Source organism: Cricetulus griseus, chromosome 3, assembly GCF_003668045.3.
Source record: "Cricetulus griseus strain 17A/GY chromosome 3, alternate assembly CriGri-PICRH-1.0, whole genome shotgun sequence".
Classification (NCBI taxonomy): Eukaryota; Metazoa; Chordata; class Mammalia; order Rodentia; family Cricetidae; genus Cricetulus; species Cricetulus griseus.
This window is the reverse complement of record NC_048596.1, coordinates 32152944-32297122: the sequence shown is the minus strand read 5'-3', so window position 1 is coordinate 32297122 and position 144179 is coordinate 32152944. Positions and strand designations below refer to the sequence as shown.

General features: G+C 39.5%; 2 protein-coding genes and 1 long non-coding RNA gene across 3 annotated transcripts; 2 read left to right on the top strand and 1 right to left on the bottom strand.

Moving 5' to 3' along the window:
* The first annotated feature begins 20866 nt into the window (after window positions 1-20866).
* Window positions 20867-23955, top strand: LOC103162884. Its single transcript, XR_004769009.1, has 2 exons — window positions 20867-21186; window positions 22580-23955. It is a non-coding gene; the product is annotated as an uncharacterized LOC103162884 (long non-coding RNA).
* Window positions 23956-76143: 52188 nt separating this feature from the next.
* LOC113834776 (putative uncharacterized protein FLJ46214) lies at window positions 76144-77733 on the bottom strand. The gene is made up of 2 exons (XM_027406821.1): window positions 77640-77733; window positions 76144-76781 (listed from the first exon to the last, which is right to left on the bottom strand). The coding sequence occupies exons 1-2, from the start codon at window positions 77731-77733 to the stop codon at window positions 76144-76146; spliced, it is 732 nt and encodes a 243-aa protein (XP_027262622.1).
* Window positions 76594-141521, top strand: Jak2 (Janus kinase 2). The gene is made up of 25 exons (XM_027406441.2): window positions 76594-76649; window positions 76966-77048; window positions 87298-87548; window positions 100886-101009; window positions 103908-104025; window positions 108345-108490; window positions 109697-110018; window positions 110731-110850; window positions 112092-112249; window positions 114491-114602; window positions 116318-116504; window positions 117079-117206; window positions 119613-119747; window positions 123596-123683; window positions 124380-124507; window positions 125662-125800; window positions 127181-127332; window positions 127478-127628; window positions 128383-128519; window positions 132644-132833; window positions 133353-133477; window positions 133639-133811; window positions 137654-137771; window positions 138893-139006; window positions 140176-141521. The coding sequence occupies exons 3-25, from the start codon at window positions 87323-87325 to the stop codon at window positions 140281-140283; spliced, it is 3399 nt and encodes a 1132-aa protein (XP_027262242.1). The 5' UTR covers window positions 76594-76649; window positions 76966-77048; window positions 87298-87322; the 3' UTR covers window positions 140284-141521.
* Window positions 141522-144179: the final 2658 nt, after the last annotated feature.

Sequence of the window (144179 nt, the reverse complement as noted above, 5' to 3'; positions counted from 1 at the left end):
CACATTTTTTTCTTGCAGTACCTTACCAGGTCCCTTAACTTATGGTAATATTTGAGTGGATTTTCTAGATTCTTCTGGTTTTCATCAAAATCCACCTGCTGTATTGCATCAAAAACCTCATTCCTCGGTTTGACACCTTTCATTTCTCACTCACACTCAAGCTACACACATGTTAGGCTCTTCAAACCTTCATTCTTGGGTAGAGTATGCCTGTATAAGTCATGAGAATAGCTGTGTTTGGAGTCCAGAAAAGATGTCTGACCCTGGTCAATGGAGCCACACAGAGGCTGTGTTGGTGAATACTGTGGGTCAATTGATGACCCATGTATCCAGTATGTTCAGGTCTTTGATCCATTTTGAGTTGAGTTTTGTGCAGGGTGATAAGTATAGATCTATTTTTATGATTCTACATGCAGATGTCCAGTTTGACCAGCACCGTTTTGTTGAAGATGCTGTCTTTTTTCCAGGGTGTATTTCTGACTTATTTATAAAACAAAACAAAACAAAACAAAAACAGGTGTCCATAGGTATGTGGATTCCATTGATCAATGTGTCTGTTTTGTGCCAGTACCATGCAGTTTTTATTACTATAGCTCTGTAGTACAACTTGAAATCAAGGATGGTGATATCTCTAGTAGTTCTTTTCAGGATTATTTTAGCTATCCTGGGGTTTTGTGTTTTCATATGAAGCTCAGATTGTTCTTTCAAAATCTATGAAGAATTGTGTTGGAATTTTGATGGGAGGTTGCATTGAATATGTAGATTGCTTTTGGTAGAATTACTTTTGTTTTCTTTTTTCTTTTTCTTTCTTTCTTTCTTTCTTTTTTTTTTTTTTTTTTTTTTTTTTTTTTTTACTATATTAATCCTATGCTCATGATCCATGAGCATGGGAGATCTTTCCATCTTCTGTTCTCTTCTTTTATTTCTTCAATGTCTTAAACCTTTTTATCATACAAGTCTTTTACTTTCTTGGTTAGAGTTATTTGAGCTTATTGTAAAAGGGGTTGTTTCCCCGATTTCTTTCTCAGACCAGTTGTCATTGGAATATATGAGGGCCACTTATTTTTGTGAAATAATTTTGTATCCAGCTACTTTGCTGAGAGTGTTTTTCAGCTGTAGAAATTTCCCAGTGGAATTTTTAGAGTCACTTATATATGCTATTATATCGTATGCAAATAAAGACACTGGATTTCTTCCTTTCCAATTTATGTCATCTCCTTCATGCTTCTTATTCTCTAACTGAGACTTCAAGTACTATATTGAGCAGGTATGGGGAGAGTGGGCAACCTTGTCTTGTCCTGATTTTAGTAGAATTACTTTGATTTTTTCCCCACTTAACTTGATGTTGGCTATATTGTTGTAAACTGCATTTATTTTGTTGAAGCATGTCCCTTGTGTTGATAATCTCTCCAAGAATTTTATCATGTCAAAGGCCCTTTCTGCATCTAATGAGATGATAATGTGGTTTTCATCTTTTAGTTTTTTACATGGTGGATTACATTTACTGATTTTCATAAGCCTATTTGATCATGGTGGATGATCTTTTTGATGTGTTCTTGGATTTAGTTTGCAAGTATTTTATTGAGTACTTTTGTACCTGTGTTCAGAAGGGAAATTGGTCATTCTCTTTGTTGAGACTTTATGTGGTTTGGGTATCAGGGTAACTGTGACCTCATAAAATGAACTGGGCAATGTTCCTTCTATGTCTATTTTGTGGAGTAATTGAAACGTATTGGCATTAACTCTTCTTTGGAAGTCTTGTAGAATTCTGCATTGAATCTATGTGGCCCTTGGCTTTATTTTGGTTTGGAGAACTTTAATTACTGCTTCTGTTTCACTAGGGGTTATAAATCTGTTTAAAATGGTTATCTGATCTTGAGCTGGCTTTTTAAAGTGGTATGTATTGAGAAAAGTATTCATTTCTTTTAGATTTTTCAAGTTGGTGGAGTACAGGGGTTTTTTGTTTGTTTGTTTTGTTTTTTTAAATATGTCATTATGATTCTCTGAGTTTCTTCAGTGTGTCTTGCTATGTTCCCCTTTTCATTCCTAATTTCATTAATCTGAATATGCTTTTTCTACCTTTTAGTTAAGTTGAATAAGAACTTGTAAATCTTATTGATTTTCTCAAAGAGCTAACTTTTTGTATTGGTTCTTCGTATTTTTTTTTTGTTTCTGTTTTATTGGTTTCATCCCTGAGTTTGATTATTTCTTGCTTACTACTTGTTTTGTGTGTGATTTCTTCTTTTTGTTCTAGAGCTTTCAGGTGTGCTATTAAGTTACTAGTATGAGATATTTCTTTTTTTTTTTTTTTTAAATGTAGACTTGTAGGACTGTGACCTTTCCTCTTAGAACTGCCTTCATTGTGTTCCATAAGTTTGGGTATGTTGTGTATTCATTTTCATTGAATTTTAGAAAGCCTTTAATTTCTTTCTTATTTCTGTCTTGACCCATTTTTTTTTTCTTTCCTCTGCAAGTTGTTTCCATGAGTTTGTAAACTTTCTGTTATTTCTGTTGTTGGTGATATCCAGCTTTAATTCATTGTGGTCAGATAGGATGCAGGGAGTTACTTCAATTTTCTTGTATCTGTTGAGACTTGCTTTGTGTCTGAGTATATGGCCAACTTTGGAGAAAGTTGCATGAGGTGCTGAGAAGGTGTATTCTTTTGTGTTTGGGTGAAATGTTCTAGAGATATTTGTTAGATGCATTTGGTTTAGAATATCAGTTAGCTCCAACATTTCTCTGGTTTTTGTCTGGATGACCTGTCCATTGGCAAGAGTTGGGTATTGAAGACTCCCAATATCAGCATGTAAGTCAATAAGTGACTTAAGCTATAATAGTCTTTCTTTCATATACTTGGGTGCCCTTGTATTTAAGAGTTGCAATGTTGGGCTGGATAGATGGTTCAGCAGTTAAGAGCACTGGCTGCTCTTCCAGAGGAACTGGGTTCAATTCCCAGCATCCACATGGCAACTTATAACTCTGTATCTCCAATTCCAGGGAACCTGACATCTTCACATCAATGAACATAAAATAAAATTAAATAAATTATTTGAAAGAAAAGAGTTGCAATGTCCTCTTGGTGGATCTTTCCTTTGAGTAGTATGTAGTGTCCCTTCTTATCTCTTCTGATTAGTTTTGGTTTGAAGTCCATTTTGTCAGATATTAAAATGGCTACACCAGCTTGCTTCTGGAATCCATTTGCTTGGAGTATCTTTTCCCAACTTTTTACAACGAGGTGATGTCTATCCTTGATGTTTAGGGGTGTTTCTTTGATACAGCAGAAGGATGGATCCTGTAGTCCCATGCATTCTATTAGTCTTGTTCTTGGGGAATTGAGATGATTGATGTTGAGAGTTATCAATGAGCAGTGTCTGTTGATTCTCGTCATTTTTGCTATTGTTGTGTTGATGTGTGTGTGTTTTCCCTCTTTATTTGGGACTCAAATTCTGGAATTGTTTATTCCTTGTGGGTTTTTGTTTGTTTGTTTGTTTTGTTTTTTGTTTTTGGTGTGATTAACCTCTTTTGTTTGGAGCTTTCCTTCTAGTGCCTTTTATAGGGCTGGATTTATAAATAAATATTGCTTAAATTTGATTTTATCATGGAATATCTTGTCTTCTTCTATTGTATTTGAAAGTTTTGGTGGGTAAAATATACTCCTTCTTTGCTGGCTTGCTTGCTGCTCTGTCAGGTTCCCACAGAAAGCTGCTGGAGTTGGGGGCTGGGATAACAGGATGAGTTGAGGGAAAGCTTGAAGGAGATCTGAATTATCCATTGGAGATTGGGGGTGGGGGGAAAGGAGGCCACAGCAGGCGGCTTGCTACAGAGCTGAGGTTACAAACCCGGGGTTGGATTTGGAAGAGAGTAGGGACAGGTGAAGATCTGTGGTTAGCCTAAGCGTTTCCCTGGCCTGCAAGGCCTGCATGTCCCTGGGACATGCCTGCAGGTGTTGGAGGCTGCAATAATGGAATGAGTCGGGAAGGAAGGTCGGAGGCCATCTATGTGATCTGTTGGAGATAGGGGTCAGAGAGGAAGGGAAGACTTCAGTAGGTGTTTCACTACAGAGCTGGGGGTGAGCTAGGGTATTGGAATGGGGAGAATGGAGGGAGAAGTGAAGAGCTGGAGTTTGCCTACATGCTTCCCCACCTTCAGTGGCCTGTGGGTTCCCAGAGAGTGTGTTTATGATTCTTAAAAGACCAGTGGTTACTTTGGTTCTGGTCATCTTAAAGAGCCTTAGCAAGAGATCCAACTGTAGCCTTCATGCATGAAATGATAAGTCAACTACAGAGATGCACCAAAAGGTTTAAATCAGTGTTTCTCAGCTTTCCTAGTGCTGTGGCCCTATTAGACAGTTCCTCATGTTGTGGTGACCCTCAACCATGAAATTATTTCACTGCCAGTTCATAACTGTAATTTTGCTACTATTATGAATCGTAACATAGATAGCTGCTATGCAGGACATCTGATACGCAACCCCTGTGAGAAGGTTGTTCAACCCACTCAGAGGGGTCACAACCTGCAGGTTGAGAACCATTGGTTTACACGCTGGCTAATTGTTGGAATTGTGATCTTAGCTGATATTTATTGCTACATCAGCCACTATGGCCCAGGCCTTGAACCAGGAGGTGAAAACCAGATTTTTTCATCTAAGAATTTTAAAAGAACTATACTGATACCTTGAAAACTTAAATTCACGCGAATTAAGATATCCTTGGCCAGGTGGTGCACGCCTTTAATTCCAGCACTATGGAGGCAGAGGCAGGCTGATCTCTGTGAGTTCGAGACCAGCCTGGTCTACAAGAGCTAGTTACAGGACAGGCTCCAAAGCAACAGAGAAATGCTGTCTTGAAAACAAAACAAAACAAAACAAAAAAATATATTCTTGGTGAAATCCAGCCACCGAGGGACTCTATTATTTGTTTGGGTGAACAAATACAGGCCTTGGTTTGCTTATAACATCTAAGAGGTCATTTAAATCTAACCCACTATTGTGTTCCACAGCTTCCACGTAATGAATCAGAATATGAATAGTTGGTATTAAAAATCATCTGTGGTCTTATATGCACATTGGATGTACTGAAGTTGCACTCCCAAGTCTTGGCTATGGCAGCAGCTAAGGCCCCTACACTGGAAAATGAACAACTGTGGGAAACATTAGCTGAAGAAATGGCATTCATCAATCCCTCTAAATCTTTTAAAGCTCATGCATTTAACTCGCTTCATTTAAAGACTTCCATTGTTCATACATTTTCCTTTTGTTCAGTCTGTCAAGAGGGATGGAGACAGCTAACTACACAGAAAGGACTGGTTCCCAAATTAGTTATGTTAACTTTGTTACAGAAACAAAACAGGAAAAGCCTTGTCTGAGGAAGAAACACATGCTACCTCTAAGAACATCTGACCCTTGGCACATTAAGGGCTGAAAGAAATGATCTGTACAACAGACGTTTGTACCTCAAGGATTCAGTAATGTATTATTTCTTAAGACATGTGGGCTTGCTACGTTCCCATATATTTGTCTATTCATACTTCTTTGTTCTCCCTGGTGACCTAGTAAACAAAACATCCTATTTCTTGGTCAACACCTCCCCACAGGTTGAAAAACCACTGCCTCTCATATGCTCTTCAGGTTCCTAGCCTCTCTGGCTGAACATTGATGTTGTAGACTCCATGTCCTGTTTCTATGACCACGTAATACAGTTCCTCATGTTGTGGTGATTCCCTCACCATAAAACTGTTTCACTGCTGCTTCATAACTGTAATTTTGCTACTGTTATGAATCATAATGAAAACAACTGCTATGCAGGATATGTCTATGCAACCCCTGTGACAGGGTTGTTTATCAAATTTCCCCCCACCAGGGGTCACAACCCTCAGGTTGAGAACCATTGGCTTAGTTGGTGGCGAATTGCTAGAATTGTGACCTTAGCTGCGTCACTATCCATGACACAGCTTTCCGCAGGCACAACCCTGACTCCAGACTCCTTATCTTCCTTGCTCTGTCAATCACAGTTTCAATACTGGCTACAAATAGTTTCAGTCTAAGGAGAAAATGACCTGATTGAGTGAGCTCTGGCTGTAGATGGATAGTTAATAGTTCTTTAACCTACCTAAAGTTATCGCCACCTTTTTTTTTTTTTTTCCAAGTCAGATTAGTGTAAGACAACAGTTCTCAATATGTGGGTCTTGACTTCTTTGGGGGTCGAATGACCCTTTCACAGGGGTCATATAAGACCACAGGAAAACAGATATTTACATTGTGACTCATAACAGTAGCAAAATTAGAGTTATGAATTGGCAATGAAATTAATGTTATGGTAGGGAGTTGACCACAACACGCTGTTGTGGAACTGTATTAAGGGGTCGCAGCATTAGTAAAGTTGAGAACCGATGAGTTGAGATCATTTCTAATTAGGATTCGCTATGACAAGGTAGAAGGAGAAATGGCAAAATATCCTGAAAGGTGTTTGAGGCAGGAGTACCCCATCAAGGTTTTAGCAGCCCTCCTTTCATTGTTTGTTCTTTTCCCCAGAACTAATCATCTAGTTATTTTAGATTTTTATTACTTTTTTCCTTCTAGCTACTCCCATAGGCCTGCTTTGAGCATTTGAGTGAGCACAGCCACAGGCAAGTCTACAGAACAGACCCTTCCTCTCTGACTTTGTGGCAACTTCCTCCCTGCTGGTCATCCCACTTCCTCTCCTGGACTCCTGCCCTAAGTAAGTGTGTGCCTTTAACCCTGTGCCTCTAGAGACACTGAAACCAAACTGTGGTCAATAGATAAAGAGCACGAAACAGGAAAATTGGAGGGAATTTCTAACTGGGCAGTGTGGGAATTTCCATTTGATATTTGAAATTCCATTTATTAAGACACATTTATATTTGGCTCCCACCACAGCGAGCTCTGACCAGGGGATTTCTGCTATTGCAGCTGGAGGAAAGAAATCAAATTTATAAGATTAAAGTGGTCCTTACTCAAGGCCACAACAGACAATTAAGAGAGCTACAAACCCTGCTTCTGCTTTGTGTCATTGAAAAATAAGGTTTCCCCTCCCATAAGCATAAGAACTAACCTTCTCCATATTTATTTATTTATTTATTTATTTATTTATTTGTTTTGTTTTTTCAAGACAGGGTTTCTCTGTGTAGCCCTGGCTGTCCTGGACCTCACTCTGTAAACCAAGCTGGCTTCAAACTCACAGAGAACTGCCTGCCTCTGCCTCCAGAGTGCTGGGATTAAAGGTGTGCACCACCATCTCCAGGCACTTTTTATTCTTGAATCAGAATATATACGTGTGTGTGTGTGTGTGTGTGTGTGTGTGTGTGTGTGTGTGTGTGCATATATACACATATATATTTACATTTCCCCATTGCCTGAGATAGTTTTGAAAGTGTGTAATTTCATTGAACATTAGTTATTTTACAAAGGGTTTCAAAAGCAAAACTGCCATCTTTGGCTACTTACAATCCCACTTTCTTCCCCCTTTCCTTCCTTTTCATGAAACTCTATTTCCGAGTAATATATTTTGGAAAATACTGAGACAAGCAGAAATTAACATAAATTTCCAGCAGGCCAGTTGTTTTCTTCTGAGATCAAGAATTTCCTTAATGTTTGGCTTTGTTCTCTGCAGTGGAGAACATTACCAAACATTAACATATGTCTAGTCAGTTTGTGTCTTCTGTAAAGTATTTGACATAACTGGCTATTCTCCTATGATTCTTTCACTGTATGGAAGATATTTTGGTAAAAGGGGAGCAGGTATGTAGATCTTGGTTTCCTAGTGGGAAACTGACAAGTGGACGGACCTATTTGTGTCATTGTATAGCAAGTCTTGGAATTCAGTAATTAAATCCCCCATTTTTTTTCTCTTCATAATTTTGTTGGCTTTTCCAGAATTCTTCACTTACATAAACATTTTAAAATTGAATTGTCAGCTTTTGCAAAAGCTAGATTGCCACAGTTTCACTTGATTAAAATGAATCTATAGTTAAATTTGAAAAGTGTTACTATTTATTTAAAAATGGTGGGAAGGTGTCACACCATACAACAGGGCTCACATGGGAGGTTTATTGGAAGAGGAGAGAAGGAACAGAGAGGGGGACAGAGTACTAGATAGATACCGGTCCCTGAGGACAAGAGCGGTAGAAGAGAAAGAGAGAGAGAGACACGAGAGGTGGGCAGGGCCCTTTGAAAAGGGAACATAGAGAATGAGCACAGGTGGCACTCTTAGTGGCTGCAGCTGAGGACGTATCCTGCCAGGACCCTAAGGGCAGTCTGGTCCAGATGCCTGAATACTAACAAAAACGATTGCCTTCCATGAACATGGTGTGTTTCCCCATGCATTTGAACTTCTAAAGTTTTCTATTATTTTTGTCATTCTAATGTTGAATACTGTGTTTTTCATAATTTAAACTCAAATATTTGATACTTAGTACTTCAGTTTTCTTCTTGCCCCATTTCTTAGAATCCCGTTTGCTTTCTTTTCTTTTTCCACAGTACTTATACTTCCAAACACGCTATATAATTTTACAGCTTATTTTTTTGGCAACCAAAATATATTTTTTTGTTAGGTTTAATGCTTATGGTCTGTTTGTTTCCAGAGTAATTTAAGTTCCCCGAGAGCACAGTCATTTGTTTTGTTCACAGATGTGACCCTAGCACTAGAGACAGTATCTGTCACATAGGCTCCCAACAAACATTAAATACAGTTAATGAGTACTATTCAGTAAAGGAAGCCAAAAGGCATTTTTTTTTAAAGTGAGGATTTAATGAGATGAACTCAAACAAATGCCACAGCAATGCTTGACAGTGTAAGACACCTCCCCCCTCCCGCCCCCCCACCCCAAAGCTCAGGCTTCCAGGATCTTAGCCAAGGACCTCGGCCACCCCAATCACAGAATGGAGCAAAAGCTTGATGCAAATTGCATGAGACTTTATTGTAGTTTAACGAGCTAACCCCATGTTAGCTCGGGTCTTTGATCCACTTGCCATGTCGGATGGCTAGCAAAGACAGTTCGAAGCCGCCGCGTACAGATCTTTATAGGGCAGCGTAAGGGGAGTGTCTAGAGGTATGCACAGGTTAAGGGTTGGTGTGCCTCCAGGCTTGGAGGGTTTGCCCTGTGTTGATTGGTCAACTGGTTGTTATGGCCCATAGGCCCTCCCAGGGTGGTTGCTATGCTCTCTGTGTCATTGCTATGCGCTTGTCTGTAAAGCACACCCAGAGCCATAAAGCATAGTACCACCAGCTAACTTCTGATTGGTTCCTTGCCACGAGGCAGGCATCTGACTTCTAAGTGACCAAGGCAAGGTTATGGCAAGCATGTGTTCTGCTGTTATGGCTGCCAAAATGGGGAGCTGGCCCCTTTAACAGAGTTCCTCTTCTGTGTTCTCAGTTTCCAACCCCAGTGTTCAGCGCCTGGATTTCTTTCTCTCTTGCTGCTCAGTCTATCTCAGCAAGATTTTTATTTCCATCATGCCACCATAGCAATTCTCATCAGGATCACTATGGTTTCCCTTGCACTAGGTCCCCTGGATAGCTTCCAACCTTACCACGTTTGCTCTCAGCAGCATTGGGCACTGTTGACTATGATACCTTGGAAACCACTCCCAGAACAGTTTACTGATTTCTTCATAATTCTATGACATGTTTTCAAGTCTTTTCCAGTGGCCTTTCTTTCTCTTCCTGACCACAACTGATAGAGTTCTTTGGGTCTTGATTGATTGATTGATTGATTGTATTTATTCAGTGTGTGTGTGTGTGTGTGTGTGTGTGTGTGTGTGTGTGTGTGTGTGTGTGTGCGCGCGTGTGCGCGCGCGTGCGCGCGCGCTTTGTGCCCATGCACTGGCCCATGCATGCAGAGACCACTGCTTGCATGTAGAAGTCAGAGGACTACTTTTGGAAGTGGTTTCTTCTTTCTTTCTTTTCTTTCCAAGACAGGGTTTCTCTGTGTAGCACTGGCTGTCCTGGAACTCAACAGAGATCTGCCTGCCTCGGCCTCCCGAATGTTGGTATTAAAGGCGTGCACCACCACTGCCTGGCTGGAAGTTGTTTCTTTCCCTCCAATGTGTGTTTTGGTGACAGAACTCAGGTTGTCAGGCTTATGGCAAGTGCTTTTACTCTGTGAACCATCTCACTTGCCTGTTGTGGGCTGCACACTGCCATGCCATCTTACTCCCAGGCCTCTGCTCTAATAATACATAGGTATCCTAAACCCTAGAATCTCGAATGTGACTGTATTTGAGGGTAGGATCTTTAACATGTGAATTAGGTTGATATGGTGTTGATTAGATGATGAGATGACTGGTGTGGTGGGGGCTATCCTGGTCTAAAATGACTGTGTCCTTTTAGACACAGTCTAAAAATCCAGACACAGCTATATACAGAGGCAAGACCATGCAAGGATGCAGAAGGCCGCCTTCTCCAAGCCGAGCTGAGAGTCCTCAGAAGAGACCAACACTCCACACACCTTGGTCTTAGATTTCTAGCTTCTGGAATCTTGAGGAAGTAAGTGTCTGTCCTTTGAATCACGAAGTCTATGGCACTTTATTAGGACAGCCACAGAAAACAAGCACTTTCTCATTTCTCCTCACTTTGTCCTTAAGTGGTTTTCCCTACACTGATGGACATAGCTACCATCTTTATGTTGGTTCTTCATAATCTTGTATATCTAGTTCAAATATCTCTCCCGAGCTTCGAACCCATGTATCCAGCACACTAACTGGTTAACATCTTTATCTGAGGCAGACTGCAAGCTTCCCAGATGAGTCTAGAAGTCCTTAACCAAAACTTTATTGGTCACCACAACAATAGAAACAGTCTAGACTCTGAGCTCAGCCAAAGTATTGTAACCTTGAGGAGTGAACAGCCCGCAGCAGATAGTGCTAAGGTTTTCTTTATTGAGATACACAAATCAAGCGAGAGGGGAGGAGCTGGAACCAGCGCAGGTAGCCGGGGGAGCAGAAGAGAGAAGGACCAGGATCTCCACGTGCAGCCCTTAAGAACCTCCCTTATGTCACCCCTACTTCCCTTCACCCTGCCCTCATGGGCATGTCCTGGTATACCTGACACCTGTCCGGGTTGCCTGGGGTGGGGCTAGGGTGTCTCCCTACATTACCTAATGAAATAAATAGAGAACTGGCCCTCATTAAAGGAGCAGAACAATAACCACTACATGTTTGTGGTGCCAACATGGAATATGTGACAATTAGCCATCTTGGTTGTAGATTGGATTGAGAAGTGCCCGGGAGAACAGTAAGGCACACCTCTGGGCATCAGTGAGGGCATCTCCAGAAGGAAACATCCACCCTGTCATGCTTGTAGTCTGGGGGTTCAGATGTTATGACAGGGAGAGAGGACACCCTCTTCTTCTCTCTGCTTCCCAGCTGCCATGCCTTCCATGCCATGATGGATTGGAACCTCTGGGACTGAGCCCAAGTAACCATTTCTCTTTTTAATTGTTGGTTCTGGGTATTTTGTCTCAGCACATCTGACTAACACAGAATGCAAAATGTTCAGGCAAAATGTCCACGTTGAAAAATTTGTTTCTATATTCAAGAGAAGAGTCTGAGGGAAATGGAAACTAACATCGGAGATGACTCAGATGTTGAGTTAGTAAAGATTTAAAGTTAAAGAATTTATCTTCTCACAGTCATGAAGATAAAGGAAAAAAAAACACTCACCCTAAAAGGAAAGAGGACAATTAGCAGAAAAGAGAAATACTATATTAGAACAAAATGGAAATTTCAGAAAAAAATCAGTGTTCTAAGTACAAGCTTTAACTAGAGATCTTACTAACAAAAATGAAATGGGAAGTAATGGAGATATGGTGCCTTTCTCAATGTTCTATTGCTGTGAAGAGGCACCATTGCATGATCATAGCAACTCTTATAAAGGAACACATTTAAGTGGGGCTGGCTTAATGTGTCAGAGGTTTAATCCATTATTGTCACAGCGGGAAGCATAGCAGCACACAGGCAGACATGGTGCTGGAGAAGTAGCTATTTTCATGAAAACCACCACAGGAGGTATCCCAAATAGAAAACTGGAATAGTAATAGTCACACCTGGAATGCTACTCATCAATGTAAAAGAATGGGCTACTGGGCATGCACCAACATAAATAATTCAAGAATGAACTCCAGCACAGGAGAGCAAACACTGTCATTCCATTTCAAATGAAATTTAGAATAAGCAAAACCAATCTGTAGTGAAAAACCGCAACAGTGGATGACTGGGGAGCTATGAAGTGAAATTGATGGGGAAAGCCTGGTCTAAGGGAATGTTCCAGAGTGGTGGTGATGTTCTATTGTGATCAGAATGCAAAGCTAGCCACACTAGTTAGCCATAGAGGACAGGCAGTGGTGGTGCACACCTTTAATCCCTGCACTTGGGAGGCCAAGGCAGAAGGATCTCTGTGAGTTCAAGGCCACCCTGGGTTGTATGAGATTGATCCAGTCTAAAAGAGAAACAGAGCTCACGCCTTTGATCCCAGCTTTTGGGATTACTCGTCTTTAATACCAGCACTAGAGAGGTGAAGACAGGAGTGATGGCTGGATGGAGAGAGGAATATAAAGTGGGAAAAGGCAGGAGCTCAGGGCATTCAGTCTGAGGATTTGTAGAGAGAGGATTAGCCCCTTTGGTTTTAAGATTCAGTAGAGGTAAGAACTAGTGGCTGGCTGTTCTGCTTCTCTGGTCTTTCAGCATTAATTCCTATATTTGACTCTGAGTTTTTATTATTAAAGCCAATTAGAATTCACACTACACTATTGCAATAGGGACTTGTGTGCACAGGTGTAGGTACAACCAGACACCCTGTAGTAACATCTCAGTCAGTGATGGACCACATATATGATGGCAGTCCCATCAGAATGCAATGGAGCTGAAACTATCCTACTGCCTGGTGAACAGGGAGCTGAAGAGGCATAAGAAGGGAAGGTATTAAAGAACCTTTGAGAAGATTCACAATTGTGGGTTGAGCTTTTGCAGCCCACAAGAGGCTCCTTAGAAATATAAAGCCCAGCAGTGAAACTTATGAGAGGCATGTTCATGGTCTGTGTGGTGGTTTGAATAAGAATGACCCCCCATAGACTCATAGGTTTGAATGCTTAAGTCATCAGGGAGGGGCACTACTTAGAAGGATTAGGAGGTGTGGCCTTGTTGGAGGAAGTGTGTCACTAGGGGTGGGCCTTGTGGTTTTAGAAGCCCAAGCCAGGCCCACTGACCCCTGCCCATGGATCTGGGTGTAGAACTCTCAGTTGCTTCTCCACCACCATGTTTGCCTGCATGCAACCATGCTCCCTTCCATGACAAAAATGGATTAAACCTCTGAAACTATAAGCAAGCCCCAGCTAAATGCTTTCCTTTATAAGATTTGCCATGGTCATGGTGTCTCTGCACAGCAATAGAACAGTGAATAAGACAGGTAATTTACAAGCAGATCTTATGATGAAGGACAAAAACTAAATAAACAGCCACAGACATAGTTCAGAAGAGTAGAGGAAAGAAAGACCCATCTCAGGAGCAGCCTTGGGTAAGGCCTGATGAGAAATTCCAGAAGGCCTTGATCTCATAGATGACTTAGATGATAGCTGCATGAAGGTTATTGCTCCTGAAGACAGTCCAGTAGGATGAAATATGGAGTGGAAACCAATGGTGACAAATGAGCCTGTCCTTGTGGAAGCCGTGTGTGTGTGTGTGTGTGTGTGTGTGTGTGTGTGTGTGTGTGTGTGTGTGTGTATAGACGAAGCAGCCCTGGCTGAACGCTTCATGGACAAGGCCATGCCAAGCACTAATGCCTCAGGCTAAGGGAGTGTAAAAGATCTCCAGTCAGGCACAGAATGGCAATACTTTTCTCTGTTCCAAATAGGAGTGTGCAAAAACTAGCAACTCCAGTTTCCTCCTCCTGGCTGTTTATAGCCCAGACTGCTTCCTACAGAGATTAGCTAACTCCTCCTGCTGTGCTGTACATAATAAACACACTGAGGTTCCAGGTGGATTATATCATTTGAAAAAAAGAAAGAAAGAAAGAAAAGTTAGATTCCCTCCTTATCCACATATTCAGATTCCAGGTACACAAAAGATTGAAATGTAGAAATCAAGACCTCAAAGGAGATATGGGTGAACACATAATCTTAGGGACATAGAACTTTTCCTGATCCATTATTAGTTACTTTTGCTGTGAGCGAGTACCCAACAGAAACAACTACAGAGAGGAAAGGTTTCTTTTGGCTCCTGGTTTCAGGCAGATTTCAGATGTTCTTCCAGGGAAAACAGGCACAGTGGCTACATCTGCAGTGTCACCTGCAGGGTGATGCAGTGATTGATGCATCTCTACCCTGATGACTCAGAAAGTAGAGATTTTGGTTGTAATTTTCAAAGGACTTTGATAGTGATCTGCTACCAGCCAGACCCCTCCCTCAGGACCCACAGTCTTCAAATTAACATCACATGCCTATGTGCTGAAAGCAGCACCCAAGGAGGATTTTTCGGGCTCAAACCATGCCACATGGTGTGGTACCCTATAGAGAAAGCATATAAGCAAATGCCAAGTACAAATAACACCTAACATCTTCTTAAGGATTATTATGTTGTAGGCTGTATGTTGAGGCCTTGGGTTACCTCGTTTTTGTCTTCACAGCAATGCTGTGAAGTAAAGAATTTTATTATCATCACTGTTTTATGAATAAGAAAGATGAAGCACAGAGAAGTTGATGACTTATGGTTACACGGAGCTGGGTGTGGTGGCTCATGAAATCCCAGCAGCTAAGAAGCTGAAGCAGGAGGATTTCTGAGAGTTCCATGCTAACCAGAGTTACAGATTGAGACCCTGTCTCCAAAAGGGTCAGGGGAGGCTCATGCAGGCAGGAAACAATTGCGGTGGTCAAGATTTGAATCCTTGTATTATGACCCCAAGACCTGAAAACTTAGACATGACACTAGACACACACCTGATGTTTCTTCTCCAGGGGCGCTAAGATAGCCCAGTCAGGTACTAAATGTATGGAGTGTGTGGTAACTGTGAAGGACTACACAGTGCTTGTCAACAGGGGTCCATCCCCACGTGCTAGGGTAGGGAAGGGAGGGAAGCCAACATCCTCTGTCTTCTATTTGTCTCTTTATACTGTTACTGTTCATTTGCCCTCCTGTAACCATTTCAGCTAATCTAGGTTTCTCTCTAATATATATATATATATATATATATATATATATATGATGTGTATGATATATATATATATAATTATCACACACACATATATATGATGTATGTATGATTATATATTATATAATTACAACACACACACACACACACACACACACACACACACACACACACACATATATATATATATATATATATATATATATATATCTTTTATTCTCTGGACTTCAAAGTATATAGATTCCATATTTGAAAAGCAAGAAATTAAATCTAAAATAAAATAGACAGTATCAGATGTGAGAGAGGACTCAGCAGTTAAAAGTGATTGTTGCTAAGCTCAGTGACCCAAGTTCCATCTCCAGGAGCCATGAGGAGAGAACTGAATCCCTCGTGTTGCTCTCTGACTTCCACATACACACCATGACACGTGCAGCCCACCCCCTAAAAATTAAGAGAAAAGATTTACAATAGGCAGGAGCTATCAATCACATGACAGTTGGTTGTATTCTTCTTTCCAAATGTTTCAGATCAGGTAATACATGTGGCTGGGCATTGGTGGCGCATGCCTTTTAATCCCAGCACTCGGGAGGCAGAGGCAGGCGGATCTCTGTGAGTTCGAGGCCAGCCTGGTCTCCAGAGTGAGTGCCAGGATATGTTCCAAAGCTACACAGAGAAACCCTGTCTCAAAAAAACAAAACAAAACAACAAAAATACATGTCGTTAATCTTCAAGGCTTTCAATGAGTTGCATATACATGTAGACTGAAAGCAACTTATAGTTAAAACTTCAGGGAAATAGTTGTGTAACATCATATTTAGTTGTGTAATACTGGACACTCCACAAATCCTGGATCTACAGTAATTCTTGTTTACTTTGGAATGTAATCACTACCAAAGATGTGAAGGAAAAAGAGCCCTGTCCATTTCTGAAACGAGTTATAAATGCACTTTTTTTTTTTTTTTTTTTGCCATGGAGAAAATTAGAATGGTAGAGCTGGAATCCCCAAATCTGCGACTTCCCAGTAGATTCGTGAGTACCCAGAAATCCTGAGTGACTCCCCAATGGGAAGAAAAGGTTGGGGTCACTGACCATCAAAACTAAACTTTGATCATTTCCACTACTTGTTAAATCAAATTGTCTTCCATCTCAGAAAAATCCACTCTTACTAGCACCAAGGGCAGTTTCTAAGGAAAAATGGGAGGGGAAAAAAAAAAAAGGTCAACCTTGGAGGATAATATATCTTCATCTTTCTGATTGCAGCATGAGGACTGTGTGATCATTTCTGTATTAGGACATGTGAAGCACCCTGTGTTTCACCATATGGGCTGAAACTCTCCTGGAAGCTAGGCAGACAACAGCCCATCTCCACGAGTTTGCTCAGGTGGAGCCTGAGGAAGAGCCAGGGGCTCCTGTGGGCATTTCCAACTGCATTTCAGTTCTGTGGCAGACTGTAAGTAGTGATGTTATAAGCAATCTACTTTCTTACTCTTTAGACATTTGTACATGGTAATTTTACAAAAATGATGGACATTTTTGTTCATGACTATAATATACCTCTTTTGGAAAAAAAATAGTTCATTTATATGGAACCTGGTTGTTACTGAACTTGAGATGAAGACTGCATAATGCAAGGTTTATTTGAGGAAAAAAAATTATCTCCCATTCTAGGCTAGGGAAGTGGCTCACAGCTTAAAGGAATCCCTGGGTTCCATTCCCAGAGCCCCAGCATGGAGTAAAACTGGGTATGGTGGTTTGTGCCTGTAATTGCTCAGGAGGGAGAGGCAGGAGGATCAGAAACATTGTTATTACCAATTCTGGACATTGGAACTTGTGAATTTGGACCAACAGGAATTTATCCCTGAAGAATTTGTCTCCTCCACGGAGGCAAAGAGCAGGAAGGTTTGTCTGGAATTGGTGAGCAGCTGTGCTGAAACAGCATACTCTGAAGGTTGTGACTCTGAAGATTATCGCCTACTTTTTCTTTGGGAACTGGTTGTAATCATTAAAATAGTATTCAGATTCAACAGGCTCAATAAATGCTTGTTAACTTGACCAAGTGTGGCTGTAGTTATGCCAGCCTGTGACCTAACGGATTTTTGTCCTGGACAGACCTGAGGATGTTTAGGGAATGGTCTCTGTGAAGTGAGAAGATATGACTGTTTGGGATGGGCCAATATTTCCCTCTTTATCATCCTGTTTGGGGTACCATTCTGTATCATTGCAAGATAATGGAAAATACAGTGATAGCTCACTGCTCTTTATCTGCTAATACAGGTAGAAAATTTAATCTGGACACAATCCAACAGATATCTGTTAATCTCCAAAAATACTGTTTGATATGTGGGAGCAGTAGGAAGAAAGGCAACATGGCAACTACTTTCAAATCACCTTAGTGGTATCAGATTTAACAGAAAGAAAAAACACACCCTAGCTACATATAACCTAAGTGTTTATCACTGGCTTAGCGACAGGAATGAATAAACCATTGATGTCATGACAAAATGGATTTCATGCACACAATGTAGAACAAAGAAAGCAGAAACAGCAAAGTACAAATTGTAGAATTCTATCAATACGTAATTCAAAAGCACAAAACCCAGGTCAGGCTGTTAGCACCCACAACGTTGGCACTGGTGGATTTAAAAAGGAAAGGATTTCTGGGTGCTTGGCCATATCTTGGTCTGATCAGTTTCCTGTTTGTGCCACTTGTGGAGTATCTTGATGCTGTTTTATTATGCATTTAACATTTTTCTGTATGTTTGCTGTCCATCATTAAAATTGATGTCAAAGGCTGGGCGTTGGTGAAGCACACCTTTAATCCCAGCACTTGGGAGGCAGAGGCAGGCAGATCTCTGTGAGTTTGAGGCCAGCCTGGTCTCCAGAGCGAGTGCCAGGATAGGCTCCAAAGCGACACAGAGAAATCCTGTCTCGAAAAACCAATAAAATAAAATAAAATAAAATTGATGTCAAGGACATGCAGATTTGAAAGCCTCACCCCAGACCCACTGGACTGAAATATCTACCAAGTATTTACTTACGGGAATCTGTCTTTTTGAAAAACTTCCCAAGGATTCTTGTGAATTTAGACATGAGTTTTTGATTTCCAACTGCTGTTTTAAAAAAAAATCAAGCAGATTTTATTTTTCTACCCAAGACCTCCTCTTTTTTCTTTCTATCAGGGGAGGATCCTTGTAGAGTGCATTGGTGTTTTATCATTTTACCATAGTGCTATTAATGAAAGTCATTGGTACCCTACCCACTTACTCCGACAGTCCCTGAACTGTTGGCATTTCAGGTACTATCTCAAAAAAAAATTTCCCCTCAAACCAACATGAAGAGATGGATAAGCAAAGAGGTGAATGTGGCAGTATACTTTAGAAACTGGATTTCATTATATTCTCTAAAGAAAACTTCATATTGGGGTCAGCTAGAGTGTAACTGCCAGACAGTAGCATCTGAAGATCATGTAAATCAAGTGTTTCCAGAGGATTTTGCCAAAATACTGAGAAATCAGAATATGCAGAGATGGTCATGAGATTACAGCTTAGGCAGGTTTCTTCTCAGACTGGTTTCCTATTCATGGAATCATGATGAGACAAACTATTTTTGTGAAATATTAAAATACAGATGACAATCTCCAGGAATCAAAAAGTAAAACATGTTCTGAGAGATTGTGGTTTGATAAGATAGGAGTGACTATGTAGAAAAAGCAGTTTTAGCTGCTGAGACAAATTTAATACAAAAGAATGAAAAACAGCCAGAGTACGAACCATTCCTGTTTTCTTAACTTGTGTAATTTTAAACAAAGGTGTAAGAAAAATGGTTTGTGTAGGAATTTAACTAAATCCAATAGGCACAAACTTTGTTTTTCAGGAGTCAGTGATACCACTGCAGTGTTCCGTTCTTTTTATATCCCAACTCACATGACCACCACACCTGGTGACAATGCTGACCCTCTTCACACTGCCCACACCCCAGCTGGATTCTGCAGAATCGTAGGACTGCTTCTGGTGTTTTGCAATGTTTATTTCAGAGACTCCTTCCCATTTCCTGAGAAGTAGGTTGCACAGCCCTAATTTTACAAGATGGAACGGGTAAATGATCTTCCAGGAACAGAAGTTTGCAAACTTGGCAAAATCCAAACTCCAGACTGATGTCCACAAGGAGGCAGAAAGCCTTGGGCCTGATGCTTATATGGTAGCTACCTCTTTAAGGCTTTGGCACACTTCCTTAATCTTTGACTTCCTGTCTCCAGGGTGGAGACAGGGTACCTACATTAAAGCCTGCTGGGACCATGTGAGACAGGCATGTAAACTCCATAGCACATTGCTTGGCATGGCAAACTTCTCAGGAAACATTAAAGTCTCACAGGCCACCCTCTCAGGGACTTGTCACTTGGGGAACTGAATTTTGACCAAACTGCTACACTGAGACTCTAAGATCCCTCAAGTAGATCATTTCCATTCTACTGCTGCTTGCTTCTAGCCCCAGGTGCACAATAATCTGACATAAAACATTATAAACTTTTGGCCTATGAAAAGTGGTGGCGCAGGCCTTTAATCTTAGCACTCCAGAGGCAAGGTGAATCTCTGTGAGTTCAAGGCATGCCTGGTCTCCAGAGCAAGTTCCAGGACAGCTAGGGCTGTGTTATATGGAGAAGCCCTGTCTCAAAAAACAAATGAACAAAACAAGTTGCATGTAATATATTAATTTTTTTAGACAATATGGTTTTTTTTAACCTGTTAAGTCTCATTAAGGAGCCTTCTTGTCATATGTTTCACCCTTGATTGGGAAACTGACAAGAGAAATTACTAGTTTGTTCTAGAAATGACTCCCCTCCCATTATCTGCATTCCTACCATAATATGAACAAATATTAACATTTAGTGGTAATATTCGCAGTGTGGGCTGGTAGAACAGAGCATCTTAGCTGGGTCAGGGCTGGGCTCAGGCAAGTCTGTTGAGACAGTCAGGTACTGATTTGCAAGATGACGAGGGAGCTCCTAGAACAAGAGGCTTGGATCTGAACCATTTGTAAATCCAGACAGCACACCTCTTGTGTTTCCAAGTCATTATGGGATGGATGCACTGTTAGTGCCTAATAAAGCTGCAAATGGAAAGACTGTCTGTGCTAATACTTCACACTTTGAGGCTGGCTCAAGTGAGCCCAGGATCTCACATCCACAGCTCCTTTCATGGGTATTGATAGGCACTTTTGAAGGCTCCAGGAAATGGCTTTGAAGGAGAGGTTCTGAGAGACCAGACTGCCTGTGGTCAAGCAAATTGTGAGGCTTGCAGCTGATGAAACTCGGATATTAATGCTAATGTCACTTATCTTTGTCCCAAAGGCAAATGAGAGCTGAGCTATTTTGCATTGCTGTTTCCCCCTAAATTTCAAAACCAGAGGGCTTATAAAGAGAATGCTGATTTCCTTATAAAGAAAACAACATGTTAATCACTTCAGGGTCAGTCATTACATCCTGTACTTATTATTATTATTATTTTTAAAAAACTACCCATAAAAGCAAGGCAATGCAGGAACATAGCAGGTACTAAAAGAAGAGTTTGTAACGAAATGTATTGCTGGTTGTGCTGGGCAGGTTTTGGAGAGCTCATTAGTGGATTGTGGTTTCTTCTCGAAAGCGTTTGGATTCTCTGCCATGACTCACACTAACAGGAAGGCTGATGAAATATCTCCAGCGGTAACTGGAATGTATTCTCTTTATGACTTAAAGTGAGATTCACTAACATCAGAATTAGATATGATCACAACTGAATAGCAGCAGAAAAGTGAAGCATGTTTGTGGTAAAATAATATTTTACCCTTTTGAGCCCTGACCCATCTCAAGTCAGAGAATAATTGGACATGCAGCACCAGTGCAGATGGCTGGCCCTCTGAAAGGGGCCTGACTTGCTTTGAAGACATGTTCCAGTGAGTTACAATGCCTTATCACTAGGAGGGGGCATCCAGGCATTTCTGTTTCTGTGTTTTATGGAACAGATAGAAGATATCTGGAAATTTGGATAATTAGGTAAAATTCTTCTTGTCCCTTTCCCCCACAGAATTCCCTTGAGTTTTCGGGGTTTGTTGTGCTTACTTATTGTTTGAGAGAAACAACTTTTGCTATCATCTGGGGCCCTGGAAATACACTGACATTGAGGCTAGGAGAGAAATGACATTCCCAGGTTTCTGCTTTTCTTGGAAAGTGTGTGAGTGATCTGAGTGGGTCAACTTCAATCGAGTTATTTTCCCTGAACACTTTCTCATTGAGGTTTTTCTTTTTCCCCAAATTCAGTGTTATTGCTTAGATAACTTTTCTGTAATAAATTATAAAATTGGGCATCTGCAATAAAAGCTATCATGTCCCTGAGTCCTTGAATTTTTTTTAAGAGGGTCTAGCTATATAGTCCAGGCTAGCCTTGAACTGTCTCATCCTTTCTAGGACTGGGATTACATGGCTGAGTAAGCAAGCGTCACATGGTCCTTGATTTTTAACTTGGTAGTTGTGGTGGTTTGAAAGAAAATGGCCTCTAAAGGGTGTGGCAATATAAGGGCTGTGGCCTTGTAGAGTAAGTGTGGTCTTGTTAGAGGAAGTGTATTACGGGGGAGGTGGGCTTTGAAGTCTCATATATGCTCAACTTACCCCTTAGTGTCTCAGACCATTTCCTGTTGCCTGCATATCAAGATGTATCCAGCACCATGTCTTCCTGCATACTGCAATGCTTACCTAGTGTGTGTGTGTGCGTGTGTGTGTGTGTGTGTGTGCGTGTGTGTGTGTGTGTGTGTGTGTGTGTGAGGCCCTAGGTTAAATACCAAGGACCACAGAATAAAATACAAAATGGTTGAAATCATAGTGTTGCTTTGCTCATATGTCTCTTCTCCCCTCCACTCCCAGATTGTAAACTGGGGGTGGGGAGGGACTGGAATGGGAAGCTAGAATAGGCCTTACTAATCCCTTCCATGCTTCTCATAGTTCCCCAATGAGTGTTATTTGCCAAATGTCTACCATGAACCAGGATAGTTGCCAGAAGAATCCTATTCAGTCCACCCAATAGCCCTCTGTGGGAGCTGGTACTACTGTCCCTATCTTCCTCCTCATCACTACACAGACCTCATACTTTTAGAGACCAATTTAATCCCAGTTCTCTTTTATTCCTTCACTACAGAGGACAGGACTGAATTAGACACACAGTCTAAGACCTTCTCAGCCCCCTTGGCTTCTGGCTGGGGCCTTATAGAAGATAAAGGAGAACCATCTAGGTTTAGGGGAGGAAAACAGAAGATAAGAAAGGCCAACATAGGAATCTAACCAAAGAAAGAGCAAGAAGCATTTAGGAAACTTATGAAAGATGTTTTCATTTCATTTCTGTTGCTGTGATAAAACATCCTGACTGAGAACCACATTGGGTTTGTTCTGCTTACAGTGACAAGATACAGTCCATTGTTTTGAGGAAGTCAGGATGGGAATTCCAGAAGCCAGTCACATCACATCTGCAAGAGCAAGCAAGAGTCAAGAGCAAGCAGAGAACCAATGCATCTTTACTTGCTCTAAGTGAGCTTTCTCCTTTCTCATACTCTTCAGGACTACTGCCACACCTAAGGAAAGATGTCACAACAAGCTGGGTCTTCCCACATCAAGTAACCATCAAGATTAATATTTCTCAGACATACCCACAGGCCAGCTTGTTCTACATTGTCAACTCAAGTCATCAGTTAAAACTAACCAGTACAAAGAAAAATGCAAATCAAAATCCCATAACACCTCAGAAATAGCCACAATGGTTCAGCTGTTTTATTAGGGGGGTTGTATTTTCTGGTCTTCACTGGAAGTTGACCAGATATTAATGTGTAATGCTCTGCTCTAGTAATACTGCTTTTCTAACTACTTTGAAATACAAGATGTTCAGATGTGGAGGCTTTCCCATGGAAAGAGGGTAAGACTCTCATTCTCAGCCCTTTCTTCCTCTCTTTAATTTATGGCACCCTTACCTCTCCCATAGTCTCTTTACTGTATTAACTTGGATAATAACAGTGTACTTAATGTGTGCAAGATGATATGAGGTGCAATACAAAAAGGCATTGCTTATCCTGTAGGGCAGTGGCTCTCAACCTTCCTAATGCTGTGTGACCTTTAGTACAGTTCTTCATGTTGTGGTGATCCACAACCATAAAATCATTTCACTGTCACTTCATAACTGTAATTTTGCTACTGTTATGAATTGTAATGTAAATATCTGATATTTCTGATAGTCTTAGGTGACCCCCATGGAAGTGTTGTTTAGCCCCAGGCTGAGAGTTGTGACCCACAAGTTGAGAACCACTGCTGTAGAGGAAATGAGATGTACATACAATATGGATTTGATACGCAGGCTAAGGGTGCAAATGGTCTCACTAGAAAAGCTCTCCAAAGAGAAGAGAACAGAGAACTTAAAAAAGGAATCATATGTTCTGGTGACATTTGGCAGGTGGGGAATGACATTTGTAGTGGTGTCAAAATAAAGGGTTTTATATGTCTACCTCAAACAATTTTTTCACAAAAGTACGTATTTCCATACTATATTTTCATGTGGCAATCTTGACTCTGAAGAACTGATGCCCTTTGGTATTCAGAGCAGATGCAGAAGAAACTCTTTCTGTGCTGTCATTTCAGAATCTTTGTCAGCTTTCCATCTATTCTGCCTTCTATAAGCATTGCACCCACATAGTACCCTAACATGTGTACAAGCAAACACTCATACATAGGAAATAAAATGAATAGATAAATGTTTTTTATAACTAAAAAATAAAAAAGATGATGGAATCTGTTGACACAAATAATTTTTTTTCTCACCTAATCTGTCAATTATAGTGAAATGTATCAGTAATTTGTTAGGATAAATTTTGCTGGGTTGTGTTGTCTTAGTCTGTTTTAGGCTTTTTTTCATACCATACTGGACTTGACTTTTTAGTATTCCAATAAGAACTTTTGCATCTATAATCACAAATGAAATTTGCCTATAATTTTCTTCCTCCACATTATTCTTCTCTGGCATTGGTAAGAGATCAATATGATTTTGTTCAATAGCATACTCTCTTTATGGAGATGGAATAATATAAATAGCTTGGAAGTGACCTGTTCTTTGTTAGTTTTGTGAAATAGCCCAGAAGTGTGCCTTTTATTCCCTGTTTTTGTTTTTTGTTTTTTGTTTTTGTTTTTTTTTTTGTTTTTGTTTTTGTTTTTTTGAGGCAGGGTTTCTGTGTGTAGTCCTGTCTGTCCTGGAACTTACTTTGTAGACCAGACTAGCCTCAAACTCAGAGATCTACCTGATTCTGTCTCCCATGTGCTGGGATTAAAGGCGTGTGCCACCAGGTCTGGCTTTGAACTTTAGTTCTTCAAACTGTACTACTTCTTGTAGTAGATAACAGATAACTTAAAATTTAATTTATGGTTGGTGGCATATTCAGATTTTTTTAAGCCCATTTTGATAAATCACATTTTGGTCATAGTAGACATCAATGATTTTTAGTAGCCTGAGACGTTCATGTTCTTCGGGAGGTGGCTTCCATTTCCAGTGGTCCTAGAGCTGCCATTTGCCAAGGTGCTGTTCAGCCTGCTTGCCACAGGGATGGGCACTAGGTCCAACTAGAGACATGTAGGGTCCTTCCTTGGACTAATAGATAGCTATTAGAAGGGGACACTTTCCGTTTTTTACTTTGATTGATAAATTTGCAAGATGTAGTTGTGTAAGATAGGGACTGTGGGTGGCCATTTTCCCTGGACACATGAAGAGAATGTGTTTAAACTGAGAGGAAAGCTGGATTGAGAAAGAAAGATGTAGAGGGAAAGAGAGGGGAGACGTTGGAGGGAGAAAGGGGGAAGTAAGAAGGAAATGGAGAGGAGGTAGGGGAGGAAGAAGAGGAGAGGGTGTTTCTTTTGTTTGTTTGTGTCTTTGTTTTTTCTTAAGATTTTATTTAGTTATTATGTATACAATATTCTGCTTCCATGTGTATCTGCACACCAGAAGAGGGCACCATATCTCATAACGGATGGTTGTGAGACACTATGTGGTTGCTGGGAACTGAACTCAGGACCTCTGGAAGAGCACTCAGTCAGTGCTCTTAACCTCTGAGCCATCTCTCCAGCCTGAGGAGAGGGTGTTTCTATGATGCTCCCTCTCACTATCTCCCCATCCCACCTCCAAACCACTCCTCAGAGAGGGTGAGACCTTCCATGGGGGTTCATAGAAGTCTGTTACATCATTTGTGGCAGAACTATTATCTGTCAATAGGCCCTCCCCCGTGTATCTAGGCTGAGAAAGTATCCCTCCATGGGGAATGTGCTTCCGAAGTCCGGGTACTAGGGATAAATACTGGTTCCATTGCCAGCGACCTATAGACTGACATTCTGACACCCACATTCAGGGGGCCTGGTGTCATCTTATGCAGGTTCCCCAGCTGTCAATCTGGAGTATGTGAGCTCCTACTTGCTCAGGTAAGCTGTTTCTGTGTGTTTCCCCAGCATGGTCTTGACTACTTTGCTCATCACTGGATGAAGGCTGTATGATGGCATTTAAAGTAGTCATATCCAAAGGATGCACATTAATACCACAAGGACATCTGCCCAACTATGTTCATAGTGAAGGGACCAGCTCCCCGTTTCGGCAGCCATGACAGTAACACGTGCTCTATGACCTTGTCTTAGTCACTAGAGGTTAGGTGCCTGCCTCGTGACAAGGAACCAACAGAAGTTAGCTGGTGGTGCTATGCTTTACGACCCTGGGTGTACTTTACGGACAAGCACACAGCAATGATGCAGAGCATAGCAACCACCCTGGGAGGGCCTATGGGCCATAACAACCAGTTGGCCAATCAACACAGGGCAAGCCCTCCAAGCCTGGAGGCTCACCAACCGTGAGCCTCTGCATACCCCTAGACACTCCCCTTATGCTGCCCTACAAAATTTCTCTCTGCAGCGGTTCGAGCTGTCTTTGCTAGCCATCTGGCATGGCGGGTAGGTGAAAGACCCTAGCTAACATGGGGCTAGCTCATTAAAAAAGACAAAAACAAAAACAATAAAGCCTCATGCAGTTTGCAGCAAGCTCTTGAATCCACCTCTTGATTGGGGTGACTGAGGTCATGGCCTGGGACCCTGGATACCTGAGTTTTCTGGGGGTCTAACAATAGCAGCATTATTTGTAATAGCCAGAATCTGGAAGCAATCTAGATGCCCCTCAATGGATGAATGGATAAAGAAAATGTGGTACATTTATACAATGGAGTACTACTCAGCATTAAAAAACAATGGCATCTTAAAATTCACAGGCAAATAGATGGAACTAGAAAAAAAACATCCTGAGTGAGGTAACCCAGACACAGAAAGACAAACATGGTATTTACTCACTCATATATGGATATTAGACATAGAACAAAAGATTACCAGCCTACAAATCCACAATCCTAGAGAAGCTGGGAAACAAGGAGGACCCTAAGAGAGGCATACATGGGCCCCCACCCCTCCAGAAGGGGAAAGAGACAAGATCTCCATAGTAAGTTGGGAACATGTGAGGAGAGGGGAGGAATTCCCAGGAATCCACAACGATGACCCCAACTAAGAATCTAAGCAATAGTGGAGAGGCTACCTTAAATGTCATTCCCCTATAATGAGATTGATGACAATAAATATTGGAGAGCTTGTGGGGAAAGAGAAACACTTATTCACTGCTGCTGGGAGTGTAAATTAATATGGCTTTTGTGGAAATCCTTCTGCAGGGTCCTCAAAAAATGGAAAACAGAACTAACATGTAACCCAAATGACCAGAAAACTCTATATCCTACTTTAGAGCCATTCACATATCCATGTTTACTGCTGCTATATGATAGGAACCAACTTATATGTCTACCAATAGATGAATAGATAAGGAAAATGTGGTACATATGAAAATGGAATATCATTCAGCTATAAAGAAAAATTAGTCCATGAATGTGGCAGGAAGATAGATGGACTTGCAAAGTGTCATATTGAGCAAGGTTACAAAAACTCAGAAAGAAAAAAATCACACATGTTCTTCCTTATATGCAGATCCTTACCTTAAGGTAGACATGATTATACAAAACATTGGAAAGTGGGGCTGTGTAACATTTAGAAAGGAACTCAGAAAGGGTAATAATAGGTGGTGAGGAAGAACATATGGCAGAGTCACAAGGATGTATAAAGCTAATTGTTTTTTCTAGTTTTAATTCTGCTGTAGTTTTTCCTTTCTTTTGTATTGGCTAGTGTATAAAGATGTAGTTGATAATGATCTGGGCAGAGGTGATGCACACCTTTAATCCCAGCACTTGGGAGGCAGGAGGAGGTGGATCGCTGTGAGTTCAAGGCCAGCCTGGTCTACAAAGTGAGTTCCAGGACAGCCAAAGCTATATTACACAGAGAAATCCTGTCTCAAAAACCCAAGAAAAAAAATGTACTTGATAATGAAAGAGTAAAACCCTAAACTAAGCTCCATGGCTTCAAAATGGCTATCCTAACTGTGTGTTCACAATTAGCCCCAGTTTGGAACGGGGCAAGTGTTTGAGTGGCTGCCTTCAACTAGCTGTGTGATATTTTTATTTATGGTCTAATTATAATAAAGTGAAATCGTTGTTTAATATAAAAAGCCTTTAAGATGGAACTATCACTATAGTTTTGCCTCCCCTCCACAATCAGTGTGTACTTTCTCATTGTGTCTTCTTTGCTCACTTACCAGAAATGATACCCTCGGGTTCACATCATTGTTTCTATTTCCAACTAAAGGAACCTGGGTTCCTTAGGGAAATAGTAGAGCCCAGTTTCCAGGTTGGATGTGCTTGGGGTGAACCTGGAACATTGTATCATACCTGGAAACATGAAAGCCATCAAGCTCTAATGAGCAAAGTGTGGACAGCAGAAAAGGGATCATTAATTGTAATGTGTTGACTCATAGCACACATGGAAAACATAACCAGCTTCACTAGTCACCACTGATGACAGCTAAGGCAGCAGTACATGCATGCATGCATATGTGCATACAGAATACATATCCTGTGTGTGTGTGTGTGTGTGTGTGTGTGCGTGCGCGTGCGCGCGCGCGTGCACGCTATGGCTCACATGTGGAGATTATAGAGGATAACTTGCAGGAGTCTGTTATTTTCTACCATGTGGATGCCAGAATTGAACTCAGGTCACCAGGCTTGGTGGAAAGCATCTTCACCTGGTGCACCATCACCAGTTCCAATTCATCTCTAATGAGTAAAGAAGGTTTAGGCATGGTGGTACTCACCTGTAACACCAGTGTTGGCCGTAGAGATGAGAAGATCGGGGAATTCAAGGCCAACCTCAGCCATGTAGGGAATTGGAGGCTAATTTGGTCTATTCGAGAGACTGTCTCAAATGAAAAGAATTGAGCAAGAAAGGAGGGAGGGGAGGGAGAGGGGGAATAAAGAAAGACACAGAAAGAAAGAAAGAAAGAAAGAAAGAAAGAAAGAAAGGAAGGAAAGAAGGAAGGAAGGAAGGAAAAGAAAGAAGGAAAGAAAAATCATGTAGCGTTCCTTTTCTATTTAAATTGAATTTAGGGAAACCAAACAATTGGTGATTAAAGTTTATTTTTTTAATGAAATTGTCTCATTAATAAAAATGCAGAAGAAGTGACAGACACAGAAAGTCACACATTTATAGTTCTGTGTCACCAAGCAGCATGCTCATGAATCAACATCAAAGCTACCAAGTGATGGTTTTGTGGTGCAGAATTTATTTTGGGGGTGGTGATGGAAATGTTCTAAAATGGTGGTGGTTGCATAACCATGAATATAGTGAAAACCACTAAATTACACATTTAAACACAAAGAATAACAGCCAGGGCAAGTGGTTACTGAAAAAAGAAACAGAATAATCAAATGCAATGGAAAATACTTAGACTTAAAAAAAAATAGTTCAGGCTGGTCTCAGACTTGGATTCTTGGCCTCCATCTCTGTAACCCTGGTGCTGAGGAAGGTGTGTGTGTGTGTGTGTGTGTGTGTGTGTGTGTGTGTGTGTGTGTGTGTGTGTATGGTGTGTATGCACACACATACGAGCATGTATACAATACACACAAATACCCCTTTGTTGCTATAATGATTTTTTTCCTCGTGTTTTGCTTAGTTTTCAATTTAGATGTAAACTGAAATGTTTATCATTTAAATATTTACATATTTAAGTTCCATAAATAATTCCATATTCAACTGCAGGAAACATTTAGAAATGTTTAGCACATTAGTAGTAAGTTTGCAAATGGAAAGCAGCCTCTTTTTTCACATTTAAATACCTTTGCCTCAAATTCTCTTCATTTTTCTACTCATTCCCTATTATTTCCATCTTTGGGATTGTGCAAACTTAAAGAGAAGTGTCGAGGTTTGAATGAAAATGACAAGCATGGGCTCATGTATTTGTATGCTTAGTCCCTAGTTGATTAACTAATTGGAAAGGATAGGAGGTGTGGCCTTATTGGAAGAGGTATGTCACAGGGGTGAGCTTTAAGGTTTCAAAAGCTCACATCAGGCCCAGTCTCTCTCTCTCTCTCTCTCTCTCTCTCTCTCTCTCTCTCTCTCTCTCTCTCTCTCTGCCTGCTGTCTGTGGATCTGAATGTAAAGCTCTCAGCCATCACTTTAGCACCAAGCCTGTCTGCTTCCTGCCATGACTGTAATGGACTAACCCTCTAAAACTGTAAGCTAGCCCCAGTTAGATGCTTTCTTTTATGGTTACCTTGGTCACAGTGTCTCTTCACAATAGATGCTTGGGCTCCATGTCTTCCTCAGGTAAGCTAGATATTGGGTGAAAACTATTCAAAGAACTTGAGGTTACTTCCCCTGAGGTCAATGTCTGATGGCCTAAGGCTGAGGGCTCTACTTTGTGGGGACGCAGAGGCTAAATTAAACCCTAAGTCCTCCTTTTTCTCAAGAGGCACCCACATTAGGCTTTTCAAGTATGTTATCAACATTGACTTAGAAGTAACTAGAACATTTATGAATTATTTTTTTTCATTCTTTTTCTTTTTGCCTGCAGGTAATTATTTTAGTCAAAGTTCATATTGTAAACTTTTCAAGGCCCTAATTGTCTAAACATAGTTTAATTTTGCTCACAGGCTTGAATGATGGCTTTCTAAATATAGAATTATAGGCTCAAAATTATTTTTCTCAGCTGTCAAAATGTTTCATTGTCCTCTGTCATGCATCTAAGATGGATCTCTGGTGTTAACTTCATTCTCGTTCATTTCCCAGCCCCTTGCTGGAGACTTTCAGATTTCTCTTTTTCTTAGAACTCTGAACTCTTTCCTATATGGGTCTAACTGTATTTTTCTTCACGAGTGGTACTCTGTGTGCCCTTCTTTAATTTGAAGACTCTAGTCTCCACTCAGAAAAATGCCCCTGTAATTCCGTGACAACATCTCCCTGTTCTCTAGTCTACCTCTATTATACCAACAGCAGAGCTTGTAGATATTTCTGTCACGTCTTGAATCTTTCCCCTTAAACCTCTACATCTTGTCTTTTTTGCATTGAATCCTGGGAATATCCTTCTGCTTGACCTGCAGCTTCATTGGCTCACTATTCAGTATCTTCACTTAGCTCTTCAGGCCAATAGTGAGATTTTCATTGTGGCAATGGCATGTTCGATTTCCAAGTGCTTATTTGCATTTTATTCCATTTGGTTCTTTGATATCAACCAATGTTGGGAACTGTTAATTATAATTTACATTTTCTCTATGGTATCCACATTGGTAACTACAGTGTTTTCTCCTAATCCATCAGGAAGCCCTTTTGCCCTGACAAAGGCTGCAAGACTTTTGCTCCAATCTTTTATTGCTTGCTTGTCTGCTTGTTTTAACGTGATAAAAGTTGCCGTTTTAAGTATACAATGAACTGACAATATGTAGACTCACTATGCTGTGTGATTATCACCATACCCATCTCAGACATTGTACCCATTGAATTATAATACCCCATCCTCTGGCATCCTCTGTGTCTATACATTTGTCTGTTCATTGAGTGCCTGCTAGTCATTCAACAGTATATTATTTGTCCTTTGTGTCTGATTTAGTTCACAAATTGTAATATTCTCGTTGTTAATCCATATTGTTGCATGAATAAAACCTTCATTCCTTTTACAAGCTGAATCTGTCTGGATGGTACACACCTGTGATCCTAGCACTTGTGAAAATGAGGCAGGAGAATTGAGAGTTCAAGGCCTGCAAGCTATACAGTGAGACCCTGCAGTAATTAATCAATGACTGAATGATATCCCATTGTACATTCACACATTTTATTTATTTGTTCATCTGTTGATGGACTTTTGGGTGGATTTCACTTTTTGGCTCTTACAAAAAAATCACTATAAACATTTATGTGTGGATGTCTGTTTAAGTTCCAGCTGTCATTTCTTTTGGATAAAGACGCAATGTTACATTTTTAGCTCACAAGTAATTCTGTGTTTAACTCTTTTAGGAACTGCCTTGCAGTTTTCCAGTGATCCTACATTTTATAGTCACAACAACAACACACCTCAATGCTGGTTTCTGCACATCTTCACAATACTTATTTTCTATACATATTTATGTTTATATGCCATCATTGCTACTTCTGTGCGTGTAAAGTGGCATTTCATTGTAGTTTTAATTTGCATTTCTCTAATGACTACCCTGTTCTCAGTGGCCCCTTTTTTAGAGAAATATCAATTTAATTTCTTTGCCCAGCTTTAAACTGTGCAGTTTGTTTGATTGTTTGATTCAGCCATCACTGAACTGTAAAAGTCCTTTATAAGCTCTGGATATTGACTGGTTTCTTATCGGATATGTGATCTGCATACATTTTCCCAGCATGCCAATGGGGTGAGGTTGTGGCTTAAGAACATCTGATGGGAAGGCTACTCTCCCTGAAGAGGTGGTAGCCATGCTCTCCCTGAAGAGGTGCTAGCCACTCCGTTGCTGGGACAACGTCTCATTCTTTGATATCTACCTTCAGAAATTCTATCCCAAGTCTAACTTTAGATAAAAGCCACAATCACTGGCAGGGAAAGAATTAAATAACTACTCCCTCTTGTGCGTTAGGACTTTTATCTGTAGATAACAGGACATCTGATGAAACTGTCTTACACACAGGAAGTAAAATGGCCCATTAACAGGATGCTCTGTGGAAAGAAGATCTTCAGGACTGGGGTGATTGACAAGATTGCTCAGGGCTGGTTTCTGTGGATTACTCAGCTTTCTGTCTAAGGTATGGGGGAGCCACACATCTGATGCTTATTCTAGTTTTGAGGCATTCTAGTGTTCTTTGGGGAAAACTAGGAAATTAATTTCTCTCTCTCTCTCTCTCTCTCTCTCTCTCTCTCTCTCTCTCTCTCTCTCTGCCTCTGTCTCGCATGCGCGCGCGCGCGCGTGCGTGCGTGCGTGCATGCGTGTGTGCGTGCGTGCCTGTGTGTGTGTTCATGTCTTGTAATTTCTTTAGCCTTTCAGGCTTAGTAAGTTACTATCAATATGCCTTATATCTTCCAATTGTTTCCTTTTCTTTTTTTCTACTTTTATTAAAAATAGATTCTTTTCTCAAACAATATATCCTGATAATAGCTTTCCCTCCCTCTATTCCTCTCAGTTCTGTTAGGTCTCAAACCCAGTCATAGGGCTAAATGAGGTGTCTACTCAATGTTTAACATGCCTATTTATCAAAGTGGACCTGGCAGCCAGGTTGTCCCAGCATCCTTCAGTCCCTACCTTTTACAGGGTATGATTTTTATGACCCTCTCCCTCCTCTAATCTTCTCCATCCCAAGAACCAGGGTGTGTTGTCCTTTCCCTACTAGTTCTTCCCTATATAACCCAGCCATTTTTTGCTACACTGGCCCTTTTACCCCTTTTCTCTTTGGAGTTCTTGGTTCTTAGTCTCCTGTCTCTCTCCTTTTCCCTCCCTCCTCTCCTCACATGGCCCAGTTCAGGGTTGTGTTCACTCTAGACTCTCCTGGATGTCTCAGTCTCTGCAGGTTTTCTTCCTCATATCTACAATAAAACTTCTCCTTCATCAGACAAAAATTATGAAGAGCAATCATGTCTTCGTAATTTCTTTTTTTTTCATTGAGTTCTGTTCCCCCCATCCCCTCCAGAGCTACTCCCTGTGCATCTCTCTTTAGAAAAGAGCAGGCTTCTAAGAGATAATAAGCAAACATAACAAAATAAAATAGTAAGTTGAGGCAAAAACTTTCGTATCAAAGTTGGACACAGCAACCCAACAGGAGGAAAAGAGTTCCAAGAGCAGGCACAAGAGTCAGAGATCTATTTGTTCTCACTCTGGACTGTAAATGGAGTTTCTGTTCTACCTAGTACCACAGCTTTGTCCCAGATAAACACACAAAGACTTACATTAATTATAAACTGTTTGGCTGATGACTCAGGCTTCTTATTGGCCTGCTCTCTCTTAATTATTAACCCATGTCTATTAATCTAAGTATTTCCAGGTGGTCTTATCTTACTGGAGAGTGCTCCAGCATGTTACTCCTTCAGCTGCTATATGGTGTCTCTCTGGTGACCTCTCTCTGCCTCCTCTCCCCAGAATTCTCCTTGTCTGGTAGCCCCGCCTATACTTTCTGCCTGGCTACTGACTAATCATTGTTTTAATCATCAACCAATAAGAGAAACATATATACAGAAGGACATCCCCCATCATTGGAGTCAGTTGAGATCATGTGTACATCCAATTTGTCATGTTCACAGTCTTATATACAAGCAGCCATTTTTCATTTATTGAAAATGACCTCCTTTTTTTCTGAATATCTTCAATGTTTATGTTGAAATAAAGAAAGCTACAGCTTTCTAACTTAAACAAATATTTATTCAACAATAGTGAATATAGCATAACATCTAAATATCATGGTTTTCCTATATCCTCTTCCTGGAATACTTATGTGACTTAAAGTTCTCCATAGATGTTGTTGTTTAATCTACAGACTGATATTACTAACTCCAATTAATTAAAGCAAGCTTTTTTAAAAAAATTCATATTCATGAGCTGCTTCCCCTTAAGGCTAATTTCAAGGGATCAGCATTGGATATGAGGTTTTTATAGCTCAAGGGTAGGGGGTTTCCAAATAAGAGATTTAGTGGACAAATAGGTGGGGTTATAGAAGCAGAAAATAAGGTGGTCATAACAAAGTAGTCATAGCAACAGGTGGTCATGACAACCTTTTGAAACAAAGGCAGGGTTGCAAGATGCTCATAACAACTTTTTGAAACAAAGGCAAGGTTGCCATTTCCTGGAACAGGCAATACAGAACCATTTGTAGCTAAGGTTACATGTGGGACATAGGACATTCCTTCAGAAACAGAGGTTGAATCCTATACAGGAATAAGCCTAGTTTGTTTTTATTATAAGATGGCTTTCAAGCCCAAGATGGAGGCAGGCTGGTTCGACAGTGCTGGCCTATGAACTCCTATCATTGCCTGGCAAGAAGGTAAGTATAGAAAACTAGAGCACTTAGAGACTTATTTAAAAAGAGACATTGCTAGGGCACAAAGCACAAGAAGACAAACTCTTTAGAACAGAGAAGAGACTTCAGGACTTGTTGAATTCACATAGTTGTATGTGCCATGGGCTACAGCCCAGCTATAAAGCAGTACATAATAAACTGGAAAAAAAACCAGAAAATTTTTGTTATGTATAGAAGTATTCTCTATACCAGTGGTTCTCATTCTTCCTCTTGTTGTGATGACCCCCAACCATAAAGTTGGTTTTGTTGCTACTTTGTAACTGTAATTTTGCAGTTGCTATGAACTGTAAATACCTGATTATTTCCAATGGTCTTAGGTGATCCCTGTGAAACGGCTGTTCAACCCCCAAAGTGGTTGCAACCCACAGGTTGAGAACTGCTGCTCTACACAATCCAAAGGCCCTCTAGTTGGATAAGTCAAATCATTTACCTCTTTTTATGGAACAGGTTGATGACGTTTTCTTATCAGACTGTGAAGATTTCTTTCTCATCCCCACTTAGATGTTTTCTAGCCTAAATTATGTCAATCTCGATGACACAAAAAGCTCCAATGTGAAAAAAAGGGTTAGAGCCCCAGATCTCCTGTAGTTTGACACCTTCCTCTGTGACTAGTTTAATAACTCGATAATTAAAAACCCAGAGGCATATATTGGGGTTCAAACTTCAAGCTGAAGATCAGAGAAGCAAAGCAGCCAGCCACTAGCTCTTTACCTCAGGCTGAAAGGGCTGTTCCGTCTCCACGAATCCTCAGAGAGACAATGCTATCTCCACAAATCTCCAGGGGCAAAAGCTCTGAATTTCTGTCTCCTCTTCCTTATAGTCCTTTCTCCATACAGCTATGTCAACTCCTATCTCCACCTCCCTAGTGCTGGTATTAAAAGCATGAGCTCTGTTACTCTTCACTCTTGTGTAGGCCAGGCTGGTCTTGAACTCAGAGAGATCCATCTGCCTGTCTCCTGAGTCCTAGCATTAAAGGTTGAGCCACCACTGCCTACTTCTACAGCTAACTGGTGTGGCTGGCTTTGCTTTCTGATACTTCAGACAATCTCTTTTAAGTCATAAATGATATATCACCTCATAGTGTCACTTTGTGCTGCTTTATCTGGGTAGTTTACCATGAACAGAAATGTGTTGTTCATGGTTCTGGAGACTGACTTGTCTAAGATGGAGGGATGAACATAGTGAAGGCTTTCTGCTGTGGGGGAGGACATCATGGAGAGAGGAGAGGGTAGGGTAGGTAGAAAAATCGATGCAGGCATGGAGGGAATGAAAAAGAGAACAAACTTACTTTTGTGATAGGAATATTAATCTGATCACAAAGGCAGAACCTCCTGGCTTTATCACCGCTTAGAAGATCTGCTTCCCTACACTGTTGCTCTGGGGATTAAGTTTATAACACATGGCCTCCAGGGAGCACATTGGAACCACAGCAGTGAATGGTGAGATGTCACAGCTTCTATTTTCTTTCAAGGATACTGTGAATCTAGCCCCTCCTACTCGCTATTTGATTCAGGATTCCCAAGCAATGATCTCATGGTCACCCTTTATTTCTGCCCCATCTTGCAATTTGTTGTTCATGTCACCCCCCTGTTGCATCACTTTCCCCCATTTTCCATCACTATCCGCCTTCTAGAGTGACCTGGGACTGATTAGCCCAGATGTCACTGTCCAAGTCTCTTCCCTGGGCTACCTTAACTGGTTTATCTCTGTCTTAAGGCATACTCCTTTGTTGTATTTATCTGAATGGCAAATATAACTCCTTGTTCTCATAGCTAGTTTTTGGAGATGCTAAAATATTTCTTGCAAACTTCCCACACTCAGCCTTATGTTAGCTGATTGACTCATGGCTTGCTAAGTGGTAGCCTTTTATTTGTTTGTTTATTATCTTCCCAAGGTGGTGTGAGAGGCAGAGTTAGGATTTGAAGCTAAGCAGTTATTTCCCAAATCTAGAAAATCTAGCTGTAAACTAATGTGTGATAAATTCATCATGTCTTTACGAAAAGATAGTGACGTGCTTTCCATTGCACTTTAAATATTTTATGTGAGTGGGTGATAAGTATCTTTTAAAGTTTTTGTGTGACTCCTTCCTCTCTAAAACAACATGGCTGCAAGCTTTCTGATGGGTTTAAGGATCAAAGGGGCAGATTTGTGTATGTGTCTCTGTGTGATTACGTTATCACTTTCCTAATCAAGAATTATATACAGCTAATAGGCAAACTATTAAATAATTAACCTCGTGGCTGACCGCTCAGTTTTTTCATTTCTAGGACAGAATTACCTTATGTTTGCTTTACTTCCATTCCTATTGTCAAAGAACCGAGGTGACCTGCCTAACAATCTTAAGAGCTGGATTTTAACAATGGCTTATATACCGAGCCCTGTGTTTTTTTTTTTAAACATATTTGTTCTCTTTGGTTTTATATTTTATGGTTATGGTGCCTTTTCTTATTTGATTTGGAAAAAAATGACATTTTTTCTGTTGCTTGAAAATGTCAGTCAGATTTCTGATTCCCTTTAAACATTCATTCCTGTGAATTGTGCCAGGTGAGGCTTTTACAATTTTACACTCTTTTCTATAGGGGAAATTGAATTGGGGATATTTTCTTGGATATTATCTTCACTTACTCAACACAACACACAACCCCTCACATCTCTAGTGACAAAGGAGAAATCCAAGAGGAAAATACGAAGAAAAAGAATAGATATGGTTTTGGTTTAATTTTTTACTAAGAAATAAAATGATGTTCAGAAGAATAAGCCTAAAAAAAAAAGTCTAACCATTTGTGTCTCTTAACTCTTCCATTTCAATGAGAAGTACAAAAGAGAGATATAGCTGACTGAGAGGAAATGGGCATAGAAAGTATTGATTCAAAATATGTGTGAGAATATGAAGAGAGGGAAATGTCAGCTCTTGGGTATTGGAACCAACCTGAGTTACTGTGTGGGTGACAAATCCAATTCAGTTGTGATTAGCTCTCATAATGTGTGGTAGTTCATAATGCTGTTAAGGACACTGAATTAACAAATACATTGCCCCTAGAGGAGAAACAGTGTTAAGTCCCTGTGAGTCTCTTGGTTAAGTTTTTGTTAGATGACCAATACATATTCTTAGCTTAAGTCTAAAGACGTCTTATTTACTACATTCTGTTGATTCATGACCATCAACCCACTGGCCAACAGCACCCATAATGCATGGGTCATCTCAGCCTTCTTGTGAATAGCATATAGCCTTTCGGTTTGGTGTGGAGACTTTTTTAAATAGCAGAAGTAGATGTCTTAGTTAAGGTTTCTATTGCTGTGAAGAGACACCATGGCCACGGCAACTCTTAGAAGGAAAGATTTAACTGGGGCTGGCTTACAGGTTGAGACATTCAGTTCATTATCATCACGACTGGATCAGTAGGCAGCAGGAAGAGAGAGTGAGCCAACTGGGCCTGGCCTGAGCTTCTGAAACCTCAAAACCCACCCCCCAGGGACACACTTCCTCCAACAAGGCCATGCATGACTACTCCTAATAGTGCCACTTTCTTTTTTAAACTCTTTTGGCTCTTTGCTCTTTTGGGGGCCCCACCACACAGCTCCTAAATACATCACACAGAGATTTAATTCTCACTTATAAATGTCTGGCCTTATTTTTAGCCAGCTTTTCTTGACTTAAATTATCCCATCTACCTTTTGCCTCTGGGCTTTTGTCCTTTTATTACTTCTATGTATCTTTCACTTTGATTCCATGCCAGGTTGTGTAGTGAGTGGCTGGCCCCTAGCTTCCTCCTCTCCTTGTTCTTCCATGCTCTTCTCCCTCTCAGGTTTCTCCTCCTGTTTATTCTCTCTGCCTGCCAGCCCTGCCTATTCTTTTTCCTGCCTAGCTATTGGCTGTTGAGCTCTTTAATAGACTGTCAGGTGTTTTAGACAGGTAAAGTAACATTGTCACAGAGTTAAAGGAATGCAACATGAAAGAACTCAACACATCTTTGCATCATTAAAACATAATGTTTCACAGCATAAACAAATGTAACACACCTTGAAATAATTCTCCACAACAGCCACTCTCTATGAACCTATGGGGGGCAGTTATCTTTCAAAACACTACAGGGGGCAGTTATCATTCAAAACACTACAGTAGAGAAAGACTCGGGAGGCAGAGGCAGGAAGATCTCTGTGAGTTCGAGGCCAGCCTGGTCTACAGAGTGAGTGCCAGGATAGGCTCCAAAGCTACACAGAGAAACCCTGTCTCGAAAAACCAAACAGCAACAACAACAAAAACACTAATCAGACTGAAAAGGATGTGTTCATAGTGTAAGAACTAAAAAGGGCATAGTACTACTCTTCTATCCTAACCAGAGACTGTGTCTCTCTCTGTGAGTGCCTATGGATGACCCTAAAGTTCTGTAAGTGCTGGTGTTAGTGGTACAAATAGTGTTTACCAAGTAGATGGATGAGGATTTACTATGTATCAGATCATTTTCTTTTTAAATATGCTGTGGCTCTTAGCATTGCTGCCTGGCCTATTGGGTCAGGATGTTAGGATTGAAGCAAGTCCAGATGCAGGGAGGGATGGCCATGACCCATATGTCATAACCCGTTAGGTCTAAAGCCTTTGCATCGTTGTAGTGGCTTGAAAGAAAATGACCCCGAAAGTGAGTGGCACTATTAGGAGGTGTAGCCTTGTTGGACAAGGTGTGTCACTGTAGGGGTGGTCTTTGAGGTCTCATTTGCTCAAGCTTGCCTCAGTGTGACTTCCTGTTGCCATCTAGTCAAGGTGTAGTACTCTCAACCCCAGCACTACATCTGCCTGATGCCGCCATGCTTCCTGTCATGATGATAATGGACTGAGCCTCTGCAACTATAAGTGAGCCACCACAATTAAATGTTTTCTTTGTAAGAGTCGTGGTGTCTCTTCACAGCAATTAAAAATCCACTATGTTACAAATCCCATTTGCTGTTAGTGTTGCTGGTTCCTGATAGCAGCTTCTTTACAAGCATCTGGACCTTATTGTTAACTTCCTGCTGCGTATATCTGAGTTTTGGGTTTGGAAAGTTTGTAAGTTTATAAGAAGCAATCATACACATATCAACAGCCAAACAGATGACGTTCCTGAGAATGAGTTTCAAGGAGAAACTTGGTTCAGTTTCTGTGCAAGTACACTCGGTGTGAATTTCCCTAAATGCCATCAGAGTTAGATTAGGGTTGTTTGTGATCTTAGATCTATTCATCTTGACTGGATTCTGCACAATTCATGAGATTTGGTCAACTCCACCCATTATAAAACACTTGGGCATCTTGATGAAAACTGCCCAGGGTACTTCAGTTCTTTTTCTGAATGAATCCAGTCTGGTTGTTATTTAATTATCTCAGCTCAGTTCTCATAGAGTGGATTCACAGAGTATTTCATAATCTTTTAAATAAATTGTTACATGGTGTCCCTCTCAAACTCTATAATATAATCCATTTGTCTTTTAGTCTGCCCCAGGTCTTGGTTTAAGGTGCTTTATGTCTTCAGTATCTTTTTTTTAAGTCTTGTAGACATAACTAATAATGATTGTGTTTTATACCATTCTTATTAAATAAATAGTGACTAAAGAAAACCCGACACTTTTCAAAACATTGATCCTTGTATGGTCAATCACTCTTAGTCTTGACTGTGGAAAATAATGTTAAGTCAAAGGTCACCATTGTCTTCTTCACCTTAAGAGGTAGAATCAACGTTCAAACACAGGCCAATTTTACCTCAAAGTGTTCAAAGTTTGTAATCTACCAAGGTTTGTCATCTATGAAAGCAAGTGACGTTAATAAATTAGCATAAAAAGTGTGTGGAATTAAGATTGCCTTAAAAAGGACTGTAGGGCCAATCTGCCTGTGTTTTCTCTGGAGAGGAGGTAGAAGTTTCGTGATCCCAGCCCAGAGTCAACTCTGCTTAGGTCAGGCATTTTCTCTCTCTGCATCTTCACTTTCTATATCTGTAAATGTGGATGTTGATCTACATGACCTACCCTCAGATTTTATTGTCTTTTTAGGGACATTTATACTGAATTGAATATGTTTTGAAAGTAGCAAATAGATATACTTCCAAGACCATAGTACTCAGTAAAAATTTTGGATTTTTCCAAACTTAGTGTATGTTCAAAAGATGCCATTACAAAGTTGTAGATACAAATATGATGACCTGAAATACACTGTGGCAGTTAGAATTTGAGATAGGGTGGCAGCTGCAGTGTGGGATTGTGAGCTCCTGAACAACATCTAAGGTTTAAAGGTCTTTTCAGAGACTGTTGTTCGTTTTGGGCAGTGCCAGGGATAAATGGAAATGAGAGTTTTATTTTTTTTATATTTATTTATTTGTGTGTGTGTGTGTGTGTGTGTGTGTGTGTGTTATAATAAGTACATCCTAAGTCCCTGTTGTTTGGTTGGTTGGTTTCGTTTGTTTTCTGAGCCATTGTCTCCCTATATAGCTCAGGGTCTCCTTGATCTGCCAGTCCTCCTGCCTTGGCCTCCTAGGATTACAGGTATTTATGGCTAATTCTTGTTTAGGATGTTCCTGTTAATGCTTAATTTGGTTAGTTAGAAAGAAGAATTTTAAATGTCTCTGCACACTCCATGCAGGCCTTTCCAGGAAAGTAGAAGTGACCTAAGTTCTCCCAGTAGCTAGGATCCTTTTCAGTTTCTAGAACTAATTTCTAGTTCACTGGCTCACATCTTTGTCACTGGGCCAGCCAATTCCCCAGATCTCTTATCTTCTGCTTCCTCAGATCCTCCCTTAGGCACAGGCTTGTCTTTGGCCCACACTCCGATTCTCTAACACACAAGGCTTTGGGGCCAAGCAGCTAGCAGAGCCTTTATCTTATCATCACCCCAGGGGTTCAGAAGAAAGTACAACTGTTGGAGTTTAGAGGTGCCCTCTGCTGGCAGTTGAGAACTGAACCTTAATTTATTTACTAAAAGGGTAGGATGGAGGTATGTGGGCTCTGGATGGAACACACAAGCACTGCTCTGATTCTGAAGAGTCTTTGACAGTCCACTGAACTGTGTTTGGGTCACTGGCTTGTGGAAAACAGGATTCCTAGTGAGCTGGGGGTGTCTCCTACTAGACATTTGGCAATATCTGGAGATTCTTTCGTTATCTGATAACCAGAAGGCTTGAAGGAGATGGCCACTGGCCCCTAAAGATTTGAGACAAGAGAAACTGCCTTACAATGTACAAGGATCCCCACCCCACAACAGGAATTTGGCAACTCCGATAGTGTGAACCACGACTTACGCTTAAGAGAATGGAAATTAATAGAAATTTGAAGTTGTGGCCAGGCACTGTAGTGTGGAGCTGACACAGTCCTGTCTTTGGTGTGAGAATCACTTGAGTCGGAGGAGTTTAAAGCCTGCCTGGGCAATGAGGAGATATCACCTCTTTAAAAGGAATAAGTAAGAAGCACACAATGGAAGCAGGAGTTGGGAATTAGATGCTATTAGACATCAGTCCAGTGATGCTCACCTTAGAATGTGTAAAGAAAGGTTTTTTTTGTTTGTTTGTTTTTAATTTCAGTGTTGTGTGTTGGGAATTTTATACTAATGTTTCGCTTCCTGGGAGAGTCTGATAAGGGTTTTGTTTTAGGATAAAAGCTGTTGGGAGCTTTAAATCTTCCTAGATGATTTTAAATTTCAACTAAGTTTGAGAAAAGTTAAGCCCACTCAAACCTTCATGCTTTTGTTTGAGGGACCAGGTTCTCTTGAAGAAAAGAAGACACATGTTTCATGGGTGACTGACTGCACAACACACTTCAAAAGAAAAAAAAACTGTAAGAGAAAACAAACAAATAAAACCCCAAAGGAAACATCTTATGACTTTTAATCTCCAATTTTTTTTTTGTGGTATTTTGGTTTTGTTGTTGTAGCAAAGAATTGAATCCAGGACCTCATGTTAAGCAAATTACTCTATGACTGAGAGCCATCTCCAGCTGATGGTCTTTTTACTTTTAACCTCATGTATTTGTTTATTTGTGTGCATGTGTGTATGTGTGTGTGTGTGTGTGTGTGTGTGTGTGTGTGTGTGTGTGTGTGCACGTGTGTGCGCATGTGCCTGCAGAGGCCAGAAGAGAGCCTTAGATCCGTCAGAGCTGGAATTACAGGCAGTTGTGAGCCTCCCTGTGTAGGTGCTGGGAACTTGAGTCCTCTAGAAAAGCAGTGAGCACCCTTAACCATTGAGCAATCTCTCCAGCTTCTGTCTTGTTTTTTTGTTTGTTTGTTTGTTTGTTTGGGTTTTGTTTTGTTTTGTTTTTGTTTTTTGAGTCAGGGTTTCTCTGTGGCTTTGGAGGCTGTCGTGGAACTAGTTCTAGACCAGGCTGGTCTCTAACTCACAGAGATCCACCTGCCTCTGCCTCTGCCTCCCGAGTGCTGGGATTAAAGTCGTGTGCCACCACCGCCTGGCTGTCTTGTTTTTTTTTTTTTTTTTTTTTTAAGATAGGGCCTCACTTGGTCCAGACTGGTCCCCAGCTTACTATGTAGCTGAAGGAACTTGAACTTCTGATTCTCCTGTCTCCATCACCAAGGATTTCAGATGTGTGCTACGACGACGACTAATTTTATGTCCTTCTGGGCATGGAATCCAGGTTTTCATGCACTCTGGGCAGGAATTCTGCCAAGTTACACTACTGAGCCCGTAAGACTGTTTCTAAAAGCATTTCTCGGTAAGATTTCAAATGCCTCCTAGAGAACAGCTTCTTAGAAACAGCTCTGACTTTCTCCTTCAAGTGCTCAATATGATCAACATTCCTGAGGTTTCCAGACTTCCCAGCATCTTTCACTTTCTTCCCTGGAAGCAATTCCTATCTTTAAAAAGTAATGCTTTCTTATCTTGCAGCAAGAGCCCCTTGAGGTCCTGAGGCCAGTTATCTTTATAAAGGGTGCTTTTTTCATGCCCTCTGTATCCTTATCCCTCTTAGCATCCTTACACACACACACACACACACACACACACACACACACACACACACACACACACACACACACACCCTGCTCCATTTTCTGTCACTCAAATCATCCAACTGGCCATTTGCTTCCACCTTCCCTAGGAGTAGTCCATTTGTTCTCATGTGACCTCTGTTGATGCTAATATGCTGCTTCCTACCCACTTTTCTGCAAATCAACATGGCCCGAAGGAGAGAACTAGGTAGAGCCTAGTGCAGGCTGTAGCTGGACTCTGTGGTGTTTGCTGAGATTTTTCTAGCCCCTCAGAAGAGTGAGCTTTGAGTTCACTCCCCTCAGGCAATGGATATGTCAGGTCTACCTTCTCTCACCCAGTTCTCCGACTCAGCACAAGGTCATGAAAAGTGAGAGTCTTTCCTGTCACTGCAGACTGTTTTGAGCTCCCCAGCCCTGCTGACCCATCTCCTTTCGTGCACAGATTTCAGTAGCTAAGTCACTGCTCTGCTAACTCAGCTTTCCTCAGCATTGCTACTTCCAGTGTCCCCTCCTCAGCACTGCTGCTCCCAGTGTCCCTTCCCCAGCACTGCTGCTCCTAGTGTCCCCTCCATTGCTAATCAATTCCTGAAGTTAAGGATGGATTGATCTTTGCCAGGTTTGGTTAGGTATTTAGTAGTTTTAAAATTTCTCTCGTTTTTGTCTAATAATATCGAGTAGCAATTCTGTGGCTTTGTACTATCTCTACCTAGAAGTCTGTTTTCATCTGCAAAGATAGGAATGAAGCCAGTGAGATGGCTCAGTGGGTAAAGGTGCTTGCCTTGTGACCAGAAGGGTCCCGTGTAAAGGGAGATGGAGAGAACTTACCTCACAAAGTTGTCCTCTGATTGCCAGATGCACGATGAGGCTTGCTTATCTCCCCTGCCCTTGACACATCACATATGCACACACACGCACTAATTAATAACAATAATAAGTAAAATTTAATGAACCCTTCCAAAGTACACTGTATCTCCAACTCTGTTGTTCATGTCTGTGATTTCAAGGGAGTAACAGGATTTTTGTCAACCAGGAGTATATTCTGTAATGGGCCACTGGGTCTAAATTTTAGACTCTGAAAGTAATAGTTTCTATTGTGACTGTCACTCTGTCATTGTAGTATGGAAGTATTTATAGACAAGCAAATGAATGGTATAGCTGTGTGCCAATAAAACTTTAATCGTAAACATTGAAATTTCAATTTCACATAATTTTCACATTTTTGCAAAGTATGCCCCCTTCCACTTACCTCTACACTTATTGTGGTGCTTAAAATAGAACCTAGATGCCTTGCACACGATAGGCAAACTCTCTACCACAGAAATGTATTCCCCAGCCCTTCTGACTTTTACAACCATTTAAAAAAGCAACAACAACAAATTACCTTGTGAGCAGCCTGTAACTAGGAAGTGGGATGCCATTTGTTAACTCCTATCATACATTGCTCACAAGAATAACCTAAGCCCTTATAGATCCTGTTAAAAATCTTCTTTGAGAGACACAAATTGAGGAAATATAAAAGAACACACTGTCTGTGTACTTGCCCCTTAATTTTAGGTTTTTATCTGTAGGTCAGTCAAGTCAAACTACTGGAGGACTCTTAACTTGTTGCATTCAAGTCAAATTAGTTCTGGACATAGCCTTTTTTTACTAAATTAATTTAAAATTATTATACTTTCTACTTTTATTGATGGTCACCACATAATTAAATAATTGCATTTCATTTCAGTTTTGGCACACATAAAACAACTGTGACTGACAATGTTTCCTCAGGACTGGTGGGAGATGGCTCAGTGGATAAGAGCACCAACTGCTCTTGCAGAGGATCCAGGTTCAATTCCCAGCACCCATGTGTGCTTACAACTTACAACCCTCTGTAACTCCAGTTCCAGGGACATGTGACACCCACTTCTGGCCTCCTTGGGCACTGTATGACAGAGTGCACAGATGTATGTGCAGACAAAATACCCATAACATAAACTAAAAAATTTAAAATTCTTCGAAGCAAAAAAAAAAAAAAATCCTCTAACAAACTGCCCTGTGCCTGCATAAGGCCATCTGCAAGGACTATTCTTCAGAATTGACTTCTGAGGTGAACCTCTGTTTCCCCAGCTCTTCCAGGCGTTGTCATGGACTTTTTCTCTCTGCTAATGACATACCAAACTTCATGGTTTACACTGGCTACAGGAAATTCGACTTTGTTCTCCACCACATTGATGCTCACCAGGACCTCAATACAGCACATCTCCAGGGGTTCCAGGGTGGGAGTTGCAGACTTTTAGATGGGAAAAATTCATCACTGTAAATATGAGGCTTTTTTTTTTTTGGTTTTTTGAGACAGGGTTTCTCTGTGTAGCTTTTGGAGCCTATCCTGGCACTCTCTCTGGAGACCAGGCTGGCCTCGAACTCACAGAGATCTGCTTGTTTCTGCCTCCCGAATGCTGGGATTAAAGGTGTGAGCCACCAACGCCTGGCTTGAAGCCTTCCTTTTAAAATATGAGTTTGGGTCTACTCTGAAGATACTCGTGAACCCTGCTCCCTACCCCTGGTCTGTTTAGAAATCAGTGGGTTTTTTTTTGGGGGAGGGGGGAATCCCTTTTCCATCTTGGAAATGATGGTCCCATATTCTCCAAAGGGAAGATGGCAAAGGTTACTTTCTCTGGCAAAGCAAATGTCTGACGGGTCTTTCTATAGATTTGGCTTAAAGGACTTATTCTGTTTAGTTAACTGCTCCTTAAGATGAATGCAAGCACACTTAGCAGTGTCATCCTTCTGCTTCCCTGATGCCAAATGTAAGAGACAGCATACCTGTAACTTGCCCTGGAGGCTAAGAAATTGCATACATGTCCCTCCCTGTCTACCCCACAGATGCGTAACTGAGCCTGTGCCAGATCAGATATTTACTCAGAGATGTTCTGTAAATTTCCTGGGAAGGTTTACTCATCGACTTCAAAGACTCCAGTAATCTGAATCTCCTACCAAAGAAGGGACCATTTGCAGTGGTGAGTGGACATGCGTCCCTGTTCGAAAGGTGGTCATGTGCCCACACAGAGCCAAAAAGAGGACAGATATCTATCCTCGTGCACTTTGAGCTTACACTTGGTGTTCATGTCCCGGGAGCAGTCTACACCTTTGCTTTTCTTCGTCCACTCCGAAGCACCCTGTCATCTTCCCTGAGCCCTTTCCTGTGGGCCTCAAGTTAGTGGTGCTGAGTTAGGGATTGGCCTCCGTGTCCTTCTGACTGCCAAGGTTGGCTGTTCTACGGGTCCTACGTGGAAATGTGAGTGACCTTCACCACCTCTGGGGTTTGTCTAGCACTTCTAAGATGCTGAATGCTTTACTAATGCTTCTGTAAGTTTTACGCCGAGAATCAAATGTCCTGGGACAAACTTTGTTACAGGGTTATGAAGGCTTTTCCTTCTGAGTTATGAGCAGTGCTCGCTCTCTCGGGACAGTGCCTCCTCCCTTAAGCCTGGCCGTCTTTCATGAGTTGTCAGCATGGTTTGATTGATTTGGCTTTTTTACTCACTAATCATCTTTGCTTCTCTCTTGGTCATTAGTCTCCTACGTGCTGCTCTGCTGAGAGTGGCCTGATTCTTGTACGTGACAAGTGTGCACCGCACCCACCCTTAAAAAGAGGAATTGCAGCTAGAGGAAGGGAGGCCTTTGAGATACAACTCTAAGGTTTCTGAAGAATCGATTCCTTTTTGACCTTTTTAAAAATTTGGATCCCCTGGAGCAGAAGTCACAGGCAGTTGTGAGTCAGCTGTTGTGGGTTCTGAGAACCAACCTCTGATCCTCAGCAATCCACACTCATAACCCCTAGCCACCTCAGCAGTACTTAGACTGTTTTTGCTTTATTGTTTTGAGGGGAATTAGGTCCAGAAGACAGCTTTGCTCTCAGTCATTCAATGTGCTCCTAGCCTAAGCAAGTGAAATATGTCTGTGACATGTGGAGCTGGATTCAGCTATTCAAAACAATGAAATTATTAATAGGAAAACCGATGAAATTGGAAATCACCATGTTAAGTGAAACAAGCCAGTCTGAGAAAGACAAATATGACACCTTTTCTCTTGTATGTAATACGTAAGGGGAATGAAGCAGAGGAGATGGGATAAAAAAAGAGAACAATATAGGGGCTGACTATGATCAAAATACATTATATTTTGTGGGGGAATGTCATGACAAAACCCCTCACTGAGCCTTTGGGGGAAAGACTTGAAGGAATATTTTAATAGTTTTGGGGTGGGGTAACAGTTAGTTTGCAAAGTGATTGCTTTACAAGCATGACAATCTGAGTCCCATCCCCCAGAACCCACGTTTTAAAAGCCAAGCATGGTAGTGTGTGTTTGTAGTCCCAGCACCAAGAGTGATGGAAACTGGTGGGTCCCTGGGGTTCACTGGCCAGTCAGCCTAGCCTACGTGGGAAGTCTCAGGCCAGTGAGAGACCTTGTTTCAAGAATAAGAGTAAGGGATGCTGTAGAATAATCTTCCTGTACACTGTGTGAATATACGTCATTACGATTGGTTTAATAAACAAGCCGACTGGCCAATAACTAAATAGGATAAAAAGTTAGGTGAAAAAGCCAAACTAATGATGATGGCATGAGGAAGGGCGGAGTCAAGGGATTCACCAGCTCTAGTGATAATTTTGTTTGTAATCTAACAAATAAAGCTTGTCTGAAGATCAGAGTGTGGAGCTAAGCTACTAGTTAGCCACACATACACTAAACTATTAGCTAGCCACACACCTAATCCACTACTTAGCCATAGAGGACAGACAGTGGTAGCCACACCTTTAATCATAGCACTCAGGAGACAGAGGCAGATGGATCTCTGTGAGTTCAAGGCCACCCTGGGCTACACAGGAGTGAATCAATCTAAAAGAGAAACAGAGCTCACACCTTTGATCCCAGCACTTGGAATGACATGCCTTTAATCCTGGTACTAGACAGGAATATAATGCAGGGGCTCAGTGCAGTCTCAAGGCAGTCTCAGGTTTGATGGAGAGCAGTGCAGTCTGCAGTCACTAGGAGGAAAGGATCACCCCTCTTTGGTCTTAGCCTTTGTAGTAAGAACTCTCTAGTGGATTGGCTGCTTTTTTTTTCTCTGATCTTCAACTTGAACCCCAATATCTGTCTCTGGGTTTTTATTACTTGTGCTACATCATGCTATAGCTAGCCAGATGGAGAACAAGTCAGACACACAAAATGGGATAGAGGTAAAACCATGAGCCTTGGGGCAGCACATAGGTTAGTAGAAATGGGTTAAGTTGTAAGAGCTAGTTAGTAATAAGCCTGAGCTATTAGCTGAGCATTTATGATTAATATTAACCCTCTTGGTGATTATTTGGGAGCAGGTGGTCAGAACAGAAAATCTCCTCCTACAAAGGGGATTTGGGAGATAGTTCAGCTGGTAAAGTACTTGCCTTTTGAGTAAAATCTCTCAGAACCCACATTAAAAAAATAGGTGTAGTGGCAGGCACTTATTATCCCAGCACTAGAGAGGTGGGGGCAGGTGGATCCCTGGGGCTCACTGGCCATCCAGTTAATTTTAATCAGTGATCTCTAGGCCTGTCCCTGAAAACCAAGTTAATAGGTGTCTCGAGGAATGTCACTAAGGTTGACCTCCTCAAACACACACACACACACACACACACACACACACACACACACACACACACACACACTGTTGTGTAACAGGCTTCCTATAGAGACCTCAACAAATGTCTGTTCACCCTGAGAGGAAGCTGGATGTCCCAATCCAGGCCTAGAGTCCTATAGGATTCCTGGAGAGCTGCTGATCATCCCTCTACATTGGAATCCTGAAGAAGCTGACTTTAACACCTGTGGCAACACGAGAGGGGAACATCCAGTGGGGGGGGGGCAAGCGGGCAGAAAGGCAAGCTTCCTTCTTTCATGTCCTTTTCTGTGGGCTGCCACCAGAAGGTGTGGCCCAGATTTAGGGTGGGTCTTCTGACCACAAATAATCTAAGAAAATAGGCCCAACAGCTCAGGTTTTAGTTGGTTCCAAATGTAATCAAGTTTATAACAAGATTAACCATAGCAGCTGGCATTGAACTTGTGATTCTGCTGCGTTAGCCTCTGAATGTTGGGATTTACACTACTGTACTCCAACACTCATGTCTTTTAAATAACCTATGTAGCATAAATATATTTTAACACGTATAACATAAATTAGCGCGTTAGCCATTGTGAGAAGGCCATTCTCACTGTTTCTATCACTGCTGTGATAGAAACTAAAAGCTTTCCCACCATCCCTGTCTTAGGGTTTCTATTGCTGTGAAGAGACACCATGACCATGGCAACTCTTATAAAGGAAAACACTTAATTGGGACTGGTTTACAGCCTAGGGGTTTAGTCCATTATCATCATGGCAGGAAGCATGGCTGTGTGCAGACAGATGTGGTGCTGCAGAACAGAATGAGCTGAGAGTTTTACACCTGGGTTGGCAGACAGAGGAGGAGAGAGTGAGCCTGAAACCCCAGAGTCCACCCCCAGTGACACACTTTCTTCAACAAGGCCACACCTTCTCCCAAAAGGCCACACCTCCTACTAGTGCCATTCCCTATTTACCTATGGGGGCCATATTCAAACCACCACAATCCCTAACATAAATTTCTATCCAGTAGGCATTTACCCCCCATTCCTGCCAAATTTCAACCCATAGAACCCAAGTTTTCTGTCTTGATCTCATTGTGGATGTTTCCTATACATGGAATCATAGCATGTGTGACCTCTTGTGATTGGTTGGTTTTACTTAACATGATATTGTTTGGGCTATATGGTTGTACATTTATCAACATCCCATCCTTTATTTTCTTATTACTGATCAAGGTTAAATTGAAGATAAACCAGTCTTTTGGCTATTGTATTTTATGTTGCTTATGACAACTAACTATAAGTATTTCTTTGATGCTCTGTTTCCCATCCTTTGTGGCCTATACACAAAGCTGGAACTTCTAGGTTATGTGGCAATTCTGTATTTAACTCCTCCTACCCCACAGCCTTGTACATTGAACCCTGGACCTTGCAGCCATGCTAGGCAAGCTCCCCACTCCTAAACTAAATGTCCAACCCTATGTTGAGGACCCATCAAACTGTTTTCCACAGTGGCGCTACAATTTCATATTCCAATAATCAATAAACAAATGAATGCTCCAACTTCCCCACACCACCAAAACCCACTTCCTTCTTCCTTTTTAAAAAGATGTTTATTTGTATTTTATGTGTATGAATATTTGCCTACATTTTTGTGTGTGTTTCACATGCACACCTGCTGCCTGTAGAGTCTAGAAGAGGATCCCTTGCAGCTGGAATTACAGATAATTATGAGCAACCATGTGGGTGCTGGGAACTAAACATCAGTCTTCTGCAAGAACAACAAGTATTCTTAGCTTCTGAGTCATCTTTCCAGCTCCTTCATTTTCCTTTTCAAACAGAAAGCTAATCTGCAGATGAGTTTTGAAGATCTATGAAGTAAGGAACCGGTCTATATTTGAGGCACTACATGTTTTCCTGCATTTGTCTGATTATCTGATGCTTAATCCCAGACCCAATCAAGCACATCCACTGCTGAAGCTGCTGGGGTTTTCCTTAAGTATGTTTTACTTTTGGCCACTTTATCAAATGGTGACACAGTGACCCAAGACAAGGCATCTAGACCCGAAGGGCATTTGAGTAGGGCAACATCACAGGCCTTATAGCCATTTATCAAGGGACCATGATGGCCACATGACACCTTGGCAGGTGGGGAAATTGAGAACATACATCTCCCCTTCTGCCTCCATGATGCTTCTGGGTCTCCCAGGTAACCAAACCCAAATAAACCATTCAGACCATTATAATGATAACTCTTTCCGCCAGCCACTCAAGTCCTGCTGTCATGTTAGGGCCCCCAAATAACACACAGAGTCTAATATTATTTACAATGCTGCTGGCCAATGACTAAGATTTCTTATTTGGTAGCTCAGTCTTAAGTATCAACCATAACCATTAATCTATATATTTTATAAAGACTTTTCTTATTGAGGACACCAGCGGTAGGTGTCCTCTCTTCACGGGATCACATGGCAACTCTCTTCCTTACTACATTTCCCATAATCTTCCTCAACTCCTAGCCCTACCTATCTTGCTTCCCTATTAGCAAACAGTGCTTTATTTATCAACCAATAAGACAAACATATACACAGAAGGACTTCCCCCATTGGACCATTAAACTTAAAAGCCATTCCATTAAACTAAAAGCAAGCAAACCTAAAACGTATCTATTCACCTGTAACACTAAACAATACTAACTGCTGACCTCTTTTGATTCTTATCCTTTGTGTTTTTTTTTTTCAAACTTCCATGGTAGTTTCAGATCTCAGTTTTTAAATATTACATTGACAACTATTGAAAATTCTTCCATAGTCTAGCAGCTTGTATTTAAAATTACTCAGTCAGTGTTTGTCAATTTTCTGTTTAATTTCTGGGTTGGGTTGGCAGCAGTTGCAGGTAGTCCAGACTTAGGAATTGTACACATGATTCACAATGTAGAATTTTCCCAGCAGAGGAGAAGCTCGCCAAGTCAAGTACCAAGAAATTGCCCCAAAGTAATTTTAATTAATAATTAATAGGATCTAAACTTGGAAGGAGCTCCGTAAGTCACCTACACACTCTATGTAGTTGTGATCTTCTCTATCATTCAGCTATGTACAGTTGTCCTGCACCCAAGCACTCCAAGAGCAGGACCCTAACCCTTCACCCAGACAGTCCAAAATCAGGACCCTAACCCTGACCCTTGAGTGATTCTTTTCATGGCCTCAGAATTTCATTTCTTCTGAATATTGATAGTAGGTTTGCCCACCAGTATCAGGAAAATGAGTAATGAGAGATTTACAGCAGTCACTATTCCCTTGAGTTTTTGTGGTGCTTTCTGAAGAAAAGGACCTGTGTGCTGTTGAAATAAACAGGGGCCACAGAAGGAACCAGGACTGAACTGCTGCGTTAGCTTCTGAGACATAAACGTCTGGAGGGAAACTCGGGTTGGATGCTTTCATTGTGAGTGCAAAGAATGAGGGATGATTCACTTAGTGTGTGATTTAATTTGGAAAGTGGAAATAATGAGATGGAAACAGTTTTTATTCCTGGGAAAATGAAACAGAAAGAGATAAAAGCTGAATAACTACAGCCATGCGTCAGTAACAGCAGCCACAAGAAAGCCGAGACCATTACCCGCTAGAGCTGTAGTCCTCTTTTATTTGGATTTTGGAATCATTACTATCCCATAAAAAAAGCTCTTTAATTGAATTTGTGGTTCCCTTAGAATTGCATAAGTCATACTATTAAATTAACTTAATTTTTAGTTATTTTAATGTTATATGTTTGCTAGCTACATGACATATAGAACATAATACGTAACTAATATATGCTTCTAGGCTTTATGTTTAGAGATTTTTCATTTTCAAAGGAGATAATTTTGCATTAAAAATAGAGTTTTTTGGGGGAGGTGGCAGTTGGTGAAGGGATATTTTGCTTAAAAATCACAGGGGTTAGGGGTTTAGCTGTTGTACTTTCCTGAAGGCCCTGGATTCCCCTCTGTTGCTATGACATTTTTTGCATGAGATAAACATAAACGTGAACTAATGTGTATGTCTATTTACACAGCAACCCTTTAAATTTTAGGGACATTTAAAACTAATTCTCACTTTACACTTTAATGGAAACACACTTATGACCTCTTGTTTTAAGAGCGGTTTGTTATGGAATTGGGGAGAGTGAGAATGAAGCTACTTGTGGCCTGAAGCTCTGTGTGTGTGTGTGTGTGTGTGTGTGTTTGTGTGTGTGTGTGTGTGTGTGTGTGTGTGTGTGTGTGTGTGTGTGTGTGTGTTGGGAGGATGGCTAAAGATGGGAGGAAACTCCAAAGCCTTCTTCTTTTCCAGACTTGGGCTTGGTAAGGAAGGCTTTCTGAAGAGGATGGCTGAATAATCGATGTGTAATCCTGGTAATGGCTACAGAAGAGCAGTGTTTGAGGCATATTCTAGATAAGGATGAACAGTAGCGGTGGAACCTATAGACTGGCAGAGGATAGTGCTAGCAGCATTTGGGAAATCTGAGTGACAGAAGAGTCTTCTGGTGCCTCTTAAATCACATGCAGCCAATGACATTAGTTTATTAGATGACATTGGCATATTAGATGAGCTCTAAGTGCTGTTGGAACTTGTTAGAACTTTTGAAAAGCAATAGAGACCAGAGTAGCCAGAGCTGGTGTTCATGCCTATAATCATGGCTGAAGCATGACAGTAGACGCAAGTTCAAGACGTGCCTGAGTTACACAGTGAATTCAAGCCGGGACACAGAGCGAGCCTCTATCATAAACAAACAAACAAAAAAAAATAAAAGCTCAATGAAATGAGATGCTTTTATGAAGAAATAAGACAAAAGCAGAAAGGAAAAAGAAAACACCACAGTTCAAAACACAAGAATCCAAAAGATTATTAGAGACCATTTTGAACAACCGTGTGCAAACACATTTGCCAACTCAGAAGAAATGGACAGAATCCGGAGATGGACACTTTACTGTGATTAGTAAAGAAATAGAAAAGCAGAACAAAACAGTGTCAAGTCATGAGAATGAATCAATAATAAAAGTGTGTCCCAAATAGCTTAATTGCTGGTCTACTAAACATCTTAAGAACATCTCTCAGTTCTTCTCAAATCACTCTTGAAAACCAAAGGGGAAAGAATTCTTTCAAACTCATTCTAAAATGAATGCCATCCTAATACCAAAACCAGACATGGGCACAACAACAACAAAAGAAAGCCACAGTCCAATGTCTGTGATGTACATAGATGCAAAAATGGTTAATAAAGTACCAACTTTGTCTTCTATGCAGGCACCTAAGTCCACTCATAGCTGCATCAATGTGGTTACTAGATGAACAGATGTTCTGTTTGCCCAGGATTGAGGGTTTTCTGAAGTATAGCACTTTTGGTAGTAACATGGGGACAATTCAGGACAAAAACAGTTATTCCAAGCATATCTAATAGGCACATAGATACATCAAAAGTACACATAGTTATTGAGTACTCTGTTTCATTTTGATACATGAATACAATGTGTGATGCTCAAATCAGGGGAAGCAATTCTCTCCCCTTAAACAGTCATCATTTCTTTTTTTCTCTCTTTCTTTTTCTTTCCTCTTGGTTTTTTGAAGTAAGGGTTATCTATGTAGACATGGCTGTCCTGGAACTTGCTTTGTAGACCAGGCTGGTCTCAAACTCACAGAGATCTGCTGGCTTCTGCATCCCAAGTGCTGGTATTAAAGGCGTGTGCCACCACCAATTGGCTCATTTCTTACCAGCGAAACATTCTATCTCTTTTGAAGTGAACAACTGTTTTATTATCATCTAATCTATGGTCACATTGCTCTGCAGCAGAACAGCACAGCTCATTTCTCTAATCTAATTATAAATTAGAGACTATTAACCAAAATCTCCATCCTCTCTCTACTGCCTACACTAACAACCTCTGACAATCATAGTCTATTGTCAGCTCCTTGAAGTCAAACTTTTTAGATTGTCCATGTGAATGGGAGCATAAAGCATTTGTTTTTCACATAACACAGTGATTTTCAGTTCCATGTTGTCACAAATGAAAGAATTTCATTTTTTTTTTTTGAGACAGGGTTTCTCTGCATTGCTTTGGAGGTTGTCCTGGAACTCGCTCTGTAGACCAGGCTGGCCTTGAACTCACAGAGATCCACCTGCCTCTGCCTCCCGAGTGCTGGGATTAAGGGCCTAGCCACCACCACCCAGCTGAATTTCATCTTTAAATACCTAAGTAGTATTGCATTGTGCATACATACCATATTTGCCTTATCAGTTGACAGGTTCTTACTCTGCTTCCATGTCTTGGCTTTGTCAATGCTGCTGCCATAACGGGGAAGTGTGGCTGTCTCTTTGATGTACTGATTTCATTTTCTTTGGAAATATACCCAGGGGTAGGATTATTGGGTCAATATAATAGTTCTATTTTCAGTGTTATTTATGGGTCTCCATAGTGTTTTCCACAACGGCCATACTAATTTACATTCCTATCAACTATGCAAGGGTTCCTTTTTCTCCACATCCTTCACAGCCGGTACTATCTTTTCTTGTCGATAATCATCGTTCATATTAGAGTGAGGTGTTATCTTTTGTGGTCTTAGCTTGCAATTCTCTAGGGACTCGTGATGTTAGCCTTTCCCCACATGTGTGCTGATCATTTTTGTGTATGCCTTTGAATAATGTCTATTGCCCATTGCTATTGGCTTGTGTGGTTTCTTTATGTATTTTGGATATAAACCTCTTTAAGTAAGTAAACAGCTAGCCAGGTTTGGGTGCTGGTCTATTATCTCACCAAGATAAGGCAGTCAAGTCATCTTCAGAGAACTCTCAAATGTAGTTATCAAAGCAACAGTCACCTGACTAAAACTTCCCCAGCTGAAACCACTAATAAGATGTTGCCAAATTTTAACAGTATGTGATGATAAGCGTATTATATCCACGAATACCTTTCATTGCATGCTTAATTTTTCCTCTTTGTGTGTTACTACAGCAAAGAGAAGCCAGAAATCATGGCTAGACTTCTGTGCAGGTTTGTGGAGGAAAGACTCTGAGCCAGCATTTACTAATGTCTGCATGTGAAGTGTTCTAGACAGGTTATTTAAATTTTTTGGTTTCATTGTGTAACTTCCTCATTAACAGCTGAAGCACAAGGTGGCTGCCAGAGTTCTTATCGGAGGTGGGACTTGAACGCCTCAAGATCTATGACTAGGCCTTTAGTTTACCGTATGCTTTTAAACGTGCTGTCGTTTTCTAGGCTTGTGTCTGGGAAGCTTGTGAGGCTATCAGCCATTCACATTTTAGAAAGGCTGTTTCAAACAGATGGCCCTTTCTAGCAGAAGTTTGTTGTTTTTGACGACTGGAAGTGAAGAGGTTCCTAAAAACAGAGTGATGGGGCATGGGGTGGGGGGGGGTACTACATGGAGGCTGAGCCTCTGAGATCTGGAGGGGATGGTCCGCCACAGAATAGAAAGAGAAGTGGGAAGATTCTAACCATAACCTCTATTTCAAAATTCTGGCCCCACCCTCAAAAGGAGACAGTCACTTCTTCCTCTTTTGCCTGCGGCAAGGTAGGTAGTTCCCTATTCTCAGAACCCAGAGTCTCAGGTTCAAGGGCAGCTGCTCAAGGGAAAATGAGGTTGGACTGACTTTAGAAAGAGGCAGAGAACCTGCTCTGAGTGGCCTGCCTCTCCTTGATTGCTGGTTCCCTCCAACTGCACCACAGGGCAGCTTGTGTGCACATGGAACGCTGTGTATTCAAAGTCCTTTCCAAAGCATGTCTCCCTGAGAGGCAGAGATCGGTGGATCTCTGTGAGTTCAAGGCCAGCCTGGTCTACAGAGTGAGTTCCAGGACAGCCAAAATCCTGGACTCAAAAAAAAAAAAAAAAAAAACAACCACAAATGAAAGCATGTCACCCTTCTCATAAGACCTGCTTCTGACCTTGAGTCACCCAGTCTGCCATGTACTATTCTTTTTTGCTGAATTGCTAAGTCTATACCATCAATGATTGGATCAAGCTAAATAAATGCAGGTAAATGCAGGTAAAATGTTCTGAAGATTTTTTTAAAAATTTTTTGCAGATACTCTGATGTTGTTTTGTAAAACAAAAAATAGAAAGTAACAGATTTACCTTGTGGGGTAGAGTCATATGCAAATCCATAGGTTAATCCACATAAAACCAGTGGCTGTTTCTTTTGTTTTTGTTTTTGTTTTGTTATTGTTGTTTGTTTTTTGTTGTTGTTTTGTTTTCTTAATGGTTTTCTGAGAGAAGTTATCTTTGTGTAGTTTTGGAGCCTGTCCTGGAACTCACTCTGTAGACCAGGCTGGCCTCAAACTCACAGAGATCCTCCTGCCTCTGCCTCTTCAGTGCTGGGATTAAAGGTGAGCACCACCACCACCAGACTACTGCTTTATTTTTTAATAGGCCAGTCCTTGCTGAAAGCTATTTAATAAACTTCATAGTATAATAATAAGGGGATAAGGTATTGAAAAAACAAGGTCATTTACTTAACCTACAGGGACAGATGTTCCATACCACTCTTAACATTCAAAGAGTAAGAATTATAACAAGGCACATTTTTTTCTTTCATCCGCTCACATACAAAATAAGCAGTACTCATAATGCTATCCAAATTTTGTTAGTGCTTCTCACACACTAACAGTGGAATTAAAGACAGCTTTCAGCACAGTCAATTAGCAGGATTAAGCAAAAGCTTTTAAAGTATGCCCACCCTTTTGTCTGATAGAATGGTCTGAGAATTTATACTAAGGAAATAATCTGAAGATTAAACAATATCTGAGTAAAATGTGTACTCTGTTACACAAAGTTGTTTGTCATATTGGGAAATTAGTTACATCCTAAAATCTAGCCACAGGAAATGTTAAATTATGGCTCAGCTGCTAGAGGGCGATTGTTCAGCCATGTTAAATAATGATTGGGTGGAAGTACCTAACCTAGACAGTCCCAGTGGTAACACTGTAGGTAAATCTGTCCTGTAAAAGAGAAAAAAGAAAGAAAGAAAAGAAAAATGGAGACTCAGAAGTTGGTAGGCACATTAAAAAAAACTTACATTATGTAGAACACAATGTATGCAAAGACCTGTATAGAATTATTCTTATGATAGAGAATGGAAGAAGAATTTTATAATTAAGACAACAATCTGATGTTTCATTCTTAACCTAAACATAGTATGGTAGTTTGAAAGAAAATGGCCCCCCAAAGGGAGTGGCCTTTGAAGGGAGGTGTGGCCTTGTTGAAGTAGGTGTGGTCTTGTTGGAGAAAATCTGTCACTGTAGGCTTTGAGGTCTCTTTTTCCACAAGCTTTGATCAGTGTGGCAGTCTATTTCCTGTTGCCTGCCTAGCAATATATAGCAGCTCCTGCCCCAGCATCATGTCTGTCTGCACACAGCCATGCTCCCCACTAAGATGATAATGGACTGAACCTCTGAAACTATAAGCCACCATTTCGATGAAATGTTTTCCTCTGTTAGGGTTGTTCATGGTCATGGTGTCTCTTCACAGCAGTAGAAATCCTAAGACACATAGTATATAAGTTAATTTCCCTACCATAGGACAATTGCCTAAACTTCCCAAACTGACCTTGACTAGCAGAAATACAAAATTATTCCATAATATTGTTGAGCAGGGCTTCAAAGATGTAAATATATGGGGTAGGGAGATACCTGAATTGCTAAAGAGCCACCTTGCAAAAACAAGGACCTGAGTCCAATCCCCAGAACCCAGGTTAAAAGAAAGAGAAGAGGAAGAGAAGGAAGAAGAAAATCTCAGTACTTGGGAGGCTGAGACAAGAAGATCAAAGTTCCAAGGTAGCCTAGGGTGTATATGGAAACTGAATCAACGAATCAAAACCCCACAAACAAAAATAGAAAAAAGAGTACATGATCGATGGGGAAATTTATTGAAAACAATGACCTAGTCTACTGGGCAGACAATAAGCAAACAGATCATCTCAAATAATTAAAAAGAAATACTTATAGGCTTGTAAAGCAAGTAGCATTATTTACACATGTGAATACTGTCTTAAAGTCTTCACATGCTATTTCTATACTATTTGCCTTCACATCACACTGTGAATTGAAGATCGATGGTTAAACCACAGCAGAGTTCTCGATTTTTAACAAGACATCGAGTTTGAAAATCCTACTTTAAAAATAAATGCCACTACAAAAGAACTCCCTCCCTCCTTCCCATTCCCCCAAGGGGAAGTAAAACTAGAGTTGATGCCAGACACTTTGTGGGGAAAAAAACTAGAAATCCAAACCTAAAACACCAAAACCACCGCCACCACCAACAAAACACCCAGCCCCAGAGCCCATCTCTCTAAGGGATGTGTTAAATCTTAAGTTCTAGTAATAAATTAGTGTTAAAGATAATCTTTCATCTGGGAAGGCATCATTTTCAAGTTTGCTGTGCAGATGTGAAGATCTCTGCTATGGATGTGTGGATGTCTCTGCAGAAATACCTTGTGGTATACAAGTGTGTCTAAGAATGTCTTTTCTAAGTTAAATGGATGTTTATCAATGCTCTCTTTTTCATTAGACCAATTTGAAGATTGTTGCCATTTTGAATACAATTTGGATTGTATTTGATCAAGGCACTGGTGGATTCATAAGTGGTTGGTATCTTCAAAATAAAGAGTAAAATATGATGAAAGTAGATTGGATAATTTATGTGCATGCATTATTGTCACTGATGTAATAGAGGAATTTCCCTTTTTGTCCTTATTGACTAAAAGAATGGGATGAAAGAATTGTCCTTCCTTGTCAAGAGCTGGGGCTGCCACCTGGGCTTGCTGTATCTCAACTCAACCCAGTAATTAGTCATTGAGGGAAGATTTATTGTTCTAGGTATTTTGAGAAGTAATTTAGTGTGTTCCAAATTATTTGACCTACCATATAATCTCGTCTAGAAATGTAGCATATAGCGCTTCTGCTTGAAACATACAAAGCATTAAGGAATAGAGGAAGAACACTGTTATTACTATTTTCTAGATTTTTAAAAATTAATTCCACAACCAAATGTCTTTTCTTTTTCTTTTCTTTTTTCTTTTCTTTTTTTTTTTTTCAGTTTGTTTGGTCCAGGCAATGGCTGACTTCAGGTGCTTCACAGTTTAACTAGAATTACCTACCAGCTGTGAGAATAGATGCTTCCCCTTCAGTACCGTTTCTCAGCCTGTAATTTACACCACTTTTTACAAGAGATAAGACACACAAAAAATATGTATAATTTTTAAATTATGTCCTAGTTAAAAAAATAGGTGAATTTTATACTTAGTTTTAGAAATTGTCCCCAAGGAATGCCATTATGTACAGGCAAATATTCCCCAAATCTGCGACAGTTCCAATTCCCAAGCACTCTGGACATGAATATTTAACCTGTAGCAGTCACTTGCGTGCACTCTCAACTTTTGCCCCGGTTTCACTTCCTCTTTCACACCTGGGAAAGTTCCAACCCTGCTTGAGTAGAACTTTTTATTCTGAGCTTGGGTTGCGTTGCTGAGTGTGGGTGGAGAAAAACCCACAACAGTGTTGCTGTTGAGTCTCATGCCAATTTTCTGCAGCCTGGTGGGTTTTTAATTCTGCCAAGTAATCAGCTAGAGTCCCCGGTCCTTTCACCCTCCCACCCTCTAGATAACTGCCTCATGCCTCCATTTTATCTTTAAAGCCAACATTTCTACATTCTGCCCGCCCACCCCGTTCTTTGTCAGCTGATCATGATCTTCTCTATGTATGGAGGCGGTGATCGACCAGAAAATAAAAAGAATCAATAGTCAGCTCTGTGCCCTTATAATGTCTTCTGTCTCATTGTCACCTTCGGAGTTTCTCTGCTCAAGAGAAACTGCTGTGAGTTGCAGGGTAGAGTGACTGGCTAGGTCTGTGGCAGCCTCTTTGCTGAAAGCCTTCTCCCCTCCTCCCACCCCCCTGCCAGGCTCTTCACAGCCAATGACTGAGCATGATGAGGACACTAGAGCTATTTTTATTTGTTTTATAAATAGATATAAATCCTTTGAACAATGCCCAGCATACCGTATGCACTTTGCTATTACATGTTATTTTTTTTATCAGAATGTTTTTTCCTGAGTGTTTTCTACATGCTTAATAAATATCTGTTGAACTACCAGAATGAATGTGATTTAGGATTAAAATTGTCTAAAACTAAAGATTCGTAATAATCAAGAGTTGATGTGGTTATAGAAGAAAGCACTCTGATCTACTGTGATGAGATTTTTTTTTTGCAGACAAAACACCTTTATTATGTTTTATTAGAAAATATTTTTAATGTGATGATATTTTTAAATGTTAGTCTAGCTATAGTCAGTAAATTTTAAATGCATATTTCCTTTACTCCAGAGAGCCTAATTTATATTTTGGGGAATACTTTTGTGCTTTGAAATGTATGTAAATACTAACCAAATTTACTTTGGTAACTATGAAAAATTAGAAAACTAAATGCCCATAAGTAGAATTTCTAGCAAATTATGAGCCATCTGTTTCCTGGAGACGGTAAGGGTTTAAACAAATGAGGATGAACTATAAATATTGAAATGAAAGTTCTCCAAGGTATGTAGAGTGAAAAGCTGATAACAGAAAGTGCTACATAGGTAGTAGGATTGTCACTTTTGCTTACAGAACTCAAAACTATAGCTGCTGGAAATGTGTATGGGAATGCACCCCAGCAAGTTTCAAAGGCTAGGCCTTCCTGCAGTGGGGCTTCTTGAAAGTGAAGGGAGATGGGAACGATCAAGAGGAATTTATACTTCGTGTACTGCTTTCCAAACCGTTTAAAGTTTTCCACAAGTGGTATGCATTAACGTTTACTTAAAAATGTAAATCAGGAGGGTAGTTTTCTCAATGAATGTACATTAAAATCCTTTAATATAGATAGTAGATGTGAAGACACACAACAGTAAATTTTCATAAGGTTTAAAACATGTCTATTTCAGCAATTAACAGTTGTCTTACAAATTTTCCCAGTCATCATTCTTACTAAAGCTGATTTTGCTGGAACGTCGTTGTCGTTTCCTGTGTGTCATGGAAGAGCTGACTTGGCATCTGGGAGGACACATGTGATACCAACAGTCTTGCAGCCAAAGTCGGCCTTGGGACAGTCACATCTTTCATAATCGTCCTGTAACAAGTGCAGGTGACCAAAGAGAAACACCATTGTTCCAAAGGAAAAGCAGCAACAATAAGGAAGCTGATGTTTCCCCCCCTCCAACAGGTCGCTCTGTCAATTTTCAGGCAACATTTAATGTATCAGGGCAGGAAAAAAAAAAAAAAAGCCCGAGACTTGTCTGGGCTTCAGTCTGAGAAGTGCTGTGTAGTGTATTACTCACTAGACTGTTCTAGAAGGTACCACACCTTGGATGGCTTCAATCAGTAGAAACTGATTCTTTCACAGTTCTGAAAGCCGGGCTATCTAAGGGGTCAGCAGAGGTTAAGCTTCCTATGAAGCCTCTGGGAGTTAGGTGTTCCTTCCTGGCTTCTTCCAGCATTCTCTGATGGCCCCCAGGTATTTCACATAGCCCTCCTTCCTGCAACTTCTTGGGAATTCCTGTCCTGCTGGGTCAGGGTCCACCCTAGTGCTCTCATTTGTTACTTGATTACATCTGCAGAGACAATATTTTCAAATAAGCGTTTCCAAATTCACAGGAGCTAGTGGTTAAGGACTTCAACATATTTTATTGGGAAAGCCAATTCAATTCATACTAGACCTGCTGAAGTTTGGTCTGTTTTGGATCACAGCTATTAACATATGTAATTTTTTTTGTATGTGTGTGTGTGTGTGTGTGTGTGTAAAACAGATTCAATGAGCTTTAAAATGATTCACAGAAGTTCACTATAATAATCTCAATAGAAGCCCAGAATGATGAAGTCTTTCTTTCTTTCTTTCTTTCTTTCTTTCTTTCTTTCTTTCTTTCTTTCTCTCTTCCTTCCTTCCTTCCTTCCTTCCTTCCTTCCTTCCTTCCTTTCTTTCTTCCCTTCCTTCCTTCCTTCCTCCTCTTCTTCTTCCTCCTCTTCTTCCTCTTCCTCTTCCTCTTCCTCTTCTTCTTCTTCTTCTTCTTCTTCTTCTTCTTCTTCTTCTTCTTCTTCTTCTTCTTCTTCTTTTTAAAGAAAACAACTTTTGGGAAAACAAATTCAGGTATGTGCTATTGTAATTGATCTCAGAATAGATCAGCGAGGAAATAATCGATTTAAAGTAATCACCCCAAGAAAGCACTTCCTCAACACCAGCTGTCATCAGAGGTACACATCTGCCTTCCATTCATCAACTCTCATGATGTGAAGATAAAGAGGCATAGGTTCAAGACTTCAGAAAGAGGAGGTACCAAAGGGAAAAAGAGAGGAAAAAAGAGGTCTAAAGATAAACGGACATTTGCTTTAATGCTGGTGATTTGGAAAAGTTTCTCATACTCCACTGTAAAAAAGGAGAAATTTGTCAGGAAGCAACTGTGTTAAATATGTGTTTTACAGGGGTCACAGGAAGAGGAGCTAAATGGAAAAGATTGGAAGCTCCAGAGCCAGCATTCTCTTATGGCTGCCTTCCCTGAGCTTCTCCCTCTGCCAGTCAGCTCCTGGGCAACTCCATGCATAAGAATCAAGACAACACTAACTTCAGAATGTGGGTGACCTCACTGTGGGGGAACAGAAAAGGGAGGTATAGTCTGTGACTCTCAATTCCAAGTCCTGGAAGGGAACCTCTGGTGTCCACTAAAGTCCAATCGAAGAAAGCAGGGAAGCTCACAGAGAGACAATAGAGGCTGGCTATTCTGGATAAAAAGGCCAGGTTTCAGGCTGGGCATAGTGGCACACACCTTTAACCCCAGTACTTAAGAGGCAGAGGCAGAGGCAGGCATATCTCCAAGTTCAAGGCCAGCCTGATCTACAGAGTAAGTTCCAGGACAGCCAAGCCTACACAGAAAAACAAAACAAAACAAAACAAAAAAACAAACAAAAAAAAAACTGTCTCAAAACCAAAGGAAGAAGAGATAGGGGAAAATTGATTAATAAATAAAATAAACCCTGTATTTAATAATTTTGCCAGCAATTAAGAAAGCTGAAGAACTTGGAGAAATGGCTCTGCAGTTAAGAGCTTTTGCTCCTTTTCAAGGGACCCATGTTCACAACTGTCTGTGACTAGAAGATCAGACACCCTTTTCTGGTCTCCATGGGCAATGCATGTGCATGCAGACAAAAACCCCATATACACATAAATAAATAAATAAAATAAATGCAGGTATGGTGGTACACGCCTTTAATCCCAGCATTCGGGAGGCAGGGGCAGGTGTAGCTCTGTGAGTTCAGAGGTCTGACTGGTCTACAAAGACTGTTATGCAGAGAAACCCCATCTCAAACAGCAACAACACCGCACACAGGAATGCGAGGTGCATTCCCTTGTATTGGAAGAGTTGTGGAGGTCAGACGACAACTTGCAGGATTCAGTTCTGTCTCTACCATTGAGGTTCCAAGGACTGTATCTGGTGACGAGCTCCTTTCCTAGTGACCTGTCTGCCTCAGTTTCTGTTTTTAACCGTGGTCTTAGAAGGACTTGTTTTTAGAAGAAAAATACTATTTTTAGTAAGTAGGCAACTCTCACCATTTTAAGTCAATTTTGTTGTTGTTGTTGTTGTTGTTGTTGACTCTGGTGTCTGTGATCCCAGTACTCAGGACATTGTGGGTTCATGAGTTCTAGCCCAGCTTGGTGCACATAGTAAAACTGAATTTAAAAAAAATGTTGTAGTTGTTGAAAGTAGAGCAAAGTTGTACCTAACATTCTGTGTATTTTGTCAAATAATTATCCTTACCTGAAAGAGTTTATAGAGTAGAAAGCTATTTGGTTCTAACACACTATTTTGGCTCATGTCAAGGGAAAGTGTTTTGTTCAGCAGGACACCTTTTCCTTTGTGACTATAAAGATGAAACACTTTGAGGACCAGTGTCAGGAGGAGGATGTGCTGAAGAGGAACTATTTGGTTGATTTAAAGTAAGAAAATGTTGCTTGTTTGTCTGTCTGCCTGATTCAGACACCTGTCTTAGAGCTGAAATAAATTAGTCTCTTTCCATAGCTACTAGTTGCCTTTTGTTTTCAGAAAAGCATATAGTCTCTATTTTGGAAAGAAAAGAAATACTTTTGGGATCTGTCCTCAGACCTTTGTGTTAGTCTGTTTGCCAGCTGGAGACTTTCTCAAATCTTTGCCTTGAAATGCATGCTATCCCTAAGAATGAGGTTTCCTTTGCCTTGAAATGCATGCTATCCCTAAGAATGAGGTTTCCTCTGCGTGTACTGCTCCCTGTGATCCTAGCACTCTGGAGGCAGAGCAAGTGCCAACCCAGCTACATAGTAAGAGTCTGCCCCACAACACACACACACACACACACACACACACACACACACACACCAACATGACCAACTAAACAAATAAAACACAGCAAAATACAAAAAAAGCACACAAACAAACAAAAAGTCATTATCATTATCTCATTCAATGACAGCTCTCTTTAAAGTGGTTTCTCTTTGAGACAGGGTCTTACTTTGTATTTGAGGTTTGCCTTGAAATTGCTATAAAGTCCAGGCTGTCCTCAAATTCATAATTATTCTGCCTCAGTCTCCCATGTGCTGGGATTATAGGCTTGTAATATAGTGACCAACTATGATATAGCTGTTTTGTTTTGTTTTGTGTTTTGTTTTTACATTTTAAAAATCAAAGGGTAGGGAGTTATGGTAAGCTTTCGGGATAGGAGATGAGATGTATTGAAAGAGAAGTTATCATAAGGAAAAAAAATAGACTTTACTTCAAACACAGGATAGAAGGGGACCTTTGAAAACCCACAAAGGTAGTGTAGGTTATGGAAAAAAAGCACCAACAGAGACCCACCTGGGGTGGTGGTGGTGATGAAGCCTCATCCAAAAGGTGAAGGAGGTCACTCTGGTGCAAAGAGATAAGGATAAGCCCATAGTCCATAGCCCTCATAAGCCTCAAATCCAGTGTGGACTTTGGCAGAACAATGGTCCCAGATGCTATCATTCTGCCTGACTCACAGGACAGGGACTAGGAACACCTGGAGAAGGAAACTATTGCTTAACGTGGGCTTCCCTAGAGACCTGAGGGTAGAGACAACCCCAAGAGAAGTCGACTGACCAACCAGTCACAGCTCATAGTGTGAGGCAGCCTCCAGGGCAGGTGCGGAGAATGGGACAGCTGCACATTGACAAGCCAAGGGTGAAGGTGGCAGGAGGGTTAGCGAAGGGAGTGAAGGGCATAAGGAATGGTAGCCTGGTCCTCAGACACAAAGAGATTTCCGTTGATGAAACGGAGAATAGCCCTGCGACTGAAGGTCAGTGTGTCAATCAGTCTTTAAGTCACCTGTCTGCCATTCATCCAGTGGAGGGTGCGAGCTCAGGCTCCAGGTGGCTACTTGATACTCAAGCTGCACCCCTCCAGCAGATCATTGCTAAGGGGCCTTAAAAGTACAAAGGCTGGTCCTGGGCTTGTACACATCTCAGTGATTTTATTTTCTTCCCCATTCGGGAGACACCGTCTGCTGGAACACTAGCCACAGAGAGAGTGCAGTCTGGGGAGTCTAGACTGTACGACCTATATACTATAAAGTCGAGTGTGGCCAGCAGAGGCCTCTGATATGCAAAGAAGGGAACCTACTAAAATGAGGACAACTCTGGCAGGCACTGGATACTTGCCCAGTACAGGTGCAATAAAGTATAAACCATGGGAATGATCTGACCTCATGCATGTAAGTGGCAGTCTCAAGTCTCCAAGGACAAAGAAGGAAGATGATTCAGGCCTGTATTCCCTCCTTTTTCTTTTACTTTCAGCAGTATTTTTTAACATACTTTCCTAAAAAAAAAAAAAAATTACCTTTGTGTTCACATAATACTGTTTGCAGATTTTTTTTCTGCAAACATGCAGACATGTTTTTCTTTCTTTGTACTTTTTATACAGTTCTTTCTTTCTTATTTTTTGCCTTCTGTTCCTCTCCTTTTTTTCCCCTTTCTACTATAAATGTAGTGGTATTTTGTCTTTCTCAGGTTTTTTTTTTTTTTTTTTTTTTTTTTTTTTTTTTTTTTTTTTTTTTGGTGTTTTGAGACAGGGTTTCTGTCCTGGAACTCACTCTGTAGACCAGGCTGGTCTGGAACTCATAGAGATCCACCTGTCTCTGCCTCCCAAGTGCTGGGATTAAAGGTGTGTGCCACCACTGCCCGGCTCTCATATTGTTTTTAAAATCCATGCTTCATTCTTAGTCCCTTTCTGTCATTTACCTAGTTTTGGTTTTAAATTTTTTCATTATGTGTTTAATACTGAGATATTTTGGTTTGTTTTATTTTTCTTTTCCTGCTATCTTACTCTTTTCTTCTCATCCTCTCCTTTTCTCTTTTTACTCATTTAATCTTGTGTCAGTATTAGTTTTGCCATTTTTTGTTTGTTTTGTGGACAGTGGTGATGTATTAGTTGGTTTTAATTAGTTTTAAGCATGTGCCTTATTTTGTATGGCTTGATGTTCCTTGTATTATATCATTTTGTTTTATTTTCTATAAATGGCACTAGGGGGATTGAGACTTCAAAGAATGGCTGCTGAATAAGAAGACTTCTAAATAAAACAACAACAACAACAACAACAACAACAAACCAAAAGAAACATCCAAACCAGCTGGGCGTTGGTGGCGCGTGCCTTTAATCCCAGCACTCAGAAGGCAAAGGCAGACCGATCTGGGTGAGTCTGAGGCCAGCCTGGTCTCCAGAGCGAGTGCCAGGATAGGCTCCAAAGCTACACAGAGAAACCCTGTCTCGAAAAACCAAAAAAAAAAAAAAAAAAAAATCCAAACCAACAGACATAAACAATCACAATGTAGAAATACAAGAAACACGGACATTCAAGCAATAGGACTGCTCCCAAATATTGTAACTCCCCAAAGCACTGAATTCAAACATACTGAAGTAGTTAAAAATGTCAGGTGCATTTTTAAAAAAAGACTTCAAAAGCTGTGGATGCTATAAAAGATGATACAGACAAGCAAAGGAATTCAGCTAGGACCCGAGGAGGAAAACACACCAGCGGAGGAAATGATGAGCAGAATGGATGAGAAATCCTTCAATCAACACTACTGAGGGAAAAGTGAACAACATAGAAAAAAGATGAACAAGGAAATGGAGATTTGGATAAAACCAAACAGAAGATTTGGAAATGAACATTTCAAGGGAACAAACAGATCAAAATGGAAAGTGTCATTAACAGACTTAACCAAGCAGAAAAAAGAACAGTGGTGATGACCGGGGACAAGTGCAAGGAAGCACTGCCACCGAGTATCAGTGAGGAAAAAAGTGGTCATGGCATAAAATGCAAGAACTCTGGGATAGCATCAGTGGTCGAAACCCAAGAACCTATGAAATGGAAAAGGAAATGAGATCTAAAACTAAAGACATAAAGAATCTACTTAATTAAGTAACACCCCCCTCCCAATATCTAGGGAAAGGTGGAAATCAAACACAAGAGGAATTTCAGAATTCCAGGTAGATATAACCAGAGAAATCCCATTTTGTATCACATGATAGTCAAGATTTTAGGACTACAAAGGACAGAAATAATATTTAAGGTTTTAAGGAAAGATGCCAAGTCATCTACAAAGACAAACATGTTTTAATAACATCAGTTCCCTTAGCAACAATCCAAAAACAAGCAAAGTATGAACAGCACATGTCAAACTCTGAAAGCAAAGGACTGGCAACCAAGATTGCTATCTGCAGTGAAGCTATCTCTTAGCTTTGACAGAGAGGTGGACATATAAGACAAGCACAACCCAAACATATGACTAGCAAATCAAAAATGCAAAGCAAAACAGAGTAAAGCTAAAAACATCCCCAAGGAATATTATACACAGAGGAGAGAAAAAGTCTCAATCAAGAGAGCACGGGAAAGAATATATTTACTGAGAGGAATAGAACAAAAAGGAGCTAGACAGGAATCCAGCACATCCAAGGTACTAAAACAGCTAAGAGCAAAGGAGGGACAGAACTGGCAAAGACACAACCCAAAGCTACGATACTTAATAAACAACTCCCAGTAATCACCCATTACAGATTATCCCAGGTGACCAATAAAGAGATGTAGACTGCCTAACTGGGTTAAAACACTAGATCCAAACATCTGATGTCCCCAAAAAACTTCACTCACCGGCAAAAGACGCCCACAGACTGAGAGTCAGAAGATGGGAGTGAATCAATCAAGTAGATGGAAACGGAAAACAAGCTGTCATAGCTTTTCTGATGTCTGATAAAGTAGAGTTCAAACCAAATTTAGTCAGAAGAGATAAAGTCGGTCCTACTACATATTAAAGGAAATATTTCAGCAAGAAGATATAGAAGATATAAATACATATATACTGAGGGTAGGCACTATCAATTTTACAAAACCAACACTAGTCAACATAACAGTTTAGATAAATCCTGACACAGTAAGAGGGGTGATTTCAGTGACCCAACTACATATTCACAGAGGTCATTTGAAAGAAAAACTAATAAAGGAATGTCATAGTTAAACTACACTATAGATTAAAGGACTTAACATATATATCACAGCAGCAACCTTTGGAACCTTCTCGAAAACAGACCTCATACTAGGTCAGAGAGCAAGTATTTTTTTTAAATAATTTACTTTTATTTTACATTCATTGGTGTTGCCTGGATGTTTGTCTATGTGAGGGTGTCAGATTTCCTTGACCTGGAATTACAGACAGGTGTGAGCTGCCATGTGGGTACTGAGAACTGAACCCCAGTGCTCTGGAAGAGCAGCCAGTGCTGTTAACCACTGACTCATCTCTCCTGCCCTAAGAGAGCAAGTCTTAGCAAACAGAAGAAAATCAAACTAATTTTTCATATCTTATCAGATCATATTGCAGTGAAACTAGAAATCAACAGCAGAAGAAGCCACAGAAACTGCAGAAATACTGAGGCTGAATACTATATTCATGAAGGGCCAGTGGGCCATTCACCAAATCCAAAGGGAAAAATTTTTAAAAATTCTTAAAATCAAGCAAAAATGAAAGTACCACTTATTGGTATCTTTGAGATGAAGTTACAGCAGTTCTAACAGGAAAGTTTATGGCTGTGAGCGTTTACATAGAAAAAATATCAGTGTGCAGGCAGATACACAACCAAGTGATGTGTCTCAAGGGTGCAAAGACAGACAAGAGAAGCCAAACTGCAAAGCAGCAGACAGCAAGAAATAATAAAGATCTGAGCAGAAATTAGTGAAACAGGGACGAAAAGAACAGTACGTGAAATCAACCAAACAACGAGTTGCTTCTTTGGAAAATAAACAAGGTTGCCAAATCCATAGCCAAACTGACCAAAAAGAAATGTGAGAGAATACTCAAATTAATGACATTAGAGATGAAAAAAATGGATGTTACAACAGATTCCAGTAAAATTCAGAGGATAATTAAGAAATACTTTGAACATTTGAGTTTCAAAGACTAGAAAATCATGATAAATTCCTAGGCACATATGACATACTAATATTAAATCAAGACCATATAACCAACTTCTACAGATCTATAGTAAGCAACAAGATTGATGCAGAGATTAAGCCTCTAATGAGGGAAATGCAGGATTCACTACTGAAATCTTTCAAGAAAAGCCCATTCCAAATATCACCAAACTGTTCCACAATTAGAAAGAAAAGAAAAACAACACTATGAAACAAGTATGACTCTTGTATGTAAGACAGGAAAGGGCACAAGAACAAAGAAGGAAACTATAATTTCCATGATGAACACACATGTAAAAATCCTCAATAAAGTTCTTGAAAACTTACAGCTAGAGAGATAGCTCAGGCAGTTTTGCATGTAATCCTACTTCCAGGGGGACATAATGCCCTCATCTTGTCTCAGGCATTTGCATGCATGTGGTATACATATACACGTGAATAAAAATAACAAAAACATTTTACATTCTTAAAAACTAATTTTTTAAGTATGCATTATGACCATATACTATGATTAAGTTGGTTTCATTCCAGGAATGCAAGGTTGGTTGAATATTTACAAAGACAATGCATAACATAAATATCATCATTTTATTAGATGCAGAAAAGTCCTTTGACAAAGTTCAACATCTCTTTATGAAGAAGAGCCCCCAAAGAAACTAGTAATAGAAGGAACATATCTCAACATAGTAAAGGCTACGTACAACAAGCTTATAGACAACACTATACTAGATGGAAAAGACTGAAATCTTTTCCTCTAATGTCAGGAGGAAGACAAGGGTACTGCCCTCATGAGCCCTACTCAACACAGTGTTCAAAGTCTTAGCTAGAGCCATAAGACAAGATAGAGAAGAAAAGCAGATCTGAATAAGAAAGGCAGGAGGCATACTTGCCTTTTTTGCAGACAACATGAGCCTATACCTAAAAGACACAATGGCGCCACCAGAAAACGCTTAGACCTCATAAATACTTTCACCAATGAATCAAGACACAAAATAAACATACAAAAATGCCAAGGTTGTTATATCAAGGGGAAAACCCTATTTAAAATAGTTTAAACAGATTTAGAAATAAACCTAACCACCCAGCCAAGGAGACTAAAGACTACGGACCTTAATGTTTTAGTTTCCACAGAAAGAAAATGCACCAGAAGACACAAAGACCTCTTACATACTCATGCACTGTCAGAATTCATGTGGAGAAAATGGCTATATTACTGCAAGTTATATACAAATGCAACACAATTCCCATCAAAATTCTGATTAGCATTCTTTACAGAACTAGAAAAAGAAAACAACTCCAAAATTTCTTCAGAAGCACAAAGACCTTGAATAATCAAAGCAACGCGAAGCAAGAGCAATGCTGGTGCTGTTACAATACCTGATCTCATACTATACTACAGAACCATAGTAACGAAAACTGAATGGCACCAACACAAAAAAGACACGTAGACCAGTGGAATAGAAGACCCAGAAAAAAAAAAAAAACCACAGCTCTGCACTTACACATTTTGACAAAGTTGTAAAATATACACTTGGGAGAAAAGGCAACCTTTTCAACAAATGGTGTTGGGAAAACTCAACTTTGACTATAGAAGAATGAAACTAGATACGTAGCTTTCTCCCGGCACACACATGCACACACAAACCAATTCAAAATGCATTGAAGATTGTAGTACCAGACCTGGAACTTTGAAATTGTTTCAGGAGAATATAGTAACACATTTCAAGATAAAGACAAGAACAAGGACTTCCTGAAAAGGTCTCCAATAGCACAGGAAATGGGATTACAGAGTGAAGAGCAGTCTATAGATTCAAACGAATCTTAGCCAACTGTATACCAGACAAGGAGTTTACATCTAGAATATGTGGAGGGCTGAAAGAATTAAATATCAAAAGAACTCAGTCAAACAACTGGCTAATAAACTGAGTACACAATTTTCAAAATTTCAAGTATAATTGCCTAATGAATATTTGAAAAATGTTGAGCATCCTTAACCATGAGGGTTAAACAGAATAGAATTGCTTGGAGATCCCATCTCATCAGGAAAACAAACCAGGACAAATACTGGTGAGGGTGTGGGGTTGGATAAACTACACACTGTTACACACGGGGAATATAAACTCATGCAGCCACCATGGAAATAAGTGTGACAGATAGTCCCTTAAGAAACAAAAAATAGAACTACCATATAATCCAGTTGTACCACACGCCACAGAAATACTTGCATATCCATATAATTGCTGCACTATTATTCATAATAGCTAGGAAGTGGACCCTCGTGTCCATCAGCAGGTAGGCGGGTAATAGAAACACAGTTTATACACACAAGTGAAACTGTGACACTCGAAGGAAAATGGGCAGAACGGAAAAATCATTCTGTTGCATGAAGCCAGACCATGAATCACAAGCACTCTATATGAACTCTTATCTGTGTGTGTGTGGGGGGGCACAGGAGGGGAGGAAGAACTTTGAATGGGAAGGAAGGGGAAAGGGTAATAGAATATATACGATGTGAAAACAGAAGGAGGCACTATTTAAGAGGAGGAAAAGGATGGGGTAGAGGGGGATGAGGAGGTTAAGAGAGGGCAGAGGGAAGAGAAAATGTCAGAAGAAAGTGATGAGACATGTATAAAAAACGTTATAATAAATGTTATAATGAAATCCATTACTTTGTATTCCTTTTAAAAATTAATAAAAATGCAGTAAAAATGCAGATTCCTGCATTTGTCTTTCTTACAACTCTGCTTTTAGTTCCTTGTGGTGCAATTGTGACAAAAGTCTTCAGGAATACTGATAAAATGGAGCACTTGATGGTGTCTGTAGGTTGGCCCTTCCAGGGCCACAACAGGCATTTAATAGCTGTGCTTAAGGGCTTTAAAATACGTTCCCTCCAATCTTCAAAAGGTCTCTTTAAGTATGATGGTGCTATTATACTCAACCCCCATATTCTGATGGGAGAGGTATATTCTTCGTTATATGAATCAACAGGAAGCTTACAAAATGGAAATGATTGTCTTGGCAAAAAAGCCTTGACTGAAATCTGAGCCACCTGGACTCTTTTGTAAAACTTTTCTTGGTTTTATTATTTTATGTGCATGGGTGTTTTGCCTGGATGTAGTGCACTCTGTGTATGCCTGATATCCAAGGAGGCCAGAAAAGGGCCTTGGATTCAGTTCCAGGGGATCCCAAGTTATGGATGGTTGTGAGCCACCACGTGGGTGCTGGGAACCCTTCATCATGGATTTTTTTCAACCTATGCTTGCTTGGAAACACTTTTTTTTTTTTTTTTTTTGTTTTTTGAGACAGGGTTTCTCTGTATTGCTTTGGAGGTTGTCCTGGAACTTGCTGTGTTGACCAGTCTGTCTTCGAACTCACAGAGATCCGCCTGCCTCTGCCTCCCGAGTGCTGGGATTTTAAAAGCGTATCCCACCAATGCCCGGCAGAAACAAATTCTTATTTTGTAGTTCAAGCTGGCCTTGAACTCAGAATCTTCCCGTTCCAGCTCGCCTCTTGGCACAACTTCTAAGAACTATAAAAAGGGATAGAACTCAGGGGCTGATGTCACACAAAGGATTCGGTCTTGTTATGTTTGGGTGTGGAACGCAGCTCTGCTACCATGCTCTCCCACAGTGAAATGACAGAATCTTGCCCCCTGGCTCTACAGCCGGTGCTGCAGCCGACACTTGGCTATTAATTTTTACTTTTGAATCTGCCCATGCAAAAAAGGTCTAAATCTAAATATCTTATCTACCTCTTGCTTATCGTTTTCAAATGTCATTATTCCTTGGAACTCTCCCTTATTGTTATCAGAGAGAGGGGGTAACTTTGTGAAATGATTATCGGGTGGAACAAATCTCCAGCTATGCCACTACTAGGAATCATATCAAGAATTGGAAAGATCTCTGGTACACAGAGTAAAAAGGGCTCAACATTCAAGATTAGTACCGGCTCAGTCCTGCTTTATCGAGAGCGGTTTTCACTCTAAATGAGGACAAATAAGTTAATTTTTCTGTGTGGGCTGATAGAGGACTTGACTCCTATAAGCTTATCGAGCATCATCTATCTTTCCTTGCCTACCTTATCATTTTGCTTTGGTGACGTTTACTTAAAGAAACCATGCATGGTGTGGTGGTGCACACCTTTCATCTAAGCATTCCCCAGGCAAGCAGGAGGGTTTCTGCGAATTCGAGGCCAGCAAGTGCTACATAGTGAGACCTTGACTCAAAAATAAAAAGGAAAGGCAAAAGAAAATAAACCACCAGATGTAAGATCCGAATAACAGCATTATGTATGTAAGATGATGTGGGCGTTTTAAATGCTTCATCTCGGGTCGACAAACCCAGGGCTACGAGTAAAAAACGTCCCAGCCAGCTACTTCTTTGTCCTCTTACTATTGCCCCTTTCCTTTACTGTTTTCCATAGACAATTCTTAGTCCTTAAAAGTGCCAAACACATTCCCTTCTCCGAATCCTTGTCATTGCTAGCTCCTTGAAACCAGATAGTTCCAGGACTGGGCCATTCTCATCCTTCAAATTTCTGCTCAAATGTCACTCTAGGAGGTCTTTCCTGGTCATCCCAAAATAACACCTCTACTCACTTTCCTGTGTGTGTGTGTGTGTGTGTGTGTGTGTGTACATGTGACTGGCAATCACACACCCAGCGCAGTGAGGATTTAATGCATATCTTGTGGCTTCTACGAGACTACAAGCGTCAGCAGGACACAGAGTAAAGGTTGCTTTCCTCTCCTATCCTTGGGAGCCTGGTGCCTGGCAGGTGGTCAGTGACTTCTTGAATGAATGAATGAACGTGGCTCTCGGGAACCTTGCCAGTCGTTTTTTTCTCCTTCCACCCGCTCCTCTTCCCAGAAGTGGTGGCTCACTGAAGTCAGGCGCTCGGGTCTCAGTGGCCCGTGCACGGTGGCAAGTCCCCTGGGCGAGCGATTAAGGCAGGGAGGTGCGTGCACGTGGAAGCGAAAGCAGAAAGGGTGCGGCGAGATCCGGAGAGAAGAGTCTCCGCGGAGGCAGCGGCCGCCTACACTTTCAGCCCAGGCGCACCGGGGCCTTCCCGGCTCGGCTGACTCATTCCCAGCCGCCTCGTCGGCGAGCGGAGGCCGCATGCTCGCCCAAGGCAGCGCCAGCCCGCACCCGCCCCGCTCCTCCTCCTCCTCCTCCTCCTCCTCCTCCTGCTGCTGCTGCGCTGCGCTCACGCCCGGGGGCTGCCCCGGGAATCTCCACGCGCGCCTCCGCTTCCCGGGAGCCCGCAGCCGCGGCCCGCCTCCCCGCCCCGGCTCCGGCCCAGGCGGGAGGAGCGGCGCCGCGCGGGGGCGGCGGGCGGGCGGCGCAGGCGCAGTGGGGCGTGCCGCTCCCCCCCCCCCGCCCGCCCCGGACTGGCTTGCGGGCGCCCCGGGTCCGCTTCGCTAGGCCGCCCGCCTGAGGCAGCACCCGCCACGGAGCCCGCCGCGCAGGGGCGACCGAGCCGCGTCCCCAGCCGAGCCGAGGGGGCGTGCGGCCCGGGAGGGCGGGGACGGGCTCGGCGGTGGGCGTGGCGTGGGCTGCAGGAAGCCGAGGCAGAGCAGAAAGGGGGCAGCCGCGGCCGCCGACGGCCTCCCGCCGCGCTGACAGGCTGGGCGGGCCCGGGCTCTGGGCGAGCTCCGCGCGGCGGCGTCGGCGCCTCGGCCGCGGCCCCGGCTCCCGGAGGTGCCCGTCGGGGCGAGGGCTGCAAGGCGGCTGCCGGGACCGCTACTGCGGGATGTGAGTGCGGGCCGAGCCCGCTCGGGAGGGCCCCCGAGGGCCCAGCCTGGCGGCCGCTCGCCCCTGCACCCGGCCCGGGGGCTCCCTAGACCTCGGCCCGCCCGACGCGTCGCGGAGGAGCAGCCCCTGCGCTGCCTCGGGGCGCTCTTGTGTGGCCCGAGCCGTGTCGCCGGTGGGTTCAGTCCCTCGCTACGGGCTGGGGGCGGGAGTGGGGGTGGGCAGCGGCTCTCCCGAGGATCCCTCCTCCTGCTCTCCGCGTCGCCCCTGCTGCTGACAGGGAACTTCAGGGCGGGTTTCCAGCAACCTAGGAAGGAGTGTCTGGCTGTTGATAAATGTAGGCATCCCCGTGTGCCCTAGAACCCGATCCCCTCTTCCTTATCCTTCTGTAAATTTTTCTAGGCATCTAAATAGCGCCGGGAAGGAGGGGAAAAAAAGAGCATCTATTTGCCCTGGGTTTCTGAGGTAGTGACTGCTGCTTCTGTTTTCAGGTTCCAGAAACAGGCGACCGGAGCAAGATGTGAACTGTTTTTCCTCCCCAGAAGAAGAGGCCCTTCCTTCCCCTCCCGCGACGGTGAGTGTGAGAGCTCGGGGTTGTGTGGTCGCTGCAGTTAAAGGCAAGGGTGTCTGCGATCTACAAGCCAGTGCTTGCTAGGGAGGCTGGATGCTTATGTAGAACAGCGGGGCTAATTGTTGCTTACTCCGAACATGGGAGTGCTGAACTTTTCCTGTTGCTGTGGGAGAGTAATTGGTTGGTATTTATTGTGTTTGTCTCTTGGATCCTTTAAGAAGCATTCTTTGCTGGTTTTACAGTGCGGAGAAAAATAAATCGTCCCTTTCTCTTTAGGTAGCCCGAGTCTTAATTTCCAAGTAATAAGAAATACCTATTGAGGGGACACATTGGTTGTTTTTGCTGGGTGTCTGTTGTCACACCGAATGTTTCCTGTATTCACCTGCCTAAGCTTGCTTTGTCGGTTGAATGTACGCAGTCTGCTTTCCGGTTATTCATCTGTCAGGGGAAACTCCTGAATGAAAGGATAGGAGCAGCTGAGTGTGTCACAGAGGGGAGGAGAAATGTGGAGAAGGAAAACAGAAGTGGGAATAAGCGAGTCGGAGGTTGCTTTTGGTTTCATAATAGGTTTGTACAAGTGAGCTGTTGGCTTACTGCAAATATTCAGATACAATTCACAGCAGATTTGAAAATGAATCACCAGTTTTTGGTCTGCTTTCTCCATGTTCTTCACCTGTTTCCCATCCATCCCAAGTGTTAGGATCATTTGGTTGTGTGTGAATTTGCTTGTGTGTGCTACATCTGCAGACTGGATGTGTCCAGGACTTACCATCATAAGAGTATGTAATAGTGCCACAGAGCATTTACCTGTACAGGAGAGCTGCAGTATGTGTTGGCTAGATAAGCATTTAGGTTTATTTTTGCTTTTACACAGTGTTGTGGAACTCGTTCTGTAGACCAGGCTGGTCTGCTACTCAGAGATCTGCCGGTCTCTGCCTCCCCAATGCTAGGATTAAAGGTTTGAGGAGCCACTAACCACCACCTGGCTTGGATTTGTTTCTTTTAGTGTCTTTTCCTTTGTGATCTGAAGGTGTCTTCAATATGGAAAGTGAACATGATATTTTTTCTCTACTTCACCCAGATAGGTTATTCTTGAAAGATGGTATCATTTTCTGGCAATATAGGAAAGACCACTGGCTTTCGAGTTAGGTCTGAGTGTGTCGACTTGGTTTAGAGTGATGGTGTTCTGTGCATTTAACAGCTGTATTACTTAACAATTTATTTTCTTAGACGATTGTGGGAGGATTGATAAGATGCATGCAAAGTAGCAAATGGTTTGGCCACTTTCTGAAAGTCTTAGCTACTCATAGTTGGGCAGGTACAGGAGGTTCCTAGCTGGATGGTGCACAGGTCACTGACCAGTGGCTTTTCTTCCTTAGAGTAAGAGGAAACTGCATACTAGTGAATTTACAGCCTTTGTATGGAAGGGTTTGCCGCCTAAGCCCCATTGTGCTGCCCTCTTGTGGATAACCGTGCAAAGAATTTTCCTTTGCTCCTCCTCCTCCGTAGCACTGTTTTTCCTTTTTAGGCTCCTTCACTTCGTTCTCAGTTTCCCAAACTGTTTGCCAGGTACCTAGAGCACCCAAAAGCTCGGGCTTCCACCAGTTACTCGGGTATTTTCAGGATTAGAAAGCTCCATTCATGTCTACAGTGGTGTGTCTTTGTAAAGCTGCCTTTTCAGGGTTTACTCTGTGACAAGCAGCTATTTAGTGCATGACAGTTAGTGTGGAACAAGAAATGACAATACCAAGGTTTGAGGATTTGTTGGCATACCAAACAACACTAAACCCTAAGAATATTAATGCTAAGTTGTTTGAGCCTACTTTAGTATTTCCTTGGTTTAAAACGTCGGGAAGAAATTGCTAACCTTCAGGAGTTCCCAAATGAAGATAATTTGGAAACATCTTCATTTGGTTGCAATAGGCTTTTCTGATACAATTTTTGATCCAAAGCTAGTATCAGTTCATAGTGAATGGCTTAATGTAGTACTTCTAATAATGCCTGTATGATTTCTGCTAGGTTCTCACACTATAACTATTCCTCTTGTGCACTCGTTACTCTAGTCATTTCATAGCGTTTATTGTATTCTGCACAGGTCTCTTGCCACTGTGTTTTTAATGATCTTTTTGTCTCAAATGAAAACTATTATTTTTATTTTATACTACTGCTCTAATTTGGATCTTGAATGTCCTTCAAAGGCTTTTGTGTTAAAGCCTTTGTTACCAGGGTTTGGATTGCAGGAGATCGTGGACTAATGGGCAGAGGGCCGATGCTGTGATGCTGACTTCTCTGATTGCTTCCCTGTTGCCCTGGCAACCAGGTCTCTGCCCTTCTTACTTTAATAATACTTTGTTGGCCCCAAAGACAGTTTTTTGAGCCCTTTGCATTTCCCCACCCCACAATTTCATAGAGCAACTGCCTTGTGTTTGTACTGTCTGTGTCGCTGTAGGTAAAGCTTGCCAATATTACCTGAGAAGAATCTCCACTAGTAGTGCTCAGTGTGTTTGTCCTCACTTCAGGTTAAGCCCTTTCTTATACTCTCCTTGAGGCTTTATTAAGCTTTTATTCATTTCAAGACAGATTTTAGGTGGGTCCTCATCTCTTCCTAGCTACTGTAGAACTATCCCTTTCTCCAACGGTTCCTAAAATTACATAAGGACTTATTGAAACATATATTGTTGGGTTCTGTCTCCAGAGTTTCTGTTTCAGTGGGTCTGGAGTAGAACCCTTGCATTTACACTTCTTACCTGTTTCCAGATGAGACAATGATTTTCATCTGGGGACCACTACACTTCGAGAATCACTGATTTAAGCTAGGTTGTCAATATTTTTCTATTAAAGCCAGATAGTTTTTAAACTGTGTTGGCAAGATTGTCTCTTTTGCCAGTCTACAGTGGTGCCTATGTAATGCAGAAAAAGTCACAGGTATTACATAAATAACTGGCATGCTGTGTTCCAGTAGAGTTTTATTTACAAAAAGAGCAACTGGCTGAATTTGGCATATAAACTAAAATATGAAAATTTCCAATATACGTTATTACATAATACCACATTCTGAGTGAGTTACTGCAGGTCTTTTCATTCATTTAGTTGAGAGTAAAACTTATTGAAAGAGATGTTTGTCTTTTTAAAATTCTTAAAATTTATTTTCTTGAGCAAGTAACACATACAACTTTTATAATTCAGAAGTAGTATTTTTGTCATTTTGTTTGAGAAACAGAAGAGGGATTGTTGGATTAAAAGTGGTATGTGTTCCTGATTGCAGCACACAGATATTGCCAAGTTAGTGTAGAAACACTAAATGCTTTTTTATATCTCTACTCTAGTGTTTTCAAGTGGTCTGATTCTAGCCAACTGGAGACCTGAAAATCATCAGCTGATCATTTAACTAGCTTTCAGTTCTGTTTTGAAACCTGTATGTTCCAGACCCATGCTGTGCAATTCTTTCTACACTCTGTTTTTTTTTTTTTTAACACCCTGGTCCCTGCGAATACTGCTGTGCTTTTTGTTGGCTACATTCTCTTTTCCCCAGTCTTGTGTGTGTGAATGTTACGGGAATACAGGTGCCTGGGAAGGCCATAAGAGGGCATCGGCTCCCTTGAAGCTGGACTTATAGGTAGTCATGAGGCACCAGACATGGTAGAAATCAAACTTGGGTTGTCTGGAAGAGTTGGGAGCCCTTTTAACCCTGAACCCGGCCTCTTAAAATTCTTTTCCTTATAAAGGTCGAGTCCATGGTTTATTGTGTAAGAAATGTTTAAAAACGTCCTCTGTGTTAATAATCATGGCCACTCTTTTCCTTGTCACCTCTGCTGCACTTCAGTGAAGAATTTAGTACTAATTAAACCTTAATTGAATGGAAATTACAGGCTTTAGGAAGTAAGAGGAATATTTTATATTTATTAATTACAGACATGAGGATGGTAAGATTCCCTTATCAAACATAATTAGTTTGCAATAAGAATGAATTCCAAGTAATTTTTAGTTCTGTTGGCTTCTAGTTTAATACTTTTTAAAAATTTATTTATCATGTATACAGTGCATGCCAGAAGAGGGCACTAGATCCCATTACAGATGGTTGTGAGCCACCATGTGGTTGCTGGGAATTGAACTCAGGACCTCTGGAAGAACAGTCAGTGCTCTTAACTCCTGAGCCATCTCTCCAACCTCTTTTTTGGGTTTTTCAAGACAGGGTTTCTCTGTGGCTTTGGAGGCTGTCCAGGAATTAGCTCTTGTAGACCAGGCTGGTCTTGAACTCATAGAGATCTGCCTGCCTCTGCCTCTTGAGTGCTGGGATTAAAGGCATAAGCCAACGATGCCTGGCTTAGGTTTATACTTTCACCAGTCTATTATGTTATTTTCTCATTGTCATTTGTCTGAAAAGTGCTTTAGAATTCTAAAGTGTAGGGGTAAATTTGGATAATATTAGATTATAAAATAATGTATGTATGTACATACATAATTAAAATTCATTACAGTTTCTATTTAATCTTCATTTATTTGACATCATTTTGGTGCCAGGGACTATGAATGAAGTAATTAATGAGACATCATGCTCCTCACCTTCAAGAAACTTCCAGTCTAGTGATGAAAGAAGATCAGTAAACAAGCAAAAATGTTTGAGAAGTCAGAACTGATAGCTGCTGGGTAGGGGCAGGGGCAGGGGCAGGTGGTGAGGGAGCTCTGTGGAGATGATGAGATTGTGACTGACTGTACATTTCATTTTATACGAGGGGGAAATCCTATAAATATAGACCAGAAATAACTTAAATGCAAGTTCAGAATTAAGTACTTGAAAGTACCTGCATTTCAAGAGTTAGCAAATTCAAGGTCAGTAACTTACAGCTACCTATCTCTCACTAGTATATTTTGAGTTTACCATTGCTTTTAATGTTCTTTTTGGCTTAATATATGTACATATGCCTTAATGGATTATTCAGTTTTGTTTAGCTTATTTAAAATGGTTATCTTAAAGCGTAAAGTTTTCTACAACTTACTATTCTATTTTTAATATTTACTTTGTTACACAAAAGCTATAGGTTAACTGGGCAGTGGTGGCGCACACCTTTAATCCCAGCACTCTGGAGGCAGAGGTAGGCGGATCTCAGTGTTCCAGGCCAGCCTGTTCCTCTGAGCTAGTTCCAGCGCAGCCAGAAACACAAAGAAACCCTGTCTTGAAAAAACAAACAAACAAACAAACAAACAACAAAAAGCTATGGGTTATTTGAACTGCTGAGGAACATATTTTCTATAGAGTGAGTGCAACAAAGTATTTATTCATTTTCTCAATAATTTGATTCTTTGGAGATTTGTTTGCTTTGTTGTGACTTTGGAAGTGGAGATGCAGTGTGTCTGTTAGTGTTTGTTTCTTTAGGGTTTGTAACTGGGAGAAGTGATCCTCAGAAGCCATTCAAGAAGGTTAAAATAACACTGCTGAGACATCTTTTACACTGCTGACGCTAGTATAGATGCTACAAAAACACTGTTAGCTAAAACTAACAGCATAAATCAATGCAGTGGCACCAACTGCAATGTAATTAGCATGTGTGTGTGTTCCATTCACAGAAAAGGACCAGTTTAAGTTATGTGTGCTTTTGATTCTTTTCCCGTAGAAAAAAGTACATTTTCTAAAAGACTCAATTCATTTTAATGAAACAAACATTTGCCGAGTGCTTGTGGAATTTTACGTTATATATGCATGTGTGTTTAAGATGGTATGCTCCACTTAACATCTTTTTGTTATAAATGCATAATTGAATCCAAAAGGTAAATATAAGCATATGTAAAATATGGATGAAAATAGGTCAATTTAACCGAGTAGTGAGTGGTGTTGCATGCCTTTAATCCCAGCGCTTGGGAGGCAGAGGCAGAGGCAGAGGCATGCTGATCTCTGTGAGTTCAAGGCCAGCCTGGTCTATAGAGTGAGTTCTAGGACAGCAAAACAACACAGAATTCCTGTGTTGAAAAACCAAATAAATAAATAAATAAATACACCCCTCCCCCCACAATAACAAAAACCAAAACCAAAACAAACAGGCAAGAAAGAAAGAAAATAGGTCGGTTGCCAGGCCTGGTACAGGCTTGTGCTACTAGCTACTAGAGAGGCTGAAGCAAGTTCCATTTGGGCTACAGAACATCTTCAAGGCTAGTGTAGGTAACCTATGAGACCCTGTCTCAGAATTTTAAAATATCTTCCAAAAGGATTGGAAATATAAAAATCAGTGGTGGAGCACTTACCCAACATGTGTGAGACTCCATGTTTAAATCCCTCAGGATTGAAAATAAAAAAGCCAAGGTGAGCACACTTTCAGATTGCAAGTACAAGCAGTGAGAGCACCTTGCTGGGTCCCTTGTATAGAGACTGGGGGCTTAACATGGACTAGAGTTAGTTTACTGCTAGCCATTTCTTCTCTTGGTGAAGCTCTCGCCAGATGCTGCCTGATGCAGTAGCATTAGGTGAGCTACAGACTTAGGAAGAAGAGTTGGTGGTGCAGGTTTTCAGATGCTAAGATGGAGCTAAGAATCTTATTTTTGTTCTGACTGGGTCTGCATCAAATACCTCTTCAGGAAGACATTCTAACTTGGTATTGTCAGAACTGGTTCTGAATATAGACAGCCAGGTAGGCTATATTGAGACTTATTACAAATTGTTAGGGAAAAATGAAAACAATATGGATTTGTGTGTGTGTGTGTGTGTGTGTGTGTGTGTGTGTGTGTGTGTGTGTGTGTGTGTGTGTGTTTCAGGGTAGAGATGTGTTGAGGATTAAGGTTTGGCGCAGAATAGTGAAATGTGTGTGCAAACCACATTTCAAGAAAGATAGCCACTTTAAAATTTAAAATAATTCCATTTTATTTCAGATCTTAAAAAAAATGTTTTCTGAGTTGTCTTCCTCTGTAGCCTCAGTTGGCCAGGAGTTCAACAGGTAGTCTAAGCTGACCTCACACTCATGGTGATCCTCCTGCCTCAGCCTGTTAAGTAATAGGATCACAAGCATGAAACACCACACCTGGCTTTAAAATGTTTTAAAATGAACTTTTAGTTGAAGTATAGCAAAGCCCTAAGTACAGCCTGACAGTCACATCAGGAGTGCAGAGTAATGCGAACATCAGGTGGCCTTTTGTGCCTGCTGCTCATTTTCTGTTCCCACACTGTCACAGTCCTGCCATGCTAACCATTGTCCTATCTCACCATAAGCAAGAGCCGCTGAGGGCTGTGGCAGTAGCTTGAGAGGCTCCTGTGATAAACAGGGTTGGGGCTGCTAATAGAAATTGGAGGGAATGACAAAATGGTAACTTTTGAAGGCCTGGCTGCTTAGATTTGTCTGGAATAGAAAGTAGAGACATGAAGCTTTTGATTAAAAGCATACTGGAAATTTTCATCATGATAAATAAAAATAAGCTAACACCATTGCCAAGAAACTGTCAAACTTCGCTGCATTAAACAGAACTTAAAGTCTTAAATTGCTAGATGGAAAGACATGACAGCAGACTCCATGACTGCTCCGGTAGACACAGAGCAGTGCAGTAAAGTCTTATATGTGTCGGAGCAGAAGACCTGCAGATAGAATTTTGAGAGTAAGGAAATTCTTTTTTCAAAGACATTGAAAACTCCAAGGAGACTACTAAAAAAATGTACTTCAGCAGGAAAAAATAAATCCAGAGAAAGTTGTAGGATCAAAATGTGAATACAGACAGATGTATTTAGCAAAATTGCTCTTTAGTATTAATTAACAGTCTGCTTTAATTGACCTTGTATCTGTTCAAAACCCAACACTGCTCTTAATTATTTCCTCCTTTCTTCTAACTTTGAGCTTAAATTGTTCTTTTTTTCTCATTACTGAGGAGCAATGTTAGCTTGCTTGAGATCTCCCTTTGGTCTTTATGTAAGCACTTATGTTAACTTCCTTTATAGAACTGCTTTTGCTGTGTGCGATTGACATGCAGAGCTAACAAAGACTACATATGAATTACAAAACTATTTTTAATTATATAAATGTGAACAAATTTAAATTATTTTAAGGTTTTGCATATTTATTCAAAGATAATCTTCAGAAAGCTTGTAACTTTGTACCTGTTCCAACAGTTACCTATTGGGGTTTTTGTTGTTGTTTATTTTATATGCTGACAGTTTCATGAGATTTTTATAACTAAAGACTAGTTTTAAATTTTTCTTTAGTAATTAAGTCCTTATGGTTGTATATATAGAAACATATTTCAAATTGTAATTATTTCTCTTTTTTTTTGAGACAGGGTCTCACTGTGTAGCTCTGTCTGCCCTAGAACTTGATATTTAGATCAGGCTGGCTTTGAACTTGCAGAGATCTTCCTGCCTCTGCCTCCGAAATGCTGGCATTAAAGGTATGTGCCATACCCAAGTTATAATTCATATTCAGAGTGAAACGGAGTCTCTTTACCGTCTTGGAACTCCTTGTGCAGACCAGGCTTGTAATTTTCTTAGTAGTTATTTTCCCTTCTATCTGTAGTAGTTAGAGCAGTGCTTTGTGCATAGCAAATGCTTTAAGGTTTTGTTGAATGTTATTTTTACTTATTTATTTTGCTCTTTCTAATATACTCTCATTGTGTAGCCATCCTCCTGCCTCTATGGACCACCACTCCTGGCTTTTGTTTGCTGTTATAACCAGTATTTTCCTATGTCCATGATAACACATATTGGAAAGATTGTCAAGTTTTTAACCTCAGTTGTGAAATATTCCAAGAAGGCAATTTCATATTTTAGCTGCCAGTTACATCCTGGTATAATTGTCTCTCACAATGTAAATGAAAAATGAAAATGTGTAAAACAGTACTTACTTTTTTGTCTTGTAATATCAAAGGTCAACATCCTTATTTACGTTAATAGTTTTCAGATCTCCTGAGTTTGAACTCTGTACACTGTCTTTCACTCCCCTAGCTTCCTGCACATTCAGTTAGTCACTGGGTAGCATTAAGTCTTGTGTTTATGTTGCCTCCCATTATCTTTCAATGCTGTTTGCATTCATGATCTCCTGTTGCCTATACCACAGCCGCAGCTTTCTAACTTCATTTCTTTACCTTTCTAGTTTGTAGTCTGTGGTATAAAGTTTAAATTCTTTGGCCTGGCGTTTGTTTTGGTCTTTAACTTTGTACTATATTAGCCAAGATTGTATTCATTGTAAGTAACGAGATGTCTGGTGGAAGATAGATGGTTCCTGACACTGATTCAGCTGCTGATCATGTCCAAGTATGTTATCTCTTGGCCTTTCTTTCATGATTGCCTCATGATTTTGAGGTGAGTACTCTGTCCTAAAATTCTTGCGCAAATTCAGGTAGAAAGAAGGTAAGAGAAAAAAGCATGCTGGCAGGATGAGCCTCAAAAAGCTCCCTAGTAACTTCTTGATTCTTATTTTTTGAAACTGATTTGCATAGCTATCTATTAGTAAGGAAGTAGTGTTCTGTTGAGCACTCAGTGATGCCCAACAAAATTGAGCGTCCATTTCAAAGGAGGAGGAAATGCTAGCAATGCTGCCACAGATACTCATCTGTGCTTCCACTTTTCCCAATGAGCTGTTGAGCTCATAAAATACTGGTCCACTCTTCAGTACAGTGTACTTCCCTGGACTACATCTAAATCCAATGAATTTTTCAAAATCAATTTTAAATTTGACATTCTTTAATAAATCTCATGAGATCATTCCCATCTAAAATGTTATTTCCTCCTCCAATAAAGCAATTCTCAGGGTAATTCATATAGTAAGGAAGTTTCTTATGTGTGAATTCTGCTATCTATGATGGATTCTAATGCTCCTTTAAAGAGTGTGTGTGTGTTTGTGTTTGTGTGTGTGTGTGTGTGTGTGTGTGTGTGTGTGTGTGTGTGTGTGTGTACCTCCTGCATGTCTAGTGTCTGAAGAGAGCAGAAGAGGGTGCTGGAGCCCTTGGAACTGGAGTTACAGAGGATTGTGAACCACCTGTGACCTGAGTGCTAGGAATCAAAGTGGATCACAGCAGTAAATTCTGTTTATGGCTGAGCCATTTCTAGCTCATGTTTGTTTAGTCAATGCTACACATTTATATTCCCCTGTTAGGATTACAGCTGGAATTTTATCATTGTCCACTTGAAGCTCTGGGATCTTGTGCTGTGCTTTCTGTGTAGTCATGTACAGTTCTTAGTTGATCACTTTGATAGAGTCATGGCTGTCAATAAGACTTCCGTGTATATGAGGGATATCTTAACTAATAGACTTTTTTGGGGTAACTGTATTGTTTTCTCTAATAGGCCAATGTTCTGAAAAGGACTCTGGATGGGAATGGCTTGCCTTACAATGACAGAAATGGAGGCCACCTCCACATCTCCTGTACATCCGAATGGCGATATTCCTGGAAATGCTAATTCTGTGAAGCAGATAGATCCAGTCCTTCAAGTGTATCTGTACCATTCTCTTGGGAAAGCCGAAGGAGACTATCTGAAGTTTCCAATTGGAGAGTATGTTGCAGAAGAAATTTGTGTGGCTGCTTCTAAAGCTTGTGGTAGGTATTAAAAATCATATTTTCTTATTTATAGGTTATTATTTTAATTATATTACTCTATTACAATTTACATCTGTAATTTATTATGGCTATTAGTTGTGTTTTTACATACATAACAATTACAATAACATTATAGAATTTAAAGTGATTGCCATAGAGTAGATGTCAAAACAAATTGAAGCCTGTAAATGTTTTGAGATCATAGTAGGTACTAAAGAATCTTGTCGTAAATGTTTTGAGATCATAGTAGGTACTAAAGAATCTTGTCATGGGATATCTCATAAGTAAATCTTGTTTTTTTTAAGTGATATAGGGTTTGATATGTAGCCCAAGTTGGTCTGGCCCTGAACCTGCCTGTTGTCTTGGTCTCTCAAATTCTGGGATTACAAATGTGAGCTATCATCTCCATCTTCATATGTAAATCCTGAAACTACATCCTAAGAACAGTGTGGAAGTAGACTATCAGTTTGTTGGAATACGTATTTCAGTAACATTCTTATTTATTTATCTTCATTTTGTGTGCATGTGTATTTTGACTACATGTATGTCTGTGTACCATTTATGTGTCTGGTGCCTGTGGAGGCCAGAAGAGGGTCTGAGTTATAGATGGTTGTGAACTGCCACCCAGATCCTCTTCAAGATTATTCAGTACTCTTAATTGCTAAGCCATCTCTCCAGCAGCTGGATAAAATTAAATATTTTACAGCTATAGATATCATTTTTTCAGCTCCTGAAATTCTCTATCAACCCCATATATACCCCTGCCTCTCTCTCTCTCTCTCTCTCTCTCTCTCTCTCTCTTTCTTTTGGTATACCTTGAAATCAATTTTATGTTGAAACTCAGTGAAACAGTTGTCTTAGTGTTCTTTCTGTTGCTGTGAAGAGACACCACAGCAACTTTTATAAAAGAAAAAAATTAATTAGGGCTTGCTTATAGTTTCAGAGGTTTAGTCTTTTGTCATCAAGTTATCATGGCTAAGCATAGCTGCAGGCAGGCAGACATGGTGCTGGAGAAGCACTGAGAGTTCTACATCCAGAGCTGCAGGAAGAGAGAGCTCGGCTTGGCATTGGCTATTTGAAACTTCGAAGTCCACTCCCCAGTGCCACACTTCTTCTAACAAGGTCACACCTCCTGATCCTTTCAAATAGTGCCACTCCCTGGTGACTAAGCATTCAAATCTGTGAGCTTGTAGGAATCGTTCTTATTCACAGTACCAGTATTATAGGCAAGCACACCTATTTATCCCACCTTTTTATATGAGTTCTGGGAATTTGAACTCAAGTGCTGTGCCTGGGAAGTAAGTGCCCTTACCCATGAGCTACCTCTTCAGCTCTCTAAGAAAGTTATGGTAGGAATTTCAAAATAGCTTATGTTCTTGATTTTTAAACTAGTTTAAAGCTGTTTTTTTTTATTATTATTTTTTAAAGTAGGGCTGGGGCTGCCTCTCAGTGGTAGAGCTCTAAGGCCCTGAGTTGAGTCCTACCAACACTCATACATGTAGACTTGTAAACATACAAATTTAAATCTAAAATTTTTGCATTTTGTTTTCGTGAAAGTTTTATCTCAGTCCATATTAAAGATCAGATAAAATGCTTGGCCTGTTCAGTATCATTGATAATTTTTTATTTATCAGATTCAGGATATAAGTGAAAAGGCATAAGTACCTAAAATGTAGCTATCATCCTATTCTATTTTATCTATTGCATTTTCTATTTTAGAAGCCAGTGAATAAGGATAAAGTATATAGCAAAACCCATTCTACTTCAGTAATGTTATATAGTTCCTTTAAATGAATGGAGACTAGTAATTATAGAGCAACAAAGAAGAAAAGAATTATATAAGTGTAAAACTAGATTGCATAGACCATTTCAAAGATTAACCTTTGTCTTTGATGAGCCTTTTTCTTTTCATGACACAGTTAAAGGTAAGTTAATGGAATGTTTTATACTTTCTTCATAGCTTTGTTTTAGAGGGAGTAGGTTGCTTGCCCTTTTTCTTGTTTAGCACTCACCCATCCACAAAAGCTACTAATAATGCTGATATTTAAAACTAAGCATATAGAACTGGAGCCCTTGCAGAGGACCTAGGTTTGGTTACTAGCAACCACAACAACCCATAATTCCATCTCCCTGTGAGCCATTGCCCTCTTCTGACCTCCGAGAGCACCAGGCACACTTGGTGCTACACAAAGACACATGAAGGCAAAACACTCATGTATATACAAATTTTTTAATCTAAAAAAAAGAGCTATAAAGACTACACAATAAAATCATTTAAATATTTAATTTTAGTTTAAATGTATAAGTATTCTATGAAAATATGCTTAGTAACACATGCCTTTAATCTTAGTGCTCAGGAGGGAGAAGCCAAAGCCTGTGGGTTTCAGCATAGGCAGAGCTATGTAGCTATGTATACTTTTAAGTCTTGAACTTAAAGCATATGCACTCTCTCTATCTCTCTCTCTCTCTCTCTCTCTCTCTCTCTCTCTCTCTCTCTTTAAGTTCAACAAAATCTTGTTTTACTTTGTTGAAATGCAGTGTAGTTAAATGTTTGATGTCCTGATGCCATTGCCATACTGCTTGGGTCAGTGTGGCTTGGTAGTATGTTACTGTTTATTATTTTCAGCGTTGCAGTTTGAAACTAGTATCTGGCATATGCTACTCAGGTGCTCCTAAGACTCAACTGTCTTTAGTTCTGTAGCACATTTTGTAAACAGGAAGTAGTTGTTAAATTTTATGGTTCTTTTATAAAATGATTTGGCAATTTTAGTCCCTTTTTTTTCCCCATGTTGTGATTAATTTGTCATTTCTACGTAAAGGATAGCTGAGATTTCAGTAGTGATTGCATCACATATATAGATCCATTGAGGGAACATTACCATCTTTTTTTAATGTTACAATTGTATTTTATAAAATTACCTAATTTAATATAAAAACATTTTACACAAATATATTTTAATCATATTCTTTCCCCTCCACCACCTCCTCCCAACTTCATATTCTTTCTGTGCTCTGATTTGGTCTAGTTTCAACTTGTACAAGTCTTATTTGCAGTCTCAGTCTCTGAGAGTTCCTGTGTGCATCAGTCCCCTTTTATTCGGAAAGCATTGTTATTCTTTTAAATCACCAATCTCTGGCTCTTAAAGTATTTCCTCGTCCTCTTCCTCATAGATGCCTGAGCCTTGAGAGGAGGGATGTCGTAGGGACATCCCATGCATGGTGAGTGCTCCAGAGTCTCTCAGGGTTAGCCAGTAGTCATTTTACTTTCTTTGGTATTTGACTGAAGCAAGTGGGAGCATTGGCAGTTGGGAGCAGTGGTTCTCTGCCTTCCTAATACTGCAATCCTTTAATACAGTTCCTCATGTTGTGATGACCCCAACCATATGCTACTTCATAACTGTAATTTTGCTATTGCTGTGAATGGTACTGTAAATATCTGATATACAGGATAGCTGACCTGCAACCTTGCTGTGTTTGGAAGAAATAGGGTCAATCCAGGATGAATTGCCAGGGGAGCCAGTTTCTGGGGAACTAACTGACATTGCTTCAGAGAAAGATCTTTTTTATTGTTCTATAATTTACACCTTGGCAAGTCAATTTCCGCATATCCAAACCACTTCAAACAAAAATGTCAGCAGCAGAAGGTACCATCACAAAAGGCAGTTCAAAGCCCAGGTGCTAACACTTCAAAATACAAGTCAGCTACAATGTTCTGGGGAAACTTCCATTAGACCTCTAAAGCTGTTGCCACCCATGGGTTGAGAACCACTGCTCAGAGAGTTACAGATCTGTGTAGCCCTGGTAATGGTGTTCTTAGCTCTACAAATGTTGCAGCTCTTATGTGCCCACAGAAGTTGGTGTTTCTTAGCCCTTAGCCACAACTAGAGTTGTAGATCCCAGGCAATCTTAGGTATTGACATTCCTCGGCCCTTGACAGTGCCTGTTCTTACAACATTGAGGTTGGGGTATCTGAGACCCTTGTCCGAAAGGTCTGACAGGTCTCCAGAAGGTTCCCAGTATCATGGGCCTGCAGTTCCTCTTCTTGGGCTCTTCACAGAATTGGTTTATTCTTGAGCCCCTGGCCTCTATTCTCTGTGTACTTCAGCTGTCTCCTTTGTGGGGTTTGTTCTCAGGAGCTGTTCTGCCTCTTCTTCAGCTGTCAAGCATTTGGTTACATTGTTGCTTTTTACAGCTGAGTCCACCAACTGCTAAGCTGCTGCCGCTGTCACTTCTTCCTGCTACCAGCTCAACCCATAGGCAATAAAAGGCCATTCAAGAGACTCTTTCATTGGGCTTAATGTTAAAATAGAGGGGAGTAGAATAGGATGATGTCTCTTAGCTGGCTTATTTGATACAGCTAGGGGTGTTTGAACCAATCACAGAAAACCTTGCATGTAAAGGAAGGTTTGTACTGTCACCAGTCATAGCACTGTCCCTTATTTCCAGTCACAGAGTCCTTTGTCAGGCTGCCAAGGGAAGTGCTTTGCTCTGGCCTGGTGGGAATGGTTAGGTGATCATCCTCAGTACACCAGGGCTTATGACAGGAAACGTTCAGCACAACCTTCTGAAGTAGTGCTGGCTGAGACCACTTCAAGAGCAGGAAGGAAAAGCCGTTGTGTAGTTTTCTTAAGGAGTCCACGGAGTGCTCAGAATGGCCAGTGTTGGCCAAGGGTAGTCCAGCTGGCTGCTTATCCGGCTGTTTGTTAAAGGCAGCCACGACAGGAAGAGAAAGTCTAACAGCTGCCAATTAGGGAATCAAATTGCCCTATTCTTCAGTATCTACTCATTTACAGGAAAGTGAGCATGAGAGGGAAGGCTTACAGTAAGAACTCAAAGGCCTAACCATCGACACATCTAGTGAGTTTAACAGTGCTGACATGCTCTCAGTACCTCAGAGGTGGGTGGCCTCTGTCACCTGCCTTGAGTGATTAATTCTAATGTATTGTGAAATTAAATTTTTCTTTTAATGTTCTACTTATTATAGTCTAGCCAGAGAAGATAACTTTGGATGGTTTTAACTTTATGAAAGCATTGACAGTAGTTTTGAGACTGTACAAACCTGGAGTGTATTTTACATGCACTTAAAGATGTGTTGTGTGGGGGCAAAGCTTTTTGTATGGCTGTTACAGCTAGTTGCTTTGTAGTGTTTAAGTTCTTGCCTTTATTGTTCTTTGTAGTTTTCCTGTCCATTATTGAGAATAGTGTGTTGAATTCTCCAACTATTATTGTCTCTTTTCCCCTTTACTTCTTTTTGGTTCATAGTGTGGTGATAATTGTTCTGTCTTTTGGTTGTTATGTCTTCTTTAATTATAATATATTCTTATCTTTGTTATTTTTTCACTTTAAATCCTATTTTCTGATATTGTTAAAACCACACTAGCTTCCTTTTGGTTATTATTTGTGTAGATTTTGTTCTCCGACTTTCTCCCCCCTCAACCTGTTTGCATGTTTAGGTTTTGAATGAGTCTCTTATGGATACATGTAGTTAAACCATGTGTTTTTATCCATTTGAGAAATTGCTGCCATTAATGGGCTATTTGCATGAACTTGCATTTGAAATAGTGATAGGGTATACTAATTTTTATCATTTCATTATTTTCTATATTATATATTTGTTGTTGTTTTTCAAGACAGGGCTATTGGCTATTGTATTTTTCTTCATTGCCTACTTCTGTGCTTATTTTTTGTGGTTTATAATTCTGAGTCTCACTTTTGTTACATATTTTTAGTTTTATTAAAAGTTACACTAAAGATTAGAGTGAATCTTTAAATTTACAATCATCTATTTAAATTAATGTCACACTGACTTCAATAGTACATGAAAGCCATACTTACATACAATTTTCTGTCCCTCCATCTTCATGTTCTTACTTAACGTATATCTCTATTCATTATATATCCACTGACATATAATCAACTTGGTTTGTTGATTTACTTTTATTATCAGGGCAAAAAAGGGAATTATAATAAAAAGCAAGAACACTAAAAAGGTCTGGGTGGGATTGCTCAGTGTGTAAAACACTAGTTGCAAAAGTGTGAGGATAAATTCACATAACCAGACTCTCATGCAGTGTGAGGATGAGTTCATATAACCAGACCCATCAGTGTGAGGATGAGTTCACATAACCAGAGCCATCAGTGTTGAGGATGAGTTCACATAACTAGACTCATGCAGTGTGAGGGTGAGTTCATATAACCAGACCCATCAGTGTGAGGATGAGTTCACATAACCAGACCCATCAGTGTGAGGATGAGTTCACATAACCAGAGCCATCAGTGTTGAGGATGAGTTCACATAACTAGACTCATGCAGTGTGAGGATGAGTTCACATAACCAGACCCATCAGTGTGAGGATGAGTTCACATAACCAGACCCATCAGTGTGAGGATGAGTTCACATAACTAGACTCATGCAGTGTGAGGATGAGTTCACATAACCAGACCCATCAGTGTGCGGATGAGTTCACATAACCAGGGTGGCTGGCTAGACTAACCAAAGCAGAAAAGCTGGATGGTCTTCAGTTGGGAGATTATGATTTTTCTTCTGTTGTTGATTTTAACTCTTTTCTGTGACCAGTGTGGATACTCTGGAAATTTTCAACTCTCTGAACTTCACTATAACTTTATGACTTAGATGATCAACTGTTTTATTTTTATATGCATGAGTATTTTGCCTGAATGCATTTGTGTGTACCATGTGCATGCCTGCAGAAGCCTGAAGAGGGTGCTGGGTCTTCTGGAACTGCAGTTAAGGATGGTTGTAAGACTCCATGAAGGAGCTGGGGACTAAATTAGGATCCTTTGGAGGAGCAGTGAATGCTCTTAACCCTGAGCTGTTTCTTTAGCCCCCTCCCTCCAACTTCTTGAAAATTCATTTATTTTTATTTTATGTGTATGTGTAAGTCAAAGCTGGGTGTGATAGTATGTTCCCGTAGCTCCCAGAGCTGTGTAGGGCAGATACAGGCAGATCCCAGGGGCTGCTAGTCAGCCAGTCTAGCCAACATGGTGAGCTTCGGTTCAGTGAGAAACCGAAAAAAGTGTTGAAAAAAGTGGAGAGCCATAGAGGGTCAGCCACCAGAAGTCAGCTTCTGACCTCCCAACATGTCCATGCAGGCAAGCACATCCACACATCCAAACATACATGTAAAAAGCACACCCACCACAAACATTCAGAAGCATACTGCACACACAATCTTAATGATCAATGAATATGAATTAACTTTTTGCATTTTTGTGTAAGTGCCCTGTTTGAAAGAACCATGACATTGTCTTATTCTTCAAAATCTCATGAGTTAAGAATAGTTATTAAAATTATACTTGGATGTTTACATTTAAAACAAGTGCTAGTTTTTAAGTTAAGAGTCTCTTTTCAGTGTTTTTCTGTATAAAATGTCAGAATGTCAGATATTTTGTGGACTTTTCTTGGACAATTTTACTTCCTGTTTGGCCGTGGTATGCCCAGAACATTAAGTTCACCAAGCATGCTTACAAGGGAGGAGGAAGCATGTACTTTTTGTCATGAAAGATAGGAATCCAGAGGTTTGTGTTGTGGCTCTTAGAGGATAATATTTGAATTTCCATCTTTAAAACATTTCTCAATTTAAAATAAACAGTCAAAACAGTGTTTGCGTTATTTCCTGCTCCACTGTGCCCTTGTGGTGGTTTATACAGTGTATTACTTACTGTAGCTTGTGGTGGTTTATACAGTGTATTATTTACTGTAGCCTGAAGTTCATTTGCAGAGTGAGCCTTTCCCCTCCGCTTGGCTGTGGACTTTTTCTAATTCCCAACCCCAACTCTCCATTTTTACACAGGGTTTTTCTATTTAATGAATCCCTTTTGTTTTTGTTTTAAAGCTAGGGTCTTACCATGTCACCCTGACTGGAACTTGGTATGTAGACCAGGATGGCCTTGCTTACAGAGAGCTGCCTGCCTCTGCCTAGCAACATCCTGTTGCTAGGATGTGAAGATATGCGGCAGCATGCAGGGCCTTAGTGAATCCTTTAGTCATATCCTGATAAGTAGGAAATAATCTCTTGTGTGTGTTCAAAGGCTTTCCGTCATTATATATGACTCATATATTCTGCAATATTACCCTCCCTCCAACTTTAGGAATTTGAGGTAATTTTAGGAAATTGATATTCTAAAGTGCACCTTGCTTTTCTGTAAAAAAAAAAAAAAAAAAAAAAAATTGAGAAAAATCTACTTAAGCCAGTGACTTTTATTCCCACTGTTTTGTCGAACTTCATAACAGTGCAAAGCATGGGTCATACTGCCCTAGGTTTTCTTCTGCCTGAAATTTCTCTCTTACTTTGTTACTACTCCTTTAGATGTACACAGGAGGAAGTTCTAGGTTGCAGTGTTTAAATGTTTTGTAGGCACAAGTTCCTCAAATTAGGACTGCTTTCTCAAAAGCTACACCAGTTTGCATTTCTAGTAAAATCCTAACAACTACAGTTCACAGTACTACTCACTGGTAGAAATCTTGTTGTTTTTGCTGAATGAATGGGTGTAAAGTGCTGTCATGTAGCATTTGTTTGCATTTCCTTCAGTATAGGAATTGCATGCTTGTTAGTCATGCGGATTTGCTTTACTAGGAATAATGTTTTATTTTCATAACATTAATTTTATTTATTTATTTTTCCAAGAAATTATTCTTTTATTAGTTCAAATTAGAAACAAGCTTGATTCACATGTCAATCCCTGCTCCCTCTCCCTTCCCTCCTCTCCTACCCCCAACCAACCAACCTCCCATCCCATCCCCCCCTACTCCCCAGGGAGGGATCCCCAGAGTCTGTCATATCATCCTGGGCAGGGCCTAGGCCCCCCCACACACACCATGTGCCCAGGCTGAGAGAGCATCCTTACATGTGGAATGGGTTCCCAAAGCCATTTCTTATGCCAGGGATAAATACTGATCTACTACCAGAAGCCCCATAGAGTGCTGAGGCCTCGACGTCCACATTCCGGGGTCTGGATCAGTCCCATGCTGGCCTCCCAGACAGCAGTCTGGGGTCCATGCGCTCCCCCTTGTTCAGGTCAGCTGTTTCTGTGGGTTTTAGCAGCCTGGTCTTGACTTTATATTCCATCCTAGAGCCTTCATTCAGTGGCTGAAGGAAGCAGAGGCAGACATCCACAGCTAAACACTGAACTGAACTCTGGAACCCAGTTGCAGAGAGGGAGGAGTGATGAGCAAAGAGGTCATACCATTAATTTTTTTTCATTTTTTAATTTGAATTAGAAACAAGATTGTTTTACATGTCAATCCCAGTTCCCACTGCCTCCCCTCCTCCTCCTCCTAACCCCCCCCCCAATTAACACCCTACCTATCACATATCCTTTCTGCTCCCCAGGGAGGGTGAGGCCTTCCATAGGGGGTCATAAGAGGCTATCATTTACTTTGGGATAGGGCCTAGACCCACCCCTGTGTCATACCATTAATTTTAATCTTGTTTTTTATTATAAAATACTTCAACTAATATTTTGTAGATAAGAATAAAGTATAAGCCAGTGTACTCAATTTTTAAAATTTATTATTTTGCCATTTTACTTTAGATTTCTATAATGTTATTTTGATATATTACATTAATAGAATTTTCTTTCTTTCTTTTTTTTGTTTCTTGAGATAGGGTTTCTCTGTGTAGCCCTGGCTGTCTTGGAACTCACAGAGATCCACCTGCCTCTGCCTCCTGAGTGCTGGGATTAAAGGCGTGTGCCACCATTGCCTAGCTAATAAATTTTTCTAATTTAGCTTTTTTCTGCAATCCTTTGATAAATGAACAATGGCTGTGTTGTGATTTTCTTTAAAGAAATATTTATGGGTTAGGTTTATTAGGATCTCACTGAGAGAACCAGCTCTCAGCAGGTCAGGGAAACTGTGTAGAAGAGACGTGGCACCAGCAGAGCTGTATACACACAGGAGAATTTGTCTGAGCACTCAAAGCTTATTCATGTCGTTGTTCTCTTTCTGCTGCTTGTTCTGCCTCTTTATTTTTCCTTTATCTCTTTTATACCACCTAAGACAAAGATTTCTATGCAAGAAAAGATTACCTCACAACCACAAGTTACATATTTTCCAAAAACAAGTTAAAATCTTTACATAAGAAGAAATCATATTAAGATCTTTTCCTTAGAAGCCAACAAATAGTTAAACATTTTTCTTTGTATTAAGTTTCCCACCATAACATCTTTACCCGAAAGCAATGATTCTTTTATAATTGATTAACAAAGTTTTAAGCAAGCCAAATATATTTGTACTGGCAGGTAGCAGATTCCTATTCTATTTCTACTCTACAGAACTTTATAAACAAGTGGCCAGCTAACCATCTTTTTTTTCTTTATACACAATAGAGTCACTTAATTTTCTTTCACAATTTTGTTTTTTTCCAAGATGCATACCAAAACCTGTGGTTAATTCTTGCAAGCTACATAACCAAGGAACTCAGGCCTAATCTTGGGTGTAGGAACATAATTGCTTTCTTTGGTCATCAGCCTGTTTTTCCATAGGTAGAATTCACGAGTCTGTAATCATGAAACTTCCTTGTTCTTATTTTTCATCCTCTGAAATCTAACAAAGGGGAAGGTAATTTTTAACCCATTTTTGTTTTTTTTTTTGTATCTTTTATTGGAGCAATTGACAGGATAACTTACACCATTTCCCTAATCATTTTTACTGTCTTAACCACCTGTATCTTTTAGGCTGACCCAGGAAGTTCAATCAAATCACTGACTTTCAACTAAGATCATTGCTCATATAAAAATGTATGAGTGGACACTGGGAGCCTATTCCCCATGGAGGGATACTCTCTCAGCCTAGCACATGGGGGAGGGCCTAGGCCCTGCCCCAAATGATGTGACAGAGTATGATGATTACCCCATGGAAGACCTCACCCTTTTCATAGAGCAGAAGAGGGATGGGATGAGGGTCAGTGGGAGGCATGAGAGGATGGGAGGGAGAGGGAACTGGGGTTGATATGTAAAATAAGATTGTTTCTAGTTTAAATTAAAAAATCAACGTCATTATGATCTGCAAGTAAATTGCCCAGTGAGGAGTGGGATTTTCTCAAGAAACAATCACACTATATTAGATACAGTGGGATCCTTTCACATAGTAATCACACCATGCCAAATACAGCAGGAACATGACAGAAGCACCCAGGAGGAAGCACAGCAGAATCGAGGGGCGTTCAGGAGAAGTCCCCCCAGGGCTTAGCCTCTCCAGGGTTTAGTCATCCGTGAACTGAACTCCATAAGCTCCCTTGCTGACTTGCCTATCGACAGTACTGCTTAGGACTCTTGTATTTACTTTGATAAGCAAAACTATCATTTTTTTAGTATGCCTGCCTGCTGTGGTATCACAATTTTCTAAATGTAGAATATGCCATTTATCTGTAATAGTAGATGGCATTGCTTCTGGTTTTCGTTACACTCATATGTAACTTTTGAACCTGATTCGTTTTCTCTCTTTCCTAATCTAATTTTCCTTTTATTCTCTTCCACCTTTATTTTCCATTGGAAAATGTAGGTGGGGGTGAAAGATGGCTCAGCTGTGAAGAGCACTGGCTGTTCTTACAGAGGACCTGGGTTCAACTCCCATCACCCACATGGCAGCTCACAGCTGTCTGTAGCTCCAGTTCCAGAGGTTCTGCCACCTGCATACATTCATGCAGGAAAACACCAGTGCACATACAATAAAAATAAATTAGAAAAAGAAAATGTAGGTAGATTCTGTCTTTAATATTTAATTTTTTTGTTTATTTAATATTTATTTCTTTTTAAAAGTTGTATTTTTCTGAGAATTGCCCATCCTTTCAGATTTATTGGTCTAATGTTCTTCTATTACTTTTCTTCCAAAAAGCTTTGAATATACTTTTAAAAATTGATTGTGCCTTTTTAAATTCCTTGTCAGATTGAAAATCGCTTGTTAATTTTATTAATCACTAAAGAAAGTCAACATTTGTTATTCTTATTTAATCTGCTTTATTAACTTTCACTTTTAAAACTCGTGTGTGTGTGTGTGTGTGTGTGTGTGTGTGTGTGTGTGTGTGTGTGTATATGCAGGTGCTTGAGGGAGTCAGAGGCATCAGATCTTGCTGGAGCTAGAGTTAAGGTGGTTTTGAGCTGCCCAGTGTGAAAGCTAGCAACTGTCTTTGGTCCTTTGCAAGCCACAGTATGCACTTACTATTATTATTGTTATTATTATTAATCATTATCATTATTATTGGGTTTTCAAGACAGAGTTTCTCTGTGTAGCCCTGGCTGTCCTGGAACTCACTCTGTAGACCAGGCTGGCCTTGAACTAAGAGAGCTTTGCTTCCTGAGTGCTGGAACTAAAGGTGTGTGCCACCGCCACCTCCACCCATTTACAGTATACACTATTAACTGATGAACTATCTCCCCAGCTGTCCTTCAACCTTTTTTGTATTTATTTTTAGCATATTTGTCCCCTAGTGTTTCTTTACTTTTCTGGTAATTGAAATTGACACTAAGCCCTCACTCATTCTAGAAATGCTTTTCACCATTGAGCTACATCCGTACTTTGTAACATATTGGAAAAGAGATGTTAAAGTGGTGGCACACTCCTGTAATCCCATCAGTGGGGGATGGCATATCAGGAGCCTAAGGTCAGCTTCAGCTGCATAAGGAACTTGAGGTCAACTTGGACTACATGAAACTCTGTTGCCAAAAGGAAAAAAGACAGAAAGGAAACGTATTTGGGTCCGGTGAGACGGCCCAGTTGTCATTTAACTTTATGGGACCCAGGGAGATGGCTCAGTTGGCTTTTAATTTTTAAAATAAACTTAAATAGTGCAACAATATAATTGTTGTCATATTGTATAAAATCTTTTCATTTTAATATGAAAATGTGTCATTTCTTTAAAAGTATCCAGTGACTTGTTATTATCTCAGTGATTTGATAATCACTCTCAATTGAAATATACACATGCACACATGTGCATTCTCACACGACATATTTTCCCAGGGGTTAAGAGGAACTTAGAAACTCTTTAGAAAACAGTTAAAAGCTGGATTATTTTTATCTCCATGCAGGAATAAGAACGGTCATATTTTAAAATATAAAGAGGTATTTGATGAAAACATTTGGTTTTAAGATGTTTTTTTCCCACAATAGTTCACCTGCTACTGAAGTTTCTGCTGACTGGAAGAGCTGTCACCAAAGCTTCGTGATAGATTATGTGTTACATAAATGCTCTGTTAGCTATCTGTAGTCAGTTCTTTTTGCTTCAATTTTAGGTATCACGTCATGACAGATTATGCCCATTATGTAAATGCTCTGCTAGCTATCTACTTAAGTCCTCTTTATGCTTTATTTCTAGGTATTACGCCTGTGTATCATAATATGTTTGCTTTAATGAGTGAAACAGAAAGGATCTGGTACCCACCCAACCATGTCTTCCACATAGATGAGTCAACCAGGCATAATGTACTCTACAGAATAAGGTACTTTCTTATGTTAAGTTATTTGTGTGTTAATAAAAGTCAAAGTGGGATAAAATTTTGTCTGCATAATGTCATAATTATGATGTTTTCTTCTGTTGAGATGCCATCTTATGGCTTGATTATAATTAAGTATAAAAAACAGATAAAAATGGCTTGTGTAAAATCCTTAATGTTTGGAATATTGCCAATTTCCCAGGAAATATAATGTGTGTGCAATAAAATACAAGCTTACATCTCTTCTTTACAAATAGTTTTTTTTTTTAAAAAGATTTATTTATTTATTATGTGTACAATGTTCTGTCTACATATATTTCTGCAGGCCAGAAGAGGGCAACAGATTTCATGATAGATGGCTGTGAGCCACCATGTGGTTGCTGGGAATTGAACTCAGAACCTCTGGAAGAGTTGCCAGCACTCTTCACCTCTCAGTCATCTCTCCAGCTCTACAAATAGTTTTTAAAGTTTAAAGTTTTTGTTTGTAAGATAATTCATTTAGTGATTTATGGAAATGTGCAATATCGCTTAAGGTTCTGAAATAAAATCCAGAAGATTTTTCTGTATAAAAGGGGTAGCAAAGAAATAACTTTGGTCTTACAAACAGCTACAATTCTCCAGGCACATATGTGTTATTTAATTTTCTTATGACTTATGAAATACTAAGAGTTTCCTGTAAAATAAAGGATCTGATGCTGTGACTTACTGCTCATCCTCAGTCTTACAGCTTGGAAAAAACTCCTACCTAGTTTGCTTCACAAACTGCCTTCTAGCCACCTTGCATGTACCTCATTAAAGAGATAATATGTGTGGTATTCAGGTTCATTATTTGATGTTTTTATTTATTTATTTTTATTTGTTGAAACAAGAACTTGTGTATCCTAGACTTTCCCTGAACTCAAGGTGTAACCAAGGATGACCTTGAGCTTCTGATCCTCATGCCTCTCCCAGTAGTTCTGGGATCACAGGAATGTATCACCCCACCCAGTTTGGTTTTGCTGGAAATCAAACCCAGGGTGCCATGCATGCTAGGCAGTGTTGCAACATCATTAGTACTTGATGGGTTCTTAATAAATGTTCATATTTCATTTCTTATTTTCTTCTCCTTAATCTGTATAAAATATGTAGACGCATGAGCTTGTGTTTTCTGTTTTTAAGGTATAACTTTTATTGAGCATGAGCATCATTTTCATGTAAAATTATGGGTAAGACGTTAGTAAAAAGTGTTTGGTGTCTAAATAATGGACATATGAAAAGCATATGGGCTGGAGAAATGGTTCTGGGTTAAAGTACTGGCTACTCTTCCTAGAGGACCTAGATTCCATTCCTAGCACTTTCAGGGCAGTTTACAATTGTGTGTAGCTCCAGTTCAGGCCCATACACAAAGTATGGCCCTCTTCTGGCCCATACACAAAGTAAATATTAATAAATTGTTAAAAAGGGTAAAAAGCAGTGGCATTCTTACATACAAGTTGTATGTAAGTTGTAACAAAGTAATGAAGCTTTTACAAAATAATTTTAAAGCGTTAAAGATAGCAACATCAGAAAGGGGAGGCAATATTAAGTGTTGAAAATTATTTGTACTGATTAGAATGCTCATACACTGTCACTTTGGAAAAAGATTGGCCATTTCCCTGAAAGATATTAGAGAGTTACTAACATGCATCCACAAAACACTACTCACAGAGTGCTTGTCACATTAGCATAAAATAGAAGTAGCTCAAATGCTTTCCAAGTGATGAATGGATAAATAAAATGTGGTACATCATACAATTCAGCATTAATTCATTAGAAGAAAGGAATACATTTCCTATATGCAAAAAGTGGATGAAACTTAAAATCATTATGCTAGGTAAATGAAGTCAGATAAAAAGATGGCCTATCATAGCCAGTATTTTTAATGTAAAATAAGTAGAATAGAATTTATAAAAAAAGGTATCTTATAGCTAGGGATTAACAGGGTGACTTACTCAGGTATGATTACTAATGGGTATGGGGAAATAATAAAAAAGCAAATTAAATTGTGGTGATGTTGGTACCATTTGTAGTGAATACTACAAATCACTAAGCACTTTAAATGAACAAGCTTTGTGTAGATTAATTAAATCTCAAAATTTTTAGTTTTTAAATATATTTTATTTATATATTTTTTATTTTATGTGCATTGGTGATTTGCCTGCATGTATGTCTGTGTGAGACTGTCAAATCTTGGAGTTATAGACAGTTGTGAGCTGTCATATGGGTGTTGGGATTTGAACTCAGGTCCTCTGGAAGAGCAGAGTCAGTGTTCTTAACCATTGAGCCATCTCTCCAGCACCTTCAAAGCTTTTACTTTCAAAAGTAAACATACTTAATTTTTCTTTGAAAGACAAATTTTAATCTTCATTTTCGTAGATGAAGGACAAATTGTTTACACTGAAAACTGTATTTTCAGATGTGTCTATTAATACTACTGGACTTAAGCTTCTGCTGACTTTTATGTCTATATTTCTCCTGTCTCCTTTGATTGCTTCTTCTTCTATGATCTTACTATATATTGCACCAAAGTGGGAAGTATGTTGATTTTACAGTTACTTATGTTTCATTTGCTGCTGCTCCTGTAGTTTGGTGTTTTGTTTATGGAAACGGTATTCTAGATAGCCTAGGATAGTCTCAAACTCATGGTTCTCTTGCCTCAGCTTCCTGGGTGTGCTCCACTGTGCTTTACTGTGTTTCTTTTATTTTCTGCTTACATTGCTATCGTGGTATTATTCACAAATCCTTCTGTTCACAACTTGTATGCAACGCTGCTATTTGTGTTTTCTAGCAATACATTAGTAACTTTTAGAATGTTGAGGGTGGTTAAATGCCTGTGGTTAGTGCTTGAGCTCTGGAAGCTAACAGAATGTTTGAATTCTCTTATAGATTTTACTTTCCGCACTGGTATTGCAGTGGCAGCAACAGAACCTATCGATATGGAGTATCTCGTGGGGCTGAAGCTCCTCTTCTTGATGACTTTGTCATGTCTTACCTTTTTGCTCAGGTATAATTATTAATTTTTATATGTGTATTAAGCTAGATATATCTTCTTATGTAATGTATACCTTTAGTGGGTAAGTAATGTCAAGTGGGAAGACTAAATTTAACTTGTGCTCCAGGTATATAGAAAGATAAAAGGATAGTCTATTTAATAATAATTTTTGGTCTCATGATTTACATTTTTTTAATAAGTTGACTCTTTTGAAATCACTTTCTTTTTCTTTTAGGATTTTGAAAAAATGTAGAATAAATTTATAACACAATTCATGTGGCCATTAGATGGTAAAATTTCTTTAGAGTTTTTAAAAAATAAATTTTGGATAATTTCAGGTTTAAATGATAGGCAGTAAAACGTAACAGGAGGAAATAACAAAAATGATGCTGGGCAGTAGTGGCACACACCTTTAATCCTAGCACTCAGGAGGCAGAGGCAGGCAGATCTCTGTGAGTCCAAGGCCAACTTGGTCTACAACATGAGCTCCAGAACATATAGGACTGTTACATGAAGAAACCCTGTCTCAAAAAAGAAAGAAAGAAAGAAAGAAAGAAAGAAAGAAAGAAAGAAAGAAAGAAAGAAAGAGAAAAGAAAAGGAAAAGTGAGCTGTGATAGTTGGTAGCCTCTTCTAGTTGGGAGGGTGTCTACATACTGGTTCTTAGAGAGCTGAGCACAGCTATTTGTCCATCTTACTGTACACTTAACATTTCATAATGCCTTCTTCTCCATTACCTTGAATTAAGCAGCAGTTGAAATATTTTCTTATTAAATTATTATATTCTCATGGGCTGCTAGAATAGCATGAACAGAAGTTAAAGAAAGCAGAGAAATGGTGAGTTCCCTTGGTGTCTGTTCCCAGTGTGTGAGGTGAAGGATTTCCAATGAGATTGATAGCAACAAAGGGAAGAGCACACAGCTCCCTGGCTCCCATTTCCAATATTGTGAAACCTGTTGAGTCTATAAACAAAAAACAGAAAAAATTATTCTCTTTGAGGATGTGGGATTGTCAGGTTTTTTCATTATGGTAAAATGTACATAATACAATTTTAAAAGCATACCATTTTCAAATTTATAGCTCAGTTCATTAAGCATATTCAGCACCTCACAACCCTAACTAACATCATTCTCTAGAACAGTGTTCATCTTCATACCCTTACACAGTAACTCTCCACTTCTCCCCAATCTTAACAGTTTGCCATTCTCCCTCCTGTGAGGCAGAATGTGTGTTTATCTTAGTACTTTGTGTATACAGATGCAATTATACAGTATTTGCTTTTTGTGTGCGTCTGGCTTATTTTACTTAGCACAGTATCTTCAAGGTTGGCATCCCACTGTGCTTACTCCTTTCTGTTTGTCTGGCCAGTGCAGATACAAAGTTCCTTGGGTTAAATGCAGCTATTAAAAGTTTGGGGGAACTTTTAGTTAAATGAATTTGATGAAATGAAGTTTTCTTAGTCACATAATGTGATTTTAAATAATTCTGGCTTAATGACTTTGTTTTGACATTTGAGACTGATATGTAACTTTTCTCCAATGCCTATTTGTTGGTTTATTCTTTAGTAGTATTCACACTAGTTTTTCATACATTTATTTTCTTTTGGTTATAATTTCTATAGAATTTCCTGATGAGAAGAACTTAATTACCTACTGGTTTTATATGGTAACAGAACACACACATGCTATTACAGAGCTAATAGTTCCCTATAGATCTTAGCTAAAGGGAATAACTTGCCATTTTTAAGTATGAGGAAATGTGTTTAAAACTGAACAAAAATAGGGTTGGTGAGATGGCTCTGTGTAAAGGCAGTTGGTGCCAAGATTGATCCTCAGAACTCTCGTTGTGGAAGGAGAGGACCAATCCTGAAAGTTTTCCTCTGCTCTCCTCATGCATACCTCAGCACTTGGGCATATTGATATTCATTCTTTATCTGCCTCTCTGTCTCTGCCTTTATGTCTGTCTTCCCTTCTCTCTCTCCCCCGTGTGTGTGTGTGTGTGTGTGTGTGTGTGTGTGTGTGTGTGTGTGTGTGTGTGTGTGTAAATTCACATGTATGTGTGTGAGTGTATGTACATAGTAGAGATAGGGGTTAGCATCTGGCATCCTCCTCAATCATTTTCACCTTACACTTAGAGGTGGGTCTTTCTTTGTACCTGTAACTCACTACTTGGCCAGAATGAATGCTCTGTTAGCTCCACAGAGTATCCTGTCAACTTCTCTTCAATGCTAACATGAAGGCAGGTGCCCCTGCGACTGGCCTGACTTTTCAAAGGCTGCTAAGGAGCTGAACTCTAGTCCTCATGTTTGCACAACAGATATTTTCCACCCCCACACCCCCTTTTCTCACTTCTTTATGTCTTACCTGTTGATTTGCAATGTCATCTATTTCTTGTAGCAGACTCTTATTATCATCTATCTAAGCCATGTATTCTTAGTACACTTTATTTTGTCCAAGCACATCTACTGTTTTTTACTGTCCCAGCAGGGAAAGAGACATGGCAAGACAAATGAAGCAAACCAAAACAAAAAACTTTCACTGCCTCTAGTGTCAGGTCATTCAAGAATATTTTCAGCCTGGACCCAGGCAAGCTACTAGTTTAAATCTCTGAGTGTGCCCTGTACTTTCTTTTTGTCTCATTCTTTCCATGTCTTTGTTCTGGTTTGCCAACTGTGTATAATTTTAACTGTCTCTAAGGTTCCTATAGTGTCTGTTATGTTGTACTTCTTATTATATTACCTGACATTGTAATGACCTGCTTTTCTGTTTAGCTTCCAAGAAAAGTTTTGGTCTTTTTGATTCCTTGGACCATATTCTATGTATCTTTATATCCCCCACACAAACTCTAGTATAATGTCTTCAGTACAGATTGAAATCAGGGTATATTTGATTAATTAAATTTTAGTTCAGCAATCTCAAATGGTGGAAAGGCACTTAAGGAAATGCCCAACATCCTTAGTCATCAGGGAAATGCAAATCAAAACCACTCTGACAGTCTATTTTACACTGATCCGAATGGCTAAGATCAAAAACAACAATGACAGTTTATGCTGGAGACGTTGTGGAGAAAGGGGAACACTCCTCCATTGCTGGTGGGTGTGCAAACTTGTACAGCTGTTGTGGAAATCAGTATGGCGATTTCTCAGAAAATTAGGGATCAACCTACCTCAAGACCCTGCAATACCACCATTGGGCTTGTACCCAAAGGAGGCACATTCACACCACAAAGACATTTGCTCAACTATGTTCATAGCAACATTATTCGTAATAGCCAAATCTTGGAAACAACGTAGATGCCCCTCAACTGAAGAATGGATAAAGAAAATGTTGTATATTTACACAATGGAGTATTACTCAGTGGTCAGAAACAATGACATCCTAAAATTCTCAGAAAAATGGACAGAACTAGAAAAAAACCCATCCTGAGTGAGGTAACCCAAAACCAGAAAGACAAATATGTACTCACTCATATGTGGATACCGGACATAAAGCAAAAGGTACCCAGCCTACAATCCACAACCCCAGAGAAGCTAGAACCCTCTTCCAGAAACAGGTGGAAGCAGATGCAGAAATCCACAACTAACCAATGGGCCAAGCTCCTGGAGTACAATCAAAGTGAGGGAGAAGCAATAATATGAACAAAGGAGTCAAGACCATGATGGGAAAACCCCCAGAATCAGCTAACCCGAGCTAGTGAGAGATCACTGAATCCAGTCTGACAAATGGGGAACCTGTGTAAAACCAAACTAGACTCCCTTAATATAGATGACAATGGTGTAACTGGGACAATATATGAGGCCACTGGCAGTGGGTCCAAGATCTAACTCTAATGCACAAATGACTTAGTGGAGGACATTCTGTATGGAGGAATACCTTGCTCAGCCTAACACAGGAGTGTGGGGGTGGAGAGGTGCCTTGGTCCTGCCTCAAGAGATGATGGGACAGACTTAGTAGGCTCCCTAGGGGAGGGAGGCCTTATCGTCTCAGAGGAACAGATTCGGGATGGGGGGAAGTAGAGGGAGTGGGAGAAGTGGAGGGAGGGGGAACTGGGATTGCAATATAAAAAATAAATAAATTTAAAAAATTTGGTTCAGCTATTTTTGTGTTAAGATAAAACTTTAAAATATAAATAGTGAGATAGGCTGTGAACCCAACTTGTCAGTTTCTGTTTATATATGAACCTTTACTAATGTTTCTTGGTGAAATGATTTACAAATAAAAGTAGGAGTTGATTTATGACTTGAACACATATTTTAGAAGTTAATTTATATGATATAATGTAATTAAATGTGATAGTGAAACTTGAGGCATTCCCTTATCATTTCTTTTTTCAGTGGCGGCATGATTTTGTGCACGGATGGATAAAAGTGCCCGTGACTCATGAAACTCAAGAAGAGTGTCTTGGAATGGCAGTACTAGATATGATGAGAATAGCTAAAGAGAAGGACCAAACTCCACTAGCTGTCTATAACTCTGTCAGGTAATTCCCTTTTGTATATCCATACATAACAAATGTAAAGACTTAGATATTTTATGTAATTTACATGTTCGGTGTTTGCTATAAATTTTGATGTTATAATAAAAATAGTGAGAGTGGGAAATGGCTCAGTGGGTAGAAGTACTCACTGCACAGCCACAAAGGCCTGAGTTCCTATCTTCAGAACACACATAAAAGCTGATATGATAATGTATTACTGTAACTGCCGTGTTGGGTAGGTGAAGAAAGAGCTTTGGGTGTTGCAGTCAGTATAGTGCGACAGGTCTAGGTTCAGTAGGAGACCCTGTCTTGTAAAATATGGTAGGTGAGCTAGAGAGATGGCTTATTAGGTAAAGGTGCTTGCCACACCAGCCTGGTGATCCGAGTTTGATTCCTAAAACACACATAAAGATGGGAGGGGAGAACTGATTCCACAAAGCTGTCTTCTTACCTCCAGACACGTGCTCTGACAGTGGGCTCCCACATACATCATTCACATACCCAGTTATAACATTAGGGTAAGGAGAGATGGCTTAGCAGTTATGAGCTCTGGCTGCTTTTCCTGGTTTCATTACCAGCACCCACATAATGGCCCAGAACCAATTGTAACTATTCCAAGAGTATCTGATGCTCTCTTCTGGCCTTTGCAGGCATTGCATGGGTATGATATACATGCAAGCAAAACGCCAGTGCACATAGAATAATATATTTTTTTAATAAAAAATAAATTGGGGGGAAGTGATAAAGGCACCCATCTTGACTTCTGATCTCTACTTGAGGATGTACACAGCAAGTACATCAGCACACATAGGTGTGCTCTTCTGCATATACCACAAATACTCAGAAATTAAATAAAAGGTTGTGGAGATATACAGTTTTTCAGTATAGCACATACTCTATAAGAAGAAATTAAGTTGTATAAAATATCACAGGTGTTCATTACTTGCTTTATTTGTTTTGAAAACACTAATAAGTTCAGAATAACTGAAGAAATACTTGAAAGGACAACTTTAAAATTAGTATGTCCTATTCTAAATTCTGTTGTCACCCAGAATGTTTGTGCATCAAATGGAATGGTTTTGCATATATACCAGATGGTGGTTACATCAACTACTCACTTGACTGTAGAAAATGCTTCTTGTGGGGAAAGGTGAGAATTAACCTCCTAATTTTGTTTTGCTTTGTTTTCTGTGTGCTTGTTATTTTTAGCTACAAGACATTCTTACCAAAGTGCGTTCGAGCAAAGATCCAAGACTATCATATTTTAACCCGGAAGCGAATAAGGTATAGATTTCGCAGATTCATTCAGCAGTTCAGTCAATGCAAAGCCACTGCCAGAAACTTGAAACTTAAGTATCTTATAAACTTGGAAACCCTGCAGTCTGCCTTCTACACAGAGCAATTTGAAGTAAAAGAATCTGCAAGAGGTCCTTCAGGTGAGGAGATTTTTGCAACCATTATAATAACTGGAAACGGTGGAATTCAGTGGTCAAGAGGGAGACATAAGGAAAGTGAGACACTGACAGAACAGGTAATCTTTAATGATACGTTCTTGCTCTTTTATGTTAAGTACAATGACCATGAAAGCAAACTAAGTTTAGTTGTTGAATGTACTCTTGATTTTCTCTGCTGATAGAAATTTTATTTGTGTAACACCATCAAAGTTGTAACTATAGCTCTTAAATGTTTTGCTAATTTTTGTGACAAAATAATTAGTAATGATTTAATTACAATTTCTGAAAAGGATTGAATTGTCTTTGTGATTTTAAATTAACTTTATTTCCTTTATTCTTTCATTATTATTGACATTTAAACACTATCATAAAGCTACTTAAATGAAAAACTTTTAACTGATTTTGATAATATATTTAGTTTTATTATATTTGCATTGTAACATTTAAATTTGTTAATGTGTATAAGTCAAATATTGACAGATTTAATATTATTATATTTTTTTTACCACAGTTGATAATTCTCCAATTTTCTGACAATCATTCATTATAATATTAAGTGGGTTAAGTTCTATAATACAAAAGTTTCCTGTCATACTTTAATGATTTCATTTTTAAGTCAAAGCAAAAATATATAAACATTGTCTTAGGGCTCAATTTTTAGGAGATGTAATCACATTTAAAGCCTATATATTGCTATCAGTACCTCTTTAAAGAATTTTAAGTGACTGTTTCCACCTTCTAACCCTTGTTTGAAAGGCATTATAACTGTTTAAATGCTCTTGGTTACAGGGTTTACAGTTATATTGTGATTTTCCTGATATTATTGATGTCAGCATTAAGCAAGCAAACCAGGAATGCTCAAATGAAAGTAGACTTGTAACTATCCATAAGCAAGATGGTAAAATTTTGGTAAGTTTGTATCATGCGTAAAAAGTGGTGACATTTTAGAATTTTTCAGAAGTATTTTAGTGTTGCTTAGGTATTCTGGTTATAGTTACAAGTATGATACAAAAATACCAGCTCAGCAAATGTCTTATTGTGTGCAGATTTTTGTATGAATATTGTCGGTCTTACTACAAATACTTAGAGATACTATAATTGAGAGACCCCATTACATAATCTCTTACGCCAGTTCTGGGTTGCACTTAGTTCCCTCTTGGACTTCAGCAGTTTGTGGGATAGGGTGGGGGGGGGGGCAGGAGGAAGCATTCTTTTCCCATTACCCTTGGAGTCATTATTGTCCTATGTGAATCTGTTGCTGTTCTGAAGCCCATGTCTGTCTTGTTTCTCATAAATATCGACTGTAGTGCCTGCTGGTGTTCTCCTTGAGATTGTGGCAATTTACAAATTAGTTTAGGATTTTTGTTGTTTTTGTTTTGTTTTTATTTTTTCTGAGATATGGTCTCACTATGTAGTTTTGGCTGTACTGGAGCTCACAGAGACCCATCTGCCTCTGCTTCCCAAGTGCTTGGATTAAAGGTGTGAGCCACTGTGCCCAGCTTAGGATATGTGTTTATATTTTCATAATTTTGAATTTCCTTACCCAAGAACATAGTTCATTTTCTGTGTATTTAGAAAATATATTGCATTGTACGAGAGTATTTTGAAACTTCTGATGATCATTTCCAGGTTTTTAGTTGTTTAATTCAACATACTACATTTTTCTTACTGCTGTAAGTTGAGCTTTATTTTTCAATTATTCAGTTACACTGATTATTTTGATATATGGAAAAATACTTTTTGATAGGTGAATATGCTTTTCCATTTGATAAAGTGTCACATTTTTGGCTAATTGTATATTCATAAATATGTCTTTTAATAAAAATCACATCATAGTTCCATATCCTAAGATTTTAGTTTCTAGTACATGCATGTTAGCCTGAGAAGTATATAAAATAAATGTTCATATTTATAATTAATCTTAACCTTTATATAGATTAGACGTTTGAGTGTAGCAGGGTCATTGAAGAGTGTATTTAAATTGTGAATGTTGAGTGACTGTAACTGGAAAGGTGTGTTAAGCCCATGGGAAGGTCTTAAGGATCAGACTTAAGAGTTTGTTAGGTCAGGCTGGGTAATTAGAAGTTATTAGAGATTTGAACAATTAAAACTTAATTTATTTTTAATTATGTGGTTTCTTTTCTGATTAGGAAATAGAACTTAGCTCCTTAAGAGAAGCTTTGTCATTTGTGTCCTTAGTGGATGGCTATTACAGACTCACTGCAGACGCACATCATTACCTCTGTAAGGAAGTAGCCCCTCCCTCTGTGCTGGAGAACATGCACAGCAACTGCCACGGCCCCATCTCGTGAGTAATCTCTCTTAAAAGACATTTTCAGGGACTGGCTTGGTGGGTCCTTTGCAAGCATCCAGAGCTGAGTTTGAATTCCAGGCATTCATGGTAAAAACTGGACACAGCTGTATGTGCTTCTGATTCTAACATCATGTAAAACACTGGACATAGTTGTATGTGCCTATGAACTGAGACAGGCACAGCCTGAGAACTTTGGGGTGAGCCAGCCAGCCGAAAACTCCTGGTTCAGTGAGAGACCTTTTCTCATGGCAGTAAGACAGAGAATATAAAGGTGTGTGTGTGTGTGTGTGTGTGTGTGTGTGTGTGTGTGTGTGTGTGTGTGTGTGTATTATTAAGGAACACTTGGCATGTCCTGGTCTCCAGAGAGATGCATTTTTCTGAAGTAAATGTACAGTCACACAATCAGTTCTCCTGAAGTGAAGATTCCACATTCATGGTGTGATTTAGATGTTCATCCAGAACAGCATTTAAAAAATGGTGTCTTCCTAGGGCACTGTTACTCTCTAGCACTGAAAGCAAACAAATAAAAATATTCTCCCATGTATGTTATACAAACTTTGAAATACTGTGAAATAACCACAGTGTTGAACTTGAAAATTAACATTATTTTTGAGTGGCCCAACCTCTTCCAAAGCTTAAACACAAAATGTGTACTATACCATATTTCAAGGGTAGTGCTGTGTGTGGAACTCCACAATGCTGAAAAGGGTCCGTGTTTGGACATTCTAATTAAACATAGTTTGAATTTTCTATTGACTTATGTTTTAATTTCTTTACCTTTATATACCTTTACATGGCTAAGAATTTCTTTTCTAGTTTGCTTTCTGTTGCTGAGCAGAAACAACTTGGGGAGAAAAGAATTAATTGGCATATACTTCCAGGTCACAATCTGTAGATGGATTTTTCTTTAGGCCACCAGCTCATAAATAATGACACAGAGACTTAGTACTAATTATGAAAGCTCAGCCTTAGCTTAGGCTTTTTCCCCAAGTAGCTCTTCTAATTAACCCACATTTTAATCTCTCTTTTATACTGCATGCCCTGCTTTTCTGCTTCCTTCGAGTCTGGCTGGCAACTCAGCTTTCTTCCTCCAAGAGTTCTCTCTCTCTGCTTGGGAAGTCCTACCTATACCCTTACCTAGCTATTGGCCTTTCAGCTTTTTATTGTTCCAATCACAGCAACGCATCTTTACAAAGTGTAAAAACACCCCATCGTGGAGGGAAGTCAGGGCAGGAGCTCTAACAAGAACTAAAGCAGAAACCATGATGAAACCCTGGGTCCTGGCTTGCTCTCCTTGCTTGTGGGCAGCCTGCTTTCTCATACAAACCAGGACGACTTGCCTAAGAGGAGCATGGCAGAGAGTAGACAGTGCCCTCCCACACCGTTAACAACCACAGACATGGCACAGGCCAGTCCAATCTGCGCAGTCTTCCCCTTGAGACTCCTTATTCCCAGGTGACTCTTGGTTCTTTCACCTTGATAATAAAAACTCAGCAGGACAACTACCATATGGCCCACACCTTTGCAGACTTTCCTAATTTTATGTAAATTATATCCTCCTTTCAAATGCTGCAGCTTCAAATTTTATGCACATAGCAAGGTTTTTTGTTGTTTTGTTTTTGCAAATGGCATTTTTTTTTCAAGACAGGGTTTTTCTGTCTAATAGCCCTGACTATTCTGTAACTCACTTTTTAGAACAGACTGGCCTTGAACTCACAGAGATCCACCTGCCTTTGTCTCCCAAGTACTGGGATTAAAGGTGTGCACCAGCATGCCCAGCTCCCACATAACAAATTTTAAGACTAGCATTTTTCAGTCACCACAGGTTAGATTTGATACTGTTTTAAATAGAAAGGTAATTTTTATATTATTACTTTTGTGATAGAAGAGGCATGACAAACACTTTATCATGTACTGTCCTTACTCTTAGTGAAGTTTTATGGAATATGTTTTTTTAATTACTCAATTTGTAATCAGAAAGCAGAACATTAAAATGAACAAATTTTCTTTGGTTTTATTGTTTTGTAATGTCTTAATATAGTTTTCCCTTGAATTGGTGTGAATTCATTACAAAAAAACTTTGGTTTCTCTCCCTTGAAAAAATAACTTATAATAACTTATAATATACATAATAGGGGAATCTTCTGAAAATCATTTTTTATTTGATGGTTGTGGCCTTTTGTCATCGTTACATGGTGCATGCTGCCATTCACATTGTTTCTTTTTAACTTTTAGAATGGATTTTGCCATTAGTAAACTAAAGAAAGCAGGTAACCAGATGGGACTGTATGTACTCCGATGTAGCCCTAAGGACTTTAACAAATACTTTCTGACCTTTGCTGTGGAGGTTAGTGTGTCATACTTATTAATAGTAACATGCTGTGTAATTGGTATTTCTCTATCATGAAGCAGTTAATTTTAAAAACTCAGAATTATAGTTCCTGATATGGTAACTGGCACAATAATGCTTAGTATATCTTCATATGCTATAAAATGAACAATCCATAGAGTTCATGCAAATATGTAAATAACAATGTGTTTTTTTATTTGACATTTTATTTTTTGATATTTGAGTGTTAGTCGTGTATCAAGTGGTATTTCATTAAGTATATTCAACTCAACTACAAAAAAAAAAAAACTATTTACCAAAGTATGTAGAAGAAAATCAGTGAGATTTTTCTGATTCCTAGCAATGGTTACTAGCTGGAGCAAAGCACATCAACAGAAACATGGTAGTACTTCCAGCTAGTGTTATAATATGTGTTTTAAATGTAAGAGTACAATGAACCCTCCTTGATGTTAAGTGCATATGAACTTGGATCTCACTGAAATCTGTTTACTATCAACAGGTGTCTTTAGAAATTAGGCAATTATGTGGTCTAAATCTTGAGAGTTTTGTAGCAACATCCAGATTTATTTTACTTTTTGAAAATACAGAAAGTAGCTGGGTGGTGGTGGCACACGTCTTTAATCCCAGCACTCAGGAGGCAGAAGGAGGTGGATCTCTGTGAGTTTGAGGCCAGCCTTGTCTACAGAGTGAGTTCCAGGACAACCAAGGCTACAAAAACAAACAAAAAAGGAAATAGAGAAAGTAAAGATGTTATTATTCAATTATTTTTATAAAGCCGCTGTCTGGTATTCAGAACATGTAGTGCAGGAATTGTCTACAAACGTGGAAAGTGTATCGCGTCGCTTCACCATCATACAAACTGGCAGTCCTCGCTTCCTAGTATCTTCTTAAAACATATGACTGTCTGTGGTTAATTCAAAATGCACAAATTTTTATCATGTGTACCTATTATGAGTGATAAGGAATTAGAGAACATATGATACAAACCTTTATTTCAAAAACTTCCTCTTGGATAACAAAAAATTTAAAGTATACTAAAAATATTCAATTAAGCATTGTGATTAGCATAGACAATATCAGAAAAGATCTTATTTATTCAGAAAGAGTTTTTTAGAATCCAAAACACATGAGATTGCCTTGAAGGATGAACAGTTGTTTCGTAAATGGCTCAAAGTATGAGGAATACAGTAATAAAAAGCAGGTCAAATTGTTAAGATGAGTGAAGTAGTTCATAGGGTATTACATAAGACAGATATTTTTAAGACAGAAAACTACAAAATGCTAATTAGAGATAATATAAAAAATAGAATAGTATGCAATGGAATATGAATCTTTGCTATGGAAAGGAGCTAGTCCTTTAGGGAGGACCAGCAAAAAAGCACTAATAATCAAAGCAGATTGTGTGACCATGGGCAGATGGAGGAGGAGGATGCAGGAGCTGATGAAGGGTATGTGCTACACCAGTGTTAGACAAGGGGAAGCTGTGCAGATGGTGGTGGTGTTATTCAGGATGTCTCTAATGAGATCCCGTTACATCATCTTCTGCAGGACATGGCACTGTGATTAGATGCCTTCATGAGGCACTACTTTAAGATTGACAGTTTAAGTGTCTAAATACTCTGTTGTTGTTTTTATGATATCCCCTTTGGCCAAATAATCTGCATGATTAACATTGTGATTTTCCTTCCTTTTTTAAAACTATACTTACATAGCGAGAAAATGTTGTTGAATATAAACACTGTCTGATTATGAAGAATGAGAATAGAGAGTACAACCTCAGTGGGACAAAGAGGAACTTCAGTAATCTTAAGGACCTTTTGAATTGCTACCAGATGGAAACTGTGCGCTCAGACAGCATCATCTTCCAGTTTACTAAATGCTGTCCCCCAAAGCCAAAAGGTAATGTAAACCCAGTTGTTTTAGAGAGGCTAGCCCTGTACTGCGTGTGGTGGGTGGTAATTTGAAACGAAGTATCAAAAGGCAGTGTTGTATGAAAGCAAGTTGATTTTTCTGGTGTGCTTTGGTACATATAGCCTGGGGTGTAACCAGCACATCCACTCTTAAGATACCTGCTTGTACTGTCAGCCACCCACTTGCAGAACTGGACAGTCTCACTACCAAATCCCTGTGTGTTTTAAGTTAATACTTTCATATGTTTTTAGGATTTTAGTTTCTCGTTTTTAAAATAAAATAATAAGATTGGAAATCTCTTTAAGTAACTCCTTTAAAATTCCCAGAAAAAAATTCTGCCAAGAAGTGATTGTACATTTCAATGTGTTTCTTGTATCAGTCAGAGCTGAATAATAAAATTCCTAAAGTAACTAAGCAGCTATTCAGAGTTTCTTAGACTCAGGGCGTACTCATGTCACTTGTCTTTGGAGCAGTTCTTATTTTGGGTATGTTTTGATTATATTCAGATTCTCATTCACACACACACATGAAACATCTTGTGTTTTGTTTTATTTTTTTCCAGATAAATCAAATCTTCTTGTCTTCAGAACAAATGGTATTTCTGATGTTCAAATGTCACCAACATTACAGAGGCATAATAATGTGAACCAAATGGTGTTTCACAAAATCAGAAATGAAGATTTGATATTTGTAAGCCATTAGATCTTCATAGTTATGTGTTGTCCTTTTAAAACAATTCCTTTCTTATTTCTTACATGCTGTTATATTCATGTAATATTTGACATGTTTTATTATAAACTTACATTGTAGATGGATGTTTCTGTTCTGTCTAGTCCCGCAGCCATTTAGTCCCAAATAAACATACAGAGGCTTAGATTAATTATAAACTGTTAGCTGATGGCCAGGCTTCTTATTGGCTAGCTCTCTCTTAATATTAACCCATTAGCATAGTCAATAATGGAGTTATAGTCTCTTTTCAGCAATTTAAAAAATTTAAATTGTAAATTTTAAAAGTTAAAGATCTTTCTACAAAAGACATCTGTCTTGGCTTCCTTGTATGCAAGCAAGTAAGGGAAATTCAGTAGGAACTGAAAACAAACAAGTGTGTAGGAGGTGATTCGACTGTTATGTGGTGTATGAGAGGGCTAGAGTTTAGTCCTTTTATTGTAGCAGTTAAAATGGAAAGCATTATAAAGAAAGAGGGCTGTTCATAGGTTTGTTCAAGGGCAGGAATTAAAAGTGAGACTTATCTCTGAATAGACCTGGGACTTGAAGAATATGCATTCATTATATAGAATGTGAAATTTTTACCTCCTAGCCAAAGGAGAAAAATTAATAGTCGTTTTTTCCTGAGAAAAAAGAGGAGTTCATAAGTTTTTGAGTTTGGCTTCATTATATTACCTATATTATATTTGGTAACTGCATGATCTGAGAGACAGTAGGCCAGTAAGTTAAAGACTGTACCAAAGGTCCTTGGGAGAAACACACATGGACTTTTTGAAAAACACACTCTGAGCCAGAAATAAAATCCCAGCACTTAGGGGAAGAGAGACAGGCATATCAGGAGTTCCAGGCTGTCGTTAGCTGCATGTAGAGTTGAAAGCTATACTAGACTATATGAGACCTTGTTTTTAAAACAAACAACTGAAGAGGAAATAAAGAAAATGTTCTCTTAACTCAGGCTTCCTGGGTTTCCATAGATAAAACCAACTCCAAGAGTGAGCTTTTTATTAAAAAAAATTGAAACATACAGGGAAATTATCCAGGATTAAGTATCAAACCAAACAGGCATCAAACTTACACTTCTAATAACTTTATGTAATTTTCAAGTAGAGACCATAAAATGTAGGTATCTTTAAAAAGGAGTTGAAAACAGTAAATTGAAAACATTTAAAAGGTATTACTTAAAAGACAAAATTTCAGGGGGAAAAGACATAGATACTAAAGATCTACTCTTGCACTTGCCACTTAATTAACAAACAGTTCAGAAAGCTACTACCCACTACTGAAATGAGAGTGAGTGAATTAGAAGGCAGACCTGGTGTGGTCAGTGGTAGAGTATTTGTCTAGTATGCACAAAGTCCTGACTTTAATCAAAGTACCTCAAATTTAACAACAGACCTCAGACTTTTAAAATTAAGTATCTTGGCTTATGCCTGTTATTCCTGTACTCAGGAGACTGAGTAGGAAGATTGTAAGTTTGAGGCCAACTTGTGTGCAATAGTGAATTCCAGGTCAGCCTAAGCCTCAGAAACAGTGAGAGACCAGATGGGAGTAGGAGGGCAGAAGGAGAGGGACAGAGAGAGGAGGAGGGGAGAGGGAGAGGAATTCCAGAATGTGAAGGCATTAGTTTTCATTCAGGACAGAAAGTAGAGGGGAGCTGGGAACTTCACTATTGTAAAGTGCTCTAAGTATTAGAGCTTCTATTTGACCACAGGCAGCCTTGCTTCAGAGTGCAGGTTTTCAGCAGTTTTTCTGGAAAGATAAATAATAAATATTAGGACTGGGGGTAGCGGTAGTAGCTATAACTTCATGTATATCTAGTCTATTTCATGCTATGGTGCTTTCAAGTATTTATTCACCTGTTAATCAAAGCAATTTTACAGGAAAATGTATTATTACTCATTAGATGAAGAGTCCAGTCATACTGAGTTCAAGGCTAGCCTGGGCTACATAGTGACAAGAAAAAGATGAGTGGGAGGGGGTTGGGGAGAACAGCCAAGACAGCAGAAGCACAAAGGGATTTGAAAGCCTCTAAAAGGCCAAACAGCTGGGAGGTGGTGAGAAAGCCCACCTACCCCGCTGTTCTCCCTTTGTACTGTACTAGGAGGAAAGCTGAAGGAAAAGGATTGTTTGTAGAAAAGTTTGTAGCCTTTACAGGAGATGTGAAAATAAGATAGAGTCAAAGTATACTCTATTTATTAATCCTTGTTTTCTATTTTTAATTACTATTTAAGGAAGAAGAATAGTGAATTAATTTCAGTTTATAAAAGAAATGTTTACCATTTTTAAAACTTGGTTAATTGAATGTATTTTCTAATTTCTTTACTTCATCTGTCTTTATTCACGTCCCCCTTACCTTTTCTTCTTTTAAAGAATGAAAGTCTTGGCCAAGGTACTTTTACAAAAATTTTTAAAGGTTTAAGAAGAGAAGTTGGAGACTATGGCCAACTGCATGAAACAGAAGTTCTTTTGAAAGTTCTGGATAAAGCACATAGAAATTATTCGGAGGTGTGTATGTTTGTTGGGCCCTTCATGTATCTTCTTATACTATATGAAGAAGTGTATTCATAAGCATACTAAATGCATGTATGAGACTTCAAATTATAACATTTTATGTTTTATCTATTGCATGTATTAACTATGTATAGTAATAGGCTTCAGTATGGGATGTTTATACACTTACAGAATGTATTTCAGATATTCAGTCCCTGTTACCTCTCATGTCCTCCTCCCAATGATTCTCTTTCTCTCCCTGTGGTAGCACCTGTTCTACTTGTATGTCTTTGAGTGTGTGTATGGGATCTGCTGAGTTTCATCAGGGCTTCTTACAGGAGTATGGGTGAGAGTTTGTTTACAGAATATAGTCACCTTCCCAGTGGCTCCACCATTAAGGAACCCCTCTCATACCAACCATAAAATCCTTAGGGACTGGTGGGTTTCGAGCTCTTCCTTCCTGACTCATCTTGTGAATATCTGGTCAGGTGAGCACCGCTGCTTTGAGATGAAGAGTGCAGCTTGTGTGTCAAGTCCAGGGGTCTGTTCCATACATACCACCCTTCCTCCTGCTTTTACACTCTTTCTCCTACAATGGTCCTTGAGCCTTGTAGGGTATACTAGTAACTTTTCCATTGCTGTGATAAACACCATGATCAAAAGCAACTTATAAAAGTTTATTTTTACTTGCAATTCCCAAAAGGTAAGAGTCCATCATGGCAGAGAAGACATGGCATGGTGACGAGAGAAGGAGCCTGGCTGATACCGTTTTTTTTTTTTTCCATCTTGGTACAGGTGGGGTGGGATGGGAACAGGAAGTGTGGGCAAACCTATAAACCTTCGAAGACCACCTAAAGGTCCCATAACCTTCCCAAACTGTGCACCCAACAAGAGACCACGTGTTCAGACACAGAACCAGACAGGGGACATTTCTTATCCAAACAATCACAGAGGTGTGATACTGCTGCCGTGTTTATGACTGAGAACTTGAGAGTCACTTATTCTCAGTATTTTGACCAATTGCTAGTTGCTGTGGTCACTGCTGACCACTGCAGAAAGAAGCTGCTTAGTCCAAAGCATCTAGCAACACTAATCTGTCTATGGGTAGAAACACATTTTCAGGGGCACTTTGCTGGGAATATCATGTTCATTTAGCAAAACATTAGTAGCTTCACCACTAGGGCCTCTGACCTCCCCAGTCACAACCTGTGGCCAGGTTTACAGTACAAGGCGTGAATTTCTCCAGTGAAGCAAGTATCAACTCTAATTAGAAAGCAGTTGGTTACCCCCCAAAAAGACTTGTCAAAGTTGCAGCACTATTAGGCATTATTGTCTGGCTGATTGGTATTGTTGATACAGGATCCATAGTTGAAGAAGACCGTTGATGACAATTTTGCCCAAGGAGCCAGCCCAGTTCCATCATGACTTATCTATGTCCTGTGACTCAGGAGTGTGACATCTTCAGCAATAGGCTCTTAGAGTCTGGTTTGGTGCACAAGCAATAGCAGTAGTAATTGCCTGTATTATTTTGAGGGTGTCAGGCCTTATTGACCAACCATGTGTAGGAAGGTAGCCCCCCACCTGACCCTGGGATGTTTGTTTAACTACCATGGCTTCTGGGAATAGCTTTATCTACATATACAAGATCCCTCTGTTCACACTCTTGGGGTTTTCATTTTACTTTTCTTTTATTAGCTTACAGAGTATCTGATTTACATATGGCTTTTCATACATGGTTAGTTTTTATTGACTACCCCCCTATATCTCTACTCTCTTCTTCCATCCTTCAATCTTTACCTTTCTACCCTTGTATCTGTATCTATATGCATTCTGTTATCTTGCTTTCCCTTAAAGGACCTTCTTCCCATCTCATGAGCTCTTTGCTAGCATCTTGGACCTGTCTGTACTCCTGTATAAAATCATATGCATGAGAAGTAGAAGGTAGGATTTACATATGGAAGAGAGCATGTGACACTTCTCTTGAGCCCCACTAGTTACTGTACTTAGTACTGTTTTTCCAGTTTCAAACTTTATAATTTCATTTTTATGACTAAATATTTCATTGTGTATATGTAATACATTTTCATTATCCGTTTATCAGTTGATGGTCATCTAGGCTATTTCCATTTCCTTGCTATTGTGAATATAACAACAGTATGTATGGATGTGTTGGTATCACTAGTAGGATATAGAGTCCTTTGGATTCACTCTTAGAAGCAGTATAGCTGGGTCATATGGAAGTTCTATTTTTAGGGGCTATGTGGGGGGCCATATGTATGCATGTACATAAGGGTGTGTGTGTGTGTGTGTGTGTGTGTGTGTGTGTGTGTGTGTTTAGAGGTCAGAGATCAGCATTGAGTTTCTTTATTGCTCTCCACTTTACTTGTTTTAGAATGTATTTATTCTTTCACAATTTCGTTCATAAATAATGTCGTTGGTTAGACTGGTGCTCAGGGCACCAGGCTCTATCCTCATTTTTTTTTTTTTTTGTATGTAGAATGTTGTCCTCTGCAGTAGTCACTATCCAGGAATAGACCCACTATGAACATAGAGTGACAGTCAGACTATAGAACATCATTTTAGGAAATAATGAGACATTGGTAGTACTATATGTATGGGCATGAGTGGAAAGAAAGAGAAAAGACAAACTGCTCTACGACTAGTGTATGGTACTGGGAGAGGAAGAAGAGGAGGAGGTGATTGAAATGGGAATAGAAGTAGAAAAGGAGGGGTGAGGGGTTTTGGCAAAAGGCAGATGGCAAAAAGTGGTAAAATTATAATGTAGAAGGTCCTGTCCCCCAGGAGGCTGAGGTACAGAGATCTACAAACCAAACCAGACTGAGTTCTTTGAGAGAGAAAAAAGCAAGAGTTAGGGGAAAAAAATCAGTGCAGAGCAGGGATAAGTTAGCCTGCTAAATGACATTGGGTGTTTAGCAAAAGTGATTAGACATAGAAAGCTCTGGGGAAATAGGTAACATGGAAATCAACTGGCCCCATGTTGCATTCCTTCTGGACTCTCTAGTGTTCCTTTCCCAGCTCCTTGAGTTCTATCGAAATAGTGATTTTAGTTTTTAAAGGGACGTCTATGGCTGCATGATGATGACACTATAGAAGATGCTAGGGTTTTAATTTTTCTGTGAAATTTATCCTTAGGTTTTATTTATTTGTTTTTAACTATTTATTTATTTTTAGTTTATGTGCATGGATGTTTTGTCTGCATGTATGTCTGTACACCTAGTGCCTGTGGAGGTCAGAGGAAGGCACAGGATCCCTTGAAACTGGAATTTCAGATGGTTGTTAGTGGGCATGTGAGTGCTGGCAATAAGCCCAGGTCCTCTGGAAGAACATCCAGTGCTCTTAACCATGGGGCCATCATCCAAGCCTAAAACGAATAGAATTTGAAAATAACTTCCTAATGCACTAATTGTTTTCAGTATTGTGTTATAGGGGTTACTAAATCTTTACATATACAGAGGCTGCTCCCTTTAAAAGGGACTACTCAGAGCTTTGTAGATTCCTCCACAATTTCACCTACCTAAGAATACGTTTGAAGCTGGTATGGTGGCCCATTGCCTTGAATCCCAGCACTCGGGAGGCAGAGGCAAGGGATCTCTGAGTTCGAAGCCAGCCTGGTCTACAAAGTGAGTTCCAGGGCTACATAGAGAAATCCTGTCTCAGTCAGTCAGTCAATCAGTATTTAAAAAGAGTAAGTTTGAAAGGCACTGTACTAAAAAGTTGTAATGTCCAACTAAGGGCAAGACAGAGTATTTCTCTTAAGTCAGTATTTTTCTGAATTATGCATGCCTATGGACATCAGTGAACAGACATCCTTCACATTTCTTGTTTCCTCTTCCCCCCCTTAGTCTTTCTTTGAGGCGGCAAGCATGATGAGCCAGCTTTCTCACAAGCACTTGGTTTTGAATTATGGTGTGTGTGTCTGTGGAGAGGAGAGTAAGTAAAGCCAATGGCTTTCCTTTGTTAATGCCATGCCTATCTCAGAGAATTCTTACTATTTAGGACTAACTGCAGTAGGTACCAGTGCAGCAATGGAATTACAAATATTGCTGAACTTGAAAGCATTGTGACCTGTTCAGTTATATCTTGTGAAAAAGGAAACCAGTATTTAAAGCTAAAATGCCGAATAGAGTTAGTATGTCTTGCAATAATGATACATAATGATGGCATATTACAGTAAAGAAATACAAGCTTTATGTGCACATAACAGTACAGATTATAGGTAACTCATGTTAACACTGGAGTTACTGGCCCTTTCAGTAAAGCTTATTTGTAGTTATGAAAACAAAGCATATAAATGATAGGCTGAATTATTAATGAAACTGATCAAAGTGACTGAATATTGGCACTAGGTAGGTTCTCAGTTATTCTGGAGTATGTATAAAATATAGTATCTTATATATACAATTATGTGTTAGGTATAAACTGTTTAGAGTCCTGCCTCTTACTGTTGTAAGGGAAAACCAAAACTGTAGTGATGTGTATCCATTAAGTTTACTTTAAATTAGTACAGTTTACTTAATTTATTTGCATATTGTATCCACAAATAACACAAGTATTTTGAAATTTTGAATTATACATTTTTAATTGGATGCAAACTCCAGCTTTATTATTACCTACATTTTAATGCAGATATTCTGGTTCAAGAGTTTGTAAAATTTGGATCCCTGGATACATACCTGAAAAAAAACAAAAATTCTATAAATATACTATGGAAACTTGGAGTGGCTAAACAGTTGGCATGGGCCATGCATTTTCTAGTAAGTAAATGCCTAATTATTATTTGTTTTAAAAAACTAAAATTTGCTGTTTCATTTCATGAAAGTAATATAATTATTTTAACCTGGCAACCAGAAGTAAATCTTGGAATGAATGCTAGCTCATTCAAAATGCTGCTAGGCATTGAAAGGTATCACAGACATATGTAGATAGTAAATCAGCTCTGAGGGACAGTGCTACTGTCCCTCCAATCTCCTAGAACTACAGTAGGCACCCATATTTTATGCCACCTGTGCTGTTGTGCATTCAGTACAGTGGCTGCACCTTAAGCAGCTGCTGTCCCAACTGGCAGGGTAGGAATTCTGTTTCCTCAGGCACCGGCTCTATCACAGCCACTAAAGGAAACTATCGAGACCTCTGCCCCTCTATAGAACCCAAGATTCAAAGGTTGAGGTGAAATCTGTTTGCTCAGAGAGGCTGAATAGCAAGTAGTTAACCTTCTCTCTTTGCTTTCGACTCCCAAAAAACCAGGCATCCTTCTGCTCAGCCCCACTTAAAATCCTTACTACACTTGGTTCCTACCTACCACTTCCTGTCAGCTAGTTGCTGACTCAGCCTCCTGACCCCAGGTTAATTTTTATTTAATTAAACAAATGTAATACATCTTTGCATCATTAACAGAAGCAGTAGAAACAATGTAACAAAACTTTACACAGTTAAAAAAAATATTCTATAACATACCTGGGTTTAGGAAATTTGACCAAAAATTTACAGGAGCATGTCTTGCTGCTGGGATAGCAGAAGATACCTTGTGGTGTTTGTAGGCAATTGAACAAGTGTTTAGTGAGTAATCAGCGTCGACAGGGGTGCAGAACAACAGAGAGCCTGCCAGTCATTAGCATACACCTATTGAACTAGAGATAGTCTTTTCTAATGCCAGTTACCACTTAGACGTGCTTATCATTTGGAATGTCTCCTTTGAAAGTAACATTCGGTTCAGTGTGGGTATAAATCATTACATCAGTTAAACTAAGAAACCAAAGACTTCCTTTTGCTGTTTCAAAGTATGCCTTCAAATTAGTATTTACTATGCTGTCCTTTGTCTTCTTTAAATCTGTGTTGTAGCTTTGGGCATATTATATGCACACTTATTTGGGTATTGATATTTGAATGTATGTGCATTTAACTTTAATAGGAAGAAAAATCCCTTATTCATGGGAATGTGTGTGCCAAAAATATCCTGCTTATCAGAGAAGAAGACAGGAAAACAGGGAATCCACCTTTCATCAAACTTAGTGATCCTGGCATTAGCATCACAGTGCTACCGAAGGACAGTAAGTTCTGTACTGATGGCATTTGGCTTTATTAAGTTTTATTTGGGTGGCACCATAAAATTCATACTGTTAATTTTCATTTAATTCTAGTTTATTAGTGTTCTTGCTTCCTAATGACATTTAGCTATTACTTGTAGTAACTTAGATTAAGTTGCAGCTAAATTATGATCATGTCCATTTCTTCTTTTGTATAAGTATGTCACCATAGACTGTGAAATTATTATTTTGCACATATGTGTGTGGGGGGGAGGCATGCATGTGCCAGAGCACATGTGTGAAAATCAGAAGTAACTAGTGGCAGTTGGTCTTCTCCTACCATATGAGTCCTCAGGATTGAACTCTGGTCCTTGAACTTGGCTACAAGCACCTTTATCTGCTTAAGCCATATTGTTGGCTGTAACTTAACTGATTTTCTATCTGAATTTGTGCATTTGTGTACAATATTCTGATTTAGCCAATACTGCTTAACTTTGATGGCTGACTCTAAGTAAGGACAGTGATAACAGGACAGTAGTGTAGAGAAGAAAAATCTCACAGGGTTTTTAGATCTGGCATTTGAGGAAATTTACCTTTTGGAATCAGAAGTTAAAATAGAAAAAATGTCTATATGGTAAAGGAGAAAGGAGCTAATGAACTCTTTAATCTCCTTGCTGTGTAGAAAATACCCATAATGTTTTGCCAAAAGGTGTAATATTGTCCTCATTCTCTGTGTCCAAATCCCAGAAGGGAGAGTTACTCCTGCCCCTTCCTCAGATGTGTTCTTTGTCGTGGAGTCCAGGATAGCATGACCTGAATATTAACCAGTCCGTCAGTTCTATGCTAAGACTGTCTTGGTGTAATTTAATTGTCTGTCTGCTGTAATGATGCCTGTTGGGCCTTTTCATAGTGGCCTGTGCTCCTAACTTGTTGAAAACACCCATCGATGATGTAACATTACTTGTATCACTTTTATGCTGTAAATATTCTTTTTAAATATTGAGCGTCAATTTTAAGGCACATTTTGTATATTTCTTTCTGTGAGAGAGAAACAGGACTAATGGGAACGTAATGAAATTGGTATGCCAGGTGAGACATTTTGGTTTAATTGAAAGAAATTTAGTTGATCAGAAATTCATTACACAGGATACTAATTCCAACAACACTGTTCAAAGTTGTATAAACATGGGAAAATTGTTCAGTCTTTGTAGATCTTAGTTGCTAAAGCTGGATACTGAAGTAGGATTTCAAGGATCATCCAGCTCTTAAACTTAGCAAACATGAGCCAGACATTCCTCTACCACCACAAAAGACTTAATCATTCAAATAAGTTTGAAAACTATTCACATAAAACAATAGTTTGTAGAGCTTATTTAACTATAGTTTGTTCCTGTTATTTAAAAGTTCTTCAGGAGAGAATACCATGGGTACCACCTGAATGCATTGAAAATCCTAAAAATCTAAATCTGGCAACAGACAAATGGAGTTTTGGCACCACTCTGTGGGAAATCTGCAGTGGAGGAGACAAGCCCCTGAATGCTCTGGACTCTCAAAGAGTAAGTTCATTCAGAATGGAGGTACATTCTGGTTCTTCAGGCTTCTTTTACATGGTGTGATATTTCCTAGTCCATCTAATTGTGGAAAGAAGGTAAATAACAGCACTATAGAATTCATTCTTAGCATTTGGTTCTTTAATTACAGAAGCTGCAGTTTTATGAAGATAAGCATCAGCTTCCTGCACCTAAGTGGACAGAATTAGCAAACCTTATTAACAATTGCATGGATTATGAACCAGATTTCAGGCCTGCCTTTAGAGCCATTATCCGTGATCTTAACAGCCTGTTTACCCCAGGTTAGTACTGATGGGGCTATCTCATTGGTCACTGTTTTCTACCTCTGTTGTTTTTATTAGATAATTTCTAATTTTGCAATCCCATCTAAGAAAGTCTTTGATGTCTTTCAGGCCTTTTTGTTTCTTACATTTGTGTGAGTCCTTGTGCTATATATGTTCTGCTTGACTGGGCAGACCTTATTTTTTAAAATGATCTTTTCTCCTTCCATAACCTAATTTTATTTGTTTATTTTTTGAACAAGAAAACTTAACCATAAATTATTGTCTGTGAATGTCATAGAGTTTTAGAGTCCAAAGACATTTAGTTTGTCAGTTAATGAGAAGCATGCTTATTTGATCACATTTGTTATTTGGCTGCATGAAGTTTTTAACAACACTCCTTCTGGCTTTTCTAGTTCCCATCTATTTTGTAATTGACTTATTTTTTAAAACATGAGATAGATTTATTTTTGTTTTCCCCCACCTCCTTTAGAATGCTGAGGTAAATGTATGCTTGATAGTTAGTCAGCACCACACCTTCTAACCTCAGGAATTGGAATAGAATCTCATTTTGTAAATACTGAAACTACCTATTTTAGAGTAATTTACCCCTTGAAAATCTATCTTGAAAGTCTGAGTTAATAATTAACAATAGTATAATGTAAATAATTTTGAGTTTCCCTGTATTATTTCGTATTTTAAACTCATTCTACTTCTTAGCTTGAGTATCTATCAGTTTTACTCAGAGAATGTATTTGCCAACTTGTTTCTACAGACTATGAACTACTAACAGAAAATGACATGCTGCCAAACATGAGAATAGGTGCCCTAGGATTTTCTGGTGCTTTTGAAGACAGAGACCCTACACAGTTTGAAGAGAGACACTTGAAATTTCTACAGCAACTTGGCAAGGTAAACGGTCAATACATTTTCAAATACAATATAATGATATATCATTTTATTTGGGAGCAAAAAGACTTTGGACTAGAGCTGCTGAATCCACTTTCCACATGAATTTTAAGTGGTATTTGTGGAAAAAAAAGCTTAGTTGTTGGGTATTAGAGAATTTTTCCATTAAATAAACACTTTGCTGAAGAATACCTTTGGTCCTTTAACATGCAATCACAGTCAACGTCTTTTAAGAGGATGGGTGATAAACTCAGGAGTACTTCCCAGACTGATTTATTCTAGGTCTCTTGCTTTGAAGGGTTAATTAGTGCAATAGAGAAGGGAACACTTAGTGCTCTGTCTGCCTTTCTGACATATCTTGTGGGAGATAATCTGATTGCTTACAGCTTAGGATCTTGAATTACCATGTTCATTAGCAGAGGTTCCATTAAAAAGCTTCACAGTCACACATAGCCTCTATAACAAACAAGATGAAAAAGGACTCAGTGCTTAGCAGGCTCTATTGTTGTAGTAAGGTCTCTCTTGTTTGTTTACAGGGATCTATACCATATCTCACTATGAATTGGATTTGGCCACCGATAAAACATAAAGGCCTCACTGAGACTTGGACCTATATTAGAAGCTCCAGTTGAGCTTCCTTAAAACTAAACATTGATGGTTATATTAAAATTAGCCTAACTATATTAATAACTATTGTCCCTTTTTATCTAAAATACTCTTTGGAATATTTGAAGGGATATAGCATTTGAGTAAAAAAAGTCTAGGTAGTGGTAATATTCATTATCTATTGTTATGCAGAAAATTACCTTAAAACCTACCAGTTTCTTTGAGTTAGTTTACCTGGGTTGCTTTGGATTAAGGAGTCAGCTAGGCCTTGAAGTTCCCTCTGAAGGCTTCACTAGAAGTTCTCATCCCTAGCTCATTAACATGGCTGTTGCAGGCCTCCTTCCAAACTTACAAGGACCTTTCTACAGGGCTGACTTGCAAAGTGGTAGCTGAGAGCATACACCCAAGGTGGAGGCCATGTTTTTATAGCATAATCCCATATAATGTTTCATTTTTCTTGCAATATTGGTCATTTTTTGGTAATACTGCAGTGTATGTCCAAAATTTCTTAGATCATAGAAGTCTTTTTATTTTCTCTTCCTCTGTTGCCTATTGGCATAACAAAGAAAGTATTCTTTGCAAAGTCTAGGAAATTATACTTTAAATATAAAATTAATTTCTTCATTTTTACAATGAAAAAAATGAAGTGTAGGAAATTTAAACACCTGGTCTGTAGTCACATAGCAAGATAGAGGCAGTTGTGAGATAAGAGCTTGACTCCATGCTCTTTCTACTATCACACGCATGTGTTTGCTTTTGTGTGAATGTACTTCAGTTACATCATCTTCTATAGTCTTTGGTTTTAAATCATATGCCATTAAGTTAAAAAAAAAAGTATGCCTTTTATTCCCAGAGATTTCAGCATGGTCACATAGCAAAGACCCATTTATGGAAAAGGGAAAAGTTAGTATGACTCATCCCCGCACTTCCATTGAATCCATCTCAGTTTGTTGTTTGTTATATATAAATATTTTATGACCATAATTAATGGTCATTAACTTATTGAATATAATTAGTGGGAAGAGAATAATGAAAACCTTAAAAGACCCAAACAAACTGATTTTTCAAGCCCTTAGATACAGTTTTCAGTGGATATTATAATCCCCCTTAAAGAATTCTCTTGGTAATATGTAACACTTTGGGGGGTGGGAAATTAATTTATTTGAAGTTAAAGAAATCTAGTAAAATTTTATTAGCTTCAGTTGCTAATGGTGTCTTCAGCTAATATCCATCTTCCCCCCTTCCTCCTCCCCCCCTTCCTCCTCCCTCCCTCTCCCTTTACTTTACTATCCTGGGGATTAAACTCAGGGTCTCACCTGTGCTAGGCAACTACTCTATCTCTAAGTTATACCCTAAACTCCTTTTTATTTTGAGATAAGGACCTCCTTAGTTATCTGTACTAGCCTTGAACCTGAGATCCTCCTGCCTCAGCATTCTAAGAATCTGTGATCAAAGGTGTGCAGTGCCTCACTGGGCTTGATTCCCTTTTATGCTTCCATCTCTTCTAAGTTTATGAAGAGCATGGATGCCTGAGCATTTGTGTGATGAAGGCCTTTTGTTTTAATTAGCTTGACCATAGTGAACATTTTATAACTGTGTGTGTGTGTGTGTGTGTGTGTGTGTGTGTGTAATCATCAAATCATCACTGTGTATACCATGAATGCATATTTTAATAATTACACTATAACAATCTGAAAAGGAAAAAAAAAAGCTTATTTCCATTTTCTAGGTAGAAGAAAATTTAGTGGGCATATTAGGAACCATGCAGGCTTGGAAGGGTCTTACTTACTTTCAGATTGAGTTTTTCTGAAATCATGTGGTTTTGATATTACACGAATATTAGAGCTCCTCTTATGTGCCACATGTTTCACTGGCCACTGTTAGAATAGTGAAAAGAAGTGGTCAGCAAACAGAATTACAAAGAAGGGTGATGAGTATCTAACCCTCCAGTGATCGTAGTCTCTTAAGAATTTTTATAGGACACAAATTGAAACAGATGTCAAAGTTGTAATTATTTATGTTTGTGATCTGTTTAATTTTGGGGGGGGATGTCAACTGGTGTTGAAATTGTTCAGACTTTGTTTAGGTGACCATATGGTTAAGATTTCATGGGTGTAGCATCCCTGTCATTCACAATCTCAGAGCTGACTTCCTGGACTTCTGGCTCTCAGACAGCCCCTCCCACCCCCATGTTCTCTGGGCCTTGGCTACAGGAGTAGGGTTGTGGATGGGCACCCACAGCGAGTTGTCTAATTTATGACTAGTTGTGGGCTTCAGTAGTCTCCTGGCACTACACAAAGAAGCTGCTTTGATGAGGGGTGTGAGCTACACTCACCAGGCTGGGCTAGGCCACAGGATGTGCCAGCTGGGCTAGGTTTGGAGGATAGACATGACATGGGGAGTGGCGGGCAAGGTGTAATGCAGCCTAAGGAAAGAGAAAAAGTGCACTTTTTTCATTCATTTATTTAGTTCATAAATAAAGTCATGCACAATTATGATACAGAATACAGTATGTTCACAATGGCATGGCTAAATTAAACCAATTAACATGTTATATCACACATAATCATCATTTTTGTTTTGAGAACACTTAAAGTATACTATCTCACAACTTTTAAAATATAGCATATTGTTATCAACCATATTTATCATGCTCTCAGTAGACCTCAACACTTCACAGAGTCCATGCCTCTTGTCCAACTGCAGTTTTATATCCTTAAACCAATCATTTCCCCATTGTTAAAAGACCCACATTGAAGCCTAATAGCCGTAAAAAGTGTACTTTTTTAAAGACTGCATTTTTCTTTAGTGTAGGAATATCATCTCTAGTCACTATTTTTTAATTTATTTAACTTTATTTTATGTGCATTGGCGTCGGATCCCCTAGAACTGGTTGGGAGCTGCCATATGGGTGCTGGGAATTGAACCCAGGTCCTCTGAAAGAACAGCCAGTGCTCTTAACCATGGGGTCATCTCTCCATTCTTAAGTCAAGCAGACTCTATTAGTTTGTATTTGTCTGTATAATGAAAAGTACCATGTTCTGACTGGATGACCTTAACAGGCATTTATTCACAGTTCTAGGGGCTGAAAAGTGGAGGGTCAGAGTTCTGGCAGAGGGTACCACCTTTGTGGCCATTTCATCTTATCACTCTGTATAAGTATACTCCAAATACAATCATAGTAGGGATTAGGCCTCCTTGTAGAAATTTGCTCAGTCCATAGCAATTCCTATTCACTGATAGCAATATCAAGGTGCACTGAGAGAAAGTGAGATAAAGGAATAGTCTATAATTCAGTCTATAATTTTTCAGCCTGTAATTCATCTCAAAGAAGTTGTTTATAGGTATACTGCCCAGTTTTTAAAATAACACTTCCATTTCTTTCGTCAAAAGTTCTCTAACATAAACCAAGAATTCTTCCTACTAATTCTAGCTTCCATGTACTTCCTGTATACTTAGAAGTCAATAGTAAGTTGTTTTGAAGGCTTTTGGCTTCCATCCTAATGTCACATGTTGTTTAGGGTAATTTTGGGAGTGTGGAGATGTGCCGATATGACCCTCTACAGGACAACACTGGGGAGGTGGTGGCTGTTAAAAAGCTCCAGCACAGCACTGAAGAGCATCTCAGAGACTTTGAAAGGGAAATTGAAATCCTGAAATCCTTGCAGCATGACAACATTGTAAAGTACAAGGGAGTGTGCTACAGTGCTGGTATGTTGCCCATTGAAACCTGCCTTAACTTCACAGTATGTCTTTCACATCCTGGGTGGTAGAAACATACAGTTGTCAAAGATTTGTCAGTGCACAGAGAGAGAGATGCTTGGAGAGTGTGCGGGAGATCATGGACTATAACTACTTCAGTGTTTTCTCACCACTTCTTAAAAATATGTCAACTTTTTTAAAAACAAAATTAATTTCCTTATGTAGTCTATTAAAATGTTTTTGAATTAGATACTTTTTACAGTTGAGAAAAATTATCAACTTATTTGGATTTTCACAAATTATTAAAAGAGGCTAAAGAATAAATATTTCTGATGCTTCTTTCAAAAACTTTTGTATTGAAAAGCCTGTATTCTTAAATACCATATCATCTTAAATTTTTAATAAAATTTTATCATCATGGACCCAGATTTGGTATATACTTAAATAATTTACATGTAGTTTTTTGCTAGTATTTAATCAGTAAGATATATCATGATAAACTATTGTGTTCTTTTTGTATATTAAAAGGTCGACGCAACCTAAGATTAATTATGGAATATTTGCCATATGGAAGTTTACGAGACTATCTCCAAAAACATAAAGAACGGATAGATCACAAAAAACTTCTGCAGTACACATCTCAGATATGCAAGGTACCTAACATCCTAAATGTCTGTTATGGGAGCAGTAAACATGGTGAACTAACTCAAAAGTCATAAAACTTGTCCTTAACTAATACAGAAAACTTGTAGAATACAGTCATGTAAATTATGTTCATATAACTACTGAAAGAAAAAATGTATTTTATCCATAGGGCATGGAGTATCTTGGTACAAAAAGGTATATCCACAGGGATCTGGCAACAAGAAACATACTGGTAGAAAATGAGAACAGAGTTAAAATAGGAGATTTTGGATTAACCAAAGTCTTGCCACAGGACAAAGAATACTACAAAGTAAAAGAACCAGGTGAAAGTCCCATATTCTGGTGAGTAAGCATTTTTCAGTATAATAAAGTGAAATTTTAGAGAACTTGCTTCAAACTTTATTTTTATTATTATTTAATATATAATATTTAATAACATTCAGTTTAGCACTACTTCTTGTAACAGCAATATTTATCATATGCTTTGTGTTGGGTTAAATATATTTCATGTATTATCTCCAATAATGTTTTCTAACAAAACAGCAGGTGGTTGTGAGCTGATGGAGGTGCTGGGAATTGAACTTGGGTCATCTGGAAGAGTGGTATGTGTTCTCAGCTGCTTAGCCATCTTTCCAACCTCTCAGGAATATTTATTACAACCCATGGAGAATATTATGTAGAATATCTGTAGTATTATGATTACTACAGATCCAACAGTCCTAGCCTGAAAAACCCAAAATCAAATGCACTGAAGCCTGAAGCACATTAGGCACTGAAAAATATTCAGCGCTTCAGATTTGGAGTAGGGAAGCTTAACTGATGGGCATTTATGTCCCCTAATCTGAAAACTTCTAAAACCTGAAGCACTTCTGTTCTCAGACATTTCTTATAAGGTCTGTTCTACCTGTAGCTCCATTTTAAGCAGGAGGAGACTTAACTATAAATATAAGTTTAATAACTTGCCCAAGGTGTCTTTACTGATAAATTATAGCTTTGGGATTCAAACTCAGTTTGATCCTTGAATTTGCACTTTTAAACTTTCTAAACCGTGATTATGTTATAATCTGGCATTAATTAAATACTGGATTTGTAAATTTGGAGTTAGAAGTAATTTTTTATTTTTAATTAAAGTTGTCAGGAACATTCATAACTCATTTTACTTATTTATATATTTTATTTTATTTAAATTCTTTAATTACTACTCATATTTACATATCCATCCCCCCACCCTCCCATCCCCCCATGTTCCCCACCAACCCTGCCCAACCCATCCCCCAACCTCCCCAAGGAGAGAGAGGCCCTCCACCAGGGACCTTCAAAGTCTGTCATATTGTTTGGGGGAGCCCAGCTGTATCTGGGCTGCAATAGTATCCTCCCATAGGGAGTGGGCTCCCAAAGTCCATTTGTGCTCTAGGGATAAAGACTGGCTCCACTGTTAGAGGTCCCATAGACTGTCTTGGCCTCCTAGCTGCCACCCACATTCAAAGGGCTTGGTTCAGTCCAATGCTGTTTCCCCAGCTTTATGACTAGGGTCTCCATGCTCTCACTAGGCTTGATAGAGGGAGACAGTACAGGTTTGGAGAGAGGTCTGGCACAGGGGAAATGTTAGAGGATCCACAGGGATGACCCCAACTAAGAATCCAAGCAGTGGTGGAGAAAATGCCATTGATGTCCTTCCCCTATAATGAGATTGGTGTCTACCTTGGTTACCATTCCTAGGGCCTTCATCCAGTAGCTGTTTGAAGCAGAAACAGGCACCCACAGCTAAGCACTGAACCATACCCCTGGAATCCAATTGTGGAGAGGGAGGAGGGATGAGCAAAGGAGCCAAGACAGTGCTGCAGAAACCCGCAGAAACAGTTAAATATTTTATTAACATGTATTAATTACAACAATAGATTTCATAACATTTTTCATACATTCATGGAGCATTTTCAATCACCTTGACTCTCTTTTGCCTTGATCTCATTCCCATTGACCTGTTTCCTATTCCCAGCTAGCTGCCATTATGGGGTCAGCTGCTTCTTTTTTGCAGTGACCCAGGGAATTGAATTAGGCTTGCTTATGGGAGCATTGGCAAGTGCTTATACTTTCCCACAGCTACACCGCTTAAGAAAACACCTCTTTCAGACATTTGGAATTAGTAACTGAATATAAATATCATGAAGGGGTGGGACCCTATAAGCTCCCCTCTACTCTAATGATAGAATATTGGCAGGCCCAGTTTTATGCATATAATCACAGCTGCTATGAGTTTAGGAGAACAGTTAATTGTACCTGTATGGAGTTGACACTGCTGCACTAGTAAACATACTTTGTCTGGCTGATCAATATGGTTGCACACAGGCTATGACAATTATCCCACAGCTACCTGGAAAATACTTTCTGACATGTTCTGTCACCATGGTGTGTGGTATCAGGTGTAAGATCTTAACATGCTGTTCTGCATACCTTGTTTTTTATGTGTTAGATAGATACTATTGGTTCCATTGAAATGTACTTTGGTGAAAAGTTTTGTGGTTTTGGTTTGTTTGTTTGTTTGGTGTGGTTTGGGTTTTTTTGTTCGTTTTTTTTTTTTTTTTTTTCCCTTAGGGGAGTTGTTTTTGAGACTGGGTCTCACTGTGTATCCTTTGCTGGCCTAGAACTTGTTATATAAACTGCACTGGTTTCAAATTCTACCTCTGGAGTTTAGAGATAAAAGGTGTGTGCTACCACCCTGGCTGATGCAGTTTCAATGTGTTCATTTAGGAAGCATTTTGTGTTCTAGGAATGCCATGGTGAGCTTGTCGTGGTTTTTATATGTTTACAAAAAAACTTTCTTGTTTATTTGTCTGCTGAAGTAATACTATTAAAATAATGCTGTTAGAATCAAATATTAAAGGATGATATTTAAAATTTTCATTAAATATAATTTGATGTCTGACCTGAAATTTAGAAAGAGTAATATAAACAGTACAACTGTCAGTTTATAAATACTTCCTAAGATTCATCAAGTTCTTTAAAATATATAGATCAACTTGCTATAAATTCATGGATCATCCCAGTTGCTGTTAGTTCAGAAAGAACCATAGTTTAAAAATTTTGAAATAAATTATTTCACATAAGAGTAAGTTATAATGGTATTATGAGTATGTTTTTAAATTTTTTAAAATATATTTTTACATTGCAGTTTCAGTTCCCCCTCCCTCCTCTCCTCCTGCTCCCCCAATGCCCCCCCCTCGCATCTGCTCCTCAAAGAGAGTAAGACCTCCCCTAGGAAGTCTAATAAATTTGTCCCATCATCTCATTGAGGCAAGACCAAGGCACCTCTCCACCCCCCACACCCTTGTGTCTAGGCTGAGCAAGGTATCTCTCCATATAGAATGGACTCCACTAAATCAGTTTGTGCATTAGTGTTTGATCTTGGACCCACTGCACTGGCCTCATATATTGTCCCAGTCACACCATTGTCACCTATATTAAGGGAGTCTTGTAGGGAGAGACCCTGGATACCTGTACTGCTCACCACACCCATTTGGGCATGGTCACAGGTACATAGAGGGGTAGGATAAACAGCAAGGAGGAGAGGGGCTCACCCTCTCTAGGGTTCAGACCAGGTCTTGGAGGCATCTGGAATTGGCCTTCTCAGAAAGCCAATCTGGTTATCGGCTCCTTGTGTGAATTTGGTACCAGGTTTTCTGATTTGTCAGGGGTACCCACCACTCAACATTTATCATACTCATCACAGAGAAAAACAGCATAGCAAAAGCAGCACTGGAAAGCTCTGTGGAGCAAATCACAAGCTTGCAAAGGCCCTATCCCTTCAGCAGTGAAGACAGCAGTGTGTATATAATGTCTATCAGGGAAGTGTGGTAGAACCTCAGGGGTCAGGGGCTTTGCGGTAAGTAGTTTCATAGGCACTATCTGCCTGGTCTATAAAAAAATCCCAAACTCCAAGAAGATAAGCACATACCCAAATAAGTCACATTGCTTGTGTAAATAGCATGGTAAGCCACGCCCCACTCCTGAAATTTAAGTTCCCAGTGCCAGCCAAGACTCAGCATTGCAAAGGAGCCCAGCTTGCCGTGTACGTGGATGCCTTTCTGTATCCCCTGGGAGAGTTTGTCATTTGCTTTTTTCTCCTTCAGTATGATGAGTTGTTACATCAAATAACTCATCTTTTAAATGATTTCCATCTATTGCAGGTATGCTCCAGAATCCCTGACAGAGAGCAAGTTTTCTGTTGCCTCGGATGTGTGGAGCTTTGGCGTAGTTCTGTATGAGCTTTTCACATACATTGAGAAGAGTAAAAGTCCACCAGTGGTCAGTGTGCTTTTTAATTGTTTAACTGCCCCCCAGGCTCTTTCTATTGATCAACTTTTGTTTTAAGCACAAGAAGGCATTATGCAAAGAAGAATAACATACCTAGGGCCTATTCTAGAATCTCTTCTTTTTATTTGGAGACAATATTCAACAATACCATAAACTTACTAAATTCAGTGTATTCTCTTGGCCATGTCTCTGTGACTGTAACAAAATATTTGGCACTGAGTACTTCACAAAGAAAAGGGCTTATGTAGCTCACAGTTGATTGAAAGGCCAGTTTCAAGCAATGACCCTTTGGGTTCATCACAACATGGCAAATAAGCAGAAAAGATGCCATGTCAAGGCTTGAGATGGAGAGCCATGAGGGCCAGGATTCCTCTTCCTGTGAAGCAGCTTGTTCTCACAGGAACTAGAATACCCAGGGAGACTAGCATTGATCTCTCATAGAGTCCTCCATTCCAGCACTGCCAGGGACCAGGCCTCCAGGACCCCTCTCAATGGCTTTAAGTACAGTGAGTATGCACCTGTACTCTGGGAGCATCACACAACCTAAAACAAACTTTTGGAAGTAACCTCTACTGTTCATTATAGGCTTCTTTTAATATATGAAAGTATGAAAAAAATAAAAAATCATCTTAATGAAATTACTCAGTTAACCATTTTAATACTGTGACATTTTCCTATGTACTTTTCTATCCTATTAATTATTACATTGTGTGTATTTATTTTACTTTATCAGTAATTACTTACTGAAAATATGATTTTAAGTGCCCAATAGTATTCTGTCATACAGTTGCATATTTCTGAATAATCGTCTGCATTTTTTTATCATGTGTAGTTTTACTTCTGGCTGTCATGTTAGAAGAAAAGTGTAGTTGTCAGACATTATGAGTTAGTAAGTCGCTTTTAATCGTTTCAGAGGAAAAGATATATCAGGTTATATCTTCACAGTAGTTACAGTTAGGCATGAGTAGTTTGCTGTATTCACCATTATATTTTCAATGAAATTATACCAACTTAATATAAAAATGGTTATATCTCTTTTATCTTAATTTGCATTTCTGTTGTTAGTATAATATGTTTATTTATCAAGTCATTAAAATGGGTTTATATTTCAGGAATTTATGCGAATGATTGGCAATGATAAACAAGGACAGATGATTGTGTTCCATTTGATAGAGCTTCTGAAGAATAATGGAAGATTACCGAGACCAGAGGGGTGCCCGGATGAGGTAATGATTCTTAATTCATTGATTTTTTTGTGTGTATGTATGGTGTGTGTGTGTGTGTGTATGTATGGTGTGTGTGTCTGTTTGTGTGTGTGTGTGTGAGTGTGTGTGTGTGTATGGTGTGTGTGTGTGTGTGTGTGTGTGTGTGTGTGTGTGTGTGTGTGTATGTGTATGTATGTGTGTGTGTGTGTATGTGTGTGTGTGTGTGTGTGTGTATGGTGTGTGTGTGTGTGTGTGTGTGTGTGTGTGTGTGTGTGTGTGTGTGTGTATGTATGTGTGTGTGTGTGTATGTGTGTGTGTGTGTGTGTGTGTGTGTGTGTGTGTGTATGTATGTGTGTGTGTGTGTGTGTTGTGTGTGTGTGTATGTATGTGTGTGTGTGTGTGTGTGTGTGGTGTGTGTGTGTGTGTGTGTGTGTGTGTGTGTGTGTGTGTGTGTGTGTGTGTGCAGGCACACATATCCCAGTGCCCATTGAGAGCAAAGGAAAGCTTTCCCGGCTTGGTTCTTGCTTTCCTGCTGTTGTCTCTGTGTTGTTTCTCATGCTGCACTGTGCACTCCAGGCTGCTTGGTCCTCACTATTTCCCTGGTGATTTTCTTGTCTCTGCCTTTTGTTCTGTTGTAGGAGTACTGGAATTAAAGATGAGTGCTGTTGTGCCTGGCTTTTGTGTTATCCCTGATAACAAAGGGATTGACTCTTGGTTATCAGGCTTCCATGTCCGTTTTTATTTTTTGTTTTTATTTTTTTTAAATCACTGAGCCATCTCCCTGATCCAACAATTTTATTTATTTATTTATTTATTTATTTATTTATTATATATACAGCATTCTGCTTCCATGTATATCTGCACACTAGAAGAGGGCACCAAATTTCATAATGGATGGTTGTGAGCCACCATGTGGTTGCTGGGAACTGAACTCAAGACCTCTGGAAGAGCAGCCAGTGCTCTTAACCTCTGAGCCATCTCTCCAGCCCAACAACAATTTTTTTAATACACAGTAATTATCCATTTTCTTTTTTGTTTTATTGAAAGTATATACAAATGATGTGTTTCAAAGCATAACCATAGCATTATTACTGGTTTAGGTACATTAGCTGAGATTTCCATATTCATATCATCCTTTCATTAGCATGATACTTTGTGTTCATTCTAATTTAACTTTTTCACTTAACTAGATTTACATGATCATGACAGAATGCTGGAACAACAATGTCAATCAGCGACCCTCTTTCAGGGACCTAGCACTTCGGGTGGATCAAATCCGGGACAGTTTGGCTGCGTGAATGAGATGGCCTTTACTCAGAGACCAAGTAGACTTCCAGAATCAGAGCAAAGCTCTGTAGCCACATTGTCATGGACCCTTATCCACACATCCTTATAATGCTAGCCAGAAGAAAGTGTGAGGCTGTCTGCTCAGAACTTTGGAAATTTTGTGGATTCTTTTCCATGCACCATCTGTAAAAGACACAGCTAAAAAGTCTTGCAAGATGCTTGTGAAGAGCTGCGTGAGCTCACTGTGCAGTCATTGCATCTCCTCCTCCGGCAAAAGAAGAAAATAGACATTTTCAACTCAGCATTTTGAAAAAATGAAACACTTATAATGTAAATTTTGCAGTGTTAGAGACACACAGAATGTACTTGTACAGTTTTTACCATGTGGAGTGTACAATACTTTGGCATCTTGTGTGATTTACACGAGGGCTGGTGTTTATTAATGTTTTCTAATTTTTCCATAGTTGATCTATAGTAACTTCATGATACAAATTAAAATGCTCAGAAAATTGAATAAATACCTTTTCTTTGTTGCTCTTCTATGCTGCTGTGTCAGGGCTTATAGTTCCATATCACTGTAAATATTTTTCAAAGCAAAGGAACAAAAGTCTAGTTTTATTTGTATAGGAAATCTCCCTAACCCTAAAGAATTTTGAAATGGAACAATCTTACAAAGACATAGCACAATCTATTTTCTTATTTGTTTTCCTTGTGTCTGTTTATGGTAAATGTGTTTTTATGTAGAACTGTCTCCAACTTTTTCTATGACTATAGTGAATAGTATTCTTTTATATTTTTTGAGATTAAAAATGCCAGAAATACTTTCCTCTCTTAAACTGTTAACTGCCAACAAGACATTGAAATTCCTAAAACCTGTCATTATATATTAAATTGAAGCATAAGCCATAAATAATTTGTAAAATGTACAAACTCTTTATGATGCATAATGGGTGAGAATATGGCCAAAGACTGTGTGAGGGTTTTCCATGCTTGCTATTCAGTGGTAGGAGAAATGTCCCTTCATCAAAGTCTCCCACGTGGATAGGAAGGAAGGGAGAAGTCAGGGAGCAGGTGCTTGCTCATTCTGTTCAAGAACGCCAGAAAATTTGTAATGTACATCTTTACAAGAGGAGAGACCATACATATTTTCAAAGTATGAGTAATTGTTATCTACTTTAGTGCTGCTCCATTTTAGACAATGTCATGTCAAAAATAAAGATTTTGTGTGTTATTTATACAAGATTTTAAATATTTGGTAATTTATTTAAAAAATTCTCTATTTCCAGTGGTGTATACTATGTTTTAACTTGTTTGTTTTGCTGAAGAAGGATAGCAGGAAATGCTCCTCACATTATTTTAGGCATTGTAGTAGTTACCAGATACAGAAACCATCTATGGTGGTGAGACTAATAGGCTTTGTTTTTTTAAAATCCTAATATTTTAATGGAAGTTATATATATTTTATGTAATTTTTAAGGACATCTCAAGAACTTACATATGTAATACAGTTGATATCAATTCTGCAGCTCTTCAGATGAAAGTGATATATCTTATAATATGGTTGATTTAGAATTTTTATAGTAAAATTTAACAGATTTTTCATAAAGGTCCATATTTTGCTTTTTTTAAAAAAATAGTGATAGAAACTACATTATGTTAAGCTTTTAAAACAATATTTGAATTTTGACCTTTAAAGAATCCCCTATACATTTTCTTAATATTGTAGAATGTGATGGCAATCTTACTGTAAAATTGTTAGTTAAGAGGATTCATTTTCATTGAGAGTTCATATTTTTTAAAAAAATTTTTTAGACTTTTTGTGTTTTTTTATTTAAATTAGAAATAACCTTGCTTCACAAGTTAATCCCAGATTCCTCTTCCTCCCTCCCCTCCTTCCCGACCCCCACCTCCCCCCATCATACATATAAAGAAAGTACTCCCATACTTAGCTACTTGGTTCCACATGAGGAACAAATATCAGTTACAGTAAAATGTTTCTTCAAGTTACTATTTCTTAGAAATTAAAAAAAAAGTTTCCTCAGGTTTCTATAGTTACATAAATATTTGATGGGGCTGTTCTATAATCATTAAGTAAATAATTCCATATTATCATGGGTACTTGCTTTAGAAGATAGTTATGTCTCTATGCTATTTGTATATGCTGCTAGTTGCACAAACTTTACTCTGGAGGAGTACCCTGATTACAGCCCAGGGTTTCAGCTTTAAAGTTAAGTGAAAATTTTTACAGCTGTAACTTCTGATAAATTAAGTGTAACACGAATTCTAATAGATCTTAATAATAAAAATCCAGAGTTAGATATTGGGGTAAATACTGAAACATCAGAGAAGTAAGGGAACCAGCCACAAGAGAGACCTCTTATCTCTACTGAATCCTCAGACCAAAGGGGTGATCTTGTCCCTACAAATCCTCAGACTGAATGCCATGAGCTCCCGTCACCTCCCGCCTTGTATTCCTCTCTCTGCTCGGCCTTATCACTCTTGTCTCCACCCTCCTAGGGTTGGGATTAAAAACATGTGACTCCCAAGTACTGAGATTAAAGGTGTGTGCCACCACTGCCTGGCCTCTATGGCTACCTAGTGGCTAGCTCCACACTCTGATCTTCAGACGAGCTTTATTTGTTAAAGCACAAACAAAGTATCACCTAAACTTTATTAAGTAATAGAGATGAGGAAATACCTAGATTTCTATATCTGGGGAGCCATCCTCCCTGGGGTTAGCCATATGTTCCACGTGTTAGAATATTAATTACTTCTTTGGACTATTAGCATGTTCCCACAAAATTGGAAGATTGCTACAAAAGTATTATATTTTCCTTTATGTAGTCACCCAACCAACCACAGTTGTACATATAGATGGAAATGTTTTTCACCAAAAAATTAAATGAATGGTATTTTTTATTTAATTTAAGTTTTTATTGGGCAGTGGTATATCACAGTGATGGAGCACTATAGTTTTGAATTTGATTGCCCTTACCTTATGACTTCAGGTGTTGAATTTTCTTTCCAGTGTATACATTGGCCATTTGTACTTTATGTTGTGAGAACTGTCTATTTGGTTAATCTACCTGGATAATTATTGACTGGATAATTTGTTTTCTGGTGTTTATTTTTTTTAGTTGTCTTGGATATTAATCTCATCAAATAGCTGACAAAGATTTTCTCCTACTCTGTAGACTGTCTCTGAATTATTTTGAATTGACTTGTGCAGCTTAGAAAAAGGGATTTGTTTTCATAGTTTTACTCCTGGGTATCTAGTTTTATCAGCACCTGAGTTGAAGAATCTCCCCCCCCCCCATGCTTTTGCTAACTTTTTGTTTTGTTTTTTTTCAGACAGGGTTTCTCTATGACTTTGGAAGCTGTCCTGGAACTAGCTCTTGTAGACCAGGCTGGTCTCAAACTCACAGAGATCCACCTGCCTCTGCCTCTGCCTCCCAAGTGCTGGGACTAAAGGCGTGCACCGTCATCACCCAGCGCTAACTTTCTTAAAGATCAGAGTGCTGTTACTGTCTCTGGTATAATTTGGAATTAGGTATTGTAACATCTCCAGTATTTGGTGAAGGAAGATTGCATTGACTCTGTAGATCACATTTGGTAATTTGTCAGTTTTCACAATAATTCTTAAGCTCCATGAACATAATAAACTCTACTATTTTCTTAATTTCTACAATCCTTATAGTTTTAATTGTAAAGGACTTTAATATCTTTGATAAGGTTTGTTTAGTTTAGTTTTTGAGGGTATTAAAAGGAGATTGGTGGCCGAATTATTTTTTAAGCAAATTTCTTACTTGTGTATGAGAAACTGCTGACTTTTATGTGTTAATTTTATGTCTTGCTGAATTGTTTATTAGAGATAAGGTTCTTGATGAAATCTGTTTTGATCATATAT

Bases quoted from the DNA above. Each gene is read 5' to 3' on its own strand.
- Jak2 (XM_027406441.2), top strand. From the start codon at position 87,323: ATGGGAATGGCTTGCCTTACAATGACAGAAATGGAGGCCACCTCCACA. The intron at 108,491-109,696 runs GTAATTCCCTTT...TGTTATTTTTAG, and splicing joins GCTGTCTATAACTCTGTCAG to CTACAAGACATTCTTACCAA. The intron at 124,508-125,661 runs GTAAGTAAATGC...TAACTTTAATAG, and splicing joins CATGGGCCATGCATTTTCTA to GAAGAAAAATCCCTTATTCA.
- LOC113834776 (XM_027406821.1), bottom strand. From the start codon at position 77,733: ATGGATGGGAAACAGGTGAAGAACATGGAGAAAGCAGACCAAAAACTG. The intron at 76,782-77,639 runs GTAAGCCAACAG...ACTCCTTCCTAG, and splicing joins ATTGTATCTGAATATTTGCA to GTTGCTGGAAACCCGCCCTG.